At 42.2% G+C, this 115,843-nt stretch overlaps 4 protein-coding genes across 5 annotated transcripts; 1 reads left to right on the top strand and 3 right to left on the bottom strand.

Annotated features, from left to right (window-relative positions):
- Positions 1–613: 613 nt before the first annotated feature.
- Positions 614–15,334, top strand: Osgepl1 (O-sialoglycoprotein endopeptidase like 1). Of its 2 annotated transcripts, XM_038315534.1 has the most exons (9): positions 614–814; positions 1,800–2,043; positions 6,843–7,230; positions 7,643–7,726; positions 8,987–9,340; positions 10,070–10,200; positions 10,343–10,414; positions 12,064–12,171; positions 14,580–15,334. In XM_038315534.1, the coding sequence occupies exons 1-8, from the start codon at positions 799–801 to the stop codon at positions 12,140–12,142; spliced, it is 1,368 nt and encodes a 455-aa protein (XP_038171462.1). In that variant the 5' UTR covers positions 614–798; the 3' UTR covers positions 12,143–12,171; positions 14,580–15,334. The 2 variants fall into 2 exon arrangements, with proteins under 2 accessions (XP_038171462.1, XP_038171463.1); XM_038315535.1 differs by lacking the exon at positions 7,643–7,726.
- Positions 15,335–17,367: 2,033 nt separating this feature from the next.
- On the bottom strand, positions 17,368–57,948 carry Ankar (ankyrin and armadillo repeat containing). The gene is made up of 23 exons (XM_038315247.1): positions 57,348–57,948; positions 54,612–55,049; positions 52,615–52,778; positions 51,706–51,809; positions 49,885–50,065; positions 48,651–48,870; positions 47,722–47,760; positions 46,045–46,246; positions 44,369–44,577; positions 40,334–40,438; positions 38,007–38,248; positions 36,760–36,928; positions 32,451–32,692; positions 32,120–32,273; positions 31,883–32,044; positions 29,565–29,671; positions 28,845–28,967; positions 27,898–28,056; positions 27,098–27,215; positions 25,605–25,714; positions 20,271–20,467; positions 18,913–18,959; positions 17,368–17,615 (listed from the first exon to the last, which is right to left on the bottom strand). The coding sequence occupies exons 1-23, from the start codon at positions 57,946–57,948 to the stop codon at positions 17,368–17,370; spliced, it is 4,341 nt and encodes a 1,446-aa protein (XP_038171175.1).
- Positions 57,949–62,491: 4,543 nt separating this feature from the next.
- Positions 62,492–66,611, bottom strand: Asnsd1 (asparagine synthetase domain containing 1). Its single transcript, XM_038315572.2, has 3 exons — positions 65,184–66,611; positions 64,729–64,910; positions 62,492–62,818 (listed from the first exon to the last, which is right to left on the bottom strand). Exons 1-3 carry the CDS (start codon positions 66,609–66,611, stop codon positions 62,536–62,538), a joined length of 1,893 nt encoding a protein of 630 aa, XP_038171500.1. The 3' UTR covers positions 62,492–62,535.
- Positions 66,566–70,111, bottom strand: Asdurf (ASNSD1 upstream open reading frame). The gene is made up of 4 exons (XM_038315573.1): positions 69,963–70,111; positions 68,718–68,771; positions 67,716–67,791; positions 66,566–66,703 (listed from the first exon to the last, which is right to left on the bottom strand). Exons 1-4 carry the CDS (start codon positions 70,050–70,052, stop codon positions 66,624–66,626), a joined length of 300 nt encoding a protein of 99 aa, XP_038171501.1. The 5' UTR covers positions 70,053–70,111; the 3' UTR covers positions 66,566–66,623.
- Positions 70,112–115,843: the final 45,732 nt, after the last annotated feature.

Below are 115,843 nucleotides of genomic sequence, written 5' to 3'. Positions count from 1 at the left end.
GTACATGCTACACAGAAGGTTGAGCACATAATAGTCTGGGATTTTTATAACACAGCGTAGTATTTTTTTTAATGTTTACAATTTATTTGACTGACTTCGCGGTAACAGAACGAACCAGTCCTAGGTGTTTCTCATGGAATGGAAAGTGGGAGCGAAGGTGTAGACCAAACAGCCAGAAACGCTACCATTCTCTGGGAACCCGGTGCTATTTTCGCTGGTGTTCTGATTTCTGGTGAAAATACTCTTTCCCTATGAAAACGAAAGGTTTCTCAGGTCACTACCTGTAAGTCTGGTGACATTTTCCCTGAGATAGGATGAGGATGTACCCGATCCTTTCTCTCGCGGTGGCAGCAACACTAACCGAAGGCAGGGCCCTTTCTTAAAATGTAGCGCAGTGCAATCAGAACTAAATTCGGACTCCTCTTCACGTCTGCGTGAGCCTGTGGAAGTCTTGGTGCTCGCACACCTTGGGGGGACGCCAGAGGGCAAGCTGGGAGTCTCAGGAGGTCCTGAAGCATTTCTTTACTAATGAGCGATGGAGCCCCAGGAAGCACAGCCGCCCCGAGAGCCGCGGCGCCGCCCCGTGGCGTCACTTCCCGGGGCCGGAGCCCAGGCCGCAGTTTCCGACAGGCGGATGGTGCTGCCCTAACCTGGCCTCTCAGACTTTTAAAAGTAGGTCTAGGCGGAGCTCCTCTCCAGCTCCCCGCCGACAGGGACCCAAACTGAGGAAATCCAATTCGTCTGCGGAGGCCGTGGGAGTCGTGGGCTCCCGACTCGGATCTGCGGGTAGTTCGCTGCATGCCGGTCCCTGCAGGTCCGCTTTCCCAGTTGAGGTGTTCCCATTTTGTTTCTAACCTCAGTCTTGCTCGACCCACACATGTTTTGCAGTGTGGAAATGCTAAGGAGTGTTTATATTTAGTGGTGGATTGCTATCTCGGGGGTGGCGGGTGGGGAGAAGGATTTAAAAGCTTGGGAGTGGGGGACAAGGGGACAAACCTGTTATAAAAAAATGGAGATGTGATTCCAAACATTGGATAAAAAAGTGTCTGCAGTTGTTTTGGCCGGGATGCATTTCTTTTAGAATGAGCTTTATGGGAGGACCTGTTTCCAAACTACAAAATTAAATTTTGAGTGGGCGTGTATTTTAATAAGTGGAACCATGTGCTGTACACTGTTTTGGAGAGGAGGCTCAGGACATGGGGTGCGTGTGGGGGGGTATCTGTTCTATTTGCCATTAATTTTTAAATTTTTAACTTAGTTTTAAAAGGACTATCCACACAACCACTGTACATTAGCATTAGCTGTTGTATAAAGTTCAAGTTGAGCATCGCTTACCTAAAATGCCTGAACCAAAAAGTGTTCAAGTTTTAATAATTTTTTTTAAAAAAAGTGGGATGTGTCATATACATGCCATATCTCAGGATGAGACTCAAGACTAAACGTGAATTCATGTTTTATTTGCATCCATATATATATATAGCCAAAGCAATTTTATATGATAGTTCTAGTGTTCCTTATATTTCCACTAGCAAGTCAGGTGGGGAGAGTGGTTTAGATTTTAACTCTAGGGGATGTTCAACTTGGAATATTGATGATTTTGTATGTTTCTCACTTTTGTAAGACCTAATTTTATATTCAGTGATTTATGGGACCTTTGTAAGATTTTGACAGCTTTTCCTAACGCTCTTATAATTTTGTAAGACTGCATACTTAAAAAACGAGTACTCATTATTTTGTTTAAGTAGATGAATTAATTGCAAATGATAATTCCCAGTCATATTTCTGTGATTCTTTTCCAGGAGTTATCTGTAGAGTAGTAAGTATGCTAATAGTCAGGAAGACAGCAGGAGTTTTTGCCAAACCACCAAAGAGGAACGTTTATGGGTTTTTGAGAAGTCTTCGTGTTTGTCCTGGAGTTCTTTCTCCTCCTAAGCTGGTCCTGGGGATCGAAACCAGCTGTGACGACACAGCCGCTGCCGTGGTGGACGACACGGGACGCGTGTGGGGAGAAGCCATCCATTCCCAGACCGAAGTGCATTTGAAGTAAGTAGCGACCATTTTGGTCGTTCCTGGTTTTCCGGTATTTTTATTTTGTTTTTTTTGAAAAAGAAAAAAATGAAACCATCCTTTTGTATTTATCATGTCTAAAAGTCAAATTTTGATAGTTGAATTCCTACTCGGTTGTGTAAAAAAACCGCTGAGTGCCACTAGATATAGCCATGCCTTGCGATTCAGGTCTTTAATACCAACGTTTCCGTGGCAGGGGAAGGTGGATGTGAGTTCCAGGCTAGCCAGTGCGGCTTCGTTGTCTCTAAACAAACAAACAAAAACCCTGCTGTGGCAATGTCTCATACCTTGTCGTGACTTCTAAGGCCCTGTACAGTCCACAGTGGGTTTCACCAATCCAGTCCTGCTGCCGGAAAAAAGCAAAGCTCATCCCCAGCACTTACTCTGAATGATTTTTCTCTCGGTGTCCCTTTCTTCCTGCATGTATGTTTCGTGGTTTCAACACCAGTCCCAAGAAATCATGACCTGATGGTTGGGGGAAAAAAAAACTTACTCACATTTACACATGTAATTCAAATCAGTACTTAGAAGGTTTTTGTATTAAAGCTTAGGCTTATAAGCCCAGCTGTTTGCAGAGGACCACAGGACTGGATATAAAATGCAAAGTATACCCAGCTCCAGCCAATTGTCACTCAAGAATGTAAGACTTAAGTATCAGAATTTTCAAAAGAAAGTGAAAATCCACATTTTAAATGTAATCTCTAGATCTTTTTAAATTATTGGCGAATTCAAAACATGTTGAAATACATCTGTAGGTTATGAGTTTCCAGCGTTTGAAGAATGAAGTCTGTCTGATACTATTTAGTATTGTCTCACTAATTTTAGGCAAATGTTTTATCCTCTCTGATTTCTTTTTCATATCAGTAAACAAACATAGCAGCTTCCTTAGTGAACTGGGAAAAATTTATGTAGAAAATAAAGCCTCACGATGGTAAATGACCAAGAAGGTCCTTTTGTCGTGTGGTGCACACAGACCTACAAAAAGCTACCAGTGCATGGCAACACAAAGTTAATATCAGTAATTACTATGTTGTGGACATCTTGATTTCTTTTATTTTTTTTAAATGCAGTGAACTTTTGAATATTACTCTCTCTGGAAAGCGTACTCTGATCTTGTCTTCTAAATTAGGTTCATTGTATATCACTATGTGTTACACCTGATTCTGTGTTACACTTTCGGAACCCGGTACAGAGCCCGGCAAGGGCCTGGAGATTGAAAGAGACCTGGGTCATTAAGGAGATCAGCTAAAAGCCGTTTATTCAACTTTGGGGAAATCCTTAAACACGTAGCTGCGGCACAAGAAATTCCCCCCCAGGCAGGTGGGAAATTGCCACACCCTAGATGGAGTAAACAATGCCCTACAGCTAATCACCAGGCAGGGCGATGGAGCACAAACACAAACAATGTTTTAGCTGGCTGACCAGAAACTGTCCTCAAGTAACCCCAGGACCAGGGGTAGACCCGGGCCCTACAACTGTGTCCTGAAGTTTTTCTAATTTTTTTTTTTAACAATTTATACATTCGTTTGCCTGTTCATGATCTTTCTTCCCATCAACCCCAGGCTCTAGTAATGAAGTCTCTGTCTGGGTTGACCTCTGGGCTACTCCCAGTGCCCCTGCTAGCGCAATGTCTTGGCCCCTCAGAGGTCCTCAGTAGAGAGAGAAAGAATGTTACCAACAAAAGACAAGAACATTCTGTTTCGCCAGAGCACAGGCACTTGAGTGGGATGCTAGGCAAGTGTCTTCTGCGATATCATCCACCCAGCTCAACTTAGCAGGAATTGAAAACCTACCATTGTCAGACAGTACCCGGGACACCGTGAGTCCTAATATGAAGACGATATACGATTTTTGCCGGAATCACCCACCATATCAAATGGATTTGCCACCAGTGCTGGGTTCCGGGGTGGGTATTTCCAGGTTCTTGGTGTCTTTTTCCAAGAATTGAAAGGGGATCACACAGATTCACACAAGAATCAAAATGACAGTGCCAGTTGTAAATGATTTTAAATGTAACTACTGTCCAGATCGGCAGCAGGCCACGTGATTAAGAGGCCCCGATTCTTACTCAGGAGTACTTTCCTGGTGTTCAAAGGAGGGATTGGTTACTCAGAGACAGAATTCGGGTGCTTCTTCATTTCGTTTGACAGATTAGATCATATACTCATTTTTTTTTTTTTCCGTTGTGTATGTCGGCTTCCATAGGCTGCTGTTTTGATCACGTGCGTGCCCAGTTATTCATAGGCACAAGACAATAAATAGAAGATTCTCTCTAAAAGGTTAATAGAGGATACAGTTTTGCACATGCATCCAAACTAGTCAGGCCGGGTCAGCCTTTCTGTTCTTCTTATTCTGGGATGTTGGGGATACATTTGAATAAAACCTGTCTAAATTTGATTGCTGCAGGGCCAGAGGAATGTCTACCAGTGTTCAGAAACGGGAGTACAGATAGCCCCATGCAGGTTGGGGATGGAGAGGTTGCTAAGCGCATTGTTTGGAGAGGGGTGCGTATACCTAGTGGGCACAGTAACTAGGCTGCCAAGTGCACATTGCAAGGAAGGATGTGGGCATCATCCAAACCAGGTGGGGATCCCAAGGTACCAAACTGTCTGCTGTGCCTGCCTGCCTCGTAAGTGTAGTTTCACATATAGTTTAGCACTGTGCGTTGAGACTGTGCATATTTCCCGCTTCACCTTGTCTGTAAAATCTGGGTGATCATGATGGCGCTGTCTTCAATACGAATTCCTTTAGAGCATCTGCTGCCGTTTTTTTTTTTTTTTTTTTTTTTTTTTTTTTTTTTTTTTGCGAGTATAAACGGCTCAGTAAAATCTAGCCATAACAACACTCACGTTACTATGGAAACAGTGAACAGGTCTGCAGGATAATGGGGGGGGCGTGGTGATAAAAATCACTGCTTACAAGCATCCCCTTCTTCCAGACCTTCGCGGCCTCACCGGCTCACAGCCACGTCAGCGTTCAGGGGTGCTAAACATAACCCTCAAATACGGCTTGGCATACTTCTCTCCGTTCTCACTAACTTAGTTATTAACTCTGTTGTCCCTCGCCTAGACTCCAGATTTCAGTGATTTCCTTCTTCATTGGTCATCTGCATTCTCCATACAAGTTAAAATGTCTAGAAAATGCTGTCATTAGTTAGTTGAGAATAAGCCCATAGTTTTTCTCATTGTTTATTTTTTATCGTTTAGCGTAATTTCTAGAAAATAAAATGCCAAGGAAGGTATGAAACGGATATAAAACAAGGAAAACGTGAGCGGGAGGAAAGGGACTGGAATTCAAACTCTCTCAAATCCCAGTCCAGGAAATAGTTTCCGTTGGAAAATAACAGTCAACGACAGATTGCTTTCTAGGGTCTTCTGGCATCACAATCTGCCGCGGTCTCCAAGAGTCGGAAGGCCCAGCTAGAAAAGTCGAGAAGCATCGATGTGGAGACGTCAAGGTCAAAATGAATGTGTCAAGGTCAAAATGAATGTTGAAGGAACATTGGGGTGACCCTGCTGATCTGACCTCCACATGCACCCGCCCCCCCATAAATAAGTAAACATGTCATCTAAAAAATGTAAAGTAAATAATTAAATGTTAAAGACATTTTACAAATGAGCCTTGAGTACTCTTGCTGCTAATAGAGAATAGAAATATCAAATAAGTCTATTTAAATAAGCTCTTAAAGTTTTGTTGCAAAATGAACTTATTGATTTATGTACATCCTCGCTCCCTGAAAAAATATATATGTGTAAAACATATATTTATATAAATTATATATAGATAATATAATTAAATAGTCATTGAAAATTTGAAGATTTTTATTTCTATGTATAGAAACCATCCCACATGGTCTTGCTATGTCAAGTATTTTTAAATGATGTTTTGAGACAGAGGTGGATTTTACAGACTTGGGGAACTGCTTCCCTGCCTGTAAGCCAGTTAGAAGTTACTATATGTTTTGCTAGCCCCATTTTGCCTGTCCTTTTTCATCCTGCAGACCGAATGTGAGGCCCTGGGTGTTTTAGACAGGTGTTTTCCCCTGGAGCTGCGTTCCCACCCCTCCCTGTTAACTCTTCCCTCCGTGTTTGGAGTGATCATCCATTGTCCCTCATCAGCTGGAGATCTCCACTGCTAACCCCAAGCACTAGATTCCCAGACTTTATTTTAGGATTGCAAGCTATCCCCTGTCCTCGTCCGACCTCCAGTGCAGTGTGTTTCAAAATAAACCTTCGTAAATCTGTCTTCATATTTCTTACTGCTCATACCTGTTCCTCCCAGCCGTTCCTAGAAAATATGAGTCCTCTTTGATGCCTGGGCCCCTCATGGTCTTTAATGCATTTTAATATAAGTTACTTTAGACAAATAACTTGCTTTGATTTCTAAGATTCTCTCCTTGGAGATTAATTAGAGCTAAATACAGTTCTAGACTGGCCTTCCTTTGCTCATGACCTCTTTGGAATGCTTTATGAGGTGGTTCTGGTGACCTCACTTCATCAGAAATAAACCATAGCAGTCTTGAACACAGGATAAGAAGTCAGCAACAATGTTGAACTCTTCCTAGTCCTGTTACAAAGCTCACAGTGTTAACATAATACTAATCCAGCGGTTCATTTGCACACAGTGTTAGCGTAATACTAATCCAGCGGTTCATTTGCACAGTGTTAGTATACATACTAACCCAATGGTTCATTTGCAAGAATGCCTTCAGGCATAACTTATTTTTCTTCTCTCCTAGTTTTTTAAAGACCGTCTTCCTTCTTTTTTTCCTTCAGAACAGGTGGAATTGTTCCTCCAGTAGCTCAACAGCTTCACAGAGAAAATATTGAGCGAGTAGTAGAAGAAGCCCTTTCTGCCAGCAGAGTCTCGGCACGTGACCTCTCAGCGATCGCAACCACCGTCAAACCGGGACTGGCTCTAAGCTTGGGCGTAGGCTTATCGTTCAGCCTACAGCTAGTAAACCAGTTTAAAAAGCCCTTCATTCCTATTCACCATATGGAGGCTCATGCACTTACCATCAGACTGATCAACAACGTAGAATTTCCTTTTCTAGTTCTTTTGATTTCTGGAGGTCACTGCCTGCTGGCCTTAGTCCGCGGTGTTTCAGACTTCCTGCTTCTTGGACAGTCTTTGGACATAGCGCCAGGTGACATGCTCGACAAGGTACTGTCTCAGAAGTCACTTCGTTGGCTCTTCCAGTTAAATAGCCATATACAGACTAGTCATCTAGGTAGTTCTGAGCAATGCCCCTTACTGAAAAGGGCTTTTAAAAACCACGGCAAAAGGCTGGATGGGTAGCCGGTAAACCACAGACTCCGTGCCAACTTTGGCCATTTAATGAGTTTGAGGCGATCCTAGACCACGCGGCAAGGTCTTCTCTCAAAGATCAAGAGTTGTGGCTTGGAATGGTGGTGCATAATTTTGATCCTAGCTCTTGGGAGGCAGAAGTAGTTGGATCTTTATGATCAGGCCAGCCTGATCGACTTGATGAGCTCCAGGACAGCCAAGGGTACGTAGAGAACAAAAACAAAAAAAAATGAGGAGTTGTGATAACTTTTTTTTTTTCTTCTTTTAGATAGGATTCCTCTCTGTAACCCATACTGGAGTCAAAACTCATGGTGATCCTCCTGCTTTAGCCTTGCATGTGCCGGGATTACAGGTGTGAATCACCACTGTGCCCCTCTATTACAGGTGTGAATCACCACTGTGTCCCCTCTCAATTTTGTCATTTTTTAGCCATTTAATAAAATGGTAATTTTATATCCATATGTAAAAACTCAAGTCCTTTGTAGTTATTGTTATATATTTAGTCAAATATTCTTGTGAAAGTGTTTGGGAAGCTAGAGCATTGTGGCATGCTGCCAAAAGGTCATGATATACAGATATTAGGAGCAGAGCATTGTGGTACAAACTTTTAATTCCAGCACTTGGAGGCAGAGGCTGGTGGATCACTGCGAGTTCAAGGTCTGCTTGGTCTACAGAGTGAGTTCCAGGACAACTGGGGGCTAGCTATATAGTGATACCCTGTGAGGGAAAAGCAAAGACTAACATGGAATTCGGAATCCACTGCATAATTACTAACATCACAGTGGAGTTCCCTTAGAAGTATGGAGCCTACTGCTGTCCACAGAACAGCCGAAATGACAGGGAAAGAATAGGCTAGAATCTTACTGTCAAAGTTAATTGTTAAATAACCATCCTCAGGCCAGGCAGTGGTGGCGCACGCCTTTAATCCCAGCACTCGGGAGGCAGAGGCAGGCAGATCTCTGTGAGTTCGAGGCCAGCCTGGTCTACAAGAGCTAGTTCCAGGACAGGCTCTAGAAACTACAGGGAAACCCTGTCTTGAAAAAAAAAAATAACCATCCTCATCAATTTTCCAACCCCAGGGTAAAGAGAAAAACTAGGAAGACAATGCTTAGATGCTGCTGGTCAGGTTGTTTGAGAGATGCTTTGCCTGAAATTAGCCATAGTCTTTGTATTCATTCAGGATTTTAAGTAATCTTTGAATTCATTATCTTTATGTCTTATGATTTCAAAATGTGTAGTCTATAACTCATTTAAGAATATACTTTTTAATGTCATTTATTACAGGTATTGACTCGCATATTTTGTTTTTGTTTTTGTTTTTGTTTTTTTTTTTTTTTTTTTTTTTTTTTGGTTTTTCGAGACAGGGTTTCTCTGTGGCTTTGGAGCCTGTCCTGGAACTAGCTCTTGTAGACCAGGCTGGTCTCGAACTCACAGAGATCCGCCTGCCTCTGCCTCCCGAGTGCTGGGATTAAAGGCGTGCGCCACCACCGCCCGTGACTCGCATATTTTGAACCATCCATTTATCCCCGGATTAAAGCTAACTTGGTCATAGTGGGTAATCTTTCTTTAATTAATTTATGATCAAAATATATTATCGTTTGTTTTTTAATAGGTGGCAAGAAGACTTTCTTTAATCAATCATCCAGAATATTCTACGATGAGTGGTGGGAAGGCTATAGAACGTTTGGCCAAAGAAGGAAATAGATTCCATTTTACCCTCAATCCTCCCATGCAGACTGCTAAGAACTGCAATTTTTCTTTTACGGGACTTCAGCATGTTATCGATAAACTAATCGAACGGAAGGAGAAGGAAGAAGGCATTGAGAAGGGGCAAATCCTGTCTTCCGCCGCAGACATTGCCGCTGCGGTGCAGCACGTGACCGCATGCCACCTTGCCACGAGGACGCATCGTGCTATTCTGTTTTGCAAGCAGAGAGAGCTGTTACCGCCGGCGAACGCAGTATTAGTAAGCTTCGCCCGCTCACCCCCTAGCAGCGGTTCACTTCCCAGCGTGTCGCTTTGGATTTTAGGGCCTTGTGTCTCCTGCTGGACAGTGTAGAACAATACAGAAAAAAAGGTAGATGTAACAGCTTTATGGAGCATAGCTAGAGCCTGTGTAGAAAAACAAAATCCCAGGCTACGTTTTCTCTTTGAATTTGAAGAGGAATTGCCATAAAGAAACCAGAGTAGCCCTTGCGGTTCGTATTTTTAGAAGACAAGACTGCTATCCTCCGTCTTGTAGTGAAATCCCTTTACATGTGCTTGTACGACTTGATAATCTTCCTATTTAATAGGTCTTAAATCTTTGAAAATGGAAATGTCTGAATTTGGCAGTTCGCAAGATGGGATATTAAAAATGGATATTAGAGATGATGGTTTTGTGAGAGCTGGGTAGCTCCGTGACAAAAACCAAAAGTACAAATGCAGTCTAAAATATTGATGTATTGTGTTTGCAAATGTGGCCGAGACACTTTCCGATACTAAGAAAATATTTAAAATGCTAGCAGTGAATACGTGCTGGCTAAAAACTGTGATTAGTATCTCCAGATTTTTATTATGCAAATACTCATTACTTAGCCCCAAATAGTTTCTTGTTAGATAAAGCTGGTTCTCCCCCCCCCCCCCAGGTGTAGTAACAGCTTGCTTCCTATCCGTATGTGATAGCATTTGATACTCGTCTTCCCTATTCTTTCAGGTTGTGTCTGGAGGTGTTGCAAGTAACCTGTATATCCGAAGAGCGCTGGAAATTGTCGCAAAGGCAACACAATGCACTTTGCTGTGCCCTCCTCCAAGACTGTGCACTGATAATGGCATTATGATTGCGTGGTAAGCCACAAGATGTGATTTATTTGTAATCATGTATTTAACCATTCACGTCTTACCATACTAAATTGCCTTTCCTTCGACGTGAGGCTGTTGATTTTTGATTCGGTGTCATTTTTGCCTTTGTTTTATTACTGTTTTTCAGGAATGGGATTGAAAGATTACGTGCCGGCCTGGGCATTTTACATGAGGTAGAAGACTTCCGGTATGAACCAAAGTATGTAGACCATTTATCCTGTTTACACAAATTACCTTATAAAAGAGAAAGAGAGCCTGGAGTATGTTTTGTTTTTGTTTTTTTACATAGGAAGTTTTTTGTTGATATTCTGGTTGGTAGTTTAAGGAAAATTACTGGTTTTCATTGATACAGTTGAGAAGTAGGTGATATGAAATATTTCTGCTACAGAATCAAATTATAAAATTCTTTCCAAGCCATATATGAGCCATGGCCTGTTTCTATAGGACATGAATAATGTTGGCGCCTTATTTATTTCTTACAGAAAAGTACACATTTTAGGACTGGAGAGATGGCTTGGTAGTTAAGATTGGTCAGTGCTCTCACAGAGGACCTGGGGTCTGTTTCCAGTATCCACATGCGGCTCACAGCTATCCTTCCTCCAGTTTGAGGGGATCCAACACCCTGACCTCCATGGCTCGTGAATGCAGATGGTCTACATGCATGCACTCAGGCACACACATACACATAACATATTTCTAATGACAGGAAGGAAGCCCTCTCTGTGAGCTGTACTTTTGTGGTGTGTAGCGTTATCTAAGGGCGTTTAGTGTATTAGCAGACTTAAGGGAACCATGCCAATGACATGCAGGTACGTTGTAACTGTGCTCCTCCAGGAATCGATGGGAGTAAGCCAGGAGGCAGCTGTTCACCGTGAGCTTATGCCCTCTCAAACCGTGGTTCCAAGAGCAGTTTTTTTAAATTTGCTATCAAGTTCCGTTCAGGTTAGGGAATAATTTAGGACAATTATGTTTCCTAATCTGACATAATTAGATGTGGACGTTATTTCTTCTGCTACTTTGAACTTCTCGGCTCCAGAGAGTGTGCTTGTTGTGCAGATTGTTGATGCTGGCTGTGGATGGCCAGCGTTGAGGGGAGTGTCTGAAAGAACCACTTCGGGGGCTGCTTATCAGACGATAGTGGCTGCTCACTTGTGCCCCCTTGTGGCAGTGTCGAGGCTGGAGCTGATGGCTTTATCCTGCTGGGGTCGGGCTTACCTTGAGCAGTATCATCCAAACGGGGGAATTTGAGGTTTCCCTTTGTTTACTGAGTAAGAATAGATAAGGGGAAGAGCTTTCAGTCTGGAAGAGCAAGGACAGACCGACTGTGGACTCTGAGAAGTCACGGAAACCGCGGGAACAGCAACCGCATGAACAATGTAGGCTTGGCTTATGAGTTAAAATGCGCTTTTCATCTTGGCCTCTGCGAAAGACTGCAGACTATGGCATCTTTTGTTGTGTTTTATGGTCCATTTTAAGGGTTATTTTTCCATTTGCTTTTTTTGGTGTCTGTTTGATAGTTTGTAAAATTCAAGGTTCTGCGTGTGTTCAAACAGACCCTCTGCCATTGAGCCATTGAACTATATATCCCCAGCCTCCGGTTTGTTTTAAGCTTACTAGTTTGCAGCACTTTGGAGCAGGAGAAGTTGTGAATACACCTCACACTTCGGGTTTCTTATGAATGAGGTGGTGTCGTGCATCGCCCTGGTTCGTGTATGAGGATCATCATCACCACCTATGCCAACTCCCTGTTACTTCCACCATTGTCCAGACTCCAAGCTGATAATGTGCAGACGTTGTGGTAGGTTGCGAAGCAAGTATAACGTAATGTGGCCTCTGGTTTTCACGCAGATGTCCTCTTGGAGTAGACATATCCAAAGAAGTCGCAGAAGCTGCCATAAAAGTCCCACAATTAAAAATGACAATTTGATTTGTGATTTTTTTTAAAGGTCTTTACAGGTAACGTTTCAAACAATAAAATTAAGTTTTATCTTTTTGGTATCAAATTATATAAATATATTAATTAGGCATCAAGACTTTTAGTTTGCATGTGTGTATGCCTGTATGTGTCTGTGTGTGTGTGTGTATAAAATTACTGAAGGGACACGTGAGTGTGCATGATAGCAAGGAGTCGTTCACAATTCAGGTATTAGACCAGGAATGCTGTCAACCTCCCTTGAGACCAGGCTTCTCACTGTCTACAAGCTTTAACAGATATTTCAAAAAAAAAAAATCTTTGGGAGAGATACAGTGGTTCTCTTGATTCCTGGTCCCATATAGTGGACTAACTTCTTCAATGAGAGCAGTTATAAAATCAAACAAGGTGTCAGACCCCTGAGTTATGACAAAACCTGACCAACAAAATATGGATTACTATTTGAGCAAGTTATTAGGTGTCATGCTTAGAAGAAGACTATGTGCTTTTGATTTTTGTCTAATTCCACATGCTTTCACACCCATTATTGTTTAAATTGTGTTTACTAAGATGAAAATAAACGAGATGAGAAAGGCTTGTGTCGGATAATTTTCTCTGAAACTTGGTATTGCAGATAGTGTAAATTTCTCAATTTTTTTTCTGTCTAAAGTAGCTATATACTGTTTGGGGCTGTAAGCACGTTCCTACTGGGGCTGCAGATTGGCTCAGTGGTTAAGAATACTTCTTGTTCTTGCAGCTCACAAGTGTCCAGTGGACCCAGCATCCTTTTCTGACCTCCTAGGGCACCAAGCATGCATGTGGAACACAAACAAAAATGCAAGCGAAACACTCACACACATAAAATTTTTAAAAATGATAATAAATCTTAACTTTTTAAAGGACCAATGTTACTCTGTCCATTGATTTGGCCACTAACTGTTTATATTTTGCCCTCTATACTGGACCAAGTTGTTAATTTTGTGAACTTTCTAATCTTTGGTGACATGTTTTATTGAAAGGGTAAAGATAAAAATTTAGCATAGAAAACCCTTTTTGTCAGGTAACTCACTTTATAACATTCCAACAGAAGAATTACAGGCACATACAACCATTCTTAACTAGAATGAAAACGTAACTTATCTTAGTCCTATTTTAAGGTAGCTTCTCAGAAAGTTCTGGAAGTAATTCTTTTATTTAATTAATGATCTCCTGTTTTCTCCTAACAATGAAGCATCTGGAAATAGCCATTACTTAAAATAGCTTCTTATTCTTTGTTGTTAGAATGCTGTTAAAGATAGGATTGGTAAAAAAGTAACAAAGCAACAACTAGTTCAGGAATTCACATTTGATATTTGGATTTGTGTTTTGTATATGTGATTATGAATTAACAAACTTTATGTGACTACTACTATAAGTTCATATAAGTTATCGAGGAAAATTTACCAAAATTTATATTATGAATATATTTATAATCTATGTTTTGAAAATGTTAAAAGTTGTTCCAGGTGTTATAATCATGACTATATATTAAATTACTTCATAATACAAATAAGGGGAAAATATAGCTAACAGAAATTAATGAACCCTGGATAGAGCCATGTCCTTTAATCCTTTGAGTACTTGCTACGAGGAATGGGAAGGAAGGAAGGGAAAGGAGGTTGGAATCAGGGATCAACACCGAACTCTTCATCAACACATGCCAAACTTACCATACAGTGAAACTAAGGACTGGGTAGGTCACTGAGACCAATGTCTCACTCACTAGGACTCACTGTAGCTCACCCTGGTGTTGAACTCTTAGCAAACCTCCTGTATGAACATACAAGTCCTTGATTACAGGTATGTTCCAGCATACATGGTAAAGCTCAGTATGTCCGTATATGATTTTTTTAAGGAAAAATAATAGAATGATAAAAATTAATCATGAAGAGTTGAGGGTATCCTCCCCTGTAAGGTCCAAGGAGCTATGCAAGAGAGGAGACAGAAAGACTGCAAGAGCCAGAGGGGATGGATGGCTCCAAGGAAACAGTAGTCTCCAGACACAACAGGACCGATGTACATATGAATTCAAATGTGGCAGCATGCACAGAGCCTCCACAGGTTCACGCCAGATAGGGTCCCAATGCTGAGAGGGAAAGTGTGATGTGGGGTTCTCCTTTGTATGCTGTGAATGTCTTTTGTCACTATTGGTTAAGAAAGAATCTGCTTTGGGCCTATAGCAGGGTAGAATAAAGCCAGGCAGCAAATCTGGGTGAAGATATAGAAAGCAGGCAGAGTCAAAGAGACACCATGTAGCTGCTGAAGGAGACAGAGGCCGGAACATTACCTAGTAAGCGACAGCCTTGTAATATAAGTGGGTTAACTTAAGATGTAAAAGTTAGTTTATAAAAAGCCTGAACTGATAGGCCAAACAGTGTGATAATTAATATAGTTTCTATGTGATTATTTTCAGATCTGGGTGATGGAAATCGAATTAGCAGTTGCTGTCTACAATTGGTGCCCAACATGGGGCACGAACCCACGATCCTGGGTAGGGAAATGAGCGAGTAGTCTCTCTTTACAGAAGTGTACATGAACTCACGTTCCCTAACCAACAAACTGTCTCCAACTGATCATCCACTTGCAAAGGAAAGGTGATTTTTTCTACGGTGGAGTCTAACTGGCTCTATTAACCACACTTGGGGATAGGCTCTATGCCCGGCAGTAGATGGCCAACACAGAGTGAACTCAATGGCATTTTTGTAGACTTTTTGTCTCACATTGCTTTGTTTGGGCATTTTTGTTTGTTTTACTGGTCTTTTGCCTTTATAATGTGGTTCCAATTTCGTGTTTGTATGGGGTCTGTGGGTGTGTGTCTTTTATGTTTTTTTTTAAAATTCTAGTTTATTGGGAGTGTTTGTCATTTGCCTGTTTGTTCTCTAAAGAGAAAAAGAAAGAGTGTGGAGGTGACTGGGCAGGGAAGATCTGAGAGGAGTGTGGAGAAGAGAAACCACTATTTTATTAAAATTTATTTCAACAAAATATATTTTTTTAGAGTTGGCAGTGATTCTTCAGGAGAAATACTGTTGTCATGATAATCTGGTTATGCTAGTTTCTCAGAAAGTATTTGTGATTGTACACAAAATATCTTGAGCCCACCTGAAGCTACCTCAAGGCTTGGTTGTTCATGATCAGAGGCTTAATAATAACTAAAAGAGTTACCCTTAATGGCACTGAGAAAATGAGTGTCTTATCATTTGATTCACTTCTTCCCTTTTTTGGAGGGCAGGTTGTTTTGTTTTATGGTTTTTTTGTTTGTTTTTCAAGACAGGATTTCTTCATGTAGCTTTGGCTGACCTGGAACTCACTCTGTTTTGGTTTTGGTTTTTGGTTTTTGAAGACAGGTTTTCTCAGTGTAACAACCCTAACTCTCCTGGAACTCGCTCTTGTAGACCAGGCTGGCCTCGAACTCACAGAGATCCGCCTGCCTCTGCCTCCCGAGTGCTGGGATTAAAGGTGTGCGCCTCCACCGCCCAGCTGATTCGCTTCTTTCTAAGATTAAGCATACGTCTCCCTCCACATTTCCTATATTATAATCCATCAGAAAATAGCTCAGAGCAGTTGATAAAGCAGAATTTAAATATTTAAGAACACTTTGTTTTGCAGTGATTAAGAACACAGAGGGGCTCTGTGAAAGCTACCACCATCATGACCATTATTATAGTGACTATTTGTTAATATTCATGGTCAATGCCTACTGCGGCCCCGGTAGACAGGGAATTACAGAAAGGCCTTCAGAGTATATGGAGGCAGAGTGAGTAGAGAAAGGGGGCGGAGAAGTGGAAGCATCAAGTGAAACCTTGCTTGCATTTATCTTACCTGTCTACTGCTGTAAACTAAAGGACCAAGGCTTGCGCCTATTAATACGGGACTTTTGAGCAAAGACCTCATAGAGTTCTCAGCCAAAAGAATGTCCTCTCCAGGGCTGGAGAGATGGCTCAGAGGTTAAGAGCGCTGCCTGTTCTTCCAAAGGTCCTGAGTTCAATTCCCAGCAACCACCTGGTGGCTCACAACCATCTGTAATGAGATCTGGTGCCCTCTTCTGGGCTGCAGGCATACACACAGACAGAATATTGTATACATTATACATACACACGCGCGCGCGCGCGCGCACACACACACACATATATACATGAATGTCCTCTCCAGATGCAGAGTCTAGGCTCTTTCTGTTGATAATGGGACAGCTGCAGTGGCCACACATTTAGTCAGTCCCTTACGTGCCTGACGGGCAGTGCTTCAGATGTTAGGTTGAGTATTTCCATGTTAGACATTTCAGGTTTCGTAAGGCTCACACTTTGGAATGCTTTTATTTAACAGCTTACGTGTTGTGATAGTGTGACCGTGTGGACTCTTTAACGCAGCATACCAACTGAAAAATGTTTTTAAGTCTTGAGACATAGAGATACATAGATACACATATGTACGTGTATTGAAGCGGCCTAATGACATCAGCGCAGCCATGACAGGCTGCAAACTAACAATACTGAGACTGGGCCTCACCGTTACAATAACCAGGAAAAGTCACAGACAGTACCCAACGGGAGACCAATCAGAACTGAGACAAACAAATACTAGCTGCTTCAGAACATAGAATCGCTTACCAAACTTGTAGATAGGTTGCCGGTTTCCTTGCGGCAAAGCCACTACCAATCCCTGTTTGACAAGACTTCTCTTACCTCATTCCTGCCCAATCAGGAGTTCAACCCCCATCTGAATCTAGAATTCCCCTACCCCCCATCCTTTTCTCCTTCAAAACCCTGCCATAGCTGAGCTCAGTGCTCTCCCAGATCCAACCACTGTGCCAGAATGGACGGACAAACGGACAGACGGACAAATGGAGATCCCAAGCTAAAGCTAGCAATAAAGGCTCTTTGCTTTTGCATATGAACTCGGACTCCTGGTGGTCTCTGAACGTGGGGGAGGGGGCTCATGATGCAGGCATAACAATATACAAATATATTATCTGCTCATGACAGTTGATAAATCTTATGGGTGTAAGTGGAGGCATCATCTACAGAAATTCTACTTATTTTTTTTTTGAAGCAATAACTAACTTGATGTTAAATTCCATGCGAACACTGAAAAGAAGATCTGTTTAGTATTAACATAAAGCCCTTCCATTCAAACAACACAGACTTCATCCCCTGAAAGACTACTCAAGAATCATTTCATGTTCAAATGCTTTCTTTTTTTAATTACTAACTTTCTGTGGGCTCTGGATTAGCTTTCTGCTCTTGCTGCTTAAGCTTGTTCAAACACACTATTCTTGGTCTTGATACATTTACGATATCGGATGAAACTCCAGATGAAAAGGAGAAAATGTTGTGGTGAACATTGGTGTTCTTGGGTTTTCTGAAGAGCCCCATGAACTTAGTTACAGGAGGAATTAAAGTCAGAGAATCCTTTGGTTGGATTTTCGGTCTTGCTTTTCTTCGGTGCTCTCTCCCTGGAAGTAAGAGGCCACAGGTAAATGGCTCTGAAGTCAAGGGCCCCAACTATAATGTGATTACTTACGATTTTCTTTGCCTAACTAAAATGGATACCAGCTTTCTGCAGATACTCCCGAAGAAATGCTCCTTTTCTCTTTTTAGAGAAATTTTATTTTGTGTGTACGTGCACACGCGTGCACACATGTGTGAATGCATGCAGTGTGTGGGTGCCCACTGAGGCTGGAAGAGCGTGCCCCATTCCTCAGAACTGGACTTACAGGTAGGTGGCTGTGAGCCGCACGTGGATGCTGGGAACCCAACTCAGGCCTTCTAGAAGGGCGGCATTTGCTCTTAACCACCGTGCTGTCCTCTAAGCCCTGCTGTCTTCCTCTGTTTGCTTTCCTGTTCTCTTTCTGAACTAGTGATATCGTAGATGTTCCTTACAGGACAATGTACTCTGACATTGGCCCTTTCTAAGGTTGGTAGATTTAAGCTGTGCGTGGAAGTAATTCGTGTTTATTCCCCGTTGCAGACCTAATAAGGCCTTGGCTAGGGGGCTCGGGTGTTGATTGCATGCAACGTTGTTGCAGAGGCCCACGCTGCATCCCCAGCATGCATACAAGGCCCTGCACAACCTCCTGTAACCCCATCTCCACTGGCATGGAGTTCCTTCCCACAACATAGGTTCTGAGGAACAAATTCAGGTCATTAGGCTTGTGGGCAAGTACTCTTACCCATTGCTCCGTCCTGCCAGAGATCTCTTTGGCATTTGATAGTAGGGAAGACCTTAACTGATTAATGCAGACTTATAAAGGGAAGGTGTCTTCTGTGTGTGGAATTACAGACCAGATGCTTTCTGGAGGGTTGTCTGCACATTTTTAACTTTAAAAGATAGGATTGCTGGTTGGTAGGTTATCTTGACACAAACCTAGCCATAACTGAGAAAACGCTTCTAAAACACTGGCCCGTAGGCAAACCTGTGGGCGTTTTCTTCATTTATGATTGATGTGGGAGGGTCCTGCCCATTGTGGCTGGTGCTACCCCCTAGCTAAGTGCTCCTGGGTGTGTAAGAAAGGAAACTTAGTAGGGCAGAAATTGGCTCTTGTCCATGGCTTCTGTGTCAGTTCCTACCCTGAGTTTCTGCCCTCATTTCCCTGGATGACTGGCTGCAAGATGTAAGGTGAAATAAATCCTTTGCCTTCTAAGTCACCTTTGGTCTGGTGTTTGTTTTAATCAGAGCAAAAGAAAGCCTCAAGTAGAATCACAGACTGCTGGGAACAGCGGACGTTAAAGAAAGAAAAGAAAAACTACTACCTTTCTTAAAGATAGGAATTACAGATGGTCCTCCATTCTTTTCCAGGCTAAAAGGAGAAAATATCAAATAATTAAATGAAGACATAGTGTATATACCCAGAAAACCACGAATAAAGAAAGATTCTAGGTACCATGTTCAGGGGCCTAATGGTCTCTGTCATACATGTATAAAACTACATGCATGCTACCTGCAGATACCTTATATTTGATCACTTATTTACTCATTTCAAGCATTAAGTACATCTAAAATGGAATATTAATGATGTTTGAGGTGGTGGAAAGAAGGAATTCAAACTGAACTTTGAGGCAGACAAAATTGAATAGGAACATTTTTCATTTCCCCCAGTGTTATGGGAATGTACAAAGTACAAATCATTTGTACTAAATTAAATTTATGAAAAAATTAATTAATTTAACAAATTAATATAACCAAAGTTCAGATTGTGTTTTATATTAATTTATGTAACTAATTTTGGATTTCCAGCTTTCAAAGGATTCTTGAAATAGACTTACTTTTTTCTATACTTAAAATTGACTCATATGAACACAGTGTATTTTGGGGTCTCCTTCCCTTGTATCAGAGTAATAATTTACCTTGAGTAGCTCTTACATGAATGTCTTCCTACTTGGAAAGACTCATAATTCAGCTTTGCTCACAGTAAGATTTTTTTTTTCTTCCCCTATTTTAAAGACTTAGGTTATAATGAAACTATGGCGTTGAGATAGAATCAGTTGAGCAAAATGCTTGACAGACGCCAAAACTTCAGCCAGTTTTTCATTTTAGCTGCTGCCTCCCTTTATGCTGCTTGGATTTCTATGCACTTTTCAAGAAAACATGGGTCCAATCTCATCCAGATTTTCCCCAGCCGAGTGGTAGCGTCAACTGTGGCCCATGTCTATAGGATCTCTGACTGCAGTAACTGTTGCAGCCTTCCTTTTCGTCCTTTCTGTTTGGTAGCGCACTTCTCAGAAACAATTCTAACAAATCGGATCTTTCCTGGGCCTAGGTCTGCTTACACACACAGCAGAATACATCGACCAGCGTCTACATAGCCACAGCTTGTCTCTAGGCTGGGCAAGTGAACTTGACTGTTTCCCTGGGTGGAACAGTGCAGTTGAAGTGAGTAAAGACACTGAGTACTTAACACTAACCCTTAAACAGAAACCTGCTGCTACGGATCAAAACCGAAGACTCTCGGCATTCCAAAGTAAACAAAAGCGGGCTTTGCCAATGAACGTTCAAGGTTAAGTTTATACCCACAGGGTACCCCTGCATATCAAGAATGCACAAACACATTAGCGTATTTGCTAAATACGAAACACCACTACTGCCATTTCTTATTAAGACACAATACCACCTTAAGGACGGAAGTCCCACTCTTTGCTGCATTTGGAACTCCTTCAGGAAAGCAGGGTTAATCTTGGCGTCTCTGCTGATGTTGTTCATTATGCGCAGGAATTGGTTAGGTTTGTTCCTGCACTCAGACAGCAGGATGCGGAACGCGTAGGCATTGTAAGTTAGGTAGCCAAGGGCACAGGAACACGCTGTGCGAACCTGAAATTAGAAGAGGCTTTTCACGTTTTCCTGATGTTTTGTTATGATAAAAATATAACGGACCTAAAATTGGCTATTTTGACTGTTTTAAATCATGCAATTTGCCAGAGGTAAATATATTCATATACACTTTCTGAACATTATTTTGGGTTCAAGTCTCAGCATTCACTTTGAATTTTTAATCAATATATAGGTTGAGTGTGTCCTTTAGGTAGCATATGTAGAATTTCTCTATTTCAAAATAGGTTTATCACAATTTTATGAGAAGAGACTTCTTAAGCAATGGGCTGGTGTGGGAAGTCCTTCTGTATATGTATTGCTTTTATTGGTTAATGAATAAAGCTGCTTTGGGCCAATGGCTTAGCAGACTATAGCCAGGCTGGAAAAGATATATATAGAGAGAAGGAGGAGTTAGGAGAAGTCATGTAGCCAAGGATAGGAGACAGACACACCAGAACCTTGCCGGTAAGCCACAGCCGTGTGGTGATGCACAGATGAATAGAATGGGTTAGTCTAGGATATAAGAGCTAGCTAGAAATGTGCTTAAGCTACTGGCCAAATGGTATTGCAGTTAATATGGTTTCTGAGTTAGTATTTGGAGGCAGAGCAGTCGGAAAACAAACTAGCAGCCCCCTCCCCCAAGAATGAGGTCTGAAGGCTCAGGGATAATTTCAGCAGAAGTGACGGGAAGTGTACAGGGGGCAGTGCCTTCTGCACACACAGGGCAGCTCTAGGTGGAAACACACAGTAGTTTCAGTAGCCTGCACAAAGCCTGTGCACACACGGAGACCAAATCCCAGCGTGGAGAGGGGGAGTTGAGCACACAGTCCCACCCACGGCTGTGGAGCTATTGGCAATTGTGAATTGCTGGAATAGGGAGAGGGTTTTTTTTTTTTTTTTTTTTTCTCTAAGAGTTTAGTAGCCCCTGGTAAGTCAACTACACTCCAGTGGAAGACTGCACATTCAGGATATTTGAGCAGCACCAATTGGTCTTGATGGGTTTAAAAAGGACTCAAAGTTGGATGGGTAGGGGCAGGGGGATGGGTAGAGGGAAAGCGGGAGAGGAGGAGAGCTGAGTACAACGAAACACTTGGTATGGTATTCTCAAGAAAACTAACCAAAATTATCTAGCTCAGACTCTAACTAGCTACATCTTCAGAAAGGTCTGTTGGACCTGAGTTTGGGTCCCAGGACAACCCCAGGCAGCCACCTGGAACTCCAAGTCCAGGGAACCCAGCCCTCGCTTCTATCCTCCACGGGCACTTGACTTCACATGCACACACCTACACAGACAAGCTCGTTGTTTAAACTACATTAACCCTTAAGATAATTTCTGTAAGGATGAATATCAGATAATGGATGAAAACCAATCCATCATCAGCTAGGGGGCTAATGGTTCGTGCATGCCAGGCTACTCTCTCCACTTTCAGGCCTCGTCCTCTGCCCAGAGTTTTACCGAAGCCTGTGAATCGCCATTGGTTCCTACTCATTGCTCACAGTATCTGTGAGCATGTTGATTTCATTTTAGAATTACCTAAAATACAAAAAAAAAAATAAAATAAAAATAAAAAGGTTCACCCACTTGCTAAGTAACCAATTCTTGCTAGATACTTCCTAAACTTTTTTTTAGTTATAAATTTCTGTACCATCACGGTAGATTTATTTATAGACTGAGTATTTAAATCTTGAGTTACATAAAACAATGGCATTCATTGTGGCACCTCCGTACACCCATACTATAGGTTGTTCTTATATTTTGGTTTCTTTCACAAATCTGCATCTCATCCTTCCACAGGGCGCATTCTAAATCTCTGTATAGCCCAAACTGGCTTTGAAGTAGGAGGAAGTCTCCTGTGCCCCGAGATTACTGGCATGAACACGAGGCTTTGTGGCCTAGCCTCAGATCAGCATAGGAATGCTTATCCATCGGGTCTCTCTGCAAGGCAAAGCCCATGGAGACAGTCTCTCACTCAGCAAGGACCAGTGAACCTCAGGACAGCACAGACTTTGCTGGGACCACACGACCTGCAGGCTCTCTTCTCGCTTATAATGTTGATGATTCTCTTGGAGGTTTTGGTTCGGCTTTGTCAGTCACGCTTGGGACAGATGTAATCATTCCCGGAAAGCCCATTTTCTTTTTCCTCAAATATTTCCCCCTAAATAATTCTTTGGGAACCAATGCTTCGCAGGTTTCTTATTTGGAAACATGGGCTGTCCCTCCAGACCCCAGGGACCTCTCTGATTCAATGCTGGCAGGATCAGGATTGGAGGCAATGAAAGTTAATAAAGCAGCAGAGGGGACATTAACTACGTCAACGAGTTCTGGGAGGAAACATTAAGAATGGGGTGGTGTGGTGGAAAAAGAGTGTCTTACCCAAGTTCATCCTTTATAAAGAGGTTTTAGGACACTTTTCCTTAGGCGTATGGGATGCTTTTGTAGGACAAGGGACCAGTCAGAGAAATACAATTGAACTGTATGCAAGCAACTTATGGCAATTTGCTCCTTTTCTGTAAACAGGCTTCGTTAAGTTTTGAATGACATTGTTGTTCTTAAGGATGTAGGCCTAGCTGGCGGTGGTGGTGCACGCCCTTAATCACAGCACTCGGGAGGCAGAAGCAGGTAGATCTCTGTGAGTTCAAAGCTATCCTGGACTATAAGAGCTAGATCCAGGACAGGATCCAAAGCTACAGAGAAACCCTGTCTTGAAAAACAAAACAACAACAACAACAAAAGAATGTATGTCTAGCTGAGTGGTAGTGGCACACGCCTTTAATCCCAGCACTCATGGATCTCTATGAGTTTGAGGCCAGCCTGGTTTACAGAGCGAGTTCCGGGACAAGTTCCAAAACTACACCCTTTCTTTAAAAAAACAAACAAACAAAAACAACAACAACAAAAACCAAAAAAAAAGAAAGAAAAGAAAAGAAAGAAAGAATGTATACCTATTTAGCCAAGCTAGCAAAATACTGAGCGTTGTTTTTTGTTTATAAGTTGTTTTGATTTAAAAGTTGGGAAAAAATCTTTGTTTTAAGTATAAATTAATATGGCTCAAGCTACTTGGGAGCACCATTTGTGTGAAACTCCTCTGGGGTTCTCTCTTTTCTTTGCATGGATGCCCCCCTTCCTCAGGACCTGAACCTGGCTGGGGCAGGGCCTTAAGAGTTCTGTCATTAAAGCTTGATTTTATAATTAAAACAATTCATTTCATGGTTTTGTTTTTGTATTTAGCTTGGAGATTAATTTGACTAGGTATTGGATTTAAACTTTTTTTTTAAACATCTTAGTAAGAATAATACTAAAGCATGTCTTATTCTTTCCCTTCTGCCTGCTGTGGGGAGGCTGATCAGGCTGCTGTGTGCAGGTCGTTGTGTGCAGGCTGCTGTGAGGAGACTAAGCAGGGCATTGTGTGCAGGATGCTGTGAGGAGACTAAGCAGGGCATTGTGTGCAGGATGCTGTGAGGAGACTAAGCAGGCTGCTTTGTGCAGGATGCTGTGAGGAGATTAAGCAGGAAGCTTGTGTGCAAGTATAAACACAGCTTTGCTCAGAGGCTTTCCACCCATTTACCAGCAATATTAATCACCAGTTTCCCTTTTCCATGCCGACTTCTGTAAGTTTTTAAAAGGTGTGTGTGTGTGTGTGTGTGTGTGTGTGTGTGCGCGCATGTGTGTCCATCCCCATGGAGACCAGAAAAGAACACTGGATCCCTTGGAGCTGGTATTAAAGGCAGTTGTATGGGTGCTGGGAACGAAACTGTGTTCCTCTGCAAGGGCAGTACACGCTCTTAACCATCTCTCCAGTCCCATGGTTTCAAAATCTTTAATTACAGTTGTTATATTGCTTTTGTAAAATTCTGTTTAGATGTCAGAGTTCAATAAAAGTGTGCTGACAAGCAAAAAAAAAAAAAAAAGCCAATGAAATGATTCCTATTGAAATTCCGCTCTTCTGCTATGCCTGTAGACGGGACTCTAGCATAATTGCCATCGGAGCGGCTCCATCCAGCAACTGATGGGAGCAGATGCGAGACCCACAGCCAAACATTAGACAGAGCTCGGGGAGCCCTGCAGAAGAGGGAGGAGGAAGGATTGTTGGAGCCAGAGGGGTCAAGGACACCACAAGAGAACCCAGAGAATCAACTAACCTGAGCTCATAGGAGCTCACAGAGACTGAAGCAACAGCCAGGAAGCCTGCATGAGACTGACCTAGACCCTCTGCATAGATGTCACAGTTGTGTAGCTTGGTTTTCTTGTGGAACTCTTTAAGGATGGGAGAGGGGACTGTCTCTGACTCTTTTGTCTGCCTCTGGGACTCTTCCTCCCACTGGGCTGCCTCATCCTGTGGCAGGATATTCAATCACACTGTGGACCCCAATACTGCATCATGTACTAGGAAACCCTGCTTCTCTGTCTGGTGTGACTCAGCCTTAGCACGCCCCTTTAATCCAAGAGCTTTCTGCTTAAATGTTGTAAAAAGGGTTAAATAAAATCCACCTTACGTAGAGAGGTGGAGCAAACCACCAATTGAGAGGAAGTAACCATAGAGATTAAGAGGGAGTCAGGAGGAGAGAGAGAGATACAGGAAGTGGGAGGGAGGGACATCCGGTTGGAGTAGTTTTGTTTGAGACAGGAGAAAGCTCTTTTCCTGGGACGAGAACAGTGGAGGAGAAAGTAGCTGGTGCTTTCTCTGTCTCTCAGAGTTAGCGGTTTCCACCCCTATATCCGGCTCCCAAGTCTTCACTGGTAAAATAGACTTAGTTGAAAACAACATTGTCCAGTCTTAGTATGAGGGGAGGTGCCTAGTCTTACTATTAATATCTTGATATGCCATGTTCATTTGATATTCCTAGGAGAAGTAAATAGAGGAGGAGTAGATGGGGAGAAAGGAACTGGGAGGAGAGGGGGGAGAGAAAATTGTTGTTGGGATGTAATATATGAGAGAATAATTTTTTTTAAAAAAATATATTTTTGTGAAAAATCAGAATTGGACATATCAGACATGGCGTGACTAACACTGGAAAGTTCATCTATGCTTGAGTTATTATAAATTATTTACTATCCCAAGGAAATAATATCCCTTTGTGTGAAAGAAGCAAACTATTATTTGTAGCTCATTAAATTTTGCAATTAGCTTCTGCTTACCTCTTCTCTTCCTGAGTACAGGTGGTAGCAGAGCCGCTGGATTGCCCCCACTGTCATAAAAGCGTCTGGGATGCCAGCTCTAGAATGAGCCAGAGTCGCTATTAAGTTCCCTAGAATCAAAACAAAGGAAAGTTCCTCTATGATCCACAGCTGACAACAGACATGGTGCTTTTCCACTTGTGCACGGTAGTTTGAAAAGTTTGTCCTACGCAACCTTTCTGGTAAATCAAGAAGCAAATAAAATGTGGCATCTCTTGTAGCAAAGAGATCATGAACCAAAATCTAAAAGTACGACTATTAAATTTCCTTCCAGACCCGTTTTCCTACCGGGTGTCCAAAAGTTTCCACTGAGTGACTCGTCTTCCTCTCTAAGCAGACAGACTCCAAAACATGCGTTTTCTCATACAGCCACTGGCGAAGTGAGTGATAAATTTGATTTTTTTCATTTATTTTGCTAGGATTCACAGACTATCACTCTGAAACTGTTTATGTAGCTGTGAATGGTAGCACGGTTAAATATTACTTATCACCTATTGTTACAAGCATGGGTAAGCTTGAAGTGGATATACTTCGATAACATTGTGTCAAGAGGACTAGTGCGCCATTTTTCTTTGCTGGGTTGTATTTATTTTTGTTTGATGGGTTGTATTTATTTATTTTTGTTTGTTTGTTTGTTCTTTGAGACAGGGTCTCTCTCCACAACCATGGCTGCCCTAGAACTCACTGTGTAGATCACGCTAGCCTCGAACTCACAGAGCTCCATCTGCCTCTGCCTCTAGTGAGCTGGAATTAAAGATAAGGACAGCATCAGCTGTTGTTCTTCAAGAAGACCTGGGTTCAACTCCCTGTGCCCACGTCCTGAGTCACAACCATTGATAACTCCAGTCTTGGTGGATCCAACACCCTCTTCTGACCCACGGGCAACAGGTACACAGGCAGTGCAATACAAACTTGCAACCAAAGCACTCATACAAAAAAATAATATAATAAATAAATCTAAAAAAAAAAAATTCAAGGGGGCTGGAGAGATGGCTCAGCGGGTTAAGAGCACTGGCTGTTCTTCCAGAGGTCCTGAGTTCAATTCCCAGCAACCACATGGTGGCTCACAGCCATCTGTCATGAGATCTGGCGCCCTCCTCTGGCCTGCAGTAGTACATGGAGGCAGAATGTTGTATACATAATAAATAAATAAATAAATCTTAAAAAAAAATTCGAGAACTCGTAAATAGTAACAGGATGTATACATTCAAAAGAAACCACAAAGCACATCAATGTATATCTGCCACTACTATTAAAAATCAGAGTGCAAATTTTTTCTTGGTAGTGCATAATTGAATTCAACAGGGAATTAGACGTATTTTAGTATTGTTGAGATTGCGATCTAAAATATGTTTATGATCTGTCTTGAACGCAAACCCATGTTCCTTTGTGTGGAGGCCAGTGTACTTTTTGGTTGTTTTTTGTTTTGTTTTGTTTTGTTAACTATTTCTTACCTGTCAAGACAATAGTAGGAATGTGGATTGAATACAGACTGTTAACTAAAATATTAACACCTCTTGCCGTCAAAGTGATATGGTCCACGTCTATAATGACTTTAGCTAACACGACAATCTAAAAGAAAGCAAACAACAACAACAACAACAACAAAAAACCATAGAATTGGTGACTATTTGCTATTCAGATTCTCTTAATCATTTATGATTTGGGGGCATTTTAGGGACCAGAGGGGATGTTTGGTAGGCTCCAATAAAAGAGATGTGATGGTTGAAAAGACAGAGTTAAAGTACTTCCCCCAAATGCTCACAGCCATGGCCGCAACGGCCACAACGGCCACGTTATTCTTTCTGCATTTCTTGCAGCGTTTGACCTTGAATTTGAAGAAAAAAAAATAATTCACAAGGCTATAGGATTGAGAAGCTCTGAAGAGTAAGCATAAAACAGAGAGGAGCCTAAATACTGATGCCCGTGGAAGAAGCCACGCCATAAGCTGACAGTCCACACTGAGAGCTGTTCTCGACACAAGCAACCACGTGTCTCCACATAGTTGCTGTGAGCATGATGTGATTAAAAGACCTGCTCTGGGCCTCGCAGGGTTGTGGCAGGCGTGAGATGCAACTTGAGAGATTCTATATAAATACAGAAGTCTTAATAACGGGCTTCTCGTGAGGTAGAGGGGCTAGTGCAGAGAATACTCGAGTTCATAAATGCATCGACCTTTTTTTCTGAATCCCCGGTGGAGAAGCGCTCACCCAGACAACGTGCTTGCTAGTATGAAATGCTCAGCCCCGGGTACCTGAAATGCTGCCATCGCCCTCTCCGTTTCAACTTTGGACTGAAGGAAAGGCTCAAAAATGGATAAAGTTATCATTCCTTTTTCCAGTATTAAGTACTGTTGAAAACGGTTGTTGAAGGCGAAAAGAGTCATTGCGTAACCGGCTCTCAGGCAAATGTCCTAGGGAGAGGGGAAACCCCAACAGTTTTCACTTGCTTTGTTATCCGCTGGGTTTTGAGTTATCGCCTATTAAAATGCATCTCATTCTTTGTAGATGGAGCAGCGGCGGCGGGGCTGCGTCCCGCCACCCAGCCGCCGGCTAGCTTTACACCCGAAATAATTGCACGGAAACTGTATTCTTTTAAACACTGCCTGGCCCATATTGGCTAGTTCTCACATCTTTCTTTAACCCATATGTAGTAATCCGTGTAGCACCACGAGGTGGATCGCTTACCAGGAGAGATCCTAGCCTGTGTCCATCTCGGAGAGGAGAGGCATGGCGACTGCTTATGGCGACTGCCTGAAGCGTCTCCCCAACTCGGCTTCCTTTTCCCCACAATTCTGTTCTGTCTACTCTGCCTCCCTAATTTTCTGTCTGCTAATAACTGCCTCATATTAGCTGCCTTGGGAAAGCTCTCTTCACCACGTGGCATTTCGGAAGCCTCGGTGTTCTCTGGGTAAGAAGTGCATGATTGGGGGATTGGAAGGGCATGCGATTAAACGAAGGGTGTGATTCCGGACAGAGATTTCACCACGCGTTAAAACTGAGCACACCAAGGAAGACATGTGGCAACTATGAAAAATGTGGAGCCATATTATCGCAGCTTTACAAACTCATGACCAACAAAGTATATTCTCTTAAATAAAAGGCTTGCAGGCTGCCTTGGCGAACGCTTGGTCGTAACTGACTGCGCTTTCTTAGAACCGTTCCCCCTAGGTGAGCGCTCTGAGGGATGTCAAAGTCCTACCTTGTCTTTTGAGTGAAGAAGATAAAGGACATCGGAATACTGAAATCCTTCCTTTTCTTGTAACTCTTTCTGTAGCAAGTCATTTCCTAGGACGATGCATGCCAAAGAAAATGCCACTTCAACCTAAATATGTGGTTTTCAAAAATTACGTTTCAGTCACACATTACTGAAGAATGTCTAGTACGTACATATTTGCACAGGCTAGATTGTGGAATTATAAAGTGTTTAAGGCGCAATGTGTTGATTATAATTCTTTGACTCCGGTGAGTGTGACCCAGCCTCTGGAGGGAGTCCCTCATAGATTTTAATGGCCAGGAAATTTCCAAGTCCTCTATGACCAGAGATCATCACACATCTCCTGAGAGTGCTGGGTAGGGGGTGTCCTAGGGACAGCAAGGCATGTTCAGAAGTCCTGTAACATCTTACATATGTAATTGTATCCCTTCCACATCCAAACATAATTTTCAAATATTTACTAGCATGGGTTTAAAGGCTAAGGAAAAATAACCAAGGACTAAGTGCAGAAGACTTTCATGTCCTCTTAGCAGAAAATAATATTTGCCACACCAATATTTCCTGCTTAAAACTTTTAGAATTTTGTTTTAAAAGTTAAACTGTTATGCTTGTAAACCTACATACTCTAAGGTACAAATTATTCTTAAGACTGTTCTGTAGATTACATTTACTGCATTAGAGAACATTGGAAGCGTTAATCCCTACCTTAATGTTAACCGAAGGGTGACCTCTTAGGAGCTGAATGAGCACAGGAAAGGCGTTCTCCTCCACCACGAACTGCTGACTCAAGGGATTGCTCGTGTGGGCCACACCTGTGAAGCTCCCAGAGGTCAAGGAGGTCATGTTTTTGTTCCATTTTTAAACTGTAGAGTCAAACTTGGCTGAATTTTGATCGATAAACTATCTTAAAGTAATGTGGCTAACAGATTTTAAAAACATAGTATATTGGCACTGTTTCAATACTTCCTTTGATTTTTTTTTAAAGGGCAGAATAAACATGGAAATTCATTACTAGAATTATAGATAATTTTATCGTAAGAGACACAGCACAGAAATTTGAACACTGCTACATTAATTATAAGAACCATCACTGGTTAAAATTATATTCTGGTACTCCAAGTACCAGTTTATAGCCAGTATTTTCCATGAAAATACAAAAATGACTAATCACTGAGTTAAAATTTCTGGCTTTCATAAATTGCAGATACTAAAAACATACATTGTCTTCCTTTCTATCACTCTGTATTTTAAGTTGCAATCTAATATCAGGAGAAAACTCAATCTCATTTTTGTGAATATGCATAAACAATTTAATTTTGTTTTGTCTAGGAGTGCCTATATATATATATATATATATACATATATATATATAGTAGGTTTATATATTTAAATGTAGTATTATGTACACTATATAGCTATAAATAAAGTAAGTTTATATACTTAAATACAAATACAAGTTTAGGCATCTGTGAAAAGTGATGAAGAGCCACCCACATATTGTTTTTTTGTCAAGTTTAACTAGAGGGAGTAGAATGAGCAACACCTATTTTATCAATTTTATTTTCTTGCTTTCACCATCCCAATAAAATCACAGTTGTTGGGGGGATGATCAAGGATATGTGTATGCATGTACATATGCACAGATATGTAAATATATGTATGTGTATGTGTGTATGTATGTGTGTATGCTGTGGAATATTTTTTTACATTGTGAAGATGTGTTTTTGCCAAGGCACCTTCTAACTAGTTTAATAAAGAACTGAATGGCCAATCGCTAGGCAGGAAGAGGTTAGGTGGGTTTTCTAGGGACAGAGAGGACTCTGGGAAGAAGAAAGGCAGAATCACTAGCCAGATACAGAGTGGAAACAAGAGATGAAAGATTGTTTATGGATGTTTCTCATAATTTATGGGGGATTGGTTACAAATTGTTATTGATCATAGTCAGGAAAAAAAACTAGACAAACAAGTTAAATTCAAAGATCTCTTTCTAAAGGAAAAATGGGGAGCTAATATAAAAATGATGAGATAAAAGGGTAATTATTGAATCTACTTAATTAATCTAAAAAATTCTGTTAATCTCAAAATATTTTTCATTGGTATGGATTTTGTTTTATTGATACAAATTTAAGGTTAATTTTGTTAAGCTATATGTATATATCTACTCTTGTGTGGGATATTATTTAAAAATGTAATGTATACTTAAAAATACAGGTTGCCGGGCGGTGGTGGCGCATGCCTTTAATCCCAGCACTCGGGAGGCAGAGGCAGGCGGATCTCTGTGAGTTCGAGACCAGCCTGGTCTACAAGAGCTAGTTCCAGGACAGGCTCCAAAGCCACAGAGAAACCCAGTCTCGAAAAACCAAAAAAAAAAAAAACCAAAAAAAAAAAGATACAGTTTAGTAGCTAGTCATCTATAACAATCACACTTAAAGTCATATTAATATGCCTTCAAGGTTAAAAAGATATATTTAGATAGATGGCATCACCATATCTGACTTCAAGCTCCACCATAGAGCTAAAGTAATGAAAACAAACCCACACAGAAGCCGTTTTTATTTTCTTTGCAAGAAATAGCCCACAGCCTCTACCCTGACCTCAGCAGGGTCAGCAAAGAACCAGAGCTCAAAAGGTCAATTCTTTTGCAACAAAGGCCACTTTCTATAAACAAACAATAGCTTATGTAAGTCAACAAGAATTGAGAAAATGTAACTGAATATTAACCTTAAGAAATTTATAGCTCTTGACATTTTAAAGTTCTCTTAAAAGAAATGGGATTGTTTTAGTTCAAAAATAGCCAGTGCTCACTGTCTTCATTTTCTATCCTACTCAGAATTCCAAAGCAAGAAGATGTGAAACTCTCAGGTTCAGCACTTGAACTCACCAAGGTCTTGGGGAAACCATTTATCATTCTCTGAGCTCTTTCACGGTGTGAACAGAGACAGACAAACGTTCTCCGACTCTACCGAAGACTCTTTTTTTTTTTTTTTCTCATAGTAATTAAAAACTTGAGGCTGCATACATACCAATACAGATGGAGCCCACGGCTCTGATGACGCTCAGAAGGGTGCCTTCGGCTATCTTGTTGATTCTCAGTAAGCGGACCAGGGGCGCAATGCCGTTCCCTTCGCATATTTGGTTTTGATGCAGCCTGCTGTCCTTACTGAGCGCGATGACCGCTTCGCCTCCTGGCAGAGAACGGTAAAAGAGGTGGGTGTGGACTTCAGCGTCTACACCAGCGGTCTGCATAGAGCGTAACTTACCTACGTACTGCATCTTGGCTGATGGAGACAGAAGCATGTTTATTATGAAGTTGTAGCCAATCTGTTCCGCCATAAACTTCTGCTGCTTCAGGGTTTGGCCTGCCAAGGCCCACAGTGCTATGGCTCCTTGCTCCTTAACATCTAATTGAAAGGCCTATTAAGACAAAAACATGCCGTTCATTCAGAGAGCATGTTCTGAACACTTTACGGATATATCTTTTTATATAAAGTGCGCATTTTAGAATTTGATGGTCCGGTCTCCCAAATAAAATCCAAAATGAAGTGAACCCTCTAAACAGCTGGAAAGGTAATGGAAAAAAAAAATCCCTACCTTGAGTAGTTTGAGGAGATCTTTAGTTAATTTTCTTTCGAGAAACGCCCTCTGGATTAGAGGGTTGCAGTTTGCCAGGGACTCCACAGCCATTGCACCCTTCACTTGGACACTGAGCTGCTTGCCTTTAAACAGAGCGACCAGGGGAGGGATGGCCCCTTCCAGTGCCATGGCATCCTGCACCTCCTTGTTGTCCCGGCCGACCTCGGCGATGGTGGCCGAGGACACGGCCTTCAGCGTATCTTCAAAAGAGTCGAGGGCAAGCGAACAAGTCACCAGAAACGTCAACCTGCCACGCGGCAGGGTAGCTTTCCATGTTACAAAACTGAATTCCTAAGTTCAAAGACAAGACTGTCCAGATTCATCCTTTAGATTTTGTTTGGTCCGCTACTTCTTATACCGATACTTGGGCCTATGTAGATAATTATAGCATATTCAACGTAGTTTAACTACAAATATAACATCCAGAATTTTTGTTTACCATTGAAATATTTTCTTCCTCTCTTTTATGAACATAAAAGTCACAAATGCCTTCTGAATATTGCATATCAACGGTCATATTACATTTTATTAGCAATTCACACTTTAAAAATATATGGTTGTTTCAAACCTTTTGCTGTTTTAAATGATTCCAGGAGAAATTTTCTTAGCATGTAGGTATTTATCAATACATTTTTCCCCCTTAGCATTGAGTATCTTGAATTACTGGAATAAGTCTAAACATCTCAGTAAATTGTTTTCTAAAAGAACCAGTAGCATCTTATTCTTTCACGATCAGAGCTCAGGCATATCCATTTGATTTTGTCTTCTTGAATAGAAATATTTTCATTAAAATGAATACTTAAAACTTAATAACTTAGTAGACTAAATGATATCTCATTTTATTTTGCTGTTATGAATTTACAGAAAAGTTTTAAGAATGAGTGGGAGAACTCACATACTTCACCTGGATATATAAATTTAACTAGTAAATTAATTTTATATATTTATGTGTTTACAACTTAGTTTTGTTTTATTTATTTATTATCTATTTATTTCTGCTATTCTGTCCTGGCTAGCTTGAAACGCACCATCTAGGCCAAACTGGCCTCAAACTCACAAATATCCAGCTGTCTTTGCCTCGCCCGATACTGGGACTGAAGGAGTGTACCACTATGCCAGGCTATAATTTAGTTTTCCACATTTGTGTTGGGAGAACAAAGGTCCTTGTATCCCCAGATCACCATGGAAACCAGGAATGTTAAGCATGTTGGATTGTCTTCCCAAAGGAGAAGGTGGAGAAATGGGGGGTGACTAAATGCCTGGGGTACCGCAGGGCCAGCCTACATCAAGCTCCCTCAACCAGGAGTGGAGGGAGCTAGGAGACCAAATGACTATCTCTAGTCATTCTTGGAAGAAATCACACGTATTTTAGTTGAGTTTCAATGGAATTATGCCTCCTTGCGCACTGGGGATTGTATTACGCCAGGAGACATTTTCCTCAAATTGTACTGTGTTTGAGCGTGCTGGCAATAAACGGCCTGGCGTCAGACTCCTGATCTGAACCAGTACGGCTGACCAAGCCAGGCTTAACTGAGCTTTCCTTTCTGCCTCTTCGTGGATGACTTCGCTGCTGCCGGTGATGACGGCAGGGACCCGCACACATCTGAGGCTGTGTGTAGACATTAGATATACAATCAGTAGAGGCGATGCTTTCATCAAACGTCAGCTGCCCTGTGGTGTCCTCTGTGACACTTTTCTCCCTCGGTATAGAACGAAATTGAGAGCATGCGTTTAATGTATGATGTCTCTGTAGCTCTTTCTTCCCTCTTTTGTGACTTTTTAAGTGAACAGTAATCATTTGTTTCAAACCTCCGTTCAGGTTTGTTTCTTGTTTCTCATGGTTCAAGATATGCACCTGTTGGGGAATACTGTTTTCAGGTGTGTGACTTTTGTTTACGCTGCATTTGTTTAACTCTGTGAAGCTGTGTTACTGTGCCTATCTAAAACATCCGATGGTCCTAAAAAAAACGATGAACGGCCAATAGCGTGGCAGGAGCAAGGATGGGCGGAGCTGGCAGGTGGAGAGTATTAAGAGATGGGCAGGAGAAGATAACATCAGAGGCCAGCTGCCTAGCTAGCCAGCCACCCAACCAGTCACAGAGTAAGAAGGAAAGAAAGGTGTACAGAAATCGGAAAGATGAGGTGAAAGGTAGTCAGAATATTTCAAGTTTTTTTTTTTTTTTTTTTTTTTTTTAAAGCTGACAAGAAACAAGCCAAGCTAAGGCTGGGCATTCATAACTAAGAAGAAGCCTCTTCCAAGTGTGTGGTTTACTTGGGTAGTGGACCACGGACAAAACCAACAGAGTAAAGCATCACACAATATCCATTTCTGTCCAGAATAGCTAAAAAGCGACATCGTGGGGCTGGAGAGATGGCTCAGTGGTTAAGAGCACTGCCTGCTCTTCCAAAGGTCCTGAGTTCATATTCCTAGCAACCACATGGTGGCTCACAACCATCTGTATTGGGATCTGGTGCCTTCTTCTGCCCTGCAGGCAGAGCACTGAGAATACTGTATACATAATAAATAATAAATCTTTTTAAAAAAGTGACATCGTATGCCTTGACAATGGTTCATGTTGTGTTAAAGGATGTTCATCGATTTTCATTAGTAGTGTTAATTTTGATTCCACGGTTAAGCTCCTATTCTGTTTAGTTGCCATTACTGCCTTGCTTCTAATAAAAAGAGCTTGAACTTTAATATTGTGTGAATAAGCTGGGCACACCCTTAATCTCGGCATGTGGGAGGCAGAGGCAGCAGGCCCTTTGTGAGTTCTAGGTTAGCCCAGCCTACCCCGTAAGACGCTGTCTCAATAATAAGAAAGTGTTCATCAAAACTTGCTATCAAAATTGAGCAGAGATGTGTAATATTTCCCTGAAACAATCTTAAAATTTTTTATAAAACATTAGTTTGCCCAATCGACTTGCCTTTCTCAAAAAGCAAAGTAACACGGATAAAAACCACACACCCACTTTGATGCTATTTTCTTAATAACTTAATGCTCTATGACTGAGCCACTTGGCCCATAGTAAAGAGAATTAGTTGCTAAAATGCTAAAGTTGTGTAGAGAGAAAAAATAATTACAATTATAAATTTAAATTCTTCATACTTCTTAAAGGAAGAGGATAATATAGATTCCAGTGTAGGAGAATAATGCTTTTATTTAGGTGTTAGACCTAAGAGGGAATTATTTTAAGTATTTATTTTTATTACTTTTTGTGAGCTCACTTATTTAAGTTACTGTTATAATTCCTGCTTTTTTTTTTTATAATATCTAGAGCAGGCAGAGAAACAAAGAAAGAGTGAATCTCTTGCTTGACGTTTTTATTAATGGCACAAGCAAAGTAAGATGGGGAATTATAAGTAAAATTGACATGGTGGAACTGAGCATAAAGGCTGCCTCCCGTGCTGCTCCTCCAGCAGTCAGGAGAGACTAGCGAATGGTGCAGCAAACTTGGAAGGGAACACTCAAGGACCGGAAGGACGCTTTAAGTGTCTTTATTACCTGGTGCTGATTCTTAGAAGAAGACACTTGCTTAAATTGAACTTCTAAAATAATGCAAGCTCTCTGAAGCATTCCCCTTATCTAAGCTTGGATTATTGTTTAACCAATGTTTTTATTTTGTATTTATTCTGTACTTACATATGATGAACTAAGGAGAAAGACGGATGACAAACCAAGCCGGGACAAAAGGAGACACAGCTGTACCCATGTTTTTCTCCTTATAATTGAAGTGCGCATAATGCTGTGTCTGCTCGCCAGGATGGGACTGTCCTTACAGAATGCAGGTGGTCGTTTATGGCTGCTGCAGAAGCTGCCTGGTTTCCCTTGGACTCCTAGGACTGAGGTGCACTTCAGAAGCAGGTACCTGGCTTAATGCCTGCTGATCGCCTTGAACTTCGATATCAGATATATAAGAGCAAATCTGAACTTCTTGGTGTGCATTGCAAAATCGCTTCCAATGATCTAAATATTTGTTCATAAAAGAATACGTGTCCTCCCTGAACATAGAATCTGCTCTATTTTCACTATTCACGGGTTATATTCTTATTTATGCAGATGTCCAGTTAAACATTTTAATATACTTCTGAGAGTCAATTATTTCTATGAACTTAGCAGCTTTAAGTTTTTTAGCTATTTGGGTTATATTGTGTGCAGAGATCCGTTCAAAGATAAACCCAACGTATTTGTTAGCAGAAACATCCAGATCACGTTTGCTTTACTTGGTAAATCCGGCTGGCGACTTAAACAGACGAGCTGAGGCTCACCGGAATCAGAGCTCAGGAAGCGGATGAGGTACTGGATGCCATTGTGCTCGATCATCGCTCTCTGGTTGCTTTCGTTCCCCATACAGAGCACCCGGATACAGTTCATGACGTTCACCAGCACGCTTTCTATGTTCAGGCTCAAGAGGTTCACCAGCGCCGGGATTCCATTCTGAAGAGGAACGAGAAGAAATGGGAGCTCATTCAAGATTGATGCCACGTCGTTTCGAGGCCTGTAATCTTTCTGTAAACACATCCTTGTTTACTAGAGAACACCTGTTGTAAACAAAGGTGTCTACTGACGTCACACGGTTAAGACAACAGAGTCATTCTTTATCTAGAAAAATACGATATTATTGCAGAATGAAGATAATACATACATATTTGTTTCCTGACCCATTAAAGTGGAACGGTGCAGCACAGCCTAAGGAGACTGCATCCATAGAGAAACTTTACCCTTATTTTGGCTAGCTGCCAGGATCAATTAACATGAGATTTAGGTAGATAAGACTGAGTGACTGAAATAGATGTGGGTGTGACTATATTTCCAATATATTTTCAAAAGGATTGATAATAGACAGAGCAGTTAAAGTTTTTCATAGACATTTTTTTAAAAAATGCACAAAGGCAAATGATGTTGAAAGACCCAAAGAGAACAGAATAAATAGAAATGGTTTTCCACCATAAGGAAGCCAAGGTAGTTATCCATTTGATAACGTAGATGGTTCAGTTCATATTGAAGAAACAATTCTATGAAGTGGAAGAAACTTCTATCAAGTAACTCCACTTCATTTGCGAGCATCCAAAAAAAGATCTTAAAGCGTTCGTGGACACAATAGGTGTAGGTTTTGTTTGCAGGGACAAAGCAGAGCAGCCATAGCTTGGAGTTCACCAAAAGCAGTTGTATCCTAATTCTTTCTGGTACATAATTATGATATATTTCTCACGCAGAACTAATATCTTCGTATAAACCAGAAACAATTGGTATATACTATGAGACGTACTCCATTTTCTCTCCGGGGCCACTCAGGTCTAAACTAGGCCCCCTGGCGTTGGGCCCCAGCCCTGCACTGATCTACACGCCCGCGGCTTGCTGAAGGGTTTTTTTTTTTTTTTTTTCCTGACATTCTTTCTCCTTTAGCTGGCCAGCCCTGGGAGTTTGTTACTCTAACAGCATGGATCGCTGTCTTTCTAGTTTCTATGTGAGAGGACGGCCGCCGGTCGGAAGTGTTTCACGGGACAGTACTCACATATTTGGCAATAACATCCTTGTTTTCACACCTCGCAATATCATACAGGATGACAGCGCAGCGAGAATGCAGTTCGGGCTCATCGGAAGCCAGCAGGTTGATCAAAGCGGGGATGCCTCCCGCCTCCACCAAAGCATGCACGACGCTCACGTGGGTTGAGATATTGCTCAACAACCCGACGGTCTTACATTGCAGTTTTATTCTGGGACATTTTAATAGATTGATTAAGGCAGGAATGGTGCCTGTAAAGATAAGACTAAGATGAGCATCAATGTCTCAAAGTTATTTGTTGTCCATTTATCCTGACAGTAATGAAATAATGTTTATGGTATGGCAATCTTACAGACAGTTCTACAAAATACAGAATAACAATTTGAAGTGATGTGAAAATAATTATTGTCTTATCTACAAGATAGTGACTTTTGATGTTTGGATGTTTCATTTCATATAACATAATCCTACATATGTTAGTAAATCTAAACCATCTTTAAAACACTCAATTTTGGCCTATAGAATTGATAATTTGTTATATAGACAGAAACTCACTGTGCAGTTCACCATCTTCCTGTGTCAGCTTCCCAAGTGCTGGGAACAAGGTGTGCACCGTCATGCCTAGCTGATAGAGGCTTTGGGTACCACATGGTAACAATATGTGCATCGTCGTGCCAAGCTGATAGAGGCTTTGGGTACCACATGGTAACAAGATGTGCATCGTCATGCCTAGCTGATAGAGGCTTTGGGTACCACATGGTAACAATATGTGCATCGTCGTGCCAAGCTGATAGAGGCTTTGGGTACCACATGGTAACGAGATGTGCATCGTCATGCCTAGCTGATAGAGGCTCTGGGTACCACATGTGCATCATCATCCCTAGCTGATAAAGGCTTTGGGCACCACAGGTTGAAGTTCTGCTTGGGATTCTGACTTGTCTGGCGTGGCAGTAACTGTGTAATTATTTGAATATGTTACCATACATTATCTTAAACCAAAAAGTAAAAAATGTACTCATTCAATAAAATGTAACAGTAGCCTCATCCATTATAATAGAAATATAGAAATCTAGAAAACCTAGCTTTAGGTGAATGCTTGTTAGGTTTACCTCAGGTCAGTTGCTAAGCTACACAAAGTTATGAAAAATTATGACTATAACTGAGGCTCCTTTATTTATCTACCCGAAATGAAACCACCTATTGTTGACTTTTGGGGGAGACAGAGCTTTTCCAAACATGCCTTTAATGAGTTAAATAAGCGAAAGCTTGTTCATCCATCAATATTCACGGGACATCATTTGCGTCTCAATATGCACGTTAGCGAAGTGGATTCCAGCCTGGATAGTTCGACATTCCCATCCTTTCTGGAAGTCAGAGCGGACAGCGCGGCTCTCAGAACAAGTCCGCATGGCTGGCTCATTTGATTAGTGAAGGAACCAGGCCAGAGGAACCAGGCAACTAGTGCCGTTTCTGAATGCGGAACTACTTACAGGCCTGGCCTGGCATTTTCTTCTAGTTTTCAATTTAAAAAGGGAATTGTACAAGTATAGGACTGGAATAATTTATAGAAAGCGGTCCTAGCAGTACCATGTTGGTTGTGCTTACCGTCACTTTGACGACGTCATCTAAAAGTGCCCAAGAGGAGAGCCTCTAGGCAGGACTGTCTAGGTAAGGTTGGCCTCTGAGTGCGCGAGCGCGTGTGTGTGTGTGTGTGTGTGTGTGTGTGTGTGTGTGTGTGCTGTGTGTGTGTGTGTGTGTGTGTGTGTGTGTGTATGTGTGTGTGTGTGTGTGTGTGTGTGTGTGTGTTGGAGGGACGACTGACGCAGGTCCTTGCGTCCTTGACTTCCCTGTAAGGATAGATTGTAACTTGGAATTGCAAGATAAAATAAACACTTTCTGCCCTGCGTGGTTTTTTGTCAAGGTAGTTTGTCACCACCTACAACAGACGCTATACTAAAGTTCTTTTTATTACTTCTTAAAATTTTAATTTGTGTAGGGAGGAGGATGGGGGGGGGGATCTGAGAGAAGTTGAGGAGGAAACCACGACCAAATATATTGGATAAATTTTAAATTAAAAACAAGGCTGAGGCAAGGGGATTACAAGTTCAAGGCCAGCCTGGGTTATATGTGCGACCCTGTCTTGAAAAACATACATACATATATGTGTGTGTATGTTTATGCTTTACATCTGATCCCAGCATTAAATATGCATTCCTATGTTAATATGCGTGTGTTATATATACTATATACAATATATTAAAATGATTAACCTGAATATAATATAGCTTTACTTAACCTGTGACAAGAAAAAGAGAGTTAATATATTTTTGCATCACCTGCATCCAAAATACATTTCCAGTACCGGTCTTTGGCTAAGCAGATCACTTCTAGAGACATGACGGCCATCATCCTTCGCTTGAAGCTTTCACACTGCAGCATCTCTGGTGAGTGTGCAACAGAAAAAACACAGCTGTGATTTACAGCAGAGTCACCGGGATGTCTGACGTCGTCGTCACATGGTAGACCGAACACACGAGTTGAGACCACCCCATCACCAGATGCATGTGCCAAATCCCCTCTGTGTGTGGTCCTCTGAGATGCTGGCTAAACTATCATGGGCTAGCTTGGATCTGAGAGGCCGTCAAAGGCCCAATCACGAGCTTGGTGCTAATGGAAAATTATGGGAGCATTAAGAAGCGGGACTTAGTGGGAGGTTAGAGATCGCTGGGGGTAGTATCCTCGAAGGGAATTGTGGGATTCTGTCTCTCTGTTTTTCTATACTTCTCATGAGGCTAATAGGCTGTGGGCCTCTTTCACAAGCTCCTGTAGTACATGTTATTATTTCATTAGAGCCAATCCTGGGGGCACAGATCAAGTGCTCTCTGCAGAAGGTGACTATCTGGACATTTGTGACAGTAACAGAAGCCAACACAATATGGCCCAAGACCTCTGAGGTTTATAGTATATATAGTTACTGAAAAAAAAATCTAAAATTATTTCTTTGGTCTGAATGGCTATCATTGCCTAGAAATACAGTTCAAATAAACTAGAAGAACAATACAATCTTTCATGCACCTGCCATTAATTTTGAATAAAATTTGAGTAGATTTTAAGGATGGCAAAGTAAACTGCACAATCGATAAAATTTTAACAGCTATTAAATTAGATAGGATGCTTTGTGCATTTCCTGAAAATGATTAGTATGATATTTTAAAGCATGGATTTGAGCTCCGAAGAAAAGACGCAATATTATGTATTGCTTCTAAACAGTATCTGTGTGTGAGAGAACATGGGGCTGTGTCCTTCCTTCGCCCCCTTCTCTGGCTTCCCTCTTTTCGGAGCTGTCCCAGCCCACACTCAGCACTGTTTTAATTCCAGCTAATTAACCTGCTCCCAGTTAGGTGACTTTTGCTCCTGGTGGAAACGGGCAGGGTAAGGTGAGAGAACTCTATCAGGACTTAGGCAAAGAGAGAAGCAGCGTGTTTACTGTTTATTATTCAGCTGGTGCCATTATCATGTAACTCCCCAGACTTTCTAACCCCGGCTCCTGCAGGAAGTGACCCCCCTCCCCGCCCCCCCAAGGAACCGGTGCCCTTAAGCCATCCTTGTCAGGGGCCAGACTTGGAGGTATTTGTAGTGGATGTCTGTTTAAGTTGACCCTCACAATGAGTCTTTTAAAGGACTAAGACGTGACGACATGCGTGCATAAAAATAAACACCAAGACACTTCCCAGCTGCTCCTTGGGTCGATGGCCTCAGGACGTGTCCTCGCTACTTGGCAAATGCCAAGACTGATACGGAGCCATTTCTGAAGAAACAGTTGGACATCATTTTTTGAAGTGTGTGCGTGTGTGTAGTGTTTGTGCGAGTGTGTGCTTTGTGTATGGGTACTCGTGTGTTTTGTGTGTGTATGTGTATTTGGTGTTCGTGTGACTGTGTGTTCTTTGTGTGTGCATGAATGTATGTTTGTATTGGGGTTGGGGGGTCCAGAGGCCAACAGTGGGTGCCTCTCACTGTTTCTTCTCTACCTTAGTTTTTGAGACAGAGTTTCCCGTTGAACCTGGACCTCATCCACTGACTAGACTGGCTGGCCAGTGAGTGACACAGACTGGCTTGTCTCCTATTTTTACTGCTGTCACATCCTCCTTATTTCCTCTTGAGTGTTTATCTGCTGCTATTGTCATTTAATCTCATGCAATTTTTGTGGGATATCGAGAATGAATAGATTCCCATTATACATTATTCCATTATACATTAAACTGATCTAATACTTTCATCTTTATAAAAGTTCGTCTAGATTAAGCACAACGTTGGAGAAAATTCTCAAATAATTTTGCAAACCCCAGTGCTAGGGTTATAGAGAGGCTACCATGCCCAGAGTTTATTTGTGCGCTTAGCATCTGGATTCAGGTCCATGTGTTTGCACAGCAGGTGATTTACTGAGCCATCTCCTTAGCCCAAAGAATCAAACATCTTTTTTTTAAACATTTATTTTTTTAATATTTATTTATTATGTATACAATATTCTGTCTGTGTGTATGCCTGCTGGCCAGAAGAGGGCACCAGACCTCATTACAGATGGTTGTGAGCCACCATGTGGTTGCTGGGAATTAACTCAGGACCTTTGGAAGAGCAGGCAATGCTCTTAACCTCTGAGCCATCTCTCCAGCCCAGAATCAAACATCTTAAGCCAATAGAATCAGCTTGGAATATTAACTGTATCTTACTCCACTGGGAAAACATCAGTTCTCATTCTCCATCTCTTTTCTTTTTCTTTTTGTTTTAATTTTTATTTTATGCTCACGATTCAAAATTTAGTGAGATGTAGCGGTGTGTCCAGCTACACAGACCTGTGGGCCCAAAGTCCAGAGCGCTGCTTTACAGAGAGAGGAATCCAAAGTCAGGGAGGGAGTGCACGTAAAACCACAATGTTGGGGCTGGAGAGATGGCTCAGTGGTTAAGAGCATTGCCTGCTCTTCCAAAGGTCCTGAGTTCAATTCCCAGCAACCACATGGTGGCTCACAACCATCTGTAATGGGGTCTGGTGCCCTCTTTTGGCCTGCAGGCATACACACAGACAGAATATTGTATACATAATAAATAAATAAATATTTTAAAAAAGAAAGAAAAACCACAATGTTTTGCTGGTGGTGTTTTAGTGGCCTTAGGCTTTGTTTATGGTCTCGTGTTGTGGGAGATGGGGAACCAGCTCAAGGCTGCTCTGCCATTTCTTTTTTTCCCCTTCCTCATATTTACAGCTGTCACCTGGATCAATACTTTATTAATATTTACGTTATCTCTACAAATATCAATCTCATCTGGGCATTGCCGTGATCCATGGCGCTGTCTCATTTCTCACTATTATTTTTCCCTGGAGGTGATCTTTCCCTATTTGAGATTTATCTTCCTGGTTTTCACTGACTCAGCAGCACTTCCAGAGCGCTGCCCACGGCTCCAACACCGGACACCTTGCTGACATTCCTGAAACTCCAGTGGCCTTGCTCTCGACTCCTTGGGGACTTCCCACTTCTGCTCACCAAGGAGAAGGCAGCCTCCGCACCTGCTGGCCTTTCTGATGGGACCTTGTGGAGAACCCCGGCATTGCCTATTCTCCCACTCCATGAGGGCTGTGAGGTATGGGTCTGAGAAGGTCTCAGCTTTCCTAACATTGGATTGGGATTCTCCACAGGCTAGGTCTAAGAGGTTCCGGCCTGGTTCCACCGTGTGGATTGCTGCCACACCCTCCCGTTTTCTCTTGAATCTTGGCTGTTACTGCTCCTTTGCTGTTTAATCTTCATGTTATCGCAGTGGAGATTGAGGCAAGAGTAAATTTTGATATGTCCATTCAATTGACTAAGCAACCCTTCCCCTTGGTTTTCCGGCTAGATTGAACACAAAATTTCGCGTGAAACCAAAACGTGCAGAAAAGACTTTTCTAAAGCTGCCCCTAGAATGAGAAGAAAGGAGGAAGTGGAGGGAACCTTTGCTGCTTAAACTTTCACTTCCTCTTTCTTCTTTCTTTTCTTTTGAATTCGGTCTGTTGTGCAATATTTCTCCATGTTGATGGAGAAAGTGATTTTCTCACTTCTACGAAAGCTAGCAAACGAAAGTCAATATCGCTGTGTAAATAGAGTTCATTTGGGTCACAGAGCTTTGATTTTAAGTTAGAAGTCAAACTTCTGCACACAAAAAGATAGTTTCCCTTATCAACTGTGTTACTGTTGGCTTTAATTCATAATCTTTAACTGCATGACCTTTACTTTTTAAAATATGTGTGTTTGATCTACTCCATTTCAGCATATCGATGGTCGGTCACACTATAGAACAATCAGAATATTGATTTATAACGAAACCATAAGCTCTGTACTCACCTACCAAAGTTTTCCAAACTGGAAGCTCAGGGATATCCAGTTCTATGATGTACTTGAGTACCTCTGTGTGGAAGGTAAGCACTGACAAGTGAATGATATTGTTTCCTTTAGTGTCTGTTTTCCTCCAGTTGGCCCCCAGGGAGAACAGGTACTGAATAGTGTCCAGGGCTCCCGATGTGGCAGCGAGTAACAGTGGCGTACACTGGTTCCTAAAGATCAAGAACACTTGAGCGCACACACAGCATCGCATGGAGGAACCCCTTGCCACAGCTTTGTCTTCCTAGTGTCTCGTTCTCTGCGTCCCACCGGTCTGCCTCCCCGCCTCCCTGCCTCCCTCTCAATTATTAGGACTTACAACGTGGTTGGAAGTTGGTACTACACAAACAGAACACACTAGCTTGTCTAATCTTTCCAAAGCTTTGGTGGACACACAATCAGGAATTATCAACCCACTCTCCAAATATCACACAGACTTGGAAGTTGCCAAACACAGTTTTTAATTTTGTTGTTGTTTTCTGAGACAGGGTTTCTCTGTAGCTTTGGAGCCTGTCCTGGAACTAGCTCTTGTAGACCAGGTTGGCCTCGAACTCACAGAGATCCGCCTGCCTCTGCCTCCCGAGTGCTGGGATTAAAGGCGTGCGCCATCACCGCCTGGCTCCAGTTTTTAATATTTTCTATCCAATTCTGAATCCCGGTTTCCCGACAGTAGCGGAAACTAGCCGTCTGAAAGCCAACTGTGTGGTGGTGTTGGACAAGATCTTTGGGTGTTGGAAATGGTATCCAGGCCAGCATTCTGTCTCCCATGGTCCCGCAGAGGTAGGCATGGGACAGGGCAAACTGTATGGCTACAGGACAGAAGCGGAGGCCGCATGGGCAGCTCTGTAAAGACAAAGGCGTGATCTGCCTCCTCCCCTCTATCTCTGCTCTCGTCTATAATGCAGGCACAAACATGGACACAAGAGCTGCTGTGTCCCCTCTGTCTCTGCTCCTGTCTGCAATGCAGTCAATTAAAATGGACATGGGAACTGACTCATTTTGCACTACAGTGTGGGGAGCAATGTGTTACGGAGCAATAAGAGAAGCCCAGCGTCCTTCAGACCACCAAGCCAGTATGCAAATAATGCACAGGGCATTTGACGACCTAGACTACAGTATCCCTACATCAGGCTCAGAGAACCCAAATGGCCACCTGGTCTTTAGATTCTGAGACAAGCCTAAGAAGAGCGTACACCTCCATCCTAAAAGTTGCTGCAGCAGGATGATGAGACAGAAGACTGTTGGAGATGTTCCTGTTCCAATTGTTCTTCTTCTTGCTGTAGCCCTCCTCTAGATACAAGCAGTTACTTCTGCTGTGCTGTGGCTCTATCTGCTGTGATCTGGAGACATTGGGCTACCTGCTGATTATCTAGGAGGCAAGAGCAACGGTCTCCTCCCTAGTCACGTGGTTGTCTGATAACCCTATCTGTGAAGGGGTATTATTGACGCGTCCTCTAGGAAACACACTAGGGCAGATGATCGCTCGGGTCTTTACGAAGTCTAAAGTTAAGCCGGAAGAGAGGAGATGAGGACCAGAGAGGGCATCGGTGCTTGTGACCTTCCAAGCCCCCAGACCAAATACGCCTGATGGTTGTCAGGCCAACAGCAGCTCACATCCTTACAGATGCTCAGTAACTCACTCAGTGGTGGCCTCGGCCTCTAGCAAGCTTGGGTCCTTCCTGCAGAGCACAATGAGGATGCAGATGTTGTCGTAGAAGGCAGCGAAGTGGATGGGCATCCAGCCTCGCTTCTCGGTGAGCAAGTAATCAGCTCTGAAGCACAGCAGACAGATGGTCGTTTCCAGGGAGCAAGCTTGGGCGGCCAGGTGCAGGGGTGTTGGACCTGAGATGAACAACAATTGCTTCAGTAGGCGGGGCTAGCGCGCTCCTAAAATCAATACAGAATAAATAAGCATGCCTTTATGAACCCAACCACACAGCTTAGTGCTATAGAATATAGAAATCCTCCAAAGTCAGCACTAAAACAATCATTTGGGCAGGCTTATATTTCTTTGCTAACTTGGAGTGTCTGAAGGAATTACACCTTTTCATCAGTAAAGAAAATATGCACCTGCTTTTTGAGGGTCTTGCTATGTAGTTCAGGTTGGGCTGGGGCCTACTATAGCTCAGGATAGCCTCGAACTTGAACCATTTCGGCCTCAGCCCCCTGATGTTGATGCTGTGATTACTAGTATGCACTATCCGATATTGCTACATAGTTTCAAAAAGTAAATATGTAAGATAGTCATGATAAAACAGGCTTGCACTATTTTACAGTGAAGTACTGTTTCATTAAATGTCACTCAATCAGAAGTTTCAAACAGCCTCCTTCCTGCTCTGGTGGTACTTTAAATCTTAGTGTGTGTGTGTGTGTGTGTGTGTGTGTGTGTGTGTGTGTGAGAGAGAGAGAGAGAGAGAGAGAGAGAGAGAGAGAGAGAGAGAGAACACAATATTCCTCCAGCACAATAAAGCAGCCAATTCAAGTACCCAAGACCATCTCTGACCTTGCCATTTTGGGCTTTTTAAAGTAGTTGTGTTTTTAGTGTTGTTGGTGTTGTTGTTTTGTTAATGAAAGACTCTCCTTAAATTACCTTATATAGTAATTACCTTATAAATTACCTTATACGGTAACTCTAAAGGTATATGGCTGGTCTCTCAAATGTGTAGAAAGGTATAAATTTAAGGGTTTTTATTTTCACGTCCAATGCTTATCTCAAAACTTTGACCTTGGCCAAACAGCATTCTTTAGCTCCCATATATCATTACTGCCACTAGGTGGCAGGATGTCCTAATGGTAAACTTGTTTGTGGGCCCAGGGTGTGGAGATTGAAGTTGGTGCCTTGCAGGTGTTGTGAGGCATGCAGCACACAGCTGAGCTACATTCCCTGCTCGTGGCTGATTGCGGACAACCTGCCGAAACCACTCTGAAACCAAGTAGAGACTACAGCAAATTCCCAGTTAGCTAATATAAAAAAGGAACGCCTAACGTGAACATCAATAACCACGGGCCGAAGAATTATACTTCAAATTGAATGCGAAACTTCGCTCTTTTACATCTTCATCCAACAAAATATTTGTGAATTGTTTACTATCAAAAGCTTTTTTTTTTTTTTTTTTTTTTGCAATTGTTTATTTTCATGCAGCCCGGCTGGCCTTGAACTCACTCAGACAACTGAGGATGACCTTACCCCCTGTTTCCTGCTCCAGTGCCCTCCCCCCATGCTGGAATTGCAGGCTTGTGTCCCCACACCCAGCAAAAAAAAAGTTTTAACTTATATAACAATCTTTTAAAATATATTCATTTCACTTAAGCCTTACCGTTTCTTTCCTTTTTCATATCCATTTTGGAGGACTCTGCTTAAAAAGGAAATCCACACAGAAACATGATTACCAATCTATAGCAGTTTCCTAAATTAGGAAGAACAAAACGACACCACATTGAAACAGAGAGCAGGATTACATCAGACAACGCGGAACGCAACCTCTGACAGAGACACGGAGGGATGTTGCACACACCAGCTACCAAGTCAGAGCGGACCTGGGAACCCCGCCTGTCTAAGGCGAAGCAGGACTTGCGGCTAGCCTAACACGTTGATTTAGTATAATATTGCTAAAAGAGTTACTTGTTCATGGTAACTCTTACCTAAACTTACCTATTTGTCAGCAAGTGAAAATCTGAGAAGACCAGGATGGATGGAAGATGTTGAATTGCCAAAGGTTCTTTCCATATTAAGAAGCGCTTAAAGGACTGTAGTGTGAAGCGGCGGGGCTGTGTCCCGCCACCCGGCCGCCGGCTAGCTTTACACCCGAAATAATTACACGGAAACTGTATTCTTTTAAAACACTGCCTGGCCCATAGTTTCAGCCTCTTATTGGCTAATTCTCACATCTTTCTTTAACCCATATTTAGTAATCTGCGTAGCACCACGAGGTGTGGCTTACCAGGAGAGATCTTAACCTGCGTCCATCTCGGAGAGGAGAAGCATGGAGACTCACTATCGAGACTGCCGGAAGCGTCTCCCCCACTCTACTTCCTTGTTCCCACAATTCTGTTCTGTCTACTCCACCTACCTAATTTTCTGTCTCTTAAAGGGCCAAGGCAGTTTTCTTTATTAATTAACCAATGAAAGAAACATAGACAGATAACTCTCCTCCATCAAAGGACAACTGATTCCTCGCTCTGTATAAATCGTTCAATTCTGCTATATATTAACTAGGCTCGTTTGGTATTGAATATGGATTGGTACCTTGACTGAACATGACAAAACGCCTCTGGTTGACATTGAAGTTCGCGTTGCACAGCTGACAGATGATAGAGACCCGGTTGTGCAGGGCCGCGTGGTGGAAAATGGCATAGCCTGCTTCATCGGACACGTTGAGTGTCGAGCTTGAGGTCTTGCGGCTAAACGTATGGAAAACGGCAGACAGGCCTCTTTCCACGGCTGACTTCATACCAAAGGGGATACTCTAAAATTTTTTTTAAAAGGTCAGCGTTAGTTTTTAAAATTGTTCTTGATAAAGAGAAGGCTAGAGTGTTCTTTAAGGAAGGGACACAGAACATGCTTACGGAGTTGTACAAACGCCCTTCCGTTTTTGCCACACGGCCATGGAGGCCAGTGAAGCCTTCTCCCTGGACAAGGTTGAAACTCACAGAACTAGGAGACATTGAGAGCATGGAAATACATTTGGAAAGACTGTTTCCTTTTTTCCAGAGTCAACTGTAGCTTCACTCTGCAGACAATTTCAGCAAAATGGACAGATGTTTTCCTGAACTACTTTAAAGTCAAATGAAGATCACCCACCTGCTTCCCTCCAGCTAAAGGCCAGAGTGATCTAACTAGAAAGAGACCTTTCCTTCTTTCTCCAGGGCTCAGACGAAGAGTTGGTAAAATAGCACGTTGTTCTTTGAGATGTTCTGATAAACACTTTAAATTGGAGTCGTTTTCAGCATTTTAAAGGTGTGGCTTTTAAACAGATAAATGGGAGGGACGTGCCTGCATAACCTTTGAAGATGGCAAGCCCAACAGATGGGTTCCAGCATCTGTGGAGACTAACAGATTGGTTCTGGCAGCTAAGGAACCTAACAAATGGGCTCCAGCAATTAAGGAACCTAAGAGATGGATTCTAGTCATTAAGGAACCTCACAGATGGGATCCAGCATCATTGGAGACTAACCAGATGGTTTTCCAAAGCTAAGGTGCCTAACAGAAGCCCTGCATCATACAGGTTTTCTGGTGCTAGGGCCTGATCTTCTCAGAGCCCCTGCCATGTTGTTGTCTGTCTGTCTGTCTGTCTGTCTGTCTGTCTGTCTGTCCATGGCCACTAATGGCTCTTCTAGCAAATTCCATACCCCCAACGACCAATTCCAGCGTCCCCTATTGAACCTCATGTCCTAGGCCTGCCACCTAGGAGAGAATGCAGGACGCGGCCATATGGTAATTTGGAACTTCTCACACACAAAGTTATGTGTTAGTGAAATACCTTGCACTTCATGGCTTTTTTGAAGCCAAACTTTTTCTTAAACTGCTCGTGTAACTGAGCCTCGGTCAACGGGAGCCTTTTCAGTCGTAGGTTGTTCACAATTTCATTGATGGCGCCCCACCATTGAGTCTTATACAGTTGCTGGTAGAAAATTTCAAGGTCAAAGTAGATGACGTAGTAGCTATAAAAAAATAAAGGACAAGGCGTTTTTATAGCTTTTAAGTAATTTGCTACCTGTTTACGTTCTGTAAAGACTTGCTTATTCTATAATAGCTACGTACAGAACTGTAGTTTGAGCTATACTTGATAGGAAAAGCACGAACATTATTATCAGCTGCCTTTGTGTGACGATTAACCTTTTATTGACCTTTTGGGTTCGTCCGGATTCCCATGACAGAGACTAGGCACTGTTTGGAAGCCACTAGAAGGTCAGGGTCTAGGGAAAGAGTCCTAGATTTGTCTTCCACCCTGTTTTCCTTCCTTTACACTGTTGAAATCTAATGCGTCCACTTTCAAGATCAGTGGTGTCCCAGAAGCCTGACAGAAGCCGGAGAGTAAAAGTCCCTTCACAGATGCTCCCCGGACCTCACGCAGCCTGGCAAGGACTGTCTACTCAATAGGTGCCGGGCCTCTGAGCAGGAGCTTCCTCTTCAGAGAGGTAACAAAGCATTTAAGACATAAGATGTTTCCATGGTCTCTGCCTATGATGAAGAGGCACCTTCACATGGTTCTTAAATATCTGCATCCTCACGCTGCCCTTCCTCCTCAGGACCGTAGTCCCAGGTCTTTGGCTCCATGCTCACAGTATCTGAGTATAGGCGGTACCCAACAGAAAGATCTATTCTGCTCCATCCCTTGTCTTCATGCTTCTTTGTCTCATTGCTTATCCGCCTCATCCCTGTGTATATTTAATGTGTATAACTTGTATTTTTAGCTTTCTTTAGCTTTCCCTAATACCCTTTAAATCACTGCAAATAGCCTCCCTTAATCATAGTCTCATTACCAAACCACAGCCAGCTTGAGAGAGAGCTCTTCTCTCTTGATCTGTCATTTCCTTTTGTATCTGATGCTTTTTCTATTTTATATTCTACACACACCCCATTTGGCTGCTCTGCTACCCAGTCTCCTGGCTTTCTTCCTCGTGTGTTCCACCCGCTCTGTCTCCTTTGCTCTCTCTCTCCCACGTTTCTCCTTATTCCCTTTTTGAAATTTCTATTCTGCAGAATTCCAGACTCGGTCCTCAGCAACCTCCGTGCCACCCGAGGAACAAATGGCAAACAAACCTTCTAATATGTTTTTCTCCACCTTTTTTCCAGCTATTTTCTCTGCGCTCTATAACCCATGTTTTCAAACTTGTATTCGCGGTAAATAATAATAATGATGATAATGATGATGATAATGATAATAATAATAATACAAGAACAGAGTGCATAAAAGATCCTAGCAACACAGGAGGAAATATATCATTTCAGAAGAAGGAAGGCCCATCAAGGTCTGACAGAGGGTTTCCCATGGAAATGAAGGTGTGTGCCGTGCCCACTGCTTCCAACTGCCCCTCAGAGTCTGGTCCCCATCGTCATCCCTACCTGACATCTGTGTGCATTGTAAGGATTGATTCTAAGTTCTAACGTCACTTGCAGGCTCTATCAAAGGGTGTGAAATGATAACTAGTTAGCGTTCTTTTGAGTCTGTCACCCACAAGACCATCACTGGTCTAGGATTGCCACCCTAAGACTGTACACTAACTTTGGCCTTTGACCCTTTCCTGTTTCCTGTGAACATTCAACAAGCTGTGGTCGGTATGAGCGGAAAGGTCCTCACCTCTTTCCATAAAACTCCATGACTGGAACTGAGTAAAATTCTTTGTATCCTGAGTCTTCTACAAAGGTATTAGCAGCACACTCCCGTATCTTTTCTACATTATTCTAAAATACGAATCACACAGTAAAGGTTTTTTTAAACAAACTTAATAATTATAAGATCTATTATATGAAATCGTATACATGCAAATGAAGAATAAACATGAGGAGAAATTCGGTAATAACTGTGTGTATCCAATCCTACTTTGAGACTAAGTAACAAAAGTTAAAAAGAAAAAAATCTAAGAGGCATGATAATATATAATGTATACAAGACAGACAACAAACGGATAAGGGGATTGATGTGTGTGATGTTTCCAGGTTCTTCGGGGGCTCTTCGCAAACCCAAGACCGCTTTTTTTTCTTGGCATGATCTTTGAGAAAGATAAATGGGTTAGCGTAAGTGTTCAGGGACTTATTTCTTTTTGTGTTTGTTTTCTTTTTTTCTTCCTTTCTTTTTTTTTTAAAATGAAGTCTCTCTATGATGTGTGGTTAGTTGGCTTTGAACTCATGATCTCCCTGCCCCTGCTGGTATTTCAGGTGTCTGCCGCCATGATCAGCCAGCCGCGTGTCCACAGATTTCTACTGGATACTGTAGTTAATGATCCAAGGACCAAGACTGCTTATTTGAAATTTGATTAAACCTGTGATGAAAGTAACTGTATCTGATTTATTTGCCAGCTTATTCTCCAGCGCAGTTGCTTAGAAGTCGTTGCACTTAGTTCGTGTGTGCTTCGTAATGTGTAGGAAAAGCTAGTGAGTTGTGACGGCGATTGTATGGGGCCTGAACCGACAGAAGCTCTTTCTCGGTGAGAACCTATCAAAACAGCTCGAGCAACAGAACATTCAGAGATACTAAGAATTCAGAAACCTTAAACTCATCCATAGCATTCTCAACAGGGCTGGTGCTGATGTCAAATTCAATTCCTCCGTGGACATGGAAATATTGATTTTCTTTGTAGTCAAAATTCTGGCACTTAAAATCTCGTCCATAGATAAAGGGAGGCAGTTCTCTCTCGGTCTTGACTTTGTCATCTCCAGAAATAAAAAGAAACTTTCATTGGAAATGTGAACAACACATAGATGATTGTATTTTAGATCTCTGATTATCATTCATGTCAACAAAGTGGAAAATCCAGATGAAATTAGAACTTGGCAATTACTGACTATAAAAGTATTTAGTCTATCTTTCTCATCATACACACACACACACACACACACACACACACACACACACACACACATCTGTTGAAGGAGGCTGTTTGCTTGCTCCCAGCTGCTCAGCCCTGAAATAACCACATAGAAACTATATTCATTAAATCGCTGCTTGGCCTATTAGCTCTAGTTTCTCAATGGCTATCTCTTACATCTTCATTTAATCCATTTCTATTAATCTGTATATTGCCATGTGGCTGTCGCTTAGCAGCAAGGTTCTAGCCTGTCTGTCCCTGGTGGCGGCTACGTGGCGTCTCCCTGACTCTGCCTTTTCTCCCAGCATTCAGCTTAGTTTTCCCCGCCTACTTCTATTCTGTCCTGCACAGGACCAAGACAGTTTCTTTATTAACCACTGGTATTCGCAGCATACAGAGGGGAGTCCCACATCACACATTTATTTGTGGTACTAGAGAGTGAATTTAGGGTCTTGTATACACGAGTTGTCAGTTCCTGAGCTATATATCCCCAACCCCCTTTCATTTTTGATTTTGAGCCATGCTCCATTATGTTGCCTAGGATAGCCTTGAATTTTTTTCTGTTACCCATATTAGACTTGAATTTGTGATCTTCATGCCTCTATCCTGAGTAGTTGGGACTAGAGACATCTGCCATCAGGTCCACTAAAAATAAATTGGTAAATAAATAAATATACATATACCTTTGTATTTTATTTTAAACAATAATATATGTTATTGTTAATGTATTATATAATACACACACACATATATATATGTAAACACACATATACATATATATGATCTTTTGAGACATGGTTTCTCTGTGTAGCCCTGGCTTTTCTGGAACTTATTCTGGAGACCAGGCTGGCCTCAAACTCACAGAGATCCACCTGCCTCTGCCTCTGAGTGCCGGGATTAAAGGCATGCACCACCACCGCCTGACAATAAAATTTATTTTTATGCATTTTGAGCATGTCTTGTGGTTTTACTGTTAAAAGCTCTGTTAAAATATTCTGATTGACATATATGAGTAAGCATTAACATATACCTCCTCAATTATTAGATAGAAAACCTGTGATTTTGGTAACTTTCGTTTAAACAACAACAAAAACTTCCATGAGCTTCTTTAGGCAAAAGAGACACTATAAAGAACCAAGTAGGCATTTCCAACCATAGCAACTCTTACAGTCAGTGTTCTGTTGCTATAGAGACCATGACCACAGCAACCCTTACAGTCAGTGTTCTGTTGCTATAGAGACCATGACCACAGCAACCCTTAGTCAGTGTTCTGTTGCTATAGAGACCATGACCACAGCAACAGTACAGTCAGTGACAACAGCTGTGTGTCACATAGGCGGTGTTGGAAAAGAAGCTCAGAGTTCTACATCTGGATCTTCAGGTAGCAGAGAGAGCGAGACAGTGGGCCTGGCTTGAGCTTTTGGGACACCCAGTGTCATACTTCCTCCAACAAAGTCACACCTCCTAATCCCTCTCAAGGAGAGTCACTCCCTTAAGACCAAGTATTGAAATCTATGTGCATATGTGGGGGGCATTCCTGTTCAAACCACTACATCATTTGATAGAAATAGTCAGCTTCTATTACAGGAAAGTAATGAAAACATACACAGTACTTATTTGATAAATAATTTCCTGACATCCCAGCAAAGATGAGGTCTATTTTTGCTTATCTTCTTACCTGAAAAAGGTGGAAGCAGACTATTTAAATATGGAACTTTCATCTTCCTTTTTAGACTGAGTAAAAACGGGATCAGAAAACATATTAACTTCAGATAGCCCATCCCTTTTCTGATTTCTTTTTTTTTCTCAAAGTGCTTTTGAATAACTTTTTTCTGAAGATACAGTCTTTGCTGTAGCCTCTGGTAAGTACAAATATCAAGATAATCCTGGTTGTACTTTATAGCATTAGTAAGCCAATAGTCTGTCTCGAATATAAAGACGTTCTCATGTTGTTGAACTTGGGTGGTACTGAATGTTAACTTTAGCATAATATTTTCCACATATTTCATAAATATAGCCTTTTCCTCAGGGCTGTTGGGCTCATACGTTGGATCTTCATTCAGGTCTTCATCATAGATTCCATAAAAGTCTGGATCATTTGTGATATCAACCAAACCTTCGCGGGGGGGGGGGGGGGGGGGGAATAGAAGAAAGAAAAATAATAAGAGACAAGAGATAAAGGAGAGGCCAATGAACTTTCCTGGGCCTGGTGCAGCCACTGAGATCGTGGACAACCGCTGTGGATCCCTCCACTGGGTCTACATAGAATTAGCCCCCTCGGAAGTCAGTAGGAGTGGCGGGATTGAAAGGACCTAATTGCGACACTCACAGCTAATAACAAGTTCCTGGAAAAGGAGAGTCTTGGCCTTCTGCTATGGACCACAAAAGTACATAGTGAGCGCCCCGTGAGTTCTTCCGAGGCCAGCCCTTCAGAGATGCTATCTCATGGAGTGTAGCCTCATTTAGCAAAGTGATGGCACATCTCATTACCCTTATCTAGCAAGGTGGTTTAGGTATATTTGCCTTCTGAAGGTGTTGGCTGTCTTCAGTGCAGACCTCTTGTGTGAAACCATAAGCCCTTTGCCTCACATTACAGCTTGGGGATTTTTTCCCATAGCATTACAGTGTTGTTTACTGGGCACAATTTTCCCTACGCATTGGTCTATAGAATGACTCCCTCCAGCAATGCGTGATGCTGGCAAGAAAGAAACCACAGTCAATACCCTTACTCTCTCAATCAGGCCTTTGTATAAACATAGAAGTCTACCCTCTTTTGGCAGACAGTTGGTCTATGTTAGTGTTCAGGCAAAGAGACCTCAACTGAGACATTCACAGATGCCCAAGGACAAGAATATAACGGCATGTCTAAAGTTGTTGAGCCATGGCTCTCAGAGAGATAGGGGAACAAGAGAGTCCTGGACTCATTCTACCAGCAGCAGATAGGAAAGCGCTGCCCTAAGACTGACTTACATGCTTCTCCTTGTGAAGAGAAAAGGGTGAGATGTCGGGAGAGTGTATCACAAGCTATCGTAGGCCATGATGCAATTACAGCTTAGTCTGGAAACTGGTGCATTCATCTGTGATCTCAGTCATGAAATAACAGCTATGGTATTTTCCCACTACCATGCAATTTCATTCACTGTGCACATGACCAAAAAGCAAGTTGGTGAGGAAAGGGTTTATTCAGCTTACCCTTCCACATTGCTGGTTACCACTGAAGGAAGTCAGGACAGGAACTCAAGCCGGGCAGAAACCTGGAGGCAGGAACTGATGTATGCAGAGGCCATGGAAGGGTGCTGCTTACTGACTTATTTCCCATGATTTGTTCAGCCTGCTTTTCTACAGATCCCAGGCCCAGTGGCCCAGCAGTAGTACCACCACCAGGGGCTGGGTCATCCTGAGCTGATCACTAATTAAGAAAGTTGCCTTACATCCGGATCTCATGAAGACATTTTGTCAACTGATGCTCCTTCCTCTCTGAAAACCCTGGCTTGTGTAAAGTTGACATACAAAACCAATCAGTGCAGAAGGGAACAGGTATAATGGGGGGGGGGGTTGGTCCTTAACTGGGGAGGATGAGGAAGAGAAGGAAACTTTTATATGGGGGAAAGGGATGGAGAGATAAATGACCCTAAGAGTATTTTAAAAAGCTATAAGACAACTTATTTTATAAGCTTAAAGTATATATCTATTTAAATACTACATATATTTTATATTTAATTCTATATAGAGAGAAATATATATTTATTTCTATATATACATAGCTAGATAATAGATAAATAGATATCTATTTGTGCATGCATGTATCCACCCTTCTTAGTTGAATTATATACCACATAGATGACAATAATTCCCCTAAGAACCATGCATTATCACAATAAGACTTATGCAATATGCAGCATGCATATCACCTGTATATGTTCAAGTCAGATGGGGTCCCAGCTCTGAGAGGGGGAAGTGGACATGGGTTTCATCATCTAGCTAAGAAGCTATCTGTAATTGATTCCTGCTTGCAAAGAATAAATTAATCTTCTCCAATGGAGTCTCATTGAGTCTACCACACTTCATGGTAAGCCAACACAAACAAACTCAATTGTATTTTTGTAGACTTTTTCTCTCATATTGCTTTGTTTGGGAACATTTTGTCTTAATGGTCTTTTGCTTGCATACTGTGGTTTTTGATTTTGTACTTGTGTAAGAGAGAGTTTCTTTTTTATTTGTTTTCCACTTTGTTTTTTTTTTTTTAAGAGAACAAGAAAGGAGGAGTTGGGGGAGTGGGAACAATCTTGGAGGATTGGGGGGAGTATGATCAGAAAATATATTGCATGGAAAAGTTCATTTTCAATAAAAGAGGAAAATGGCTTGTAAAAAACAATTAAGCAGTGCTTAATTAATTAATTCTTAATTCTCTTACCTGCTGAACTAAACTCAGAAAATATATCTTTAGTTGTTTGAGGCTTCCCATCTTGGTCAATGTCCATGATTGTGCGCCACAATTCGGAGAATCTGGCTCGTTTCTCCTTTGGCATGTATATTCCATGCCACAGCGCCTTTAGCATATAGTCAATATGGATTAAAATCTGCCCAATTCTCGTATCATAATAAGCTGGAGGCAACTGACACGAAGAACTCTGATCATAATTTGCTTCTAAACTGATGGAAGGGATTTGATTTAAGCAATAAATTCCAACAGCCAACTCTCTTAAGATCTGATGGACTTCCCTGTAGTCTAAGTGGGCAGTAGGGTCCACGGGAGTCATGAGGATGGCTGTGGAGAAGCCCACATTGTTGATTTGACTCATGAGCCCACACGGGATGTCCAGTTGAGAACGGACATCATCCTTGGCAGCCAGCCAGCTGACTATGGCTGTCGTTAACAATTCCTGTACTTCGCTGCGTTCGTATTTTTCAAAGAAAGCAGAGGCATTCCTTTGCACTGCTAAATTTTCCAGGTAAGTTTCTTCATCTTGAACTTGATCAAATCTAACTATGCCTTTTTTGGATATTCTGAACATTGCGAATTAAATCTAGTGTGTCCTCCTTGAAGTTTCTGCAAGGAAGGAAAAGGCAAGCAATAACATTTGTCATGGCAACAAAGCTGCGTTTTTCCTAGAATAAATAAGTACCTCTACACTTTCTAAAGTTAATCTTTTCATGGTCAATCTGTACTCTTTTTAATCTCCTATTAATTGCACCACAAGAAGCTTCAATTTGAATCAAAATACTTAAGGTTGTAAAATCTTTAACATTCATCATGACAGATGATTTGAAAATCTCTGCTTTTCAGAGCCAAATGTCACTAAGAAATTCTCAGTGCTCTGCCACCTCTCCAGCAATCAATCACACAGATTGTTGTCTCCTAAGATTATATATAACGTCTTAGCTTATGTAAGTATATTCTACAATGTTCGTAATGATGAAATAGCTTGACATGCTTCCCATGTGTCCCATTTAAGTTTCTATCGCTGTGATAAACACTGTGACCAAAGGAACTTGTTGGGGGAAAGACTTTATTTGGCTTCCAAGTCGCAGCGTATCATCAGTGGGAGTCGAGGCAGGAACTGAAGCAGAGACCAGAGAGGAATGCTGCTGACTCATCTGCTCCTTCCGGCTTCGTCTCTTTGCTTTTCTATGTACCCACGACCATGCCATCCACGGGGGGCTGGGCCCTTCCTTCCACACCGATCATCAATCAAACAAACATCCCTGCTGGGCAAGATGGCCCACACCTTTAATCCCAGCACTTGGAAGTCAGAGACAGGTGGACCTCTTCTGAGTTAGAGGCTAACCTGGTCTACAGAGCAAGTTTCAGGACAGTTGGGGCTATACAAGAGAAATCTTGAAAAACCAAGAGAAAGAAAGTCCCATAGATGTGTTTACAGAGCGATAAATGACCTTAACTTCTGTCTCTTGGCAACAAGCTAATCAGAACTTCATTAAGTGGTATGTGGCTGTATTTCAGAAAAATGTTGTTTGTATATGAGAAGCCACCGCTTATCTTCAGTTTTCATTGTGAAGATTTTTTTAACTCCCTCCCCTTTCCCACCCCATTTATCTCTCTTTTCCTGCACATGCTGTCCCTGTCCTCTCCTTCCTCTTCACCCCTAGATGCTCCCCTTCTTGGGGTGTTTCAGTCTAGGTCCCCACTCATTGGCTGAGCTGTTCCTCCCGCCTGCTGAATGCCTGCTTTCATAATACTAATATTTTATATTATGTTTATACTAATATTTTATATAACATTTATATTATATTTATACATCTACTCTGCAGGATGTAATTAAACAGAGTATTTTTACTTAATGTCATCGGCCTACATTATACAGGGATTTTCAAAATTTAGCCTGCACCTGTTTCTGGATCAGAAGACTTGGGGCAGAAAATTTGCATTTTTTTTATTTTATTTTTTTATTTTTATTTTTTTTTTGGTTTTTCGAGACAGGGTTTCCCTGTAGTTTCTAGAGCCTGTCCTGGAGCTAGCTCTTGTAGACCAGGCTGGCCTCGAACTCAGAGATCCGCCTGCCTCTGCCTCCAGCATTTTGTAGTCAAGCTGCGTACAAAATCCGGCTCTGTAGGGCATTTTTTTCTACTACTTCATAGATACCGGCTCGTAAACGAAGGAGATTATAGGACATGATGGGGCTGTTTTCAGAAACAGACCCCTGCTTCAAGACTTGTGATCATAATCAGTATCCACCAAGGACACGGGAAAGGACAAGGAAAAGGGAGAGACCTACTTGGAAATACTTTTCTTGCCTAGCAGAGTCGCGTTCACGATGGTCACTAAGGTATTCCCCAGAGCAGACAGCCGTTGCTTGGGATGGCTTCTCGGTGGTTCTGAATAGCCCCAGAACCTCCAGAGCGCGCGATGGTCAGGGAAGCTGGGCCGAAGTTGATGGGGAGAACCCCAAGCTGGGTAAAGCTGTCTTAAGGCAGACTTCGTCTCAGGAAGACGAGCATGGGCTGGCGCAGCCTCTGTACATTCTGCTCCAAGGTCAAAACCTCGGGATCGATCCCATGAGGACAAATCCTCTAACCTCTCTCGAGATCTCAGTCCAGCAACATGTTCTGTCACTGCTACTGCGCATCTACTAAATGCAAAGAAAACAGCAGGCGCCCTGGAGTGGCTCGAGCCAACGTGCCAGGCTCTGAGGGTCCGGTCTGGAATCCTATTGTGCAACAAACGTTTACTGAACATCAATTATGAGCCAGGCACCATTCCAAAGACTGGAGATGCAGGGGAAAGAGCAAAACCCCAAATAGCTTAGTAAAACAAAAGTGCTTGCCAACGTGGGGTAAGATGTGGACCGCACCAAAAAGAACGTCCAGATGTCGGTGGAGTGACTTAAAACGAGGCCGGGAAATGAAAAAGCCATCCATGCAAATACTTGTTGAAGTTGCTCTTCTGGGACCGGGCCGTCGTTGCTGAGTGTGAGAAAATAAACCGCGGCACCGAAACCAAGGGATGGGAACACAAAATGAATATGCAAATCGAGTGAGGGCCAGCGTGCGACTTTGAATTCATATCCCAGATAAACTGGGCTAAGGCCTTCCTGATGCAGGTCAGGTGAAGGCCAGGTGATGGCAGCAGCGATGAGGGTGGAGCGCTGGGGCCTCTGAGGGGTGCTACTGGTAACAGATTACTGGGTCGCAAGGTGTTGAAAACAATGACCCTTCAGTTCCCATCCGGGCCTATAGGCTGTCAAAACACGATTCTGAGTTCAGCTGTGAACCTAATTCTGTGTACCAGAGAAGCAAGGGAAGGCCAGATGATCTCCCGAAGGTATCAGGAAAGGATAAACAGGCAGTTGGGGCGAGACTACAAATTCACTTAAGCTAAAAAACTGAAGCCAGAGAAGGTCGACTCGCCAACATAGCATACTGTTGACATCCAGGACCGAAACCTGAAATTTAACACTTAAAGGTCAGCTGGAGAGGGCAACTAGGGTCACATAACGGGACGCTGTCTGTCTTAAAGAGAAAGAAGAGGGGAGGGGGAAGGGTGGAGGGGAGAGAAAGCAGCTGTGGAGGTTAGGGTCAGAAGTGAAGCGATGGCCAGGAGGCCCAGGGAAGCCATGACTGGTCAGAAGCCACGCGACATCTCGTGGATTAAGGGACAATTATGCCCTACTTCGCTGGCTGCAGCAGCCAGATCAGGGGAAGTTTAACTCCCCCCTGAATTTTACACTGAGCAGTGAGGTTTTCTTAGTGGCTGGGGCAGAACTCTTAACTTCAGGCACTATGCACGAAACTGCACTTACCGGGGAATAAACTCGGGGCACAGGAAAGCCTTTATCAGGCTAGTCTGTCAGTTCCCTAACAGTTCTTTTCTACAAATAGATCAGAAAGGGGTCAGCCCCAGAAAAAGACCCCAAATAGTAGAGTGTGGGGGTGGCGATGAGATGTGGGGGATCACGATGGACAGTTAACCGGGTACGGAAGGGCAGATCAGCAACTGCTATCCGTTTGATACACAATACAAGGGGTGACATAGAGAATGGTCTTTGATTGATAGGGCCCATTTCTGCTTGCAGTGGCTAGAGCAAGCAATGGAATAACCACAGAGGAGGTGGAGTCACAATGCCGACACACACCAGGATGGGACTCCAAGGAAGCCAACTCTATGGCGCCTCTGCTCTTGGACAGCCATTCAACAGAGCTCAGAAGTCAGTTTGTCTAGGAGGCTTCTGTGCTGGCCAGAGGCAGGTCTCAGGCTGATCAACTGACCTTTCTGTGAACGGCTAAGAAGGGGACAAGCACAGTTGAAGGACCAGAAAATATTTAAATTAGTTCTTAAAAATTCCTCAAGTAGGGAAACAAGCTCACAAGGGCATTAAGTCTGCCAGAGCCTAAGCCAAGGTTTCTGAAGACAACAGCAAACTGAGTTATTTGTGGCTATGGTTCTTATGGAGACTGGGGAACAAACTGCCTATGTTTGACACACAGACACTGATTTGCTTTTCCTGCCATCTCTGAACATCACCTGAGTGCTCTAGAAAATAACTCAATTCTGAGACCGTCTTCCACGAGTCAGCATCAGGGCCCAGGATTAGAAGCTCAGTCCTCCAGGACTGGTCCCTTAACACTCAGCACAGCGAGGCCTCTGCTCTCTCTCCAGCCATTTATGAACTGGACTCTCACAACACCCCCTTCCCAAGCCCTTCAGTGTTAAGTATGCTGAGAGAACTCAAAAGGAGAGAACCTGGAAACAGCCAGGTGGAAGAGATGCGCAGGGCAAGGGACTGGGGTGGAAAGCAGCCTTGCGCGCCTTCTGTGATTTCTTCCTGCAAGCCCCTTCCCACTGCTGCAAACTGGAACTCGTCGCTTCTCTAAAGGGCTTGGCAGAGCTTTATCTGCAGCCCACTTCACCCGCTTCTTGGGTGAAACTTCCCCGAAGGCCAGCTCGAATCCTGTACATATCTGGGCTTCTGGTAACAACCCCAGTGCTGAGGCCACCTGGGGAACCCTGCCTAACTCACCCCATGTGTCTGATCAAAAGGAGCCTTGATGGGAAAAATAAGAATTCATACAATGCACTAGGAAAGCACAACACCCCACCCGTAAGGCAGCAGCTGTTTATTGGCAGTGGCTGTCACATGGTGGAATCATGGGATGACGCAATCTTCCTGAGGGGTTTGCTGCGGTAGGATCTGGAGTCTTCCACATTTATCAGATGCCTTCTCATTAACGTTCTCAAGTTTTGCAATTCTACATCCAAACTGCATGGCCCGCTTTGGCAGAAGGGCAGAGGCGGTGAGACCGAGTTCCACAGCTGCCAGGCGTAAGATGAGCTTCTCACCGACCCCACGGGGCAAAGCCAGATCTGCCTTCTCCCACACCGGCAGGGAATTTAGGAAAGACACGACATTCTCATCCAGGAAAGGAAACCTAAAATTTATTTTAAAAAAAAAAAAAAAATGAGAGCCGGGCGGTGGTGGCACACGCCTTTAATCCCAGCACTCGGGAGGCAGAGGCAGGCGGATCTCTGTGAGTTCGAGACCAGCCTGGTCTACAAGAGCTAGTTCCAGGACAGGCTCCAAAGCTACAGAGAAACCCTGTCTAAAAAAACAAAAAAAAAAAAAAAAAAAAAAAGAGTGACCACCACTAAAAAAAAAGTCTATTAGTGATTATATAATTTAATAGATAAAATTCAACCACATTAAAAAGGTGTTTCAAAACGTGGCAATTTTATATGCATTATAAAGAATTCTAAAATCTAAATAGTCGTCTATGATATCAAGAAATAATTTCAAGTTGTTTCAGAGTATCTTTGCGGGTGCCCCCAGTATACAGCTTGATCATAAATAACTTCTGTCTGGTTTGAGCATGTCTGCAGAAACTTAACTTTAGGGGCATGAAGTCAACATAAAGGGTTCCAAAAGCCTGGGCTTGTAACACTGTAAATAAACAAAACTGTAAGAATTTTGTTTATTTACACTTAAATTGCTTGTGCCGCCACAAATTGGTATCCATAACAAATACTACATTTAAAACAGAAACATTCTGCTCTTCTGCTTCTTCACTTTCCCACAAAACCATGGATTTTCTCTGAAGCTGGGTTTTGTTTCCATTACGAGCCCATCCCCATCTTTCCCTGTCCATCCTCAGAAACACGGCAGCTCTGCTGCACTCACCGTTGTAACCACTCTGCGTACACACTGCCACCCGAGCACAGCCCTGAATAATTTCCTAAGGCCTTTGAAATTAACTGCTTCATCAGAAAAAGTAAATTCTCTATTCCTTCATCTGCCTGATGATAATGGATTAAATTCCTCTCTTCCTTTTCTGCAATTCCTGACCCTCTCTCTCACATTCTTCAAAGGGAGAAGTTTATTTACTTTGTAGAACAGTACTAATTATCTATTTGAAATATAATCTTGAGAAATAGAACAGTAAGGACAATCTAATTTGGACAAGGACTGGCAGCACAGGGACAGCCGGGAAAGGCAGTCATGCTTCACTGGAAAGGCCTAAGCATGGAACACAGGCTAGAGACCACTCTCAGACCGGGGAGGTAACAACTGTGATGCCCCAGCTCTCATGAGGCTTACATGGCTTCCTCCTCCTTGCCTGCTGAATCCTTCTAACAAAATACCACTTATTTAAACACAGTTCCACTCATTTTTCTTTTTGAGACATGGTCTTGCTACGTAAGCCAGGCTGGACTCTGGACTCTGCCAGGCTATGGTGGTTCGCATTAGACAGGGGCACAGACACAGCTCCACAGCCGTGCTCCTCAGACCGTCTCGTCTCCTGTGCTCTTACCGCTGAAAACTCTTTTTCACTCTGTCCTAACTAACATCCTAAGTACGCTGTAGGCAGACACAATCCGAGATTTCAAAAGCACACACGAAGCTGCCTTGGTCTCTGTGAAGATTTTAGGTGATCTAAAACAGTACTAAATCGTGTTCAAAAACCACACAAAGGACAGAAATCCAGGCCTGGGACCTCCCATGGATCACCACAGCAGACATGCCTACATAGACAAAACCAGATCTACAACCCTGCAGGACAAAACAAAATCCTTAAACTGCCTCCACTTGGAAATACACTATGCTGTTTTCACGTCTGTGGTTTTTCATCATGGCCCTAGAAAGAATTATCATCCACCTTCTATCCTGAGTGCAGGCTTCCTGCGGCTCCCTGGCGCCTTCAGCGCTGCTCGCGACTGTTCACAGGGTAAAGCTGAGACAGTGTGCAACTGCTCCTGTCCTGATGGGAGCAATCTCCACAGAAAAGGAGTAGAAAGCCATCATTCGTATTTCTACTACAAAGCATCTGAATAATGAGTCAGTCACCTTGCTTCCTTTCCATGATCACCAATAACTCTGTCGTCACGACCGAGGTTTCTGGAGGAAATGCGGCCCAGTTCCATGGCTATTTCCTCATTCAGGCCTTCGAGGCCGAGAGCCTGAAAGCGGACTCGATGCCGGGAGTAACCCGCCAGCTGCTCGTCTGCACCGATACCAGTCAGAATCACCTACAGAAGAGTGAAGAAAGCCAGAGATGTGACCGAGGACAAGACGAGAGGGGGGGGGGGGGGGAGAGGGAGAGGGAAATTTTTCTTATAAAACTTAAAAAAAAACCCACAGGTCAGAAAATAGTAAAAAAATGTTCAATTTTAAAAAGAATATACATTATATTAAAAAGAATAAATAAAATGCAGTATTTTCTTACAACCTTAAATGTTAAAAGGCTCAAGAGTCAAAATTAGGTCTCGGAAATCCCTCTGAGCAAAAATCCCAGCGCACACCTTTGCAGGGCTCTCGTAAGATCTCGCAGCATCCTGGGTCACTAAGCAACCGATTCCTCTAGCAGCGAACCAGACGGCGCAGCCAATGCTGTCATCCAGAACTGTGTCCAAGGGCTGAACCAAGTGACATATACGAGCTCTTCTTAGATTTTGTAGCTCTTCAAGAGAAACATTGATTTCAACAAAATTCCAAGTCCGAGAGGGGTTGACAGACTGCAGTTCCTTCAGTCCTGCTTTTCCTGTGACTCGGTCCGGCGCCGCAGCGGCACCCTGACAGAATTCTTCAGCCAGGGTCTTGGGACTGCTTTGCTGTTTTCTGTCGATGTTAGGAACACCTGGCCCAGTCTCTCGTCTACCCACAAAAGCCACATTCAGGAGGTCGATCGGCTCATCTAAAGGAACATGACGGTCCGCAAGGGCTGAGAGCACCATGGAATCCACACCCCCAGAAAAGAGGATGGCAATGCTTGCTGTCTTACGACAAGCTGGCAAAACTTCCTCTGATGCCGGGTTTTCTTCCCTAGCTAAACATAGGACACGTCTCTTGACTGCAACACTCAGGACATCAATGAACTGCTGAACTACTTTTTTTGTGTGTCCATCCGTAAGAAACGTCTCGAGTGTCTCTCTTGCATGTGGAACACGGGAACTGTCTCTACAGGGAGCTTCCAGTGGAGCCTGAGGCAGCGTCTTATTTAAGGGAGCAATCGGTTTCGGAAGATACAGCTCGGCTTCACCTGGTACCATGGATACAAGCGCTGGCAATTCCGCTGGAGTCGGAGTCAGGTCGACAGCACATTCTTCAGTAACATTCTGCTCAGAAACGTATTTCCACGGATATAATTTTAAAGTCACACTACTAGAAACTGCAGCAGAATTGAGATCAATTTGGAAAATTCCACATGCTGGAACTTCTTGCCACTGGTCTGTAAGCCCAGACACCTGGGCTCCAACTGATGAGAGGCAGAAACTCTTGCCCAGATTATTAAAATGCCAAAGCAAGCTACGGCGGCCAAAAAAGTCCCTACCAAACCATAAGCAATGGCTAGAGGCTTGATAGTATATGAAAGACCAAGGGCCTCGGACTTTGGAAAAGAGTGCCAAAATATCAGACTTCGTCTTACAGGCAGAAAGGCTACTGCACATAACCTGAGTGTCATTGTCCTCTGCATCAACCTGGACCCCACTAAAAACTTCCCCATTCCACAGGAACACGTTGCCATTCTCATCTTCCACAGGCTGGGCAGTTAAAGCGCCTCTCAAGTGAAGGACGTGACCAGAAAACAAACACTGATAGTTAACATGGGATTTTAACACCTGCTTGCTGCTATTGGGACCCCGTCGCCTAAGGTTGCACAGCAAATCCTCTCTTAACTCTTTACTGAAGTGCTCAACAGAGAAGCCTACAGAACAGCAAATGCCACACATGGCTCTGGGAAGTCAGGGTGACTGGGTCTTGACTTTGGTTGTCTCCGAGTTTTCTAAGGCTTGGTATTCTTTTAGTAGTTCATCTAATGTATCTGTAGGAGGGAGTGAGAAAAAAGATTGAAGTAAAAGTTGAGACTACTTCTCAAGATTCTATGAGTAGATGCATTGTACAATTGCCAGGGGTAACTCAGAATGCCGTAGGGACAAACAGTGCTGAATTTGGGAATGGTTTCTTTTCACTGAGGACTTATTTTGGTCCAAGCACTTGGCTAAGCACTTTACATATACAACTTTCAAATCTGTCAAGACCTTGCAGGTTCAAAGTATTCCCCCCGCAAAATGAAAAATTGGAAAATGATTTTTCATACTTTAGTCAAAGTATGAAAAAAATACACGCCTATCTCACTTGGTAATACAGCAAATACATCTTGAAGTTATGTTTTTACTTAATACGTCTGTGATATAGTTTGATCATACCCACCTCCTCCCCCACCCTCCCTCTGCTTCCACTAGGACATGGGCAATCTACCAGGAGTCACACCCCTGAGGACACTGACTCTCTTCCCTGGCAGCCATCACCTGCCAACAGCTCCTTCGGGGCTCAGGTCTCACCCGCCCTCAGAGAACTTTCTTTTGGCAGTGGACGGCAGGTAAGACAAGAACCACACCTGGTGCACATGCAGAGATAAAGGGACTTTGGAAGGCGCAGTCCAAAACTGGACCTCCATCTTACCCTCCTGACCCCTATGGCTTTGGGGTCATAGAGGAAAGGGGACAGAAGGAGCAACTGGGGAGTTCTGCTGCAGTGTGACATTGTCTTCAGACCTCATGGGCTTCTATGAATGGGAACCCGTAGCAGCCGCAGCTGCCGGCCCATGGACAAGTCAGTCAGAATACCAGTCCCACCCCAGCTAAGAAGTCTGTTTAAAACTGTAGAGATCTTTGGAAGGCTAACTGGAAACAGATCACTGTTATCACACACATGCCCAGATGCACTCATGAAGACACTGAATTGAGGTACCATTATGAGTCCCCACAAAAAGCCTACCAAAGGTTTTCTATAGCATTCCACACATAAGCAAAACCAAAATGAAGACCGCTCACTTTTGCTTTCAGAAAGCATGTTTGTTCGATCTTCAAGAAAGAATATGTTGCTGTTCTGTTGCTGCCTGTACACTTTCTGCAAAAGAAAGTCACAGTATCAGGACACGATTTGCACGGCGATGCTCCACAGAATCCTATTATCACTTACACGAGCTTCTGGAATATTCAGAATGGTCATTTATCAAATACAAACAGATTCAAAGTCACTGTTGCTCTGCCACCCAGAAATGGCTGTTTGCACAGCGATGCCATGCTGCCACTGTTCTGTCAGTGACAAAGCTACCACAGCCACAGGGCTATGGTTTACTCTTACAGATGTACAGCACGGAGAGCTTTGCTCATCAGTGAAGGTTCTTTACATCACCACACGGGAACAACACTAGAGTCTTTGCTGCCCTCAAACGTCAGACATTTGTCTGTCTCTTCACTATTACAGATACAGACAGCTGCCACCGCAATTAAACGCCCATGCATTTCACAACTGTATATGTATCAGTTACTCCGAAAGAAGCCCCAGGTCAAGTCTCACACAATGTTTAGACATTTTGCCAGTCCGATCTCCTAAAGTTCTGTATTAATTTGCCTTAGCGTCCAATATTCCACAAACAACAACATCAGAAATGTTGAAAATGCCAGTCACTAGATGACTGAGAGCTCAAAATCATTTCTTCACTTAAGATGCAATTTTCCACAGAAAAACCACACATGAAACAGAAGCTGACTGATGAACACATCATAAAAAGGCATTAAATGGGTTAAGTATTTGGACTATTAACAGTTTTCTGTGGAAAAGGAAATCAGTTTTTGTTAAAGTGTACTAGGGAAGTAATTTTCTCAACTTTGAGATGCGTTGACATATACAGAGAAACAAATGAAAAGCAAAAACAAACCAGACACTTTAGTTTGAGATCAGCATGTCGGAATTTTGTAACTTTAGCATAAATGATCTAACTCCTAATCTTAATATACTGTACACTAGTCCAGATTCCTGCAGTAACTTACCCGATTCTTCTTCAGGTTAGAGAGCTCATCCACAATGATTTTTTGTTCTTTAATCTATGAAAACAAAGAAAAAGCTAAAGTCCAAAGTATGTTCGGTGGGGACATTCTAAGCAATGGGCCTGGGGGTGGTCACATACACACACCACCTGTCTAAATAGACACTATGCAGGGGCAACAGCACCCAGCTGGGCTCCGTGGCAAACAGCTGAAGAAGAAAAGGCTTAGACATGCCAGGAACCAGTTACCACAGGGCTTATACCTTTAGCCAAAGTGACACACTGTCTACCAAAATTAGTACCAGTCTTTAGTTTTATAACGTCTTGCTGTAAATTAAAACAAAGAGAAAGAAAACGAATGTGGGTTCCTCCCTTTGCCCAGCAACCAGTGTTGTTCATGATGTATGCAGATGACAATCAGTCATTCAGAAAAAAATAAATGGCACTGCCTGCCGTACCTGCGGAGAGAAAGCATCGTTTTTCCACCTCCGCATTTATTCTATTTTGTACGGTCAAGACTACATACTGCTGGTTATCATCAAGCTGGGCTTGTGGTGCTGATCACCAGATGAATGCCTAAGTAGGCAATGCCTCTTTTGAAGCATCACACACCACGACATATAGTATTAAGAGGCAGAGTATTTTGAAAACTCACAGGCACCCTCTTCAGTGTGCACCCTTGCGTCTCCACACCGCCAGAGGTGACAGCTGCGGTAAGGAACTACAAAGCCACGGGAGCTCGTCTTCCTCGAGCCTCAAGTCTGCTTCTACAGTGTTTTATGTTCATTTTTAGAAATGACGGGTATATATCTCACTTTAGCTGGTACCCAAGAAAACTGTGATGGTGGGAATTAGGCCACTTAACCCAAGATGCCACTCGTGGGGCGGGGGGGAGATGTAGAATTTAGCACATTTAACTCCTGAAAAGGCTGTGCGCACACCCCTCCACTACCCATGTCTTAAGATTTTGTCTGTAATTGGAAGCTGATGGTAGGGTTCTGCATGGCGGTGCATCCCTGAAATCTCGGCTCTTAGGCAAGAGAATGAGGCCATGCTCCCCTTAAACAAGAGCTTGAGCTTGGCCTGAGCGATATAAAAACCCTATCCCGAAGGAAGGGAGAGAGGGAGAAAGGCAGGCGAAGCTTAGTTTGCTAGGGTCCTACGCAGAGACGACTGCAAGTCTGCAGGGACGCGACGGACGCAAGCGCGGAACCCGCCGCCCGCGTCCCGGGGCCCCGACCCGCCGCACCTTGCTGCCCAGAGCCTCGCTGTGTGCAGTCGCCGTGGGCGCGGGCACCGTTGCCGAGCGATCGTGGGCGCGCACCCCACGGACGGGCATCTCCACGCAGCGCCGCACGCCGGGGAACCGCGGCCGGAAGACGCTGACCGGACGCGTGAGCTCCCGCGAATCCCGCCCCTTCTGCCACCTCCACCAACGGAGTCTGCACTTTGACGCGTGCGCAGTCGAGGGCGCTGGAGGCCTAGGAGGCAAAAGAGTGTACGCATGCGCACTGGTTTTAGGCCAAAAAAAAAAAATAATAATAATTGCCCGGTTGTGGAGTTTGTGGATTTTCTGTAACGTCCCCTAGCGAATCCGATGTAAATAATAATAGTAATAGTTATAATAATGATGATGATGTTGTTATATAATTATTATAATATAATATAATATTACTTATTATTATTCTAACAACAACAGCAACAATCATCTCGTTCTCACATCCAAATAGAATCCAAATAGACTATAGAAGTAAAAATAACAGACAAGGTAGGAAGCTGCGATGCTGATTTCAGACGCACAGGGCTGGTGATCGGACTGTAGAGAGTTAGTTTATAAGGTTTTTGACTCCTTGTGGTTAGGACTGCCACATGAAATATATATATATATATAGCTTTAGATGAATTTTGGATGCTCTGTTCCATACAACATCTCAGTCAAGTCTAGAAATAGACGAGAGAGATTGATGAGCACTTTCCAGCGCTTCTAGGTTTGACGCTCGGCCGAGAGGGGCGTCTATAGGGCGGCAGAGGGAGGACCCAGCCATAGACTAAGAAGGTGGCAGAGACTAACCTGTGGGCTGTAAGTCGTTTGGTTAAGACTGAATAATTTGATAGACTAGAAACCTTCACCTGTTCTGATCTCATGATCTGTAAGTCATTCCTCAGTAGTGTGCCTAACTCTGTGATCTTGGCATTTCTTTATTGATAACACTTCTTGGGTCCTTAACAGGTTTTAACATCTCAGATTCTTTAGTGAGTTGACTGAAACTCGGGACGTGTTTGAAACGCACAGGTGAACTGGGGATGGAGACCACTCATCCGGCTAAAGGCTGGTGCGTCCTGAGTTAAGCCCATGGACGCCTCTTACTGGTGCTTTGAGTAAAAATCTCAAGTGGTTATAGAACTGAATGTACTTTAAATTTTTTTTTCCTTCTCATTGATTTTCTTAAGAACGACTTTTCTGTTTCTAAGCTATTTCACAGTGGAAGCGATGGTGGTCGGGAATGTAGTTTTATAGTCTAACCACTTAGTGATATCTGCAGGATGGGGAACACCTGGTCGTTTTTTTAGAAGAGGTCGGTAGGTAATCCAGTTTGTCAGCCTCTTTGTGCCCATTGGATGAGAGCAGCTGCTCCAACTCCGGCTGGTCAGTTACACGTATGTTTCTGTTTATGGTCAACCTGACATTGAAGCTGTGAACTGAAGCCCTAAGGTCCCTCTGTGTGTCTATATGTTAGAAACACCTTAAATCTCACTACGTGAATGTCAAATAATTTCCTACTTTGGAACATATTAATACTCACCATTTTTCTATTTTTATTAATTAAATTCATCCTTATACATTTTTTTGTACATGTATACTGATCACAGACACCCCCAACCCTACCCCACCCTGTCTACTCACTCAGTTCCCCACGGATCTCTCTCATATCCAAAGGGTTATTTTGAAGATCGAAATGCCAACATCTGTAAGCGCTCATTGTTCGTCTCAGGCACATACTAAGGTATATGTAAGCTTGCTAAAGAGCAAATCAGAAACGATCCCAGTGGATTTTTACCAAACAAAGATTCCGGGTTATAGATCGGCTGGTTTATTTCATATTAAAGATACCTCTTCTTTTCCAAATACTTTCAACAATGCTAGAGTGTCCGTAGCTAATATGAAGGCACTTTTGGTTGATGGGTGACTTTTAATTAATTCTGATGGGGTGAGACAAAGTAGGAGCCATTTGTGAGGTGACAGGCTGAAGGGGAACTAGCAGACCAGGACATTGTGTAGGGTGGCAGGGGGTAGACATGGGATTAAGAAGGTGAAATCAAAGGAAACGTAATACCACAGCCTTAGGAACTTTTTCAGAAGGCAACAGAACCCAAGATACTGAACTGTTGTTTACCAGAGGAACTGTAGGCTCTGTGAAACAGACTACTGGGTCCTTATCAGAGGCATTAGGGGGAGGGTGCGGGAATTTTGCCAACAAAGTGTTTCAATACTTCAGTGAAAGAGGGAAATGTGCAAGTTACAGGCTAGAGATGAGGAAACCTTTCTCCTCTAGGTGGTATTAGTTCTGAAGCCTAGCTCCAGCTGTGGACCGTGATGACAAAATACCCCTCCTCTCTTGAGGCCCTGGTAGAAGGACCGAGTAAATGTCGAATACAAAATTTAAGGATGCCCTCGCTCTCAGGGTCCTGACAGTGCGCACCTCCTTCAGTTTTCACCCCGGATGCCTCAAGTCTTGCCCTTGTCTCCACTCTGTTCTCCTATCGGGGTAATTTGATGGTTTTGTTGTTGGTGATCGCGCTTCACAATCAGAGTCACTTACTTGTGAATGTCACCAGTGTCGGAGAGGCAAGCTGTCCAGGTGTGATTCTCAGCATGCCTGACAGTTCCGAAAAGATCTATCAAAATTGCTTCATTTAGATTCCTGCTATGCTGCTACCACTGTCTGCTTAACTTCCCAACAATAAGGCCCACGCTTCACGTGTTTAGGTCTGCGTGACTGAAGCAGATTCGGTCGTCTCTACAAATTGGCTCATAAGCTACGTGGCTGTTAGGAAAAACAGCTATGAAATGTTTACTATTGGAGGAGTTATAAATGCCAAGTAGGCATTTGGATGCCTTTGGAAGATGTAAAATGTGTTCTCCCGAGTGAAGGAGCAAAGAGAAAGTGTATTTAAATGATACATGATGATAGGTGCGTACAAACTCACCTGGTGTTTTTCCTATAGATAATCCTCCTTCTAAGGCCGAATTCTTTATAACTAAAGAGGCTTTTATCCTAGTTCTGAATGTTTATAGCAATTAAATTTTATCGAAACGTGTTTGCATCCAAATGCAATACTGCCTTGGGGGCATTAATTTTTTTCTTTATAAAGTAACTAGGTGCAAAAACTCTACTGCACTGGTACAGTGTAAGCAAGCAAGCTATATCCGCTTACCTGTATTTGCCTGTGCATTCTGTTTGGTTTTAAAAAATATTGCTCTGCGGTCGCTGTTAACTTTACCTAGAAAAACAAAACAAACATCCAGGCGTTTGAATTCCAAATGATTTTACAGCAGAAGCTTTGTGTTGCAAGGCTAAAATTTAATTCGGTACTACCAAAACTGGGCTTAGTGCTAGCTTAATGCTATTATCGTAGGTATAGCTGTCACTATGCTTGGGCTTGGGCCGCTCATGTCTCCCGACACAGTCACGAGATGGCTTTTGCGGAGCAATGTCTACAGGAAGCAGAAGGCGAGGGAGGAATGTTGGACAGAGAGAACATGGGAAACTTTGGAAAATCCATTGTCTTCCTAAGCTGCCAGCACTAGTATTTAAACTAGTTGTGATTTTATGGAGAACAGCTGGACAGAATGTACTGTGGTTTACATCAGCAGCTGGGTTTTAAACCGAAAGGCATGTGGTAAAGAGTTTAGTTCAATTAAAGAAATTTTTAACTAGACTTAAGTATTTCTATTACATGAATCAAAAGGCTCTGAGCCCTTTTAATTTATTTATTTCAGTAATTTTCATTCATAAATTTTGTTTTCTTGAAAGCCAGAAGCTCTTACAAATTTTCTAAGTATAATAATAAAAATACTGTGTCTCTTAAGGATTAGAACGAAAGTTGTATATTATAGGAATAACTGGAAAGGAACCCACAGGAAAGGGTGTTCATGCTGGATATCAAAATCTTCCACAGCTAAACACCGTTCATACAAACCCTGACAACCCGGCTGAGTACTGTGGAACACACTTGTAATCACAGTACTCAGCAGGCGGACACAGAAAGATCTTTTCCCTGGTCCATGACTTGTTTGCTTTTTCAGTGAGCAGAGGTTCTCCACTCCGGTGGGGACCAGTTTCCCACCTATGTGCTTTATAAGGAATAAGGGACTTTGGGATTAAATCTAAAACACAATCACAACACCTTTTCTCTTGCACATATAGAAGTGTGATACTTTGAGATTTCACATGTTGACTTGTATTTGAGATAACCTAAAAAATTACATCTCATCTAAGAGGACAGGCAAGAAATTCACACAGGACAAAAAAGATTGTAATCTGGACAGACATCCAATACGGTTATAAACAAGACAAAGTGACACTGTTTTAGAAATGAGGAGATACGTCACTACAAAGCCAGGAAGCTTCCGAAAGACTCTGATCTCTCTATTTCCTTTTGGCTGTTGGCATAGAAATTGGCCCAAGCTAGTTCATTTATAAGAGAGATGCGACACTCTTGATAATTTTACCAGGATTTTATGAATATCTAGGAAATTTGGTTGGATTGCCAAGGGTGAAAGTTATGGAGAAAGATAAATTACCTTCAAAAAGAAGGGACACATAGGCTTTAAAAAGCAAGAAGATTTCTAGTCATCCTAAGAGTTTTGGTGAAGCTTAAACAACATGTAAGATAGCAAGGTATGCAGGCTTAGGGAAGGAGCCTGTGCAGAAGACAGACAGTTTGTGCAGAAGACAGACAGTCTGTGCAGAAGACAGAAGCCTGTGCAGAAGACAGTCTGTGCAGAAGACAGCTTGTGCAGTCTTGTAGTCAAAAGGAAACTTGATTAATCAAAGAATAACAAGGCCAATAAGTAAAATTAGTTCATCAACTGGGAAAATGGGAGGGAATTGTAGCAGAGAACGGGAGGCAGTAAGTAGGTGGGGCCAGAGCCCCGGAACCTCTGGGGTGCTAAGCACTCGCCATCACAGCTCTAAAGTGTGTCTTGTTTTTACCATGGAGCACACACAAGTCTGCAGACTCATTTCACACACAGTAGGAGCTTCCACCAGAACACACCTAAGGGAAAGGACAGGTCAAAGTACAGCAGAACACCTTGACTCAAATAAACTAAGTGAAAAGGTCTAGTAAAATGCTAGCGGTATGGGTCAGCCAATCGGCAGAACGTGGAGTAAACACATACAACAGAATACATTCTCAACTTCGCATCTCCATCAACTGTAGAAAAGGCAAAGGCATGATGACTTCCTCCTCCCAACTTGTAGTGAAATCTAAGAAAATTTACCTAAATTATAGAGGGGGTAAAAGAAGATGGGGAAAGGAAACGTAGAACCTCCTCATGATTTTTGTTTCTTTCTCGCTATGTAGTTCAGGTTGGTTAGTAACTCACTAGATGGCCCAGGCTGAGCTTTAAATGGAGATCTTTCCAAGTGCTGGAATTGCCAGTGTGTGCTGCCTCACGCAGGGAGATAAGGTTCCAGTAAAAAGGGGGAACAGGAAAATCAGGTAGTTTCTGTATGGGTGTGATGCAGGTCAAACATGAGGTTATTGGCAGCTGTGGCTTCACTGGGCTTTTTTCACTTAACGTCATGACTGTAATTCCCTCCATGTCACATAGGACAACTTATCTACCTCCCTCTTCTCCTCCTTTTCATTTTGTTCTTCTTAATGATTTAAGAGTATTATGTGGATTTATGTATTATACTTTCTTTATCCATTCATCAGATAGTGGAAAAAATGTTTATTTACATCTGTTATAGACATAAATAATAAACAGACATAATATAGCAGACATAAATAAATATAACTAGTATCCACTTATGGATAAGTACATACCATATTCATCTTTTTGGGTCTGGGTTATCTCACTCAGGATAGTGTTTTCTAATTCCATCCATTTGCATGCAAAATTTAAGATGTCATTGTTTTTTTTAAATAGCTGAGTAGTATTCTAATGTGTAAATGTGCCACATTTTCTTTATCCATTCTTCGGTTGAGGGGCATCTAGGTTGTTTCCAGATTCTGGATATTACAAATAATGCTGCTGAACATAGCTGAACAAATGCTTTTGTAGTATGATTGAGCATCTTTTGGGTATATGCCCAAGAGTGATATGGTAGCGTCCTGAGGTAGGTTGATTCCCAATTTTCTGAGAAACCACCATACTGATTTTTCCAAAGTGATTGTATGAGTTTGCATTCCCACCAGCAGTGGATGAGTGTTCTCCTTACTCCACATTCTCTTCAGCATAAGCTATTATTGGTGTTTTTGATCTTAGCCATTCTGACAGGAGTAAGATGATATCTCAGAGTTGTTTTGATTTGCATTTCCCTGATGGCTAAGGATGTTGATTTCCTTAACTATCTTTTGGCCATTTAAGATTCTTCTTTTGAGAATTCTCTGTTTAGTTCTATACCCCATTTTCAAATTGGGTTATTTAGTATTTTGATGTCTAATTTCTTGAGTTCTTTATATATTTTAGAGATTAGTCCTTTGTCTGATATGGGGTTGGTAAAGATTTTTTTCCCACTCAGTAGGCTGCCTTTTTGTCTTATTGACCATGTTCTTTGCTTTACAGAAGCTTCTCAGTTTCAGGAGGTCCCATTTATTTATTGTTGCTCTCAGTGTCTGTGCTACTAATGGGCTCAATTCACCTATAAAAGTCACAGGCTAAGAGAATGGATATGAAAACAGGATCCAGCCTTCTGCTGTGTACAAGAAACATTTTGCATTTTTTTTATGGTATAGGACTTTCATTTCTGTCAAATTAGTTTCTAGATAGTTAATGTTTAATACAGTGTGGCTATTATGAGTGAGGCTGCTTTATTGATTTTTCAGGTAAATCAATACTGGTATATGACAACAACGCCAGGTTTTGTTTGTTGGCTCTATGTTCTGCAACGTTGCTGAATTCACTTATTCGGAGAGTTTTTGGTGGAATCTTTAGAATTTGATAAAACATCTTATCATCTGCAAACACTGTCCGTCTGATTTCCTCCTTTCCTATCTGAATGCCCTTTATTTTTTTCCTCTTACCTAACAGCTCTGGCTAGGACTTCTAGTCCCATGCTTGGTAAAAGTGTTGAAAGTGGCATCCTGGCCCTTTGCCACATCTCAGAGAGGCATCTCTTAGCTTCCACCCCCACTATGGTTATACATACTTTTAATATGTTGAGGCCCATTCATTTTTTCTATAGCCATTTTTCCAGAATGTTCTTAATCATAAAATGGCATTGGAGTATGGATAATTATTCATTATCTTGTTTTCATGCATGCTATAGATGTGGTTCATCACTAAGCCATATCTACAGCTGGGTGTGTTATCAAATGCTTTTTCTACTTCTATTGAAATGATCATATGTGTAGCATGACTGAAAAAACCCAAAGACATACACTGGGGTTCAACCTCAAGGTCAGAAAAGCAAAACAGCCAGCCACTGGCTCTTACCTCTACCTCAGTCCAAAATGGTGATCCTGCCTCCAGGAATCTCAGATTGAGACTGTGTGTGAGAACTGTCTCCTCCTGTCTTATATTCCTCTCTAGTGCTGGGATTAAGGTTGTGCATCACTACCGCCCGGTTTCTATAGAAAAGGAAGTAAAATAGGAACTCGAGTTCCTAAAATATATTAATTTACCTTCCTGAGGGGAAGGAGAGGCAGTAGAAGTTGTAATTTTAGGAAGAAGGAAGGCTAGAAATACAAGACTAGAAAGAAAACTTTTAAGTGATAATGTTATGTATAATTTAGTTGCAATAAATTAGAAAAAACATCTTAAAACAAAACCTCGTATGTGAGAAATTGTGAATGGAAAGGATAACTCAAAAGAAAGTAGTAAACAGATAAAATTAATAAATATAGAAAATTTGAAAAGGTAATTGGACATACTATATTTAAAAGATACTACCCTGACTCATTTTTGTTTTGCTATTAACTTCTTTCTAAACTACAAAGAATGACTATTTTCTGTATTTGTTTTTTTTATTTTTTTATTATTAAAAAATTTTTGCCTCCTCCCCACCTCCCATTTCCCTCCCCCTTCCACCCTTCCCCCCCTCTCCAGTCCTAAGAGCATTCAGGGTTCCCTGCCCTGTGGGAAGTCCAAGTTCCTCCCCACTCCACCCAGGTCTAGGAAGGTGAGCATCCAAACAGGCTAAGCTCCCACAAAGCCAGTACATGCAGTAGGATCAAAACCCAGTGCCATTGTCCTTGGCTTCTCAGCAGCTCTCATTGTTCGCCATGTTCAGAGAGTCCGGTTTTATCCCATGCTTTTCCAGTCCCAGTCCAGCTGGCCTTGGTGAGCTCCCATTAGATCAGTCCCACCGTCTCAGTGGGTGGGCACACCCCTCGTGGTCCTGACTTCCTTGCTCATGTTCTCCCTCCTTCTGCTCCTCATTTGGACCTTGGGAGCTCAGTCCAGTGCTCCAGTGTGGGTCTCTGTCTCTATCTCCATCCATCACCAGATGAAGGTTCTATGGTGATATGCAAGATAATCATCAGTATGGCTATAGGATAGGGCCATTTCCGACCCCCTCTCCTCAGCTGCCCAAGGAACTATCTGGGGACATCTCCCTGGACACCTGGGAATCCCTCTAGAGTCAAATCTCTTGCCAACCCTAAAATGGCTCCCTTAATTATCTACTTCCCTGCTCCAAAATCCACCCTTCCTTTATCCCAACCATCCCATTCCTCCAAGCTCTCCCCATCATCCCCTTCTCACTTTTTTCTGTATTTGAACAGACTCAATTCACAGACAATTGTGAGCAATTATGTGAAAAAAACTAACTTAAGAAGCCAGTATGTTTTTCACACCAAAAAGTGCTTTGAATGAGAATAACCACTCATGTGCTCATATGTCTGAATGCTTGATCCCAGTTGGTGGAACTGTTTGGGAAGGAGTAGGAGGTGTGGCCTTGTTGGAGAAGATGTGTCATTGGGGGTAGGCCTTGAGATTTCTAAAGCTCACCATTCCCAGTTAGCGCTCTCTCTGCCCAGTACCTGCGTGCTCTCAGGTACCGCTCCAGTGCTATGCATGCTTGCAGGTCTGGTCCCTGCCATGATGATCATGCACACTAACCCACTGTAACTCTGAGCCCCAAGAAACGCTTTCTTTTTAAAGTTGCCTTCACCATGGTGTTTTGTCGTGGCACTAGAAAAGTAACTAAGGAACTTCCCCAAACATATGGGTGCAAATACTTGAGTAAAATATTAGTATCTCGACTACATCATCATATTGGCTGGAGTCTACAACAAAGTGGAATTTATTCCAGGGTACAGGATGTGTTTCTTTGATAATCTAATTGGCAAATAAATAAATCCAAGATGTTAATAGAAAAGGTTTCCTGAGACTGAAAGCAATACACTTGCATCCAAAAATAATATTGGGTAAAGCGCCATCACTCTAAATGTACATAGAAAATTTATAAAGGTGTTTGTAGTAAAAAAATAGCTAAAATTGCTATTAGTAACAGATGAGTTATATGAGCATAAAATAATATCACTTGATGTAAAAAAATCTGGTTTTATAAGAAAAGAATATAATGGTACATTTAATAGAGTATAATTCTGTTTTAAACATCAAATAAGTTTTAGGAGTATTACTACATTGGTAATTTTTTTTTGTTTTTTGTTTTTCGAGACAGGGTTTCTCTGTGGCTTTGGAGCCTGTCCTGGAGCTAGCTCTTGTAGACCAGGCTGGTCTCGAACTCGCAGAGATCCGCCTGCCTCTGCCTCCCGAGTGCTACATTGGTAATTTTCAATAATGACTTCAGTGTATGCATTTAGGTTCAAGTAATATTTTATGCTAATATTATAGTTTTTAATAAGATTTAACAATTATTACATGAACCAACCATGCTATTTCAGGTTTTAAAAATGAAGGAAACCCAGGCAGATATGATGGCATTTGCTGGTAATCATGTCATTGCAGAAACCAAGACATGAAACCAGTGATAAATACACCTAAATGGAAGTGTCACACTGAAATCATGACCATAAATTGTTGACTGTAAGTAACGTTGCGTGAAAGTCATTTTGCCTTTCTGTTAGAACTCAAGGGATGTTCCCTAGACAATAAAGCGCTGGCACCTATGCCCTGCCGCCACTACCGGCTAGAAAAACGCCTGGCACCTACTATTAGGTCTTCAAATATTTGTTGAATCCAACTGAATTCAGTTTTGCACCCATTGAAAACCATTTCACAATATTGTTCACAGAACTCTCCCCTGATGTTTTCATGATCAAATAAATGGCCTTGAGCCCTGGTATCTTCTCCATACTAATAAGCTGTGTGACATTGGGGACAGTGTATTGTCAGCATTGAGGGAACATAAATTCTCCTTTATATACATATATATTAAATATATATATATATATTAAAAGCCACACAAACACACACACATACATGTCTCTTCAAAACAGCGTTTCTCTATGTAGCCCTGGCTGCTCTAGAACTTGCTCTGTCAACGGGCTGGCCTACAACTCAGAGATCCACCAGCCTCGGACTCTCAAGTGCTCCGATTAAAACCTTGTGCCACCACACCTAGATTGTTCTACTCTTTTAACATTCGGTAAAGAACTGGCAAAGACTTGAAATGTCAGTTAACAAACAAAAATCTTATGGGGTGGACATTATCTGTCCAACAGAGAGGTGAGCTGAGTCAGAGCTATGAACCAAGGAGGGGGAACACAGGTCACCGTCTGAGAAGCTATCTGTAGTTAATGGTTGCTGGAGAAGGAGACATAATCCTCCTCAGTCCTATAGCCACTAGTAAGTTGGCCGCACTCCTAAATCGCCCCCTCCTTTGCTCACGTAAACATCACCTGTGAACTCAGTGGGTCATAGAACAAAGGCAGGGAAATAGGAGGGAGACTTCCTGGGAAGAAAAGGAAGTTCCCCAGGAAGGGGAAGGGATGTGGCATAGTGATGGCCATGAAAACAATCCAAGTACATTATAGATATGTATGAAATTGTCAAAGAATAACAAACAATAAGTAAAAATGTAAATAAACTACTCCCAAATGTAAATGTAAACAATAAGTAAAAATGTAAATGTAAATGTAAATGTAAATGTAAACAATACATTTACATTTAAATGTAAATGTAAATGTAAACAATAAGTAAAAATGTAAATAAACTACTCCCACTGGCCCGCAGGAGCTTCCTGTCCTGCCTCAGTCCGCCTGGTAAGGACCCCGTTCCCTTTGACGGACAGACAGCACCGTGAATTTCTGATACAAGGCTGCTGATCTGTCAGAGTCTCAATGTTTTAAGTAACGAGAGAGGGAGTTTGCTTAGTTGTGTATGCTGTAATCCAGAGACTGAGCTTGCTGGGGCAGGGGCAAAAAGAGACGGCAGAGAGAGACTAGAGCGGAGGGATGCGCTGTGACCTCTGGCGAGGAAGGTCAGAATGCATCTGTCCAGCGGTCGGATGCTTCACGGTAGCCTACTTCACTCAGGGAAAGCCGTGCCCAGTGATGAGCACTCAGTCCTCTGTGCCCATCTCTGTTGCAGAATCGAGAATAGAAACAGCAGAGAACAATTTGTAGCATTAAGCCCGTGGAAGAGAAAGACGAAAGAGCAAGCCTGTGATTTTTAGCTTATCCCTTAAATAAGGAAAGCAAATTCAACAAAATAAAGCAGAAGATAGGGAATAATTAATGGCGTAAAAAATTAGAATTTGTGAAACAATATGACGGATCCTTTGAGCAGGCCAACAGAGTTGATGCATGCCCAGCCAGGCAGTCAGGGAAACAAAGCAACCTCAGGAAGCACAGGACTGAAGCCACCGCAGAAACCACCACAGATATGAACTGTTCCTAATGGGTTCGTGCTTTAAATCGTTAAATTAAAACAGGAATCCTTAAAAATGACTGTCTTTCTCACACACATGACAGGATAGTCCCTCTCACATTTTGCCTAGTTTCTAGAAATCTCGTCAAATCCTGAATGACAACTTCCGACGTTGCTGCCACCACTTGTTAGTTTCTCTTGGACATCGTGGTTCACAGCTCTTTGTCGTCACACAGACAGCGCAATATTCTAACAACATTTAAACTAGCTTCCACATTAGAAACAGGGTGGCAGGGTGGAGTTTACTCTACACACACACACACACACATGTGATGGAGGCGTGTCTATGTGTTAATTTCATTGGTTAATAAAGAAACTGCCTTGGCCCTTTAATAGGACAGAAAATTAGGTAGGCGGAGTAAACAGAACAGGATGCTAGGTAGAAGGCAGTGAGGCAGACGCTTCAGGCAGTCGCCATAAGCAGTCGCCATGCCTCTCCTCTCCGAGATAGATGCAGGTTAAGATCTCTCCTGGTAAGCGACCACCTTGTGGTGCTACGCGGATTACTAAATATGGGTTAATTAGCCAATAAGAGGCTGAAACTAATGGGCCAGGCAGTGTTTAAAAGAATACAGTTTCTGTGTAATTATTTTGGGTAAAGTTAGCCGGGTGGCGGGACACAGCCCGCCGTTCCTTCTACACACATGTACGTATGTATCTATAGATGTATTTTATTTGGTCATATAGTTATATCTAGGGGAATGATGATTGCGCTTTCTTTCATTTCTCTGTCTACTAGCTGACAGGTTAAAATAATTATAAAATCATGTTTGAGGAATGAATAAATATCTAGTTTATCTTTATGTTAAAGGAAAAAGAAAACTATGAGCCACATATTTAGTGGAAACATTTCTAGTGGCCAAATTCAAAAGGTGAATAAGACTGGGCAGTGGTGGCACACGCCTTTAATCCTGGTACTCAGAGGCAGAGGCAGGTGGATCTCTGTGAGTTCAAGGCCAACTCTATAAAGTGAGTTCCAAGACAGCCAGGACTGTTACACAGAGAAACTCTCTTGGAAAAAAAAAAAAAACAAACCAAAAAACCAAAACCAAAACCAAAAACCAAAACAAACAAAAACAAAACCAGTGAGTAGACCCAGGTAAAATGAATCAAAATAAAATAATGGACTTCACTTCAACTAATATATTTAAAACGTTGTTTCATCATGTAATCCATACAAAAATCAGTAGTGATATTTTCTGGGCGTGTTTTACATGCTTTAATACTGTGTCAAAAATCCATTATGTAGGGGCTGGAGAGATGGCTCAGAGGTTAAGAGCATTGCCTGCTCTTCCAAAGGTCCTGAGTTCGATTCCCAGCAACCACATGGTGGCTCACAACCATCTGTAATGGGGTCTGGTGCCCTCTTCTGGCGTGCAGGCACACACACAGACAGAATATTGTATACATAATAAATATATATATATATACATATGTATATTTAAAAAAATCCATTATGTAGTTTGCATTTCTAGCATATCACAATTCAGCCTTGATATATTTAAGGGTCTCGATTATCACACATCCCAGTGGGTAACTGTGCTGGTTCTACAGCTGTAGGCATGCACACTTAATAAAATAACACCAGAGTGTTTGCCCTCCGCAGAGTGAAATCTAGTATCACAGCCAAACAAGCCAGGAAATAGCCCGCTAGTAAGCGCATGAACACATCGCGGGAGAGAATGCCGTATGCCTGTTCTGCCAAGGAGCGACCTGGATACCAGGATCCTCCGCCAGACTGCTTCTGTTCCTAGTATTAATGGTGAGGCTTGGTTGGCGTTCTTTGTAAAACAAGACACTTGACATTGTATGGGCTGTTCCAATTTTGTATGTATAACCAGTCTCATTTCTCATTTTGCGGAAGTTTGGAAGGGGAAACTATTTGGAAAATGAAGGAAAGATGGAAAACAAGAAAAGGAAGGGAGCCAAGAGAAGGAGGGGAAAATGAGAGACCGAAAGAAAAAGGGGGAGAAAGCGGGGTGATTGGAGGGAGATGTCAGTGTTCTTAAGGCAGGGGGTGATGGTTTGTGGTGTCAAGTGTCATTCAGAAAGCTTAGCTACTGAATGTGATGCTAACTGAAACTACACAGTACATTTAAAAGCTGATCATGTCCCAAGAGCCCCTTCGACGGTGGGCTTATTCACATATAGCATAGGTCGAGCAGATCTTGGGCTTTGTGATCGCAGCCTGGTGGACCATAAAGCTCACCACATCATGAGGCTAACGGGGAAAACCTACAATCTGCTTCCTGAAGGTCTGTTCAGGACTGAAAAGAATCTGCTATCAGTATGGATACAGTTCAACTTGGAACATGCTTTACAATTCTAAGTGAACCCTTGCTGCGTGTTAAGAGACAGTCTTCGTTGAAGTCTGTCTCTGTGTTAAATATTTATTTTATCTATGTATATACATACCCAGGGAGACACACAACAACATATACGTACAGTCAGAGAGACACAGACACACACAGGGACATAGACACACACAAATGCATATGCCCAGACAGACACACATTACACCTGATTTGACGTCTATTTAATCTGAGATGAGGTGATGGCTAGTTAGTTTAAAGATGAACTTCAAGTTTGATGTTACATGGTCAGAGCACAGGAAAGGAAGTAGACTATAGACAATAAGAATTGCCAGTGTCGTTTTCTTTCTTTCTTTCTTTTTTTTTTTTTTTTTTTTTTTTTTTTTTGGTTTTTCGAGACAGTTTCTCTGTGGCTTTGGAGCCTGTCCTGGAACTAGCTCTTGTAGACCAGGCTGGCCTCGAACTCACAGAGATCCGTCTGCCTCTGCCTCCCGAGTGCTGGGCGCCACCACCGCCCGGCTCTTTCTTTTTTTATATTTATGTATTTATTATGTATACAATATTCTGTCTGCATGTATGTCTGCAGGCCAGAAGAGGGCACCAGACCTCATTGCAGATGGCTGTGAGCCACCATGTGGTTGCCGGGAATTGAACTCAGGACCTTTGGAAGAGCAGGCAATGCTCTTAACCGCTGAGCCATCTCTCCAGCCCCTCCAGTGCCGTTTTCATGTCAGCTGAGCTAAAGTTCTGGCCTGGCACATGCATATTTTATTTTATTTTTTTTGAATGAACTGGAATTTGAGTAGGTGTAGAGGGTACAAGGCCCTTGTGCTCACATATAGCACTAAAGAAACCAGGAGTGTTAAACACACAGGTTTTTCTCATCCACAGGAGGGATTTATACCTGTTTCTGCCCAGGTATAAATTACTGGCAATAAGCTTCCATGTTTTATTTAATTAGCAACTCACTTCCATACATCTTTTTGAGCTACAGATTTTGAAAGACCTTACAACACTCCAGACTATTTTTTTTTTTTTTTTGGTTTTTCGAGACAGGGTTTCTCTGCAGCTTTAGACTATTTTTACATGGTTGTCGTAAGTCATAAAATTGTTGTGATTATTCATCCACTCTCCTGGACAACAATATGTAATGGAATTATGTTGAAAAAGAGTGGAGGGTTAAGAATATAGCTCTGCGATCGAGTGCCCACCTACTGTGAGACTCTGCTTCTAATTCCCACCACCTCGAAAACCAACGCGTGCACACACACTAATAATAAATAATAACAATATATATTTTATAAATAACCTAAAATGCTTACCATTAGCACAGGTTTTTAAATGACATACTATTAAATCAAAGTTTTCAGTTTGAAGGCATCCTAACAATCACCAGTTTCCTGCATTTTAACTTCAACAGTATATCTGGCCCAGTTAAACTGAGACCTTTGGGGATGTTATGATTGCTATGGTGTTTGCATAGGCTCATGTGTCTGAACGTCATCTCCCTTCCTGGGGCTGCTGTCTGGGGAGACTGTGAGGCCTGGCTGTCAGAGGTGAGTCACGGAGGGCGGACCTGCGGATGTTACAGCTCGGGATTCTGCTTCTGGTCCCCTTCTCTGCCGATTCCCCGCTTCTGCCACTGCTGAATCACTTTTCCATGCGATCTCCACTATCATGGGTGTGTATCTTTGGAAACCATCAACCAAAGTAAAATTGCCCTCAGTGGCGTTTCTTCTACTAGGCATTTTATTACAGCAACAAAAAAGGAACTGATAGAGGTAATTCTTCTAAAAGTCCTTACAGTTGGTCTAGTGGAAATCCACAAAGGCGAACTAATTATTTGCTACAGCTCTCTCCTCCTCTCTTCCTTTCTCTAACCTTTATTTTTTTGTCTTGGTTACTTTTCTATTGCTGTGACGACCATGACCAAAGTGACTTAGAAAAGCAAGCGTGTAATTGGGGGCTTGGGTACAGTTTCAGAGTGTTAGTTCCTGACCATTCTGGTGGGGAACTTGGCAGCAGGCAGGGATGGCGTTGAAGTAGCAGCTGAGAGTTTGCATGTGAGGACAACAACCATGAGGCACAGTGGGGAGGGCATGTTAACTGGAAATGGCATGGACTTTTGAAACCCACCCCCTAGTGACACACACCTCCTAATCCCTCCTGAATAGTTCCATCAACCATGGCTCAAAGTCTTCCAATATATGAGTTTGTAGGGGGCGTTCTCATTCAAACCACTACATCTCATGATGATGATGATGATGGTGATGATGGTGATAATGATGGTGATAATGAAGAAGAAGACATTAAAGTTCAGAGGTCCTAGGTAGGTTGTTCTGTATTAGTGATTGTAGATAGAGGTTGCTCGTTCGCTTCTCAACTACTCAGACCCAGACCCGAATAATCACACAGAAACTATATTAATTGCAATGCTGTTTGACTAACAACTTAGGTGGGTTTTTTTTCCCCAGCTAGCTCTTATATCTTAAATTAACCCATTTCTATTCACCTGTGTGAATGCCAAGTCACTGAAGTCTATGCTCTCTTTCCTTCAAACACTGGCATCCGATTGGCAGTGGAAACAGACTGGTCCATCAGATCAGCTGGAGAATGTCGCCCAGCACTGCATCTGATCAGAAGAATCTCCTTGGGATGCTTGCTAATCATTCTGATTTCTAGGCCTTTATTTGGGACATGCTGGTGTAATAGGCTTAGAGCAGGATCCAGAAACTGGAATTTTTTTTTTTAATAAGCACGTAAGCAATCTTATCCTATTATGTTTGGGGATCATTGGCTTAGATGATGTCATAATTTCCATCTTCAGGTGCCAGTAAAGAAGCCATAAAGAGCCAACCTCAGCAAAGTGATTTGGGCTCACACCCACAGGAGGAGGCCAATGTCAAAGACCATGGTGCAGAAGTATGTCAAGGTGTGCTGATAAGTGCAGGAGAACAAAGCCTTGGAAGGCAAAGACCAGCACAGGGCCCGTTTAGAAAGGAGTCGGAAAATAGCAATGTGGTGGTAATTATGTCTTCAAGCAGAAACGAACAGTGATCTCACATCGGGTGGAGCCCCAGATGTAAGGATAAGATCAGAGGCGTTTCTTTCTCTGAAGAGTTCTGACTGTTCCTCCAACAGTGAAGGATGCTAAGCAGTCTGTTCGTAAGAATCCATTGAAGACTCTCTGAGAACAGCACAGAAGTGTGAGGCATGGGACCCCAGGCCACAGAAGGACAACCTCTGAGAAACAGAGACCCCAGCAGATACCACGGTTAAGATGAAAATTAAATTAAAGGTGGTTTTCTAATAGGCCAATGGGACCTTGGGCATCTTTAGCAGGAAAACCTCAATGAGGCTACAATAGTTATAGTAATTTTACGGAAGGACGGACCTGCACCTCTGAGTAGACATGATCTAGACAGAAAGAAAGAAAGGCATGAACAAACAAGGAAGCCACAAAATGAGAGACACAAAGATGCAGGCTCCGATCAGCAATGATATGGGATAGTGCAGAGTTTTATGGATAGAGGAGAGATAAGGAGCAGAAAGAAACGATCCGTGATGCACTTTGTATGTCCAATAGTGAAACCTAAATGCGTTCCTTCAGAAAGTAAGGGTTTGTTTGTGCCTTTCTTGGATCATCGTTTAAGAAGGAACATCCCAGGGTTTCTGGAGTGGGCTCTTGTGAAAAGCAGGGATAAGGCGTTGGTGGTGAGAAGGGAAAGGAACACAGCAGAACTGTTTGCAAGGCGCTGGGTGAGGGGCTTGGCAAAGAAAGGGAGGATGAGGTCGGCAGTAAATTGGGACTTCATCCATTTCAAATTCCCATTCTGCAGTGTGTTTTTATGATAAGGCCATTTTTTCCCCATCTCCCCATCCAGATGGCATTTAACAAGACGCCACCCTGACAGTCGTATCAAGGCTTAAGATGAGGGTCCTGGAGGCGCCATCTTTTTCACTGTGAGCCTCTTCAAGTTCTCCTGGGCATAGAGTAGGACATTCAAAGATAGCTAGATGGTTTCTAAATCACTTAATCATGTATAATATTATACCAACTAGGCCATATTTACTTTCCCCTTAATCCTTTGGTAGAAGATGGTTTCCTTCACTGGGTACAAGTCACAGTAACCGGGGGTCTGAAAAGTTAATTCTGCTCAAAATAAGCAGCAGGCAGGGATTCAAGCATTTTGAATCTAGGGAGCTGTCTTTTAACTACTATACTATATGTTCAACTTGATATATGAGTGCTATATATTACCGCAGCTATTATTCCTAAGTAAGTGTGCGCACATTCTCGAATCCATTAATTGCCTAAGACAATTAACTCACCTATACAAGCTGCATCTGCTACCCAAGACAGACAAATCACAAACCGTAAAGACCAAAACCAAACTTCTTCATTGACAGGTTAGGTTTACGCCTTCCCTCCTTCCGCACGTGGAAAAGTCAAACTTAAATATCAAGCGTTAACTAAGTGGAGAGACAAAACAGAGACAAATTGGACTGACGGCCTTACCACAAGGACACAAGTCTCGTCACCGTGTTCTAATGAAAATACAATTAGCCCCTTACGTGGGAAGTGACTGGGAAAACGTGAGTTTGGTGCGTTAGACCCAGTTACGGAGACTGTCCTGAGTATGGGTGAGTGGCATTTGTGTGGATGAAGACAAGCAGCGTAGGATAAAGGTCAAGGGTTAGCGCACAGAGCCAGGCTGAGACCAAACCACAGCCTAGGGCAAACTGTTTCTGGCTTATGCACTTGAGTCTTCTCAGCTGTAGCCTAGGGAGAAGTCACAGTTGTTAGGAGGGATTAAATGCCTTAATGTACTTAAGTGCTCGAAATCCAGGCAATTGCTAGCAACCCTCGAGCTATATCAGCTGAGAATTGTCATCATCATTATTATGTGGTTATGGTTATTACACCATCATGTAAAAACATGAGTGATTTAAGGAGACACTAAAGATTAGAACCCCCGCCCCCTGCCAAGGATAGAGTAATCTAGGCTGAAAAGCTAAGAACCCTCATTAAGGCAGGTGCTTTCAAAGCCGGGCAGAGTGGTACACGCCAGTAATCCCGGCACTTGAGAGACTGAGTCAGGAGGATCATGAGTTTAAGGTCAGCCCAGAGTACGTGGCAAGCCCTTGTCTCACCGGAGCGTGAGGGGGAATGTGCTCAACACAGGTTACCTACTTGGATGAAAATCTCTTTGTACCACAGGGTGATGTACGATGCACACAATGAAAAAGATCAAAGTGAAGTATAATTAAAACCAGCGGCAATACCCCAAACCCAAGCAAGTAACAAGGACAAATCAGGAATGAAAGGAAAGGGACAGCTAAGGTGGCTGATGGACCTTTACCATATTGTCACTAAGCAGCTGAAGGTGGAAGAGGATGCGTGCCTTGTGCTATGATGTCATTGAGGCACAACAGTAGTGGGTACACTTGGAGCAATGCTGGCCCCGCCACAGGCCTGATATAAACTCTGGGGTCTGGGTGCAAACTTGGCTAAAGTGTCTTGGAGAATACTCTCAGGGTTCATGACTCTGGTGTGATACATTTCTGGATTTTCTTAATCTGACCTACTGTTTCCGTTTGGTTTGGTTTAGTTTTTGTTCTCAATATGTAGCCCAGGTTGCCCTCAATCTCATCGTCCTCCTGCCTCAGCTCTTTAGTGCTGAAGTCACAGGCACGTACTACTGTGACTTGTTAGACAAGCTGACTCTTACATGTCGTCCTAAAATGTCACAAAGGTTGGTAATCTTACTGTTAAAATGGCTAAGTGATCCTTTCGAAGCCATTATCCATTTTTTATCAAGGCTGATACTTTCATTAACGTTTTTTAATAACTCATCCAATGTTCATGAGATTATGTTTATTGTCATATGACCGTTTTAGCAGAGGTGAAATTACAGGGATCAAAGCAGACACAAAAAACCCGGCCCTTGTTTCTTGAGATTGCTGTTTCCCTTAGATCAGAGTCCAGTTCTTTATAGTTCCCTTAGAAACTGGACATTCCTAGAAGGTGACTAGTGGGGTGGCTGTATCTACATCAGAGCTTACCACAACTTTCATCTTCTCATGCCATCGTAGTGACTGGTAGAACATGGTTCTGAGGAAAACAGGTTAAGACCCTCCTCTTCCCCACTTTTAGCAGGGCTTATGATCTGAGATTCCCTCTGGCTGGTCTGGAATTCACTCCGAAGACCAGGATGGCTTCAGATTCGCTGTGTGGTTAGTGCTTTGTAATACTGGCTATCAACCTTAGGGGCCAGGTAATTCTTCATTATGGCGGAGGCCCTGAGCTTTATAGATGCTCCCCGCACCCATTACTGTGCCCATCAGACACCGGTAACAGTTTTGTTCTTCAAGTTATTCCGACTCAAAGCAGTCCTGCACATTGCCATGTATCACCAAGGGGGAAAATAATCACCAATTACAAGCCATTTAACCATATCACTGCCAGTTTTCAGCCCACATGGAATGAGAGCATCTAACACATATGTGTATGCTGTCACCAAAAGCTTCCGAGATCACTTTTCCTTAAATGCGATGTGCTTATCTGATAACTGTGTGCTCTTAGAAAGTTAGCTATTTATCCAACCTGCAGGATATATATAAAATATGTAGAAAAAAAGCACACAGGAGACATGCTTTTTGGTAAGCATCTCACGGACTGTTCTTAAGCAAGTACTTTGAACCTATTTGACTGAGACTTCTTATGTAACTATTATATCTTTGGCACCATTCCTGCCCACCAAGGCTACAAACACGTTTATACTTTCAAGGAACTTTCTCCTCTTGGCATGGTGACACATGCCTGTAATCTCAGCACAAAAGAAGACAAGGCAGGGGGATAAAGGCCAGCCTAGGCCAGGTAGTGACAACCTCTTCCCCTCAAAACCAAAACCAAATAAAAAGGAACCCAAAACAAATACAACCCACAAAGAATTCTCTATCAGCTGGAGAACAAGACGAGGTGACAGTAAATTCTGCAGTGCAATACATATTATAACCAAGATATAAAACTATGTGAGTTCAGAGAATAGCTTCTTAAAGAAACCAGAGAAAGCTTTTCAGAAGAAACATAGTAGAATTTCCAGAAACAGAAAGAGAACGGAGTACTAAGCAGGAAACGGCCTCCACATGATCAGAGGCATGGCCTTTGGGGCGCTTAGTGCGTGTACAGAACAGAGTAGAGGAGCTAGAGCTGGCTAGAAGGGGACAGGGAAAGGAGATGAGGCCTAGGTGCTGTAGGGACTTGAATGTAACAGGCACAGAGCGGAGTCCAAAGGCAGCCACTCCAGAGTCCCAGGGACACCTGTTGATACCCAGGTTCTATGGTCCTAGAGTGATGATGGATTGGGACTGGGACAGGTGGTAAGAAATAGAGATAGAGGCAGACTGTAAAGATGGAAAAACACGCCCAAGAATGGGAATAAACTAGGAAGGGTTTTTAAAGACTGAAAAGCTCTGCTCTGGGAGCCTCGTGACGCTTTATAGGATATTTACACACTAGCATCTCCATCATGTTCATCTAGCAGTGCACTTTCTTTGGCCATGCTCTGCTTGTTGTATGAAGCCTACATGTGCTTCCAGACTTTCTCGGCCAACTGGTTTCCTTTATATCTACCAATCTTTATAAGGTTTTCTCCAGGATCTATTCTCACATCACAAACTGAAGTCTTGCTATGCAACTCTGGCTGACCTGCTTTAATTAAGAAAAATTTCCCACAGGTATACTCATTCACTTAGGCTTTAGTTAATTCCAGATGTAGTCAAGCTGACAACCCAATATAGCCGTCACAAAGGTTATGGTTGAGCAAGTGCATTTTCATGGAAGGCATAGTGAGCTGAATGAGAATGGCCCCCATAGGCTTGTATGTTTGGGTACTTAGTCTCCAGTTGATGGAACTGTTTGGGAAGGATTAGGAGGTGTGGCTCTGTTGGTGGAGGTGTGTCACTGGAGCTAGCTTTGAGATTTCAAAAGACTGGTGTCATTCTTAGTCTCTGCCTTTCTCCCTCTCCCTCTCTCCCTCTCTCTCTCTCTCTCCAGTACGGCTTCACTATGCCTCCATTCTTCCCTTTTAAAATGGTCATGTATATTCCATGCCATTGTATATCAGAAGTATGTGGTTTGCCTTCTGATTTTAGCAGGGAATACAGTAAAGGGATTGCCTTGAGTCTCAGAAGAGACTTTGGACTTTTAAGCACTGTTGAGACTACGTAAGACTATGGGGACTTTTGAAGGTGGACTAAAGGCATTTTGCAGTATGATAAGGCCACAAGCCTATGGGTACCAGGGAGTAGAATATGGTGGTTTGCATGAGAACAATCTCTGTAGGCTCATATGTTTGCGTACCTGTTCGACAGTTGGTGGAATTGTTTGGGAAGGACTAAAAGGCGTGGCCTTGTTGGAGGAGCTGTGTCACTGGGGCTAGTTTTGAGCTTGCAGAAGACTTACAACATTCCCAGTGTGCACTCTGCTTCCTGCTTGTGTATCAGAATGTAAGTTCTCCGTTATTCCTGTCACTTCCCCTTTGTTCTGCTGTCAAGGCCTCTAATCCTCTGAACTGTGAGACCTAAATAAATCCTCTGTTGTAAGTTGCCTTGGTCATGGTGTCTGCTCACAGCAGTAGAAAGTAGCTGAAACTTGGTGGGTGTGGAGAGAGTAGGAAAGAGACAGTTACTACCTCAGGCCTCCTGCGGCAACAACACGGCCCCTGGTTTCTGTTTGGCTGCTCTGGATTCATTGAATCTGAAAGTCAGAATTTGCTTCTTATTTACTTTTTAAAATTTATTTATTTATTTATTATTTTATTTTTATTATTTATTATTTATTTTTTTATTTTTATTTTCTTTATTATATCTTTTTTACAGTTGTATCTATTGAACCCATGTCTTTATGTTTCTTCCCCCCCCCTCTCGTTAAAATATCTGCTAAAGAAAAACACATATTTTGCTTTTTACTTGATTTCCTAGGAAAAAGTCAAGATTCAGACAAGACATGGCTTTAGATGTTTTTTTTCTCTTGAGCTGGTAGCTGTTGCCTAAGGATGTATTGGGGTGCTATTTTATTCAGCTTGGTTCCCAGACCCTTCTCTGCATCCACCTCTCGCCTCCTGCCCTGATTACGGTGTTTGTCAGCTGTGGTCCATATGAATACTCTGCTTTCTTTCTCTGATGATATTTACTGACGGACCACCATGGCGCCGTAGCCCTGCTATCCCATGTCTCTAAAGGTGGCTAAATAGCAATACTCTTCACCAGCATGGCCATGTGAGGAGTTGGCCAGTCCTCAGTGGAGAAAGACGTTACAGACGCTAATATCCAACCATCAGAGTGTCCTGCTAGGACTTGGCAATGCTTTTCCAAAATTCTAGATACTTAACTGTAACTGTGCCCATGTTCCCATGAATCCTACCACGTCCTACCACAAGCTAGTCAGATGTCGGGGAGCATAGGAAAATCAGTTAAGCATGTCCATAACTTAGGGGATTGTCTCCTTTATTCACACAGGGAATCCTTTTAAAAAGTTGGGGGAGCTGGAGAGATGGCTCGGTAGTTAAGTGCACTGACTACTCTTCCAAAGGTCTTTAGTTCAACTCCAAGCAACTACATAATGGCTCACAACCATCTGTAATAGGATCAGATTCCTTCTGGTGGGCATGAAAACAGAAGACTCATATACATAAATAAATATCTAAATTTTAAAAAAAAGTTGGAAAGGCGAAAATATAAAATTGAAATCAACCTTATGATACTCTTCAAATTAAATACTATTGACTTCTTGTAATTAATTTTATTTTTTTATATGTGATAATTTTTGTGCACTTTTTTTGTTGTTGTTTAAAATGTACACATTACTGTTGGGAATGTTTCCTTATACGAGCTCACTGCCAATGCAAAAATCCCAATCAAGCCAAGTCACAACAAGCCAAATTAAAAATATCCAGGTTTAATGGGATTCCTGCACTCTCGGATGGCCCCGAGGGGGAACCGGGAAGCCGCGAATGCGACCACTGAGGGGAGAGGAAAGGGACCACGAGGGGACCTTCTGGGGAAGCAGTTTAAGTAGATTGGGGGAGTGGTCAAGATTTTGGCAGGCTCATCTTGACACTTCTTTGGGGAGGGGTCAAGGCTTGGCGGGGCACAGGGACGGAGCCTCCAAAAATGGAGTCCAGAGGTCAGGACTTGGGACTTACAGTTACTGATTCTAAAATGTGGAAAATGCAGGATCGTAGAAAGAAAAGTTAATTTAGAATTATACTCCTCAGGGGCTGGACAGATGACTCAGTGGTTAAGAGAACTTTTGCTTTTCCAGAAACCCTGGTTCAATTCCCAGAACCCACATGGCAGCTCACAATTGTAGCTGCTGTAACTCCCATTCCAGGGGACCCGACACCCACAAACAAACATACATGCAGGCAAAACATCAACGCATACAACATTTAAAAAGAAAAGGATTGTACTACTCAAAGCCATTTTTAAAAACGATACTAATTTAAAAATTGTATTTTCTTGTAACTATTCAGAACATTGACAAAGCAGCTGAAATGCTTTTGGCCATTAAGAGTTAAATTACGCTAGCAGAACAATTGTTTCATATAAACCACACGAGGGAGAATAACAGGTGAAAACACTACACTCCTATATAACTAATTTGCACGTAAGCCAATAAAAACTGGCTTTAAAGATACAAGCCGGTTCGAAAGAACTCTTATTCTACCGGGGTCAGTGGCTATTGGAAAATACCAGACAAGACTGTGTGGAGGCCCAGTTGGCAGTATGTTAACATTATGAGCTTGTTAACTGTCCGCCCAGTAGAACGTAGCTCTGTGATGGGGAGCTGGAATAAGGAAAAGTCCTACTGTTTTCAAGTGCCCTGTGTCCCTGTGTCCCTGGGTTCTCTTGAAATCGAGGTGGAGGGACAGAGACAAAATAGGCCAAAGTCACAGGGACTCTTGTGTAATCAATTAGTTCAGAATCCAGGACAACTCCAGCTGTGGAAAATGATCAGAATGGCACACGAAAATACAGAGAGATTGTCTGTCTCGTTTTCTTTTGCTTCACGGGACCTTTCTGCCCTCACTTTGCTGTCTTTTGGATATAGAGAGGCATAAGAGATAAATCTCGCTCCACATTTCTTCCATTCTGTTATCAGGAAGGCAGACTCACTGTGAGTTTACTCGCGGTTGTCCTCTATGCTCTTTCTCACCTTCGTTGGGGCAGAGAGGAAGAGAACAGCTGCCACCTGAACACAGGGCCATTGGGAATGAGCCACTTTTCATGTGTTCTAAAGGGAAGGGCAAGACCTGGCCTCCATTGCATCCTTTTGTGTACCACTGATGAGGGATGCCCTTGTGTATGCTGTGTGTATGTTTTTATTACCAGTGGTTTATAAGGAATCTGATTTGGCAAACAGCCAGGCAAAATAGAGCCAGGTGGGAAATCCAAGCAGAGATAGAGTGAGAAAAGAGGTGGAATCAGGGAGGCACCAGCAGCCACAGGTAACAAGCCATGTGCCTTGTGGTAACATATAGAATAATAGAAAGGAGTTAATTTAAGTTGTAAAAGCCAGTTAATAATAAGCCTAAGCTAATAGGCCAAACAGTTTGTAAGCCTCAGAGTGGTTATTAGGGAACTGCTGGGCAAGAGAGAAACCTCCAGTTACATATCGCCAATTTCAGAAAACAGAAAAAGTCCTTGTCAATCTTCCTTTCAAGGTTACCTTTGAGAAGTGGAAGCAGCCCTCAGAAAGAGCTAAGTGGATGGTTTCATCTAATCACACCTTGCTGGTTCTCTAACCAACATCCCACACAGCACAGACAGAAGATAGTACTTGATTATTAAAAGATAAGACATTGATATGCAGTGTATTAATTGTTATATTACTTATGTTTATTTTTGTTATCAAGAAGAATAAAGTAGCCGGGCGGTGGTGGCGCACGCCTTTAATCCCAGCACTCGGGAGGCAGAGGCAGGCGGATCTCTGTGAGTTTGAGGCCAGCCTGGTCTACAAGAGCTAGGTCCAGGACAGGCTCTAAAAAAAGCTGCAGAGAAACCCTGTCTCGAAAAACCAAAAAAAAAAACCAAAAAAAAAAGAAGAATAAAGTAAAACTAAATTTTTCATTGCTTATGCACTGTTTTAAATTCAGAGAGCCTGTTTAGTATTAATGGATGAGGAGACGAGCTGGCTTGATTAGCTGGTCAGAGAGTAACAACATATGATACAATATGTAATATTAACATCGGACATTTATTGTGGTGAACACAGCAGAGCCCGTCTTTAGAGGAAGTGACGTCATATGACCAATTAATATTCTCTAGCCATACAAGAGCATTTCCTTCTCAGGGAATTTCCATTCTCAGGGCTGACTTCTTTGCTAATTCTGCTTCCAGTGAGGATAGTGAGAGGGTAGCCGACAGAGCCTGGTCCCCTAATTCTACTTTCTGTGAGAACAGCGAGGAGAAAGCCAGCAGACACTGGTTTCCTCGGGTGCTAGCAGGGCCTGTTGAGAACAGACTCAGTGACCCACTCACAATGCTGATCCCCAAATATGACCAGCATGATGACATCCAAAGACATGAAAACAATTGTCCTTTTAGGTCATATCCTAGATGACCATTACCAAGATTTAAAAGTTATCAGCGTTAGATTTATTGTAGCTTATATGCTCTGTGTGCATAAATAATTTTTTTTTAACAAGGAACCAAACCCTAGGGGCTGGGGAAATAGCTTGACAAAGCGTAGAAACGCCAGGACACAAGTTCAGATCCCCAGCACCCATGTATATAAAGCAAAAAGTCAGGCACAGAAGCCTGCACTCATAGCCCCAGTGATGGCAGGGCTAGAGATGCAGGCCCAGGGAGTGGCCACCCAGCCAAGCCGAAACAGTGATCTCCTTCAAAAGTCAGATGGGAAGCAAGAGGGAGACAACTGATACCTTCCTCCCATCAAATGCAAGGACAAGTGCAACCCACGCAATACTTGCCTACATACATAAGCATACACGTTTATAACCCGGCAGGGTGGTCGGTTGTGTGTAGCTTACTTACCCTTAGATGATAGGAAAAACTGCATCTCTCTGCTGTCTGGATAGAATGCGAGTGAGCAGGAGAGTCCCACGTACAGACAGTGAAAGGGGCCAGCGCAGCGGGCAGGGACTCCACGCAACATTTCTTAGGTGTGCTATTCTTCAGAGATTCAAACAGTGATCCCCAAGGCAACACACACTATCTTAATTTTTATGAAAATCAAAACTTTCAAGAATATATAAATTCAGAGGAAAAAATAATCTTATATCTTTATTGGCTAAAATGTATTATTTTGTCATTTGAGGCCAGATGACCTTCAAAAGCATAGAGTATCCACTGTGCTTGCCATCTTTCAGAGACTGTGCAAATTCCCTTGGGCACAGATCTCCCAGCCTATAGTTTTTTATCCTGTGACCTTCATTCTTCAAGGGACATACTTCCTACCTCAGATTTCCAGGGTTGTCCAGCATGTGACAAGTTCTGAAGCTCTAGGCATGGGTCTGAACTCTTCTCTGGCCCGTTTTGACATTGAATTTGAAGAAACGCTCTGTGTATCACGTACAAGGAACACGCCTGACAAGAATAGCCACGCTGTTTAACAGTGTACAAACACATAAAGCAGCTGTAAATGTGGCTTACGATTTCATGTCTCTATGTGCATACTTTTTAATAGAGATGAGAACATGGCTATAATTCTGACACATCTAAAGGGCCTGGGACTGGAGTTAAATATTGTTGGTGGAAGACACATTTTCACCTTTTATTGCTGTTTCAAAATACAGTCGCGAGTTCATGGATTGTAAGAAGCTGATGTCTAAGGACTCAGCTCGCAGAGTGGAAGAGTCACCCCCTTAACTGTCTGCTGACTGGATACAAGGAACTAATCAAGCCCCCCGAAGAATTAGCTAAAACTGTATGCAATCGCACCGGCTCCTGGTTTGCAACCTACCTTACCGGATTAAATAACGGATTCCTAAAAACCCTGAGTCAGTTCTGGAAGCCCATACTCGAATTGTCTATTAAACCTGAGCTGGAGAAATAACTCATTGAGTGTGTCACGTGCGCATGAGGAACCAAGTTTTGTCCCTGTCACAAATAGAGTAAGCTGGATATAGCAGGCATGCCGGTAACACCAGCACAGGAGGGGTGAGGACAATTGAATTCATGGGGCTTGTTGACCTAGTCAGTGAGCCCAAGGCTCCATTGGGAGACCTAGTATCAGAAAACAAGGTAGACAGCCATTGTTCCGTCAAGACACAATGCCCAATGTGTCTCTGACCTGTACACATTCTGCACACATGAATAGGAGCAGACATGCATACGAATCCTATGTTAAATTTATATTACTAAATATTTTATCATTCAGGATTGGAGTGGAACACCTTACCTAGCAGTGTGTTCTTGTGTGGATGTGCATATAGGTGTCCACAAAATGAGCTTACAAACACAGACAGAGAAGCTAATCATGTCCAAAGTCTACAAAGCACACACAAAACCATCCTGAGCAGACAGGAGTTCTACAGTTACCAGTGGAAGCTTGCCACTTGCAGGCTATCAAAAGGGATCATTTAGGTATAGCCGGAGCCATAACTTCTTGTTCACACGCAGCAATCAGGAAGGCAGATGTTGAAGAGAAGAGCGGGGGCTGTGTCCCGCCACCAGGCCGCCGGCTAGCTTTACACCAGAAATAATTACACGGAAACTGTATTCTTTTAAAACACTGCCTGGCCCATAGTTTCAGCCTCTTATTGGCTAATTCTCACATCTTCCTTTAACCCATATTTAGTAATCTGTGTAGCACCACGAGATGTGGCTTACCAGGAGAGATCTTAACCTGCGTCCATCTCGGAGAGGAGCAGCATGGAGACTCACTATGGCGACTGCCTGAAGCGTCTCCCCAACTCTCCCAGAATTCTGTTCTGTCTACTGCACCTACCTAATTTTCTGTCTCTTAAAGGGCCAAGGCAGTTTTCTTTATTAATTAACCAGTGAAAGTAACATAGACAGATAACTCTCCTCCATCAGGCAGAGGCAGAGGAGAAGGGAGGGCATTCCAGATGCAGACATAGCCCCCAAGCTCATGGGAGTTGTGGATGAAGGGGTCTAGCAGGCCAGAGCACAGCAAACACAGGCCTGAGCATAGCAAATACGGCACTGGCAGGGTTTGCCCATTCCCCTACACTCTCCCATGCTGAACCATTAGATTACACCCCTAAGGTACCCCACAAACGTCTACACCTGTATTGGACTTGATGCATTCCCAAGACTGATCACCAAGGGGCAACTGTCGAAACATCAAAATCCAGCAATCAAAATTCATTATGTGGACTAATTAAAATACCCAGTCAGAACTTATCAACACTTCCTAGCTCATTCTAACACAGGCCTCCCCTTTCTCCCCTCTTAAAATTAACACATGCAAAGCTATTTGCTGCTGTTTCTGTCCAATTCAAATAGAGTCACCTGGTCTGCTTGCTTTGCTTAATAAAGGCTCTCTTTGTGTGCGGTTTTTGCTTGGAAATTGTGTTTATGTGTGGTCTGTGCCTAATCCAGGTCCAGAAGGGAGCACATTGAAGTTCACTGGTCCTTTCAATAGATACTCTTCCAACAAGCTTCTTCTATTAAGTCAAACCTGCCTAGAGTAATCTTTTCTTTGCTGAACGTGAGGACAACTGACTTGATAGCTTAATCTCATGTTTAAACTCATTTTATTGAGTACTTAGTATTGTTTTCATTGAAACCCTTGGGATTTTATTTCAGTTAACAAAGCAAAGCACAAATATTCATTAACTGATTCCAGGTAAATAAACCATGGCTTATTAATGTGACGGAGTCCTACCGAGCAATAAGGAGAGCAAACTGGTGTTACACATACCATGTGATGAATACGGAATATGTGACGCTAAGTGAAAGAAGCCAGACTCGAAACACTTTAAGAATTTGAATTACGTTGTGTTCTACAAAAGGCAAAGTGATACAAACTGGCAAGAAGTGAGTGTTGGTCAGTGTTAGGATGGGGGAGGCTATGGACCACAAGGGGAGTGAGAGAGCTTCCGCAGTGCCAAGATTAAACTGTCTTTTGATTACGATACAGTTACACTTTGTATGTGTTTGTCAAAGCAAATGAAACTGTGTGCATAAACATAATGAATTTTAATTATCTAAATGATACTTCAACCAAAGTGATTTACAACAAAAATGGAGACCCTGCAATGAAGATATTCCAGAAGACAAGGGCCAGGAGCCAATTCTGAGAAACAGCGAAATAGTCAGCACTGCTTGTAGAAGGAAAGAGATTCCCGAAACAAAATAATTAGCCTGCGTTTTTCGGCGATGACCTAAATCGTGACACCATCTAAACAGAGACATCCTCAACTTTGCTGTGTGACTGGGTGTTCCTAGCTGAGCAAGATGGCAGAAATCAAGTCTCAAGCAAGCAGACACGCACAACATGGCAGACACTTCTAACTCTATGCCAGCATCTCCTAGAAACGCTATTTGTCTCCTAGATAACTGTTCAGTAGAAACGGACATATCCGTTAAAGAGGAACATCACATTTAGGGAATGGCAGCAGGAAGCAACAGTCTTTCCAGACGTTTCTTGCTCTCACTCCTTGCCCAGCACTGGCCCCAGGCAACAGCATTCATGATCATGATGGCTGTTGTCTGTTGAACACTTAGCATGTGCTAGCTACCGGCCTCAGTGAGGGACAAGTATTGTTAGACCTCTCCTGCTTTTGCGTCTCTTGTAAGAAGAGGCATTTCCTGCCGTTATCTCATGACTCAGCAGTCTCCCTTTCCTAGGTCTTAACCCCAGAGAAACAAACAAATCCTCACACAGAAACATGAGTATAAGTCACAGTTGTTTCTGTCTAGACTAATAAAGATAGTGCTCTCCCATAGAGCAACGGTCAAGTTTGCTGAGTACCCTCCTATGAAGTCAGGTTCTCTACTCTCGGGGTTGCTCCTATAGCCCAGCACACTGCTTGAAGAGTTAACCATTGACTTGATTTGCCTTCTTTGTACCACACGGTGGAATCAGGGAACTACCACAGGACGCTGGCATTCTGGGTACTACTGCTGCTACAGTACCCTTTGCTCTGACTCCGGTGTCTCGTGTCTGTCATAACCCATGACTAGCTTGTTAACTTGCAAGTGGGATAAACCAGCAGACTCTTACATTCCAAACAGAAGACACTACGCTACAGAGGCATGGTTAATAATTATAACAATGTCCGTGGGGGTTGGGAATGAGAAACTCGAGATTCAGGGACCTGAAGAAATGTGTGAAGGACACACACTGTACAAGTGACAATGGAGGGTGGGAGCTGAGACCTTAGTCTTTCTAGGGGGCTGTCTGGGGGGTCTGCTCTGACTCTCAAAAACAGCTTCTGTCAGTGGAGGATGGAGGTTAGGAACACCTGGGGTTAATTGAGTTGACTTGCTTTAATCACCAGCGCAGTGTGTTCAGAGGTGGGGACTAATGGGGGATGATTAGAACATAGGGGTTTCAACCTCCTGAATAAATTGGAGTAGATTAAGGATCTTGGGAGTCCAGCCCTCTAATCCTGAACATAGAAGTAAACAGGGAAATATAATGTAATGACTTAAGCTGGGAGCTCTATTTAAGTGACTGTTCAAATGATCACAGTTTCGTGGGGAACAGTAAAGAAACAAAGCAAAACAAAAGCTCAGATGACCTTTCTTTAATTGGCTTTCTTGTGCTGCAACACACCCACCAGAGAACAGGTGATTTACCATGAGTAAGTGTGCTTTGCCTATGGTTCTGGAGACTGGGAAGTCCAAGAGTGTGGAACTCTGATCTATCAGTACCTTATACTGTCCTGAGAGCTAGACCCAAGCACGTGGGGTATAAGTGGTAACACATGCCTGTGACCCGAGCTTTCAGGTAGCAGAGGCAGGGGAATTGAAAGTTCAAGGCCAGCCCCTGAGGTACACAGTGAGACCGAGTCTTAAAAGTAAATATATCATTGTTATTATAATGTTGTAAGATAATTATTCTTATGAAATGTGCCTATCATATTGAAGTCAGAAATGGGAGTTTAAGAATAATATGTAATTTATCTTGAGTGGATGAGAAGAGTCAATGTTATAGCTGGTATTCTAGAAAAAGCAAAAAATATATGTGTGCGTATTGATGTGTATATACACATATTAATCTGTACATGTGTTTATATATTTGAGATTAGACACATGGCATACTGTTTAAAGGCCTCATTAAATGAAATAATTAAAAATGAACAAACTTCAAGATGAGTCTGGAATGATAGAAAATGCTAGAGATACCTAATCATGAGGCGTTAAAATGGAAACTTGGAAATATAAAATGTTAAGTCAGAATGCAGACTATTAAATAAGGATTCAGACTATTAAATGAGGATTCAGAATATTAAATAAGAACACAGAATATGAAGTTAGAACACAGAATATTAAGGGAGACTGACTAACTGCATACACTGGAGATGCAGGCGCGTGAGCCGCCCTCCTGTGTGCGCAGCTGCTCCTTCCACTCCGCTGTCAAAGTCCTCTAAGCCGTAACCTTCGTCAGACTATCCACCTTTCTCTTTCCGACTCTGCTCAGAGTAGAGAGCATACCTCAGGTCTTGATTTGAAGGGGCCAGCCATATCCCGGAGCATATTATTTTAAGTAAAACAAGAGGAGTTGGGGAGGGGGTTCCGCTGGTGAGACGGCCGCTGGCCCGAGCCTGAGCCACGTAAAGGCGGAAGGGAAGAACCGACGCTATGGAGCCGTCCTCTGAGCGCCACACAGATAGATCTGTGACGGGAGCGCATTCACAGCCGTCGTAGTCACACAGTAGCAATGAAAATGTGAGAAGATTAAAATGTAAAAAGAAGTGTAACTTTAGAGTATATAAAAGCTAAAGTCATTTCAGATGAATAGATGCTACACAAAAAGTGAAAGAAATCATGGTGTGTGGTCTTCCCATAGCTCAGAGGCAGGGATTGGGGTGGAAAGAAAGAACCATATCTTTAAAACTTGCAGGATAGGGAAGAGGCAAAAGAGAGAGGCACTGAGTGGCTGACCATGAGCAATATACATAATATGTGTGAGAAAATGCCATCATCTTGTATGACGGATGTGTGTCAAAAACAGCACAAAAGTAAAATAACTTCTTAATGTTTTTTTATTGATTGAACACTGAAATACTAATATTTTGAATATATTAAATTAAATGATTTATTGAAAAAAGACATGTCAAAGCCAAGTGAAGTGGCCTGTGATGCCAGCATCTGGGAGGTAGAGACAGGAAGATCAAGGAGTTCAAGGATGTCCTTGGCTATACGGAGTGATGGAAACCACTTTGAACTAATAAAACCCTGTCTCAAAGAACAAAAACAAAACAAAAACAAGCTGAAAAAGAATGCCAAAGGAAGTATACCATATAGAAGGAATATAAACCCAAGTAGAAATACATCCTTATCATTAAAGAATGAAGAACTTCAGAGTTGTAACCCACAGGTAACATGAGATGCATGAATACAGTCTGCTCTTATGTAAGCTGTCAGGAGGTCAGATCCTAAGATGCTTAAGTTAGTTTGGGAAGCTGTAGTACTATCAAACATTTTAAGAATGGGCCAGCACAAAATTATTTTAAATATGTTTATAGAGTAGATTGTTAAAGTCTGTCTCAGTGTGTAATTTTAATTATCTGTCACTGGTGTGTGTCTTAGAACCATTTGGGAAACCTAACCCATAGAGGAGTCTTAGATCGCTTTAATATAAGGGAATCCCAGATGCCACGTAATCCATTCTCTGTGTCAAAGACTCAAAACAGACGATAACCCTAGGAAAGAAAAATGTACCCTCTCTTAATGTCCCGAGAAATGGCTGCGTAAAAATGTTTGCTCTAGGATAATTACAATGGCCTAGTCTTGTGGGAGTTTACCACTTTCTCCTTCAGTTACAGGATGTTAAAAACATAATAAATTTGATTTTTTTATAAAAAAATACTGATAGAAACTAAGGAGGAGAAAGGAAAAATAGAACCGCAGCCAAAGTAATTAACAGACAGGAAGCATTCTGCGGCTTTAGGGACATGACAAGGGCGTTCAATCAACCAGAAATATTTCAATCCGTCCACTTAACCTAGTGTGCAACCCCGACAAGACTTCCAGGGTTTCCTTTGTACGTGTAGCAAGCCGCGTGCCTGATCACCGCTCACCACTGTGGCCAGGGAGCAGATGCATGCTGGGAAGGCAGAGAGCGCAGATGTCCATCACCTCACTAACTGCTCCTCTCGAATTGATCTTTTGCACCCTTTATGTGGGATTCGTTCAAAATTTGCCACAGACGCCAAGCTATGCAAAAATAGCATCCTCTCTCTGTACCACACTGCAACACACAAAGAAAACTGACTTTTTTTTTTAAAGGCCGGCCTCCGGTTGTCTCCTGCTGTTACATTAGCTGCTTGTCAGAAAACGTTTCCCAGACTAGAGTACCGTGCGCTCTGCCCTCAGTCCTCATGTTCAGCCCAACGTAGGGTGTGTAAGAACCTTCTACAGCCAAGGACTTTTCTGTTGTCGGTGACTAGCATTTACCCTGGAATCTGGCAAGCTACATTTTAATTTATAGATTTGTTTCCAGCAGAGGCGCAAAGATCCCTGTCTGCTACAAAATGGCACCGCCTGTTCAGACTGGTTATGGTCACATTTTCCTGGAGCGCATTCAGAAGTGTGATCCGTAAGCTAAGAATTTTATCTTAATATTCGTTCTAAAAAATATTTGCAATTACCCGCCATAATTTGCAATACTTAGAAATACCCACGTGTTCAAAACGCTCTTGTACTCTTCTTTGAATTTCTCTGATTCTCTCATGGCTTACTAGGTCGGCTAAAATCTTTGGCATATGTCCAGTCTTTCTTTTATGAGATATTTTGGGAGGGGAGAATTTCAAAATGGGATTTTTCTAGGTAGCCCTAGCTGTCCTGGAACTTGCTCTGTAGACCAGGCTGGCCTCGAACTCAGAGATATCCTCCTGCCTCTTCCTCCCAAGTGCAAGGGATTAAAGGTGTGTCCTACCACCTCCACCTGGCTACTATATGAGACATTCTTTAAAAAAAAATTTTGAAAACTATATTGACTTTGGAAGCTTCCCAGTGCTAGTTCCGATGGAGCTGCAAATCCAAGCTAGCCCAGGCTGGCCCATCATCTGCTTGTAGGTGTGTCTCCACTTGTATTAATCTGGCATCAATCTATCCAATTGATGGGATCTTGTTTTGTGCAGTCTTTACATTTAAGGACATATGCTTTAAACACAAAAGTCAGAGACTAAGGTCAGGCGCAAGCACCTGTTTTAAGAGTCTTGGGATCTAGAATATTACAAATGTCTCAGGTGAGTTAGGAATTAAGTTGGCTTTCTTCGGGACTAGAGGGTGTTATCTTGAATATCTTTATATCTATGGCAAAATACATAAAAGATCATTTTGAAGACAACCAGTTAGTGACTTGCTAGACATCTGTCCTTTCTGTATTCCCTGCATGCATTTCCCTTCTGATAACAGCATCCTGATTTCAGGCCCCATCCTTGGAGTCTCAGTGGGGGTTTTGATTAGCCTGCCTTGTTATCTCCTAGGTGAAGGATGGACAAAGGAAACCCAGGTAGACTAATAAAGGCTTTGGAATTTGAATTCTAAATAAGTAACTTCACCGGAAGTCAAAGAGCTCCAGTCCTCTGGTCTGAGGGACAAAGCTGTGTGAGACTGCAGTTAGCAACCCTTAGGTCTCCATTGTGGCTTAGATACCAACTTCTCGGGTTTTCCTTTCACTTGTGGGATTCCTCAAGATTCTTAATTAATTTTTTTTCAGATTATGTTAACCAGAAAGTTTAAGTAACTTTATGTTCTTGTGCAAAGAGGTTTAATTAATATATCTGATGCTTATATGCTTCTAATTAAAATCGAAACATAAAATGCTGTTTGGGGTTGGCATTTAAAAGGAAAGATAGTTACATAGCTAATCAGTATTAGTTACTAAGTGTTTGCAATGCTTTATGTGATTTGCTTCGGTGAACCCACTTAGTCCTCATAGCAACCCTATGACCTGGAGAACAGAGAATTAGAAAAGTTACTAATTCAATCCAGTGCGACTACTTTTAAGTCAAAGAACTTGAATTTGAACCTGAGCAGACCAGGAAAAATTCATGTGCTTTATCATGCTTCCTTTTGAGAGTAAAGACACTTTTAGCCAATGGTTGAAGCCCTTGTACATACAGGTGACTTCCTGGTACTGAGTTCCTTTTAATCTCAAGACAGTCTTTGCTTTTCACCTCCAATTCAATCTAACAGCTGGTGTGAATCTTAATGTTATACCCAATGCAATCTAACAGCCGGTGTGAATCCATATGTTCTATCCAGTGCAATCTAGCAGCTGGTGTGAATCTGTATGTTCTATGCAATGCAATCTAACAGCTGGTGTGAATCTGTATGTTCTACCCAATGCAGTCTGAGAGAGAGAGAGAGAGAGAGAGAGAGAGAGAGAGAGAGAGACATGTACACGCACACACACACACACACACACACACACACACAGAGAGACATTCGCAGACACACACACACAAAACATGAACTTGCTCTATAGACCAGGCTGTCCTTGAACTCAGCGATTCCCCTACCTCTGCCTCCAAAGTGCTGGGATTAAAGGCGTGTGCCTCCTTCAACCTTATTTTAAACTTTTAAACCTCTTTTAAAAAAAAAAAAAAAAAAAAAAAAAAAAAAAAAAAAAAAACAAGAGTCAGAAGAAAACTCACTTAAGACCAAACCCCATAGACATTCTTGCTTGCTGAAACAACCTTGGTCATAAATTACAAACCACAAGGTAGCTAAGAAGTAATTATGTCTAAATTATTTAGTGCTGTATTTTCATTTTTAAAGGACTACTAAATTTAGGGCTTTTTAATGAGCGGTTGCTAATATTGCTGTCTAGATAGAATTATTGTATAAAGAAGATTGTCTTTAAGTCAAGGTAAATGCCACTGTGGGCAGTGGTTATGGAACCCTGCTTGCATAGCAATACCCGCGATGTCTAAATCTCTTCTTCAACATGACGTGATATCTGTATATGAGCTGATCCACATCTCCCCATAGACTCTAATCATCTCTAGGTTACTTATGATACCCAATCAATAATAATGTCATGTATTAGCTGTTATGCTGTATGCTTGAGGCATTACTAGTGACAGCCTTGGTATGCATAGGTTTTTCTGAGCGTGTTTGATACTGCATTTGTATCACTTGCAGGTGCACGCCTGCAGGCAGAGGGCTGACGGCCATGCTGCTCACGTCTGCTCAGAGTGATAGGAACAACAATCGCTTCTCCTGCATGAGGAGCAAATACACCTTTAAGACAGGCCTCTATGTAGCACGGGTTCTAATCTGTCTTAATAATAAAAACCCAGAATCAGATATTAGGGGTGAAAGCTGAAAAATCAGAGAAGCAGGACTGCCAGCCACTAGTTCTTACCTCTACCAAATCCTCAGACCAAGTGGGGTATCCTCTCTCTACAAATCCTCAGACTGAATTCCTTAAGCTCCTGTCCCCTCCTGCCTTACATACTCCTCTCTCCAACCAGCCATATTCCTTCCTGTCTCCACTTCCCAGTGTGGGGATTAAAGGCATTTGATCCCAATTACTGTGGTGTAGAAGGAAGCGGCGGGGCTGCGTCCCACCACCCGGCTGCCGGCTAGCTTTACACCAGAAATAATTACACGGAAACTGTATTCTTTTAAACACTGCCTGGCCCATTATCTGTAGCTTCTTATTGGCTAATTCTCACATCTTTCTTTAACCCATATTTAGTAATCTGGGTAGCACCACGAGGTGTGGCTTACCAGGAGAGATCTTAACCTGTGTCCATCTCGGAGAGGAGAAGCATGGAGACTCACTATGGCGACTGCCTGAAGCGTCTCCCCAACTCTACTTCCTTGTTCCCACAATTCTGTTCTGTCTACTCCACCTACCTAATTTTCTGTCTCTTAAAGGGCCAAGGCAGTTTTCTTTATTAATTAACCAATGAAAGAAACATAGACAGATAACTCTCCTCCATCACTGTGGGTCTCTGCGTCTGCTCCCATCAGCTGCTGGATGAAGTCTCTCTGGTCTCCGTGAAGAGGATTCTGCTAGGCTTGAGCCCCAGAACATTTTGCAGGCAGGACAAACATTTGTCTGTCTTTCTGGGTCTATTTAAATCTCTAAACCAAATTTCAATGGGCTCGATTGGTTTCTTGATGTCCAATTTCATGTGATCTATCTATCTATCTATCTATCTATCTATCTATCTATCTATCTATCTATCATCTATCTTTCTATCTATCTATCATTTGGATATCAGCCCCCTGTCAGATGTGGAGTTGATGAAAAATTTTTTCCCACTTTGTGGGCTGCTGTTTTGGCCTATTGACAGTGTTTTTTGCCTTGCAGAAGCTTTTACTTATTAATTGTTGACCTTAGTGCCTGTAGTATTAGTGTTCTGTTCAGGAAGCTGTCTCCTCTGCCAATGCTTTCAAGGGTTTTTCTCACTTTTTCTTCTATCAGGTTCAATGCAACTGGATTTATGTTGAGGTCTTTGATCCTCTTGGAATTGAGTTCTGTGCAGGGTGATAGATATGGATCAATTTGCATTCTTCTACGTGAAGCCATCCAGTTAGACCAGCACAATTTCTTGGGGATGCTTTTCTCCTCATTGTATAATTTTGACTTTTTTTGGTCAAAAATCAGGTGTTCATAGATTTGAGGATTTATGTCTGGGTCTTTGATTTAGTTCCACTAGTCTCCATGTCTGTTTTATACCTATACCATTTAACATTTTTATTATTATTACTACAGCTCTGTAGTAGAGTTTGAAATTAGTGGTGGCGATACCTCCAGAAGTTCTTCTATTGTATAAGATTGTTTTAGCTACCCTGAATTTTTTTTACCATATGAAGTTTGGTATTGTTCTTTCAAGGTCTTTAAAGAATTATGTTGTAATTTTGATGAGGATTGCATTGAATCTATACATTGCCTTTGGTAGGATGGTCATTTTTACTATGTTAATCCTTACCTATCCATCAGGATGGGAGATCTTTCCATTTTCTGATATCTTCTTCATTTTCCTTCTTCAAAGACTTGACTTTTTTTTTTTTTTTATCATACAGGGCTTTCACTCGGCTTGGTTAGAGTTACCCCAGGATGTTTTATATTGTTTGTGGCTATTGTGAGGGGCATTGTTTCCCTGATTTTTCCCTCAGCCTGCTTGTCATTTATATAAAAAAGGGCTACTGATTTTTTTGAGCTAATCTTATAACTCCAATTCACTAAAGGTGTTCATCAGTTGTAGGAGTTCTCTGGTAGACTTTTTGGAGTTGTTTATGTATACTATCATTTCATCTAAAAAGAGTGATACTTTGCTTCTTCCTTTCCAATTTCTATCCTTTGATCTCCTTTTGTTGTCTTGTTGTTCTACCCAGAACTTCGGTGCTATATTGAATAGATACGGGAGAGTGGACAATTTTGTCTTATTCCTGATTTTAGTGGAAATGCTATAAGTTTCTCTCCATTTAATTTGATGTTGGCTATCGGCTTGCTATAAATTGCCTTTATGTTCAGCTATGTCCCTTGTATCTCTGAACTCTCCAGGACTTTCATTATGAAGGGGTATTGGATTTTTATCAAAGGCTTTTTCAGCATCTAATGAGGTGATTGTGCGTTTTCTTTCTTTCAGTTTGTTTATATGGTAGATTACGTTGACAAATTTTCATAGGTTGAACCACCCCGCATCTCTGGGATGAAGCATGCTTGCTCACGGTGGATATTTTTGATGTGTTTTTAGATTTAGTTTGCAAGTGTTTTGTTTAGTATTTTTGTATGAATGTTCATAAAGGAAATTGGTCTGTAATTCTCTTTCTTTGTTCATCTTTGTGTGGTTTGGATATCAGGGTGACTATGGCCTTATACAAAGAATTTGGCAATGTTCCTTCTGTTTCTATTTTGTGAAATAATTAGGGGAGCATTGGTATTAGCCCTTCTTTGAAAGTCTGTTAGAGTTCTGCACTAAACTTGTCTGGCCCTAGACTTTTTTATGGTTGGGAGATTTTGATGACTGCTTCTATTTCCTTAGGGGTTATAGTTCTATTCAAATTGTATATTTGGTCTTGAATTAACTTTGGTAACTAGCATCTATCAAGAAATTTGTCCGGGGCTGGAGAGATGACTCAGAGGTTAAGAGCATTGCCTGCTCTACCAAAGGTCCTGAGTTCAATTCCCAGCAACCACATGGTGGCTCACAACTATCTGTAATGGGGTCTGGTGCCCTCTTCTGGCCTGCAGGCATACACACAGACAGAATATTGTGTACATAATAAATAAATAAATAAATAAATAAATATTAAAAAAGAAATTTGTCTATTTCTTTCAGATTTTCCAATTTTGAAGTATGGCCTAATAATTTGTTAGATTCCCTTGTTGTCTGCTGTCCTTTTCTGATAATGTTAATTTGTAATGTTCTGTAAGGTGCTGTGAGGAAGGTATATTCTTTTGTGTTTGGATGAAACGTTCTGTAGACGTCTCTTAGGTTCATTTGAGTTATAACCTCTGTTAGCTCCATTATTTCTCTGTTTAGTTTTTGTCTGGGTGACCTATCCATTGGTGGGAGTGAGATACTGAAGTCTCCCACTGTTAATGTATGAGGGTGTATGTGTGATTTAAGCTTTAGCAAAGTTTCTTTCATAAATGTAGGTGCCTTGGATTTGGGTCATAGATGTTAAGAATGGGAAGATATTGGTGGATTTTTTTTTCCTTTGATAATTAGGAAGTATCCTTCCCCATCTCTTTTGATTAGTTTTGGTTTGAAGTCTATTTTGTTAGCTATTAGAATAGCTATACCAGCTTGCTTTTTGGAGTCATTTGCTCCAAAGAATATTTTTCCATTATTTAGTCTGATATAATGTCTGTCTTTGATATTAAGGTGTGCTTCTTGTATGAAGCACAAAGATGGAATTTGCTTTTGTATCCACTCTGTTAACTTATGTCTTTTTATTTGGGAATTGAGTCCATTAATATTGAGAGATATTAATGACCAATGATTGTTAATTCCTGTTATTTTGTTGGTGGCAGCTGTGGTTGTATGTGTGTTGGCTCTCTCTCTCTCTCTCTCTCTCTCTCTCTCTCTCTCTCTCTCTCTCTCTCTGTGTGTGTGTGTGTGTGTGTGTGTGTGTGTGTGTGTGTGCATCTCTTCTTTGGGTTTTGCTGGTGTGAGAATATTTACTGTCTGTGTTTTCATGGGTATAGTTAACCTCCTCTGGAGTTTTCTTTCTAGTACTTTCCATAGGACTAGATTTGTGGGTAGATATTGCTTAAATTTTATTTTGCCATAAAATATATTATTTTCTCCATCTCTGGTGATTGAAAATTTTGTTAGGTATAGACATCTGGCCTGGCATTCATGGTCTCTTAGAGTCTTCAGCACATCTGTCCAGACCCTTCTGGCTTCTAGAGTCCTATTGAGAAGTCAGGTATAATTTTAGTAGGTCTGCCTTTATATGCTACTTAGCCTTTTTCTCTTGCTGCTTTTAATATTTTTGATTCTGTGTGTTTGGTGTTTTGATTATTATGAGGTAAAGGGAATTTCTTTTCTGGTTCAATCTATTTGGTATTCTGCTGGCTTCATGTATCTTTCTAGGTATCTCCTTCTTTAGGTTAGGAAATTTTTTCTTTTATGATTTTGCTAAATTTTTTTTTGTGTTTTGAGCTGTGATTCTCCTCCTTCTCTCATTTCTATTACTATTAGCTTGATCTTTTCATAGGGTCCCAGATTTCCTGAATGTTTTGTGTCAGGAATGTTTTAGATTTGACATTTTCTTTGACTGAAGAATCTGTTTCTTCTATTGTATCTTCTATGTCTGAGAGTCTCTCTTCCATCTCTTGTATGCTGTTGGTGATGCTTGCATCTGTAATTCTTGTTTGCTTACAGAGATTTTTCTATTACTAAAATTCCCTCAGATTGTATTTTTCTTATTGTATCCATTTCCATTTCAGTTCTTGAACAGTTCCCTTCTTCACCTGTTTTTGTTTTTGCTCGGCTTTATTGGCATTCTTTAAGGGATTTATTAATTTCCTCCAAATTTTTGTTTGGCTTTTCCTCAATTTCTCTAAAGCATTTTTTTTCCATTTTCTCTTTAAGAATGTCTGTCATCTTCATAAAGTTATTTCCAAAGTCATTTTCTTGTGCTTCAACTGTGTTGAAATATTCAGATCTTGCCATTGTAGGATAGCTGGGTTGTGATGGTGTCATATTACCCTGGCTGTTGTTGCTTGTGTTTTTACTCTGACATTTAGGCATCTATGTTTGGGATGATTATAGGTCTAGGTGCTGATTTCTGAGTTTGTCCTTGTTGGATGATTGTTTTGCACCCTGGTTTCTGTTTCCTCTTTAGTCTTCTGGTACCTGACATGACCTCGGATCTAGTAGGGAGTCCCTGTCCAAGTTGCAAGATGGACTTCTGGTGGCTAGCTTGGCCTTTGGCGTGATAGTCTCTGTTTTTCTGGCTGATATGGCCTGCATGTGAGCTTTGAAGTTCTCTGGAGCAGGGGGCAGAGGGCTGGGCGCACTGTGAGCAGTAAGGTGAGAAAAGGGGGCGGTGGAATCTGTTTTACTATAATTTAATAAAAATTATTTTATATAATTTTTAACTTTACTCAGGACAGAGAATTCATGTTGACACACTAATTAATATCTGTTAAATCTTGTTTTAACATTAGTATTGAACTCAGAGCATTAACTATCCATATCAAATTGATAAAAGATCAAATATTTAAAATGCATAGAAATATTTGAGATCATGATACGTCAGCTTTGTTTTCTTGCATAATAAATCTCACTTAGCATTAACTTAGCAATAAAATAGTAAGATGCTCATTAAACTGAGACCTGCAAGAGCTTTTAGCGTTTGGTCTTGAAGCTTAGTGCAGAGTACCCAACCTTGTACAATCTCCCAATTAAACATAACTCCAGAAACATGGCAATGGCAAATTTGACAAATGCCCAAAGGATCTGTTCCACACTTATTCCAGGGACAGACACGATCTTTTCCTCCAACACCGACTAGTCAGTGTTAGTACCCTGCAAATGAGCCACAGCGGTCTCCAATTGGGTCTGCAGAGCTTCGTTGAGCACAGATCTGGCATTGTCTCTCAATGTCAGCATCTCCCAATGGACCTGCCCAGGCTGAGCTCTCTCATCTTGAACCGCTGTGCCGAGCCTAGGCTTCTACTGTTGCTACCGAGCTTCATCCTTTTCTCTGGCAACAGCTTTGTCTTGGGCTTCTGGGATCAGGGCTCTGCTTGCTTGTTTGACCTTAAGCCTCGGCAATCCTATAATTTGGGGACCATATCTATGCGGAAACAAGGAGCTAATTATGATATTTATTCTTAGATATATGCAGATAATAATAAGGTTTGTGAAGGCCATAGTGAATCATTAGGGTTTTTTAATAAATAATAATTTTCCAGGATTAAATGAGACCTAGGATGTTTTTGTTTTCAATGGTGAAAACAATGAAGGATGATATATACAATATGAACTTTAATGAGTATATTAGTCAAACAGCATTTAAAAGATCATTTCGTGTAAAGTTGAAACTTGCAAAACCTTCATTATATGTACAGTATGTGTTTTAAAAACAACTAAATGTTATTTTGTGATATTAATTTAATATTTGGTAGCTTTAAATTCAAAAGAAATAAGTCTTCAAAAATCATTGTAAATATTTCATTGATGTTTATAAAAAAGGCAAATAGCCATAGAAAGGTTTTCAGAATTATTAGGCTCAGGAATGGTTTGGTAGCTCAGCTGGAACGGAACTTGCCTAACATGCCTGGAACCTAGGTTCAGTTACCAGCACCTCATAAAACTACACAGCGATAACCCCCTGCAATCCCAGCACTCAGGAGGTAGAAGGAAGACCAGAAGTTTGAAGTAGACTGTGCAGTGGTGGGCACGCCTTTAATCCCAGCACTTGGGAAGCAAAGACAGGTGGACCTCTGTGAGTTGGAGACCAGCCTGGTCTACAGAGCGAGTTCCAGGACAAGCTCCAAAGCTACAGACAAACCCTGTCTCCCCCCCCCCCCCCCCCAAAAAAAAGAAGTTTGATGTCATCGGTCATCTCTGGCTACATAAGGAGTTTGTTGCCAGCCTGGGATAAATAAGAACACGCTATCATAGACTGGATAAAATAATAACAAATGATAGAAGAAATACATTTTTAGTGCTTACGGTTACATTAGAGTTTGAAAGCGTCAAGGGTTAATCTGCTGTTGTCAGAATTGCCTTCGAGCACAAGGATGAACGACACACGTTGGTAAATGCATAATGATGTTCCTCAGTTAATAATAGTAACTTGACACTTTGGCAGGAAGACTGGGTAAACAAAACATCCCAACAGGCACAGCAATGTTCCTCTGGAGGCTTCGCAGGTCAAGCTGTTAACAGAATATGCGACCAGTTGCTTTTGAGAACTGAAATAATGAGTGTATCTGGAATCAGCTGGTTCTAAGCCCCGTGGTTCCCGCCACTTGGTGCACTCTCCAGGCTACTTTCCTCCCCTAGATGCATGCTAATCTCTCCCTTTGAAGATCAAAAGTTCTTAGAAACTTGTTCTTTCTCTGCCAGACAGATCCTTTGATGGCCTGTTAATTCACTGTCCCCCCTCCCCCCAACAGATTCCTAGATGTAAGAAATGGATGATCTTCAACTGTCATGGGGATGCAACATGGCTCTTCCATCAGCACCAAATATAGGCTTCTGGAAAGAATGAGTGTGCCACCCGCCAATAGCGATCCTAGGGTAGTACCTTTTATTTGAATCGTGTCCTCTAACTAGACTGCCCATAGCCCGATTAAAATAAACGTTAAAGATGCTTGGGAGTCACCTGTACTGCAGTCATCAGCAGGGACAGTGGTGAGCAGGACACACGGTCCAGGGATGTGCCTCGGAGCTTACGTTTTAAATGTGGCTCGGCGTGTTGGAAAGCTTTATTAATTTAGAAAATAGCGAAGCTGCTGCTGCACCTAAACATCCCAACTCCCCCACTTGTACGTGTGTGTGTGTGTGTGTGTGTGTGTGTATTATTCAGCCATCCAGAAGAATAAAATTATGTTATTTGAACAAATTGAGTGGAACTAGAGATCAATGTACCATGTGTGAAATAGCCCAGACATGCAAAGGCATGTACCAAGTGTCTGCTCTCCTTGTGGAACTGAGGAAGGAGGAGGACATAGAGGTAGGAGATACCGTCTAAACACGGAAGGAAGGGAGGAAGGAAGAGAGGGTTCTAGAGGGGTCCAAGACGATCAAAGTACATTATGCACACGTAGAAAAGTATTATACCGAAACTCAGTGCTTTGTATAAATTTAGTATGTGCTAATTTAAAAGGCAACGCAACAAAATAAGATCCCCAAACTCTTGCATTAAGGAATTGCCCGATAGCGAAGGATTTAGTGTAAGTTTAAAAGCTCAGCTTAAAACTTTCTCTAGGGTTATAAACTCCAATTATCTACAGAGCAGGCACGGCAGTCCCACTTACAACATGGGACTGACTGTATGGTTCATCTTGGCCCTAGGTTTTAGCACAGTGGTTTGTATTTCTAGGCATCTAAGACACATCTAAGGCTTCGTAAATCTGTGGTTTGA

The sequence above is a fragment of the Arvicola amphibius genome, chromosome 18, assembly GCF_903992535.2.
Source record: "Arvicola amphibius chromosome 18, mArvAmp1.2, whole genome shotgun sequence".
Taxonomy (NCBI): Eukaryota; Metazoa; Chordata; class Mammalia; order Rodentia; family Cricetidae; genus Arvicola; species Arvicola amphibius.
This window is presented reverse-complemented; position numbering and strand designations above follow the sequence as displayed.

Coding starts and splice junctions, on each gene's coding strand:
- Osgepl1 (XM_038315534.1), top strand. Junction 7,231..7,642: donor CAGGTGACATGCTCGACAAG/GTACTGTCTCAG, acceptor TTCTTCTTTTAG/ATAGGATTCCTCTCTGTAAC. Junction 10,201..10,342: donor AATGGCATTATGATTGCGTG/GTAAGCCACAAG, acceptor ACTGTTTTTCAG/GAATGGGATTGAAAGATTAC.
- Ankar (XM_038315247.1), bottom strand. CDS start 57,948: ATGTTCAGAATATCCAAAAAAGGCATAGTTAGATTTGATCAAGTTCAA. Junction 46,247..47,721: donor TATGAAAAAGGAAAGAAACG/GTAAGGCTTAAG, acceptor TGTTCATCTCAG/GTCCAACACCCCTGCACCTG. Junction 44,578..46,044: donor GAGGCCGAGGCCACCACTGA/GTGAGTTACTGA, acceptor CTTGATCTTTAG/GAACCAGTGTACGCCACTGT.
- Asnsd1 (XM_038315572.2), bottom strand. CDS start 66,611: ATGTGTGGCATTTGCTGTTCTGTAGGCTTCTCTGTTGAGCACTTCAGT. Junction 64,911..65,183: donor CTTACGAGAGCCCTGCAAAG/GTGTGCGCTGGG, acceptor ACTCTTCTGTAG/GTGATTCTGACTGGTATCGG. Junction 62,819..64,728: donor GATCATGGAAAGGAAGCAAG/GTGACTGACTCA, acceptor AATAAATTTTAG/GTTTCCTTTCCTGGATGAGA.
- Asdurf (XM_038315573.1), bottom strand. CDS start 70,052: ATGCCCGTCCGTGGGGTGCGCGCCCACGATCGCTCGGCAACGGTGCCC. Junction 68,772..69,962: donor GCGAGGCTCTGGGCAGCAAG/GTGCGGCGGGTC, acceptor TTGTTTTCATAG/ATTAAAGAACAAAAAATCAT. Junction 66,704..67,715: donor CATGCTTTCTGAAAGCAAAA/GTGAGCGGTCTT, acceptor TCCCTCCTACAG/ATACATTAGATGAACTACTA.